Genomic DNA, 130,000 nt, shown 5'->3' with positions numbered 1-130,000 from the left:
CTTCGAGAAATTGTTTTTTTGACTATTCATTTTATTTAGAAAATGCAACATTGAATATATAAAATTTATAAATATGAATACTGAAATATGATTATTGGCACTTTTGCAATGGTCGTCATTAGTTCATGGGAGATAACTGTGTTTGGTCAATGTCAAATTTCTTTCTAACTCCTCGAAAAACTTTAAAATGACGACTTTTCGAGGGTGCTGTTAATCACAGTTAAATTTACTTTATGATATGAAGTAATTACTAGATGACCAGAAAGTGGGTGCTCATTTTACGTTAAATTCATATAGGAAAGCGATCCCCCACTTGTTGAAAAAGTAATTTCCTCATACCATAAAAACTACTTATCTGCCCTAAATTTAAATGTGATATTCGTTTTCCGCACCACCAAAAACCTTTAAAAATCGTCATCTGAAGGTTTTTTAAGGAGTTGGAAAGAAACGACATTGACCCTCTGTTTTACTAAGCGATTCCTTCAAATTTTCATACAACAATTTGGAACGCTAAATGCAGAGTTATTTTATTTTATTAAAAAAACACAACTTGTTTATGTAGAGAAATTTGAGCAAAAAACACTGGTTTAGATAGACACAGAATAGTTACTTCCTTTGGGACACACACGTACATATAGATATTCTAGCCTTAAGAAGAGATGTACGCTTTTATCCTGCATGGCAACTATGTCCCACTATGAGACAGAGTAACTCTAACCACTTCTAAAGTGAGTACCAAATTATTGTTGTTCTGTGCTATGATGTTGCTTTATTCTTTACGCTTGTCAATTCGTAATAAATGTGTATTTATGTACTTGTGAACTATTTGCGTTTATTAAGTATTTATGTTTGTTAAGTAGTTTTAGTTTCAGTGAATGAATCAACTATGAGACCCCTAATACTTATAACATTGGTGATTCCGACTCACAAATTAGAACACATGTAAGAGTAATTTCCATATTTTAATTAATAATATAGGGAAAACGTGTAAATTTAAAATTGGTCCCTTCCTTTAAAAATATGCTTGACACGAATTCCATAGTCTAAGTAATTAGAAATAATGGTAAAATTTTAGTAGAAATTTATAAAAATATTTTTTCGTAGATATAAATTAATAAAAATAAATAAAAACTTGTCACTTTTTTTTTGACAGATTTATTTTTAGAAATGTATTAGTTATCATTTACTAGATGTAGGCAAAAATGTCTATTAAAAAAATAGGGGGACATAGTTTTGAAAGCTGGTTTATCATAATTTTTTTGTAAGTTTCCGACTACTCTTTGATTGTACTTGAAAAATTAAAGACTAAAGTTAATTCCCAAAAGGAAAATAATACTTGCACACGTGAAAAAAAAATGTTATAATGAAAAATGTTTTCACAGCTGACAATTTCAGCTAAATTTTGAAGTTAAATAAACTCATTGTAAAAATCCTTTGAAAGATAAATATTAGTTTTCTGTGTCTATTTCAAAGATAATTAGTAAAGCTCCAAGATGCTAAATTAAATATTAAAAAAAAAACACCTTGTTTGTACAAAAAAAATAGCTTTATTAGCCCTCAAAAACGAGAATCATGAATCACAACAAACAGAAGTTTTATAAACATGTATTGTACGGAAGTCAAAATGTCAGACAGTGGGAAAACTGTCTGAAAATGACGTCAGGTAGTTTAAAGTAGGTAGGGACTGGTGGTTTTCTTTTTGTCCCAGCCGTGCATCCATACATTCCTATCGTTAACGCTTGTATCATGTTTACCATTTTTTAATTTAATTATTTTTCTATATTCCTGCTTTTAAATTTAAACAAGGCCAATAGCCATTAGCCGCATGGCCTTGTGTAATGAATGAATGCGTGAATGTAGGATTGACATGAAATTCTTAAAGATAAACTAAAATGATCGAAAAATGGGCTGAAATGACTTAAATAAATAAAAAGTAAATGACTTAGAATGACTTTAATGAACTTAAGGATGAATTGAATGACCTTAAGAATGACTTGAATGGCTTTGAGACTGACTGGTTGTAAAGTAGGTGATCATTTTACATTAAATTAATACAGAAAAGTGATTCCCTACTTTATATCACAATAAGTGCAGCATGTAGTAAGAACAGATACTACACTTTGATCTTGGCCGAATGGCCAAGAAAAGGGTATTTATTTGCTCCCCCACTGAGAAAATTAGGCACAAGGCCGATTTATAATGTGAGGAGGGAAAATGGAGACCAACTCCCCGGGGAGTAGGGGAGCTGGATAGTGACAATTGGTATGAAGGGTTGCCCCTACATTGACCAAGGTCTTATATGTGGGGTTTCCCCCCACATATGGTCTTTGCTTGCAGTATCTACCAGAAAAGATACTACACTTTTAGATATTAAATTTTTTATTCACAGGAAAAAAATAAATACAATTTGTAAAATGAACAAAAATCTTAGGCACAAGGCCAACTCAAAAAGAAGGGGGGGGAATGGTGAGGTTGGTTGATCCATCTCGTCTCTGTTGTAAATTTTAAATGATTTTTCTCTCGGTCAGCATTTTTTATCATGGTTACCACTTTAAATTTGTATTTATGTGTGTGTGGTGGGAGGGGGGTCCTACTTAGGCCCAATTTTAAAACATTTTTTATTTATATCAAAAAATACAAAAAAGATAACAATATTAATAAAATTTCATTTGTGTCGAGGGACTTGGGGAAAAAAAAAAAACTCGGTTAATAAGGCCCTCCCAACCCTATCTGAAATGCTAGCCCACCCGTTTCACTCTGGTTTGTAAAGGAACCAGGATTTTGCGAGCAGCCTCTAAATGGAGGGGAGAGGAGTTGTGTCCTAAATAGGGGAGAAAAGAAAAAATTGGCGGTGAAGGCAGGGAGGGGGTGTTAGTGTTTTATTTGATTTCCTCCAAGCTGGGTTGAATTTCGAGAGGAAGGTGGGGGGCAAAAGAAAAAAAAAATTGTGGTTTTGGGAGGTTGGGGGTCTTGGAGACTTTCTAATAAGGGAAACAAGATTTATTCAGCTGGCCGAGAGGCTGAAGGAAGTAGAATTGAAAAGGGGCAGGGGTCCGACAGAAACCCTAGAACCGAGCGCTCCACACCTAGGCAGGGAACACATATTCAAATTTGGCCCTTCTCCGTACACACAGACTTGCTAACTGTATCCATCTTCTTTCAAAAGCCACACGATGTAGCCTTCTTCTGTCGCATCTGATCTTTACCCGTAGTTGGTGTTTAAAGAAAGCGATCAGATCCTGATCAGAAAAAGGCAGCACGCCCCTACCCTGACTTTCTCCTCTTCTTATGGGTTTCTGGGAGTTGCTCCCTCTATCGGGGAGCTTTCTAGGGGAGCAATTTGGTGCATCTGCCCGGCATCGTGGAGTGGTTTCACTGGCCACTGTCGCAGACTAAAGTGTAGTGGGGAGAAGGAAAAATAGGGGAAATGGGGGGGGGATCAGAAAGAAACAGCGGTTTGACCTCCCCTTGCAGAGATGTCGGGTTAGCAGCTCGAATCCCCCATGAGGGTGAGCGCAGGGCAGGAAGACACAGTGGGTGCTAGCGGGTCAGAGTGCTGCGTCGCAATTAAGAGAGAAAGGGGATAGACATCTCTGCCCAGAGAGGGGAGCAGAAACGAAACACATGCCCTACCCACGTCACCCTACCCACAAACAACCCCAAGGAAGCGAGAAAGTGAACCGAGTCTGCTCAATCCACTGGGAGAGTAGCGAAGGAAGACAAAGTTTTGGGCCTGGCAGGTCAGAGTGCTGCACAGGCAATTAAGAGAGAAGAGAATAGACCATTCCAACCTCAGAGGAGAGAAGGAAACGAAGTACCCAACAAACTAAAGCTAACCCGACCAGGTCGCGTCTACCAAAGAAAGTGTTATCAGTCCCGAAAACAACAAACTTCCAAAGAAGGGATCGGTTTCGGGTCCAGACTACCACACAATGACATCGGTCCTGGGGGAAGCAAAGAGGGTCCTGACTCTCCACAAAGGAGGTGGGTCCCACTAACAAAAGTTAGTGTGTCACGAAAGTGACAAAAGTGACACCTTGAACTTAACCCGGGGGGGGAGGGGATCAAGTGGCGGAGCCCTTTGAAAAAAATAAAAAATGGGGTAACTGGAAGAACAGATACTACACTTTGAGATATTAAATCCTTTATTCATGTTAAAAATACATTGAAAATCAACAATGACTTTTCAGGTTCTACACTTTGATCTTGGCCAAAAGGCCAAGAAAAGCTTAAAAAGCTAAGAACAGCATCTATTAACAACAGACCTTTGATCTTAACCAAAAAGGCCAAGCACAAAAGTGTAACGGACAGACTGACAGACCGACTGACAGACCGACAGACTGATGGAGTGATTTATAGAGTCGCTTGCACACGACTAAAAACAAACAATTATTTTTCAAGATTATATAAAAATTATGTTACGCCTAGAGTTCCACTTTTGAACTATTTGCGTTTATTAAGTGTTTATGTTTGTAAGTTTTTTTGTTTTTTTTTAAACAGGCATCACCACATTATCAAGCCCAAGAGGCCACTCGAGGACAAGGGTTAAAGAGTGTACAGTAGAAATTGGACAATATAGTAATCATTAGTAATGGAAATTCGGTAAATTTGTTAACTTATATGGAACGGCTCATCAAGAACTTGTTTACGTTAGACTTGAAGACAACCATATTGTAGTTAGCCGGAAAGCAGGAAAACTGAAGACAATTCCACAGGTGTGAAGTTCTAAGAAAGAAGCTTTGTTCATGGAATCTACGTTTAGGTTTAGGCACAGATAAAGAGTGGGGGAATTATTGATAGTGTTTTCAGCTAGACGAGTGTTTCTTGTGAAAGTTTGGCAAGGGGGGGACCATAGACTGAAGCTCAGTCGAACCCTTACCATGAAAATAACGATACATCAGAGACAAACTCGCAACATCTCTTCTGTGAGATAGAGGTTGCAGGGAAGAGAAAAGGACATCTCCTACGAGGCTACAAAGTCTATTTTGAACTCTATCAAAGCAGGACAAGTCCTTTCTAGCAGCTCCTGCCCAGAAGTGGCAACAGTATTCCATCCTTGGATGTACCTGGCTCATATATAGATAGATAATTGCATCAGCAGTCAGCAGTGAGATATCTACTGGATCGATAGAAGGATCCCACCATTTTTCCAGCGGCCTTGCCAACAGATTTGATGTACGTGTTCCATTTAAGATCAGGAGTAACGGTCAAGCCCAGAAGCTTGTCAAAACTTGAGGCTTCCTGAAGACGAGAGCCATTCATTTCAATTGATGAAGTTGATGAGGTAAAGAGAGAAGCTTGGTTTTAGATGCATTAAAAGTAACCAGCCACTAACTTTCCCCATTGTACCACGTGCTCAAGATCAGAAGAGAGAGAATTGGAGAGAACTTGGCCGTTTACTGTCTTAGATGTGCCACCATAAATGGTAGTGTCATCAGCATAAATGTCTGCAAATGATGTAAGGATGTGATTTCGAAGATCATTAATGTAGATCAGGAAAAGAGTTGTGCCCAGGATGGACCCCTAAGGAACTCCAGCATTAATACTGTGAGCTTCTGATTTTTGCCCCTCAACTACTACACTTATGCACCTATCAGAAAGAAATGATTTAATAATTGAGAAGACATTTCCAGCTATACCATAGCTAGAGACGGCATAATGAAGTTGACACACCGGTTCCCCTCAGATCACCAAAGTTAAGCAACTTCAAGTCTGGCTAGTACCAGATGGGTGACCTTTTGGGAATTCTATGCACTGTATGTGCTTTCCGCTTATCTCGGCATTGTTTCTAGTCGTCCTGAACCTCCGCTTGCCACTGGTATTCAACAATATTGACTTAGGAGATGTGTGGTTGGAGATTGTGCAACGCTTGCCACAAAAATTTCACACGTAACCACCCTTACAGTAGGTATCCATAGTCTGTCAAGACTGAAGGAGGCCTATGTTACAAACATAGTTTTTATAGTTTCAGTGATTCAATCAAAATACTTACATTTACAATATCGTGTCAGCTGATATTTGGGTTTGACGATAAATGCCCTTAGAAAGTAACTTCTGATTAGTTATAAGAAAAGAAGGGGTGAAGCCACGTTAATTGCAAATGAATTGTTATAATTTTGACTACATTTTTTTGCAACTTTTTTATTGAAGGCAACTTCGAGAAATGGTAAGGAAAAATTATATAGATAGTGCGCGAGCCTTTTCTAGTCTCACACAAAAACACGCGTTCACATTTCAAGCTATATTACTTGTCATATACATACGCACACACAAACATACGTGCACACGTCCACACACGTACATATATTCGCATTCGCGTACATACACTCACATTCCCGTGTATATACACACACGCTAACGTACACACATGTACTCACACACGTGCACATGTACGCACACAAGGACGACGTCACTTCCCCTTTCAAAGGAAATCTACACATGCGCAAAAGACACACCGGAAACACCTATAAAAGGAAGAGACAAGCTGTTCCCAATCCTTTCTTTTCAGACCAGCCTCCTCACACCATTTGCTACTATGTGGGACAAAAAGCTATCAGACCGTACGTACACTTTATACGCTTCTCTCTCCATGGCCTGGATTGACTTTCTCATTCTCACTCTATCTACTACTTGTGCCAGAGAACACCACCACGTAACTGATGGCTAACATGGCGCACAGTTTAACTGATGTCAACCCTCTATCCTTTTCTTTGTCTACACGATGGACTGCCATTTCTCGTTTCATTACATTACTCACTTCTCTTCCCACATGCGAACAAACGACAGTGACCCGAACGTGAGATGAAAACACATTTCCTTTTTCCTTCTATACTACCAATCCCGCAACAAACGATGATTACACCCGTGCGGACATGAACACGCGTTATATCTAAAACATTCATTTTTCAACAGTAAATAAACGACACGTTTATCTCTTCCAGCAATCAAGTCTTTGTTTCCTTCATTCCATTCGTTTCATTATTTTTCTTTTGTAACGGGATTAGGATTTATATATCCTAGTCCTCTACAATAGCGTTCATCAAGTTTCGTCTGTGTTTGTTTACAATATCACGCCAGCTTGGCGGTGAATGGCTTGGAGAAGTCACTTCTGATTAATGTTAACCAGTTTTAAAATAGTCTGTTATTCTGAAAAAAAAAAGAAGCCAATTTCGTTTAGAAATGTGATGATAATCGCATAGGAAATGTAAGATTAATTAAATCCCATCCATACACAGTAGAAATCCCTAGATGTAAGAAAGCCTTCTACTCTAATGATTTCTTCTCCTGAACTGCTAGACTTTGGAACTCCTTCCCATGATTCTGCTTCCCCAACTGTACTAACATGCAGAAGTTCAAATGCAATGTGAACAGACATCTTGCTGCTCGTCTCCCTGCAACTTATGTCCCCGATAATAGCCACTTACATCAAAGTGGCACTGTGTCTTACTTGGGGTGAAAATGGAATAATAAAAAAAAATAATAAAAAACAAAACATTCAAGTAATTGTAAGAAAAATGATTTTTTCAACTACTTTGTTTAAGGTTTTATAAATTTGTCATGAAAACATTATCTTAATAACATCAATTATAGCTTTATTACAATCTGGTTCCTTTAATAGTTCAATTTAAATATAAAAAAAAGTCTAAGAAAAAAAAATAGAAAAACCTTTCGACAACGCCAGGTAGGTGAATGTTTGTATCTAGTTTTAGGTACTAAAAAATAAATGGTTCGTTTTTCTTTTCTTTTTCTTTTTTTATCTGAATTCTGCACTTATCGTCTTTATATTATTATGTAGATCTTCATTCTTTATTTCCTTTTAACATTTCACACCTCCCTCTCTTCACTTTGAATTTTGCAAAAACCTAACATGGAGAAATAAAAATGGTCGTAATCTCTAATTTGATTTATTTTGGTTTAGTTGCAAGCTAGTCGACATTATATATCTTATTTTATTATTTAATTTCTTCTTCAGGGATCTCTGATTATTATTTCGTTTTTTTTTTTGTTGTTGTTTTTTTTTGTTTTTTTTTTTGTTTTTTTTTCATTACAATTAATCAGAAGTAACTTTTCCAGAGCAGTTATCGTCAAGCCCAAATATTAGCTGCTTACATAATATAGTAAATAGTTAGCAATTAGCGTCGCAAATTCTTGTATGAAAATTTGAAGGAATCATTTAGTAAAATAGAGTTATCTCCCATGAACTAACGACGACACGGTTTTAAAAGCGACTGCAAAAAGACATAAGGAATGCAAACGTCGATGTCGGATACCCCGGCCAAAAAACCGCTAAAAAAAAAAAAAAAAAAAAAAAAAAAAAAAAAAAACGTCAGCGGCCACCAAACTTAAAAATCGAATCGGAAACTCGGAAACAAAATGAAACGAACTTTATTTTTATTATTACCAGAAAAGATATATTTCCCCTGTTATTCTTTTTTTTTTACTAAGAACGAATTAAATTATTAATTCTTTTTTTAATTTTTTTATTTCACTGAAAATGGAATAAATAAATAACAAAATTTAAAAAAAAAAAAAACAATTTCTTCTTGGTCAAATGACACGGTAAATAAGTAATAAACAAAAAATTTTTTCCAAACACAAAATATTTGAAAACCAAAACTGTTACATGGAAAACGGCTGTCCTCTTCCCATGTAAATAAGAAGAATATTAGATAAGTAAAAATGAGATTAGGATAAGCCTAGAATCGAAACCTGTGGGAAAAGTTAAGAAATGAAATGTTACAAATTATGTATATTGTTAATTCTTTTAGAAATCTGAATATTAAATATGTCAGTAAAAGAATGAACAATGCAAATTAAATTATATTGTTTAAAATATGTTAGATTAGAATTGAAGATTCTTTTGTTTGTCAAAAGTGTGTTGGACAAACATATGTTAAGCGACGTGAAATTAGTCACGTTTGAAAAACACACTTCTGACGTCATAGACAAAGGACATTTCTCTATATTATGGGTTCGGATGTTAGTCAGTCAGCAAAGGAGAAGTCAAGTCAGCAAGAGAGCCAGTTAATCCCTCGGAAGCGAAGAGAGAATATTTAGGCTATGCAGATCCAAATTTGAATTCCTGACGTCAATCGACCGGTCGATCAGATGAATAAAGAAATCATTATGTTTTGTAACTGTTGTCTTGTGTCACATCCTTCATCATGAACGAAAGGTAACGTGTTTATCATCAATTATCATGAACTTGTAACCCCTTCCAAGTTATGCGTCCTCACTCCTCCATCGCAAGTAATGTCTATAAATGCCTCCTCTGTGTGTTCATCATATCAGCCTCTCATCAATATGTGTTAAGAGCAATCCCCTGTCTGATAGAAATGCCATTATCATTCTGTGTTATAAGAACTGTATAAATGTCTTCCTCATCAGCATTATATATGTGTCCCAATATGAACTCCGCGGCATCTCCAATATGGAACCCGTTCTACACAACAAAACATTTATGGTATCAAAATGTATTAATATATAACTGTAAAAACATTTTAAAATCTGCGTAAGAAAATATAATTTTAATAAACCAATTTTGTATTAAAAGCAACATAGGATTTTTTTTATAAAGTAAAATTTTAATAATAAAAATAAAGTTCGTTTCATTTTCTTTTCCAGTTTCCGATTCGAATTTTAAGTTTGATGAGCACGGACGAATGTTTTTAGCAGTGATTTGGCCAGGGTATTCTGATATCGACGTTTACCCATAAGGGGAATGTTGAGTAAATCAGAAGAATTTCACCTATTGGAGTTCTTGTGGCGGGGACGAGAAACTGAATGAATATCCCCAATCATTGTCATTGGTTCATGAGAGATAATACAATCTTACTAAGTGATCCGTTCAAATTTTCACACAAAAAATTGGAACGCTAATTGACGAGCTACTTTTTATTTATTGATTTTTTTTTTTTTTTTTAATTTCGTTATTTATTTAAATTTTTTTTTTTTTTTTAGTTATAATAATAACTAGTGGGACCTGTGGAAATTCCACAGGGGATTCATTCATATGTAATATATTGATGTTGGCATTCTGTAGTTTTTTCAGTATAAATGTAGACGCTCTGATATTATTGCAGCTTTTTTTCATTAAAACTGAAAAGTATTTATCTAAGCTAGCACGAATGCCTACCAAAGGCTGGTCATAAAGTACGCTTAAATATAATATTTTAATTCTTGCAGATTTTGTATATATTATTATAGAGTTAATGTTCTATTGATTTTATGTTATAAAATTGCAATTTCAAAAATAAAATATATATATATATATATATATATATATATATATATATATATATATATCCATATGATTTGGGTGCATTAACTTGAATCGAAACCGAAATAAAAACTTATGAATATATATATATATATATATATATAACTTGAGTTCCTTCAGCTATAATCGAAACCGAAACCAAAACTTATGAAGAATTATTGGTAAAATTATTTATGACAAGAAATAAAAGAACATAACAATTAAACGATGTAAGCGTACCAACCAACACAAGAGAACACACACGCTATCGTATTAATATATAGATGACGTAACTTGTTGAAAGGCCGATAACTCTTGTCTTTATTATCTCCCTTTGTTTATAAATATCCTAGAATTTTTATGGTTGTGGTCAATAAAGATTTCTTCCCTCTATCGTTCACACATGTTGAAAGTTTTCCTCCCTCGAATTTCTACTTCCCCCCCCCCATCTCTTCCACTCACAATGCAACTCGCAACAGGGTATGTGCTCAGTAGAGATATTAGAAACCGCTGGCGCAGATGACGGAGATGAAACAAAATATGAAATTTGGGAAATTAAATTCTTAGACCATCTACGTATGTTCGCTCTAAAAGACACCATCTTAGGTGTAAATTGCGTTGGGGATGGAGACAATAATTTAGGGTTTTTTGTTTGTTGTTTTTTGGGTTTTTTTTCACTACAATTAATCAGAAGTGACTTTTCCATGGCATTCATCGCCAAGCCGAAATATGAGTTTACATAATATTGTACACAAGTTGTATTTTTTTTTAAATTCAATTTTCACCCCAAACAAGGCACAGTGGCACTTTGAAGTAGGGGGATACTATCCGGAACATAAGTTGCAGGGATATTATCAAGGGAGATGAGCAGCAAGATGTCTGTTCACATTACATTTGAACTTCTGCATGTCAGTACAGTTGGGAAAGCAGAATCCCAAAAGAGAGTTCCAAAGTCTAGCAGTTCTGGGGAAGAAACTATTGGAGTAGAAGGCTTTCTTACACCTAGGGTTCTCTACTATGAAGGGGTGGGATTAAGATGCTTGTTGAGTTTGTCGGGGGTATTCACGTTGAGGGAGTGCAAGTGCTTGTAGTTTGTCAGCATTCACCATTAAAATACTTATCGTAGCCTAGCCGTCGTCACGTCGAGACTACTCAAACAGAATAATGACGCGCATGTGCAACTGTAAAAAGATTACTTCAGTTACATGCACATCACCTTTCTACACACACACAGATTCGGTGGGTATATAAACTAAATTTGTCTTTATGCGAACGTCTTGGAAAGCATCTTACGTCATAAAGATGGTTTTTTTTCATCCAATCGGATTACAAAGAAAACAAAATTTAAAAAATGTTTTTTTCTTAATCTATAAAAAGGGCATTTTTGCGCCCAAACGAATCAGTCGACCCCCAAGCAGCATGCTGCAGACATTAATGTCGATCTTCATCCCCAGGATTTTTAACACGCGCATGCCCGATAATTAATTCTCCTTGTAGAGATGCACTTTTTACCCGAATGGATTTTTCCCCTTTTCTATCTTTTCACTAAAGTAAGCGACAGATTTTTATGTTGTTATTTCTTCTTAAAAAGAACTGGTTATTTCTAACCAAGAATTTCATTTTTCTACTTCGTTTCATTCTATTACCTCAGTGGCAGGAGGACTCAATTAAGAAGAAACTTTCTTATCTTCTCTTTATTTATTTACAATTTTTATAAAATAAATTTTGTATTAAATTTATCATCCGCCTCAGTCATCTTTGTTTGATTGTTCAACACTATTTTACACTTTATTTTTTTGAGTTTGCAGGACTAACACCGACACCCGTAGTCCTGCAACATACTTGTAGAACAGGTAGAGGGATGCAACATTTCATCAGTGGGACAGAGGCTGAAGCCAACATGAAAGTTCAGGACCTATTAGGTTTGCGACTCTCTTTCGAACCCTGTCCAGGAGTGAGAGACAAGTAGCAGATGCACCAGCCCAAATGTGACAACAGTACTCCATACATGGGCGAATTGTGGCCTTGTAGAGCTATAGGATACTTTCAGGCGTAAGTTGTTTTCTAGCACGGTAGAGAGAGCCCACATTCCCAGCAATAGCCTTGCCAATGCTTTCAATGTATCTATTCCAGTTCATGTTCCTTAAAAAAGTAAGATTGCAATTAATGAGAGAAATGAAAAAGCTTATGCCAAACTTGTACAGTTCATGGATGATAACAGCTTACCCCCTATAAGGAGAGAAACTGCTGATAATGGAAGGAAGGTCGTTGAAATATTATGTGCGCATTACGCAGGAAAAGGAAAGCTGGGGGTTATTTCTTTATATGTTCAATTAACATTTCTCAAAACGAAAGTTGATGAAAATGTCACGGACTATGACAAAAACCGTTTTAACAACTCTCGAGAATACTGGACAAAAAGTGGGCAACGCCTCACAAGAGAGATTCCTGGCGCGACAAACGAAGGAATAACAAGTAAATAAATACATTTGCATTTTAAAAATGGAAGATTATTACGTATGCAAGCCAATATCACCCACGAGCTTACTAGTCGATGCAAAGAAATTTAAAAACTTTGATTAAACATTCCAATCAGAAAACCACTATATGGAGTTAGCTGATGGAACAAAAACTAGCGGTATAGCACTAAAAAGAGGGGACGCCACAATACGCCTACTAGACATAAATGGAAACTGCATCATAGTTACACTAAAAATGGCGCTACTTACACCCTCCAACCCACAGGATATATTTTCTGTAAAAACTGCAACTAAAATCAGAGCAATGGTTATTTTTGAAGAAAATGAAAATGTACTCAAACATAAAAAGTGTACAAAATCTAAAATATATGTACACAAAAGACTATACCAGCTAATGACTGCAGAAGACGACTTTCTGAAGACAGCTGTCATCAATGTCACGATATTCACACATGGCATAAAATACACGGCCACTGTAACTATGATGATATAGCAAGACTGCCCGATGTAGTCAGTGGAATGAAACGAAAAAATAATGACACGAGCAACAAAAATTGTGACATCTGCCTTCAAAGAAATTTTTCTCAAAGTAGAAATAAACTAACAAACGGGTGAATACGATATGACATTTGGTCCACTCAGACCTAGCTGACCCCATAGACCTGGCAGATTTAAATGGAAACAGATACACTGTCTCACTCACCGATAATTTCTCTGGTGCAGTGTTCATATACTTCAAAATAAAAGCCACACTAGACTTACTGAAAAGAAAAAAAAAAAAAGAAAAATCATCCGAGATGTTTCTCTCTATAGCAAAAATACTAAGATTAGACAATGGTTTATAATTTAAGTCAAATGACTTCCAAAAATTACTGTCAAAACAATATGAAGACGTCAAGCCTTCTTTGCTCCCAATGCACTGGGGCTGGATCTATGGCTTGGTATTCTGTGCACCCCTAACCATTGTCCACACTTCATCTTCTGTTATTACTGGGTTGATTAACTTTACAAAATACGTCCTTGACGCCGGGATGTCCGTTGGATCGCTGGATTACCTGTACTTCAGAAATGTGTTCTGCGGCTATGGTGCACACAGTTTCTCTGGATTCTGTCATTCTATGGATTTCATTCAACCATCGCTCTGGTACCTGTGTAAGTTGGTCAGCTCAGTTATCATGAGACTTAACAAGCCCCACATAAATTTGCAGTGCATATTCCGAGGCCAACACTCAGAATATGGAGAGGTGATGTCTAATCAGCATAAAATCAACATTAGTAGAAGAATGCGAAGACGGAGACGAAGAGTGCATATAGGATGATCAGGTGAAAGGCATTTGCAAAACATCTTTTTAATTCAATATTTTTAACGAAAAATAATTAACGATGAAAATGAATCGGTTTATTTTAAATAACAGTTTTTAAAAAAAATGTCCAGAACAATGGTTTTTTTTTTTTTTTTGTTTCTTTAATTTCTTTCAAGAAAAAAAAATGTCCAGAACAATGGTTTTGTTTTTTTTTGATTTTTTAATTTCTTTAAAGAAAAAAAAAATGTTCAGAGCGAAAAAAATGTGAATTATTGCTTATGAAGAAGGTATTTTAAGTACTTCATTTTTTTTTTATATATATAAATGAGAGACTCAAATGTGAAGAGTTAAAGTTCAACTTGCAGCCAAGATATGAATCCAGGTAGGAAAGGTAAAAATCCATTTCTTCTCCTTTCTGGGGGAAATACTAAGGTTGGATTTGATTTATTGAATAGAGAAAATAGCCAAAATAATAGGCTATAAAAATCGATTAAATTTCAGATAATCATGGATCATATAATATAAACAAATAATTAATTTTCAAGGGAATGTCATTTTTTTTTTGATTTGAGAAAATTATATTCTTATATAGATTTTGTCTGTGAAAAGTTAAAATAATAAAAAACAAAAAAAACATGACTTTGGTGTCACCGGCTAGAATCGAAACCAAAACGTTTAGCTCTCTAGTAGTCTTTACTAGTATATGACCTAAGGACAGATATCAAAACTTTAAATAAAAATTAATGCTGTTTCGCGTATAAATGTATATTTGCACAAGTTGTCTTATGTCTACTGAATTCCACTTTTTCATTTTTTTTCTGGCATTTCAAGTAAAGCTCCACGCCATCTTCAAGTAGATATTCAGTAGCCATTAACAGTTTTTTTTTTGTTGTTTTTAATGGTACTTCTACAGTAGAAGACATTAAAAAATGAAAACATCAAAAAAAGTTTAAATTGTATGTATCTGTTATAGAATGAAGTTCTCCAAAGAAAAATTTCACTTAATTTCATCAGTTTTTTTTTTTGTTTTTACAGCAAAAAAAACAATTTATGATACCGAGCAAAAGGTTCGATTTTTAGGAAGAAAAGCTAATATTAAAGATGGGGAGGGAGTGTCGGTGCTTTAAATTGAGTTATCTCCCCGTGGTGTGTTCTAACAATCCAAACAAAAATTTATAAAATTCAAAAATGTCTACCTTCAACGTGCTGTCATAAAAATGTGTTTTTCTGATGTAAAAAAAAAATTAAAAAGAAAAAACTACTACTTGATCAAATTAAGTAAAATTTTTCTTCAGAGATTTTCAGTTCATAACGGATATGTACAATATAACCTTTTTTTTTTTTTTAAATATTTTCATTTTTTAATGTCTTGATTAAACTGTACAGTGCCTTTTTAACAAAAAAAAAAAAAAAAATGTTCATAAATTGAATTTCTGAAAATGTAAAAGTTCAGTTTTGTATTTTCAGTTTCTTTTCTTTGGAATTTTTGAGCGACAAAAAAAAAAAAAAAAAAAAAAAAAAAAAAAAGATCTTTTAAAAATTCATTTTTATGTTTCTGAATTGTTTTATGAGGATTGATAATTTTTTTTATTTGGACTACTGTTCTCATCTTGATTGTTCTAACACTCAAGATGAGAATAGAAGTTGGAATATTCCAAATGATGCAACCAAATTATTTTAATTAAAACAAAAAAATAATGAAAATAATAAAAACTACAGCCTTCGTTACACTAAGCATAACATTTTGATGAAAGACAATTTTCCAGTTTTTATACATTTTCTGGCATTAAAGTACATATCTCTGAGTTCACGGTTAAAATTCTTCAAAACTTCCCAGATAAAATTCTTTACTAAGTTATTTCACTTAAACATGTGTCTCGTAAACGGCTGATCCGCGTTTGCGAAAACGAGCCTGGTTCTTTGAAGATGAGCTGCAATGAGAAAATAGAAAGGCAAGTTTAAAAGCAGGAATTTTACAATTCAAAACAAGAAACCAAAAATAAAAAAAAGGAAGCATTACTTACGGTACTCAGTCCACTACCTTATTAATATCAAATTTCTTTCTGACCGACAGTATGGATGTAGGCAAGATCTTCTACTGACAATATCCTAACTGTAATATCTGAATTCTACTGCAAATATCGTAACTGTAATATCTGAACGTATATACCATACGCTGGAAACAGCAGGAGGAGCTAGAGCAATAGACCTAAAACCTTTGACAGGGTCTGGCAAGAAGATCTTCATGAAAATTAAATCATTTCATATTACTGGACAAATACTTAATATAATCAGATCCTTTTAGACAAGAAACCTCGATAGTCATACATCATAAGTGAAGCATGCATGGTCCTCCGTGAGTGCACAGTGAATGAGGCATAAAAAAAAAATAGTTCAGCATTCCCTCCACCCACATTTAGCCCCCAAAGTCCCCAGAGGACGTCAAATCCTGGTGGAAATGAACAAACGGTTCAGTTTTAGGTCTTACCATAAATTTGAGTTCTGCACCATGCAAAAAAAGAAATGACTAAGTCCATCATTTGACCCCCCCCCCCATTTAGCCCCAAAAGTCCCCAAGGCCTTAACATATTTAAATTTGAGTGCAGCACCATCCAAAACTGCTAAATAGACATACACAGACAATTTTGGGCAAATATGGTAAAATAGTCCCAGAAATGGATGTTTTTATTAGCCCTAAAAAAGCCTCTGGGGCAGGCACATCCAAGAGTTATCGACAAGTATAGACGAACAAAATTATATAGAAATCAGTTAGTTACAACTTTTCAGAAAGTTTTATAAAAATCCAAGGCATCAATTTTTTTTAATAAGCACAAGTGTCAATTTTAGCCATTTTAACCCGAAAGGCATCCCTAGAATGGGGGGGGAGTGTAACCGGAGTTTTCCCAAAAAATCCGTTCTGCTACTGTTTACTCATATCATGTTTAATGTTTGAGCAAAATTTTTTTTTTAATTCCAAGGCGTAGTTATGGAGGAAATGCGGACGAACAAACGGTGAAGGGTGAATTTACAGGTCCACCCTCCTTTTGTCAGGGGACCAAAAATATGATATAAATGTGAGTGTGCCACAGGGAATGATCCTTGGACCTTTATTATTCCTGATATTCATAAATGACCTCCCTGATCAAATTGTCTCGGAGACGAGTATACTATGCTCTATAATATACAGAAGGGGACAAGAAATGGCTGAAACCTTAGAGGAAAACCACCAGTCTGTAGTGGAATAGGGACATAAATGAATAACATTCAATGCGGCCAAAACTTCTTTCCTTTAAGAATTACAGAAACATCGACCATGCATTGACATGGTTAATGATATGCTACCTGAAAGTAATTCATTCAAACTCCTTAGTGGAACATTCACAGGTAACATCAATTGGAACAAATACATTGAAAACAATGTTAAGGTTGCTGTCAAAAAGGTGGGCTCTCTCTACCATGCTAGAAAATTTCTCACACCTGAGAGTATCCTATATCTCTACAAAGTCACAATTTGTCCATGCATGGAGTATTGTCGCCACATCTGGGCTAGTGCATCTACCAATGGTCTTTCACTCTTAGATAAGGTAAAAAAAAGTCTCTACCCCCTAACCCTAACCCTCGGATAGGGTCCAAAAAAGTCTCCACCCCCTGTACATGTTTTACAAGCATTTTAATGAAATATTCTCCAACAAGCTCAAAATACTTGTGAGTCTCCACATAGATAACCCCCCGACTAACCCAACAAGCAACAAAATTCAACCCCTACACCATACCAATCCTTAGACGCCAAATTTCTTCTCCTATAATAGTTTCTTCTCTCAAACTGCTAGACTTTGGAATTGCTTCTCGGTTTCCTGCTTCCCTAACTGTACTGACATGCAGACGTTAAAATTTAATGTGAACAGACAAATCGCAGTTCAACTCCCTAAATAGTGTCCCTGTAGATACAGTCCTAGATATTAACCCCTTATGTCCAAGTGGCACTGTGCCTTACTTGGAGTAATAGTACAAAAAATACATCCACTAACTAAAGCACTCATTAATTCTTTTTAATGTGACCATATCAACAAAGTCTCCTGTTCTGCATACATCTCCTTATACTGACCAAAGGAAGATTAAATCTGAATAGTATAGGGTGGTTTGTGCAGAACGGAAGACTTTACTGAGTTGGCTAAAATGAAAGAATGGATGAAAGTGCTTGAGTTGGATGTAGAGCAGTCGATGAAGCAAGGCAAGTTGGCAGGGGATGCCAAGGAATATACGAAAGGAAATAAGGATGGATTTGAGACAATGAAGGATATATAATGTCACGATATCGAGATATATCAATATGATATTAATAAATGAATAAATTTAATTGTTAAAATTCCAAGATGCGAAACAAGCTGTTAACCATGGCAACGACGTCGATATTGAGGAGAAAGACAATTAAAAAAAAGAAGAAAAGAAAAATGCTGATATATTTAAAATTCAGAAAAAAACATGTCCAGCGTTTCTTTCGGAAAAAGTTAACCGTTAAGAATTTGAAACGCTATTTTTAATTGCAGCGATAATCAGCCAATTGCTAAGATAAAATTATCTATCCATCTGATATCTATTTTATACAATACACAAGCCTATCAGTGTACCCAATGATACAGGGCTTAACAGAGTTGAGAGGGAAAAGATAACAAAGTATCAAGGACTTATGTATGATATGAAACGAAATTGGAAATTAAAAGACGTTTCAATTATACCAGTCATCATAGGAGCAACTGGGCTTATGAAAAAGAACTTTAAAAAGTACATAGCAAGCATACCCGGTGAACCAAGTGCAAGTGAAATACAAACGATTGCACTGAAAGGGACGGCTAGAATCTTGAAAAGATCTCTTGGTTGGACTCACTAAAATAGGGGTAAATGTCAGACGTCTGGTTGGATGTCCCATCCCCTAGAAGAAAAAGTTTAAGAAAAATGAAAAAAAAAGGGAAAATGTTTAAAATCGAAGGGCAGATAATTAACATCCCATTTAAATGCTTTTTTTTGATAGAGGAAGTCAATTAAATACGAACTGGCACGTAGCACCTTTGCAGTCTTCCATGCAATCTGAGTTAATTTATAAAAAAAGCTAATCTCAGAAGGGGCATGTCACAATAAAGACCAGGTCAGAAATAGATTAGTTTAAAAGTCAATTTCTAAAAGTTTTCCAACACATGCCAGCATGTAAAACAGACATTAAATTGAATTGATCGTCATAGATAAAAACTTACACATTAATGGACAGTTTTTTAATTTTTGTCATTAAATTTTCAGATAAACAAAATAGTTATAAAACTATAACTAGCAGGCCTCCCAGCATTACCCAGTCATAAAAAAAATGCTTAAATATTATTCAGACGACAATTAGAACAAATTTAAGCGTCCAATCTAATGGAAATAACTTCTATATTTTCAGAGAAGAGTTGTTTCCCCTGAACTGTAGAATGGTTTCTGGGATTCTCGTATGTAAACACAGGAACGAGAATACCATGAGAGCAGCATGAGAAGCGGGATAGTCTGTGATTGGGACAATGGAGGAACGAACATCGTTCTTCGTAGCAGAGATATTTCTAATGTTCCCATCAGAGTATATATTTTTATGTAATCGTTAAGTTAACATCAATAAACGTTAACTGTCTCTCCATTGATGTGATTTATTTGGCTTTTTTTACTGTTATGAAGGATGCCATTTACACACGTCATAACAAATATGATATTTTAGTTTATGCAAATTTTCTATTTATTATTGTAGAGGCAATTCTCTATCGATTGTTATATTGTACCCGATATATAGTCGGATTTCAAAAGTAAAACTGACTAATGTATAAATAAAATTTTAAAGAAATTATTCATTCTTTGGAGATCAATTGGGTCGGGTGGGGGGGCACTTTTAAGCAATTCATAATGTTACTAGCATGAATACCTGGTATTGCCAGGGTCGACAGGAAGTTCAGTTTAGACACACCTGCTATACTAAGGATATTGAGCAGTCTTTCATTATATGCTAACTCCATCGTTACCTCTACAACAATTTTAAAAATAAAAGAATGGATAAAAAACATGAAAATGTAATTGCCTAAAAAAAAGAAAAAAAAAAGTATGTGACAACCTCTCCATCAGATATTTCAGCAGAAAGGATACGAAGAGAAGAAACTATTCTCCAGATATTAAGCACTTTTTGATTACAGTTTAAGCGAATTTCTTTAATGGTAAAAAAAAAAAAAAAAAAAAAAATGGAAATGAAAGTTTGTTTTTTTGTTTTTGTTTTAAATAAAGAATCGTAATTGGATTTTTCCTTTCTTTTAAATAAAAATGTAACACTCTGATAAAAACATTGAAACAAGTGAATTGTTTTTAGTTTTAATATCCGCCAAAATTACAAAACACCCTTGTTTAAATGCAAAAAGAAAAAAAAAATCGATGTTAGTCCAAGTAAATTAAATTAAATATATTATCAATATAAATCAATTTTAAATAACACTCTTAAATAGAACACTTTAAAAAATTTCTCTCGCTATAAACAGTAACTAACATACAGCTATTTAGTAAAATCGATTTTCCTTAATGTAATATGCAAATGAAGTTACCTTTTAATTGTATATTTTTTGCAAGAATCATACTATATTATAGAAAAATGCGAGCATGAAAAGTAATATGGTTAAGCTTAAACATGGAAAAGTAAAGTACTAGTTATTAAAACTGGAAAAGAAAAGGACAAGATATTCTAGTAAAATAATATAATAAATTTATAACTTAAAATATTGCAGCATTAAGAATTGATTATATAATGTTATAAATTAAATTTTTTTAAAAATTCTTAATACTGCAATATTTTAAGTTATAAATTTATTATACTTTTTACTAGAATATCTTGTCCTTTTCTTTTCCATTTTGAATAACTGGTCCTTTACTTTTCCATGTTTAAGCTTAACCATATTACTTTTCATGCTCGCATTTTTCTATAATCCATGATTTTTCCAAGTTTCCAATAAATTCACTTTTTCTTTGTTTAATTTCAGTCTGATTTTTTGCCCCATAAGCACACATGTAATAACAATCTCGTCTGCTTTCAATAAAATACCCACAATTATCTCCCTTTCATGCTTTCATTTTGTCTTTTTCATGAGTTACTTCTCTTTTTTGCGAGAGTAGTCGCCGAAACGACGATGTTGCTATGGAAACCAGTCATAAAAAGCGTCGCTCACGGCCTTACATATTTTTACGATTTTGAACATCAGAAAATACATCATAATTTTTGTTTTACTGAACGAAAATTGAATTTTTTTTTTTCACAATATGGCTGAGAAGGTGATCTATAAACTGTAATAATTGTTTGAAATTTGACCGAAAAATGAGCGAGCGGTGAAGCTTTAAAGCAGTTCTAAATGACTAAAACTTCCACTTAATCATATAATTCAAACAGTACAGTGTTTGAATTATATAGAAATAAATGAAATAAAGCTTTTGTCTCATTTTATTTCTTTTACAAACAGACCGGAATATGAATTTATATATATATAGATTATACACCGAATTGGAAAGAATGAGCAGACTCATTCCTCAAGAAACCTATAATATAAAAGAAACATTGCCTGTATGTATGTATTCATATAAGCTTGAGCATAACAGAGAGAGGGGGTTGGAGAGAGGGAGGAGAAAACAGTGAAAGGGCGTAATAGAGAAAGATACAGAGACGGACAGAGAGATAGAAGTTTTAATATAAATATGTTACACTTTTTTCTCCTTGAGTAAAGCCGGCTGACCCTGCTAGTTAATATAGAAATAATCGTTGATTCTTACCTCCATAAATTCATGACAGTGTAAGCAAGCCGGCTGCTTCACGGATTTCTGAATGAGATCAACAGCTTCAGGGAAATCTTTGCAAGCTAAAATTCTGTCCTTGTTGAGAGAGATGAGCGTTATGGCTACCCGTTGCAGGATTTTGGACCCTTCATAAAAAACACAATCCCAAATTCGCAGAACAGTCTGAAATCAAAGAATATGTAAACTTTTACATCAAACAACACACAAACACACACACAAAATGGATTGTGATCGTCATCTTAGGTTACTTTCAAAATCCGATACCTAAAGTATTATAACAAAACTTGATTTAGGTTTCTTTTATTCTACTTACCTCAATCGGCATTACGTCGGCGTACATGCAAATAAACCATTTGGTTCCAATCAAGGCCCAGGGAACACCCAACGTGTGCAAGTGATTGTGAACTTCGGGTAACTTCCACCTAAGTAATTGGGAAAATGGAGGATTAATATGAAATCACAAGATTTGATTGGTTTTGGGTTTTACAGTCTGTCAACAATTGTTGCATAATTTTATGCTAAACCCGTATATGGTTTGACATTTCTGAATTTTTGAGATGAGGATTGGTTATTCATATCATTTGGATTCTTTGGACTACTCTTCTCATCTTGAGTGTGATTTTCACGTTTCGGTCAATGTAATTTTGATGTAAATAAAAGGTTCTGCTCAAAATTCAGTCCAAATTCTCAAGTTCGAGAGAAACATTTCTGAGTTTGACAAAATACACCTGAAGAAGGTCAGAAGTTACATCGGCCGAAACGTTGTGAAAATCACTCAAGATGCAAACAGTAGTCTGATGAATCCAAATAATAAGTATATACAGGGTGGTCAAAAAGTCAGGTAATTACACGTGTTACACAATCAGTGGTTAATCGCTTCCAGCGATTGATAGAGAGAAATGGACGACAATTAACAAAATAAACATATTTCATGTTTGTTTCGTTTTATATTTCAATGTATGGTACTTAAATATACGTGTATTGCTAATATCGTTTTTCTTTAAAATGTTACCTGACTTTTTGACCACCCTGTAGTTTATTGATTAATCTGGTTGAAGATGTATGTGTGAGTCAAGTTTCATCATGAAACTGACAAACATTGTGAGCATCGGGCAATAGCTGATGAGCTGCCAGAACCTATACTTTATGACGCGATTCCTTATGGAAGGCAACAGTCACAGAACTTGACCGGAGGATGTTGTCTTCTTCAAGAATTTACAACTAAACCAACATATGAACATATGTAGCCAATAATTCTTGCAGAAACATAGAAATTTATATCATAATACTGCTCTACTTGCTATTGAGCACTGGTTATAAGTATCAGAATTTCATTGGATTAACATATAGGAAATTACAGCAGTTTAGTGTTAACTTGTGTGTTGCGCATGGATTACATTTTTAGAGATGCAGTTGAATTTTATATATACATACATACATACACATTATATATTTTATTACATTTTCACCCCAAACAAGGTACAGTGCCACTTTAATGTAGAGGGCTACTATCGGGGACATAAGTTGCAGGGATTCTATGTAGGGAGTTAAGCAGTGAGATGTCCGTTCACATTACATTTGAACTTCTGCATGTCAGTACAGTTAGGAAAGCAGGAACCCGGAAGAGGGTTTCAAAGTCTAGCAGTTCTGGGGAAGAAGCTATTAGAGTAGAAGGCTTTCTTACATCTAGAGATCTCTACTGTGTAGGGGTGGGATTTTGCTGCTTGTCAGGTTTATCGGGGGTATTTACGTCAAAGGGGTACAAGGGCTTGTAGTTCGTCAGAGCATTCACTATTAAAATACTTGTAGAACAGGTAGAGAGATGCAAAAGGTTGAAACCTCGATGAGTTTAGTTTGGTGACGCTTTTGAAACTGGTAGCAGATGCACCAGCCCAAATGTGACAACAGTACTCTATACATGGGTGAATGGTGGCATTATAAAGATACAGGATACTTTCAGGTGTAAGTAACTTTCTAGCATGGTAGAGAGAGCCCACCTTTTCATCAGCCTTGGCAATGCTCTCAATGTATCTGTTCTAGCAAATACAAGATGCAAGATGGTTAGGTTAATTGCTGGAATGTATAATGAAAACTTACTTTACAATTTGTCCCAATAATTCTTGTTCTGCTTTCAGCGCTTTCATATTTTGATTATAAAAATCTGAAAAATTAAACAGATTCTCTTGAAAAAAAATATCAACTGAACCAATTTTCTTACATTTCATTCATATACAACAACGAGATGTAGTCTTTTCTCTCTCCACAAGGGGCTGACCCCTAAGAAAACCACCAGAAAAAAATCTTAAATAAAACAGTCTTCTTTGAAAAGGGTGTCTTACACTGACAATCTCAGAAAAAAAAAAAAGAAAAGATTTTTAAACATTTAAAATATTTCATAAAATTTGATTTTCTAATATTTTCAAAGAAATAATGTTTTCTATATGAAATAAAAAAATCTTTTTTTTTTCAGTCACAACTTAAATGCACTCTTTTTTGTCAATCCAATCATATTTTGTATAAATTAACTTCAGATTCTGTCATGAAAATCCAGCAGTCTGTTTTTTATCCATTCGATAAAATGTTCTAAATGTGCACTTTTACATAGCAAGTACATCTGAATACGACTTTCTATTGAGGAGACATTCACAAAAGTGCCCTTATAAATCATATAATGCCAATAAAACAAAGACTGTTTAATATAAATAACTGAAACTTGGTGGACAAGTCAGATGTAATAAACAGGATTGGATTGCAGAAGAAATTGTGAATTTTATTGACAATTTAGTTCTCGTCCAGAATTCACCCTATATTAAAAAACAAAAATGAAGAATCTGTATGATGTACTTATCCATGACAAAACGAAAATATCATATTCCAAAAGTCACATAAACTGATCAAGTAGTCTTAAAAATTCCTTCCCTTAAAAACAAAATAATTTTTAAGTGATTAATAGGAATTCATATACATTAATACATAAATCTAGCAAGTTTGAATTACGTTGAGTTATCTCCCTTTGTTATTTTAAGATGGTTTTCAAAATTACAAACAAGACAGTCATTCTTCAATTACTCGTATTTGTTTTTCTTATTTAAAAATAAAACAACTGTAAAGTGTTGAGCCATTATGTTGAACAAAGATGGCGGCAGTAAATCAAATTGGCGAAGAATCACTGCAGTCACGATCTCGAATAATTCTTTAGAATAAAGATGGCAGCATTAGATTGGCGAAGAATCAATGTAGTCCAGATCAGCAGTGGTTCAGTCGTTTCAAAATGGAGGTTGACAGTAAATGGACTTGAATCCAAAATTCAATATTTTTATAATGAGGTCGGAGGCTTCTCATTGGTTGATTGTCCTAATGCGTAGCTATAAATAAGATTGTCCAAATCATTGGGGTTATACCCTCATTAGTAGTCAAAAACATTTTAACAACAACTTGATCAATTTGTGATTTTTGTAAATATAATATTTTCGTTTTTCAGGTTACATACATCATAGATGTTTTTTTTTTTATTCTGGACAGCAACCAAATTTCATTGGTGACATAAGGTAGGGTTCAATCCAAAGTTTCAAAAATGGTACTTTATGCTACTTCAAACATTCAGCATTTCAAGATAAGAATCAAGAGTAAGTGGAGCAACCCAGAGAAAGAAGTGGTGCTGTTTCTTTCATCTCAGAGTATTCGACAACAAGGGTTGATCCATTTAGCTTTATTCTTCTTAGTAAAAGTAAAATTTGATTTCCTTACCTGGAAGGATTTCTGTTATTAAAACTTGCATTAACCAAAAGATTTGCTCTTCATTTTTTACAATTAAAAGGAGTAACCCCGTCACAAAGTTTAGACCCTGTAAAAGACAAAAGTTATAAACATATGAAGAAAATGTTGGGAGAAAATCCGGTAAAGATAAACGCAAAAAGATTAAGCAAAAAATCAAATACAATAGTTTGTCTTTGTAAAGAGCATGTGCAGAAACGATAATGTTTGTATGCCAACGTCTAAGTCGAGTCTACCTACGTCAAAAGTAATTTCGTCTCAGGGCTATAAAAAGCCGATACCAGTCATTCGAAGAGTAATCATGTAAAAAACATCAGAGTTACTTCCTTTACATAACATTTCGGGATAAGATCACAGTGTAGTATCTGTTCTTCAGATGCTGCATTTCAATTTCTTGTTCTCTGTCAATGGAGGAGAAATCCTTCACGACTGAGACAATTTTTATTTTTTTTTCCTTTTCTCCACGTTAAAAAACGACCCTGGTGTCTAACTCTGTCCCGTGGGGAGGCATTGTAAATAGGAACATTAAAAATCACAGCCTTTTTGGCTGTGATCAAAGTGCAGTATCTGTTCTGATGCTATACTTCACCTTTTCTGACCTCCATCAGTGGAGGAGAAATCCTTCTAGATTGAGGCAATTTTTATTTTTGTTCCTATCCAGAGTGTCCCTTTTTTGGGGAACTGGATTTTCTCTACAGTATAAAAAAAAAAAAAATCAATCTTGTGTCTAACTCTGCTCTTGTGGTGAGACAAGTGAATAAGAACAATAAATGATATAAACATTGGTCTTCGCGCCAAGATCATAATGTAGTATCTGTTCTGACGCTACACTTCAACTTTTCTGTCCTCGGTCAGTGGAAGAGAAATCCTTCATGACTGAGACAATTTTTTATTTTTGTTTCTATTCCAAGTGCCCCTTTTTGGGGAACTGGATTTTCTCCACATTAAGAACCGACCTTGTGTCTAACTCTACCCTCGTGGGGAGACAAGTAAATAGGAACAATAAATGATGTAATCACCATTTGACCCTCAAAGAATGGAGCTTCTTTTATTTTTCATTTTAATTATTTTTCCGGGGTTACATCAATTTATAAAATTGAAATTTGTCAAGTTTTAGCAAGACTTACAAACACAGACATTTTCTTTTGATAACCCTAACCAATAGCAAAAGTAACATTTCTAAGAAAACTTCTATTGCTTTATCCCTCCATCTTCCCCCAACATGAAAAGGTTGTGAAAATAACGCTCAGGATAAGAACAGTAGTCCAAATAGTCAAAATAATATGTATTACGAATTTTCATCAAAAAAATTTCAAAAATAAAATAATCCAAATGCATTCACCTGACAATATCCGACCTGAGGATTTTTCAAGGCATTACACTTCAGAATGTTGTAAAGTGACGTCTGGAGCATTTGACTATCGTCGGAATTTCTAAAATGGATGTTATCTGGGAATGTTCGATGGAGATCTAGTAAAAGAAAAATAAATTAGATTATTAAATTATATTACTGTGTTGCGTACAGTTAACATTACATCAGAAAAAGAAACACAAACGAAACATTGAAAGCACGTGAACATCACATTACTTAATTGCGTGATAAAATTAAATAATAGTGTTGGGACAATTAAACGAAATCAGGAATCGGAAAAAAATGCGTGATTTTGAATTCCCCCAAAAAAAAAAAAAAAAAAAAAAAAAAAAATTGTTCCTTTAAATTGTTTTGCGTTTGTTAACACATCATTCTCTATCACTGGTACTAAATGATAAATATTTATTGATTTCGAATTTTACCAGTGAAAGTAAAATCTATAGATGCCCCCACCTCCCTCCCAGCGAAAATATGTGCACATTACTGAAAATAGGAAGAAAATACTCTTAACTACATATCAAGAATAGTTTTTTTGTTTTTTTTTATGGAGGGTGGGGGAGTTCAACTGCTCCAATATTTTTATTTTTCTGAAGAAAGAGAAAAGTAAATCTAACTTCAAATCAAGTCTCATGACAGGATGATTTAATTTTTTTTCAGAAATATTCTGATTACAAATATTTGGATTTGAATCCAAATATTTTAGAGAAAAAGAAATAATTGGGACATTATTTGAAGTTACATTTACCTTTCTCGTTCTTTAGAGAAATAAAAATATTGTGGAAATTGAACTAAAAAAACCTTCTACACACACATACAAGGATATCTTTACAGTTGAAAAAATATATGCAAAAAATTTTTTAAAATACATGCAAAAATAAAAAACAACTCAATATTTAGCGGTGTTAAGAGAATCGGAATCAGTAATCAGATTGTAATCGGTACCCACTGACGTCCAACTACCTGTTCCAGTACCCACTGACGTCTGGCTATCCATTTCAGTTCCCCATTGAGGTTCAGCTACCGGTTCCAGTGCCCATTGACATTCAACTACCGGTTTTGAGTGATCGACGCTGTCTCACCCAAACTGATCCTGATTATACAATCTCCATTATCTACAATTTACCATTTTGATTCTCTGTAAATAAAACACAATATCCATCATCTTTAAATGAATGTCATTTTTCTTTGCTGTTGCCGTTATCTCTTTGCTTTCGTGTCGACCTTGTTAGTTGCACCTGCAGCACCACACACAAGCATATTTTTATGTTTACAAAAGTATACGCAAATATTACATGGGGTTCTATAGCTCAGTATGGAGATGTTTTACAAGAATCGGAATCAGTAATTGGATTGGAAACGGGAATTTTATCAGAATCAATAAAAATATTGGAATCGCCTAATTACTAATAAATAAAATAAAATAAAAAGATGTTTATACCTAATCGGATGGCTTCTTCTACAGCAGGGTCAAGGGATTTTGCAAGCAATTCTCGAAAAAGATTGGGAGACGTTTTCAATTTAGAATCTGCATTGGTCAGTGTCATCCATGCCTGAAGGGAAAAATATAAAGAAAATGTGTTTAAAAGAGAAAAATCAATTTTATTGGACAAAAAAATAGCAAAGTGCAACGAACCAAGTACATTTTCTGAAGTCCACGTGGCTCTTATTTTAACATGTTTCATGTGAAAGCGATTCTTTTTGTTTTAATCAATTTATTGATAAAAAAAAGAAAAGTGCAACAGGTCATGTAAAAAGACAAAAGATATTTCATCTATACACTGTGTGAATGTTTGTCTAAGGTGACTTTCAACCTAGATAACATATATACTGGATTGCCACAAATAACAGGAACGTGCTAGGGTGATGAAAAAGTTTCCAGCCACGGTTATGATCTTTGGTTTCAAGTAAAATAAATTTGCATTATTCGGATTATTTCAGCTACTATTCTTAGCATAAGTGTTATTTCAACAACGTTTCGGTTGATGTAATCTTTGACCTTCTTCAGGTATATCTTGTTAACCTCTGGAAAGAAAGAAATATGCTTGATCCCCTGTGTAGTATCTATGTTTACTGTTCTTATCTTGAGTGTTATTTTCACAACGTTTGGATGGAGGGGGAGGGGGGGGATAGAGAGATAACGAAATAAGTTTTCATGGAAATGCTGCATTTCTGCTATGGATTACATCGGGTATCCCTACTAGTCTATAATATAAGAAGCAAATGTCTGTATCATCCTTTGCAAAGAAGTTACAGGAAGCAGAAATGTCACAAATATTGGAGGCATCTGAATTTTCACAAAGAACTCCACCCATCCTTTCTCCTCCTTTTTTCTTCTTGAGACAAAATACAAACTAAATATAGCCATATTATAGATATTCACTCCTTAAAATTGTTCCAATAGTCATAATGATAGATTTAGTTTAGAAGTGGATCCTGCATATTTTTTAATATATTTTTTTTAAATTTGTAAAAAAAAAAAAGTATGGAGGATACTAATTTTTAAATATATAAATTAGAAACTAGCTGTACCCAACCACGCGTTGCTGTGGCTCAGTCTGTATTAGAAAAACTACAATAAAAAAAATCTACTGTAAATTTATTGAATAAATATATATTAATTTATCTCACGAAAAGTTGCATACTGTAATGTTTACATTTATTATTTTTTTTTGCAATTGTTTTAACAACAATAGTTTTTGTTTTTAACACATGCATGCAAACACACATGCATGGACTATAATAAGAATCATTAGCAACGCATGGGTTTTTTGTTTATGTTCACAATTCTTGTGGATATACAATACTTTGACACTTGTTAATGTTTATAGCAAATGGCCACACACACATACGACAGTAATGACGTAAGCATGAAACGAACTTGATGCAGTACGAAGTAATATGTCTATTAGTGACGCCATATTGTAATTTTAGTAACCATTTATTTATGAAACATAGAATTGGATTCCAGAATATGAGAATTATCAGAACTCAGCCAATCAGAATGGACAGAGTTTGGCACGGAAGCCGTTATTATTTATGAATTGAAACTGTGTAGATTATGTTAGGTCTATGTTTTTATTAGCCAGTTATGGGAGGTGAAAGCACAGAATCTGTGGAAAGTGTAGAATTTGTTCCAGTGACAACTGGGAGTATTGGTAGGACTAAATAATTAGAGAGAAAAATAGGAACTTCTTCTAAAGATTGTGTGATTGTGATGGCGTTGCATTTAAATATCATTGCTGAATGTGTATAAAATGGTGGACGAAAGCTACACGATATAATAACTATTAGTCTAGATGTATCGAATTTGTATGTGGTATATGTTGTTGAAAACCTACGATATTTTAGTCCAGAGGAGAATTTCTGCAGTCATTTTATTTTATAGGAGATTTTATTAAAAGAAAAAAAAAAAAAGTGTGCAAGATACTAATTTTTTAGTTGTTTTTGCTACTTACAAGTGCTCTGTATTCGGTTGGTATTCCTTTACGACAAAAACGTTTCACTGAAAAAAAAAAAAGATAGAAATAAAAGCAAAGTCATTATTAAAAAAAAACAAAAACAAAAAACATTCAATTGTATTCCAAAAAAAAAATAATTTAATTGGATCAGAATTATTTTCGATACTCATGCAGATATGATCCAGGCGTAATGCAGCGCTCACTTGGCTTTCCCCCGGAACATCATATCAACAGCCGAATTAAGCCGAGCATAGCTAATGAAAGCATAACAAGAAAAGAAAAACTTACCGTAATTAAGTCTTATTAACTATAAAGAAAATGTTATAACAAACAAATAGTAGTTCAACGAAAGGTTAATGTTTTTAAGAAATTCTTTTGGTACTGAAGCATACATTGATCCATACATTACTCTGTTCATTTGGCTTTCCCTCGAAACATGACGTCAACAGCTTCGGTTCTGCTGTTTGATGCAATATAAAGCTGAGCCAATTACAATGCCACACGGTCATTTTCAACTTGACGCACGTGCATACAATCAGAAGAGCAGACAATAATTTGGAAAGGTTTCTCATTGAACATGGAGTAATCCTGCCAGTCATTTTTTTTCACAACTGAGGAATTAGTAAAGCCGTTCTTAACATGGGGAGGTTGGGGGGGGTCTCTATTCCGCAAACTCTCCATGCTTTCGGAATAAACGCCTCCAACCTCCATATTAAGAATGGCTTTTGGAATAGGCACTCCCAATCTCCCCATGTTAAGAATGGCTTTACTAATTCCACAGTTGTGAAAGGTTGTTAAAAAAATAAAAAGAAAATACCCTGGTAAAACTTGTGGAGAACGCTTTGTTTTATGCTTGTTTTAAAAATTTCCCTGAATTTATTTCTCTGACAAAAAATAAGTGTTCCTTTGAACGTTTTCTTATAAAAAATAAATAAATAAAATCCTTGAAAGTTTGTTTTGTAAAAAAAAAAAAAAAAAAAAATCCTTAAAAACTTTTGTAGCGACTCACCACAAATATTAAAAGTGGTTGTACAAGGAAAATTTCAATTGTTGTCTACACCCATGCAATTTTCCCCAATCATAAAAACTAAAACTTGTCTTGTTTCGCCAACGTTGCTGAAAGCACAACACGTGACAAAGATGTTTTCTTTCATCCAATCGAATTACAAAGAAAGCATATTTCAAAAATATTTTTTCTGTCGTTGGAGCCGGTTTGAAACTTATAAAAATGAATACTTCGAGCCAAAACCAATCAGTTGAAGTCGAACCAGCATGCTGTAATCACCAACTGTCGGGTCCGACGTAAAACAACCAACATCGTTTCGTGCGTGTCACGCATCATGGAAGTGCCAGATCAGCAAGACTTAACATTTACCCTTCTTTCATTTTGCCTCAGTCAGAGAAAGATTTCTTTCTCCTGCTTTTCATTAAAGTTATAATATAGAGTCCTAGCAACCATAAAAAAAGTTACAAACATTTCTTTTTTTTGTTAAATAAAAGTCATATATTCAACTTTTAAAATCGTCTTCGCCTTAATGCTGTTTCTGACAACTTTTTTATTATTTTGTTAGAGATTGGGAAACATTTACCTATGCTCACATCACAACTGTGATACCAGGCATTGGTGAATGTCGACCAAGCCACCTACACTTTCATTGAACTACTATTTGCTTGTTATAACATTTCCTTTACAGTTAATAAAACTTAACAATTACGGTAGGTTTTTTTTCTTTTTTTGTTAGGCTTTCATCAGAAACGCTCGGCTTAACCGGCTGTTGACGTCATGTTCCGGGGGGTGGAAAGCCGTGCAAACGCCGAGTTACGTCTGGATATGGATCTAGATGAGTACCTTATTTTCATATAATTGTCATTTTTTCTTAACTTTCACAAAAACATTTTGGCTAAGATCAAAGTGTAGAATCTGTTCCCCACAACATTAATACCTTTACTTATACTCCTATTATAAATAGATATAAATTAATGTCACTACTTGAATTATATATTGACTTCTCGTAATTGTACTGTTTTATTAATTCAGTAATGGGAAGGGATAGTGTAATTCTATTATAATGAGACTATTCTCCCAGGCATTACCTTCTCTTTTTGGAGGAGTAGTGTAATACATGTTTGTTCATCATTATACAATCTTCCCAGGCATTATACGATTCTCACAGGCATTAACTCCCCTTTTCGGGGTAGTAGCATTCTCATCGGCAAGTTTTATTAATAGAGATAAAGTAGGTGAAAGAATTGTTAAAAGTTTACAATTTGCAAATCACAATTAACTTCCTGTTTATTGTAACAATTTCGGAAACATTTTCCAAGTTCATATTTTTGCCCATAAGATGATTGTTATCAGAAATTATATCAGGATCCAAGATGGCCGCACCCATAGGATTTTTTTTTCCATCACAAATGTAATATGGTGTGACATATGAGAAATATTAAACTCAGTCGATGGAAAAAGGAAATGACTGACCCATTCACTTCGTGGGATTGTTACAAGTTTAAAATAAAATAAACTGATAAAAATAGAACATATTAAGTGAGAAAATGAAAAGTTTAATATATATATATATATATATATATTACAATTTCACCCCAAACAAGGCACAGTACCACCTTGATGTAGAGGGCTACTATTGGGCACATAAGTTGCAAGGGTGCTGTGTAGAAGTGGAGCAGCAAGATGTATGTTCACATTACACTTGAACTTTTTATTTTTATTTTTTTTTTTTTTTACACAGTGATCACCACTTATCAAGGCCCGGAAGCCACTCAGGGATAAGGGTTATTGCAAGTACATTACGTTAGTGTGGAGATTTGATGAGGTGTTTACTTAAGGGGGCGGTTCATTAGGAATTTGTTAACGTTGGACTTGAAGACATCCAAGTTGTAGTCCGGTGGGAAGCAGGCAGACGGAACAGAGTTCCAGTCCACAGGCGTGCAGTTCTAAGAAAGAAGCTTTGTTCATGGAATCCGCGTTTTGATTTAGGCACAGATATAGAGTGGGGGAAATTTTTCACAGTGGATTCAGCTAGACGGGTGTTTTTTGTGAAAGATTGGCTAGGGGGGACCAGAGATTGGAGTTCAGATGAGCACCTACCATGGAAATAACGATAAAACAAGGATAGGCTCGCAACGTCTCTTCTGTGGGAGAGAGGTTGCAGGGTAGAGAAAAGGGCATCCCCCACTAAGCCACAAAGTCTATTTTGTACTCTGCCAAGGCAGGATAGGCTGTTTTTAGCAGCTCCTGCCCAGATATGGCAACAGTATTCCATCCTTCTGCATGTCAGAGTACAAAATAGGCTTTGTGGGTGATGCCCTTTTCTCTTCCTTGCAACCTTCCTCCCACAGGAGAGACGTTGTGAGCCTGTCTTTGTTTTATCGTTACTACCATGGCAGGTTGCTCGTCTGAGCTCCAATCTCTGGCCCCCCCCCCTCGCCAATCTTTCACAATAAACACCCGTCTAGCTGAAACCACTGTCAAAAATTTTCCCCACTCCTTATCTGTACCAAAATCAAAACGTAGATTCCATGAACAAAGCTTCTTTCTTAGAAGTGCACGCCTGTGGAACTCTGTTCCGGTTGCCTGTTTCCCACCTGACTACAATCTGGATATATTTAAGTCCAATATAAACAAATTCCTGATGAACCGCTCCCTTAAGTAAGACACTTTATCAAATCTCCAATACTAACGTACTGTACACGCAATAACCCTTATCCCCGAGTGGCTTCCAGGCCTTGATAGTTGGTGACTACCTTGTAAAAAAAAAAAAAAAAAATGTATACATAATTATCAGCTAACGATGAAGATATCATGATCATGTGGGGGGAAGCAGACAGGAAGTCATTCTTTGATAAGACAAGACTCATTTAACTCCCTTATTCCTCATCATGAATTGCTTGAAATCTTAGTCCTCAGAGCAAAATCAACTAACATGATCGTTTTCAAGTCCAACGTAAACAAGTTCTTCTCGAGTTGTCCTCATAAATAATCAATGTCTATGCAATTTCCACCATTACTGTTTATCATAATGTTTACTTGTTAACCCTTAACTCTAGACCTTGATAAGTGTTGAATCCCCTGAAAAAAAATTCTGAATCTTCAAAAACATTTTCTGAAGTGATGTCCATTGAAAAATTCTTTATAACATACAATATTCCCACAACCATTTTTCTGTGAATTACTCGAATGTTAGTTTAAAAGTATAAAAAGCCAAATTGTCTTCAAAAGCAGAGAACTAGCAAATCTTGCATACAAAGTTTGGTGGACATTACTTACTTTTTCTGTTATGCTTGACCTTCGTTGCGTTGCGCATTTCCAAATCCCACCTCTGTGATCTCCGTTTTAAGACTGGAGTATAATTGGTAATGAACTCATTGTACAGCGTTGGGTTGAAGTCGTCCTCCATTTCAAACCCATAATTATCGACATAGCTAAAATGAGAAGAAGAAACATGGTATTGGTCTGAATCAAATACATACAAATAATGACTGATTTAGCACTGCACTAGCAGGGAGATCCGATGTTGCCCAGGATTGAATGAGGATCAATGAATGTTTCACATGTCCAATACTTCTTTCAAATTGATTGATTTGCACCAGAAGGAATTTACATATGCTTACTCAAAGTGACTAGTTTACATTGCACTGTAGAGAATGTACTGTTGATTTTATAAAATTATTTTTATAAAATGGCATGAATTAAAGTTTAAAATGCAAAAGTCAAATATCATGGTTCAATTGTGCTCTAAACATTCATCCCGAACGCACCCCTGTCTTATTAAAGAACCTACTGTTGATTTGCCCAGATGTGGTAACAATACTCCATTTTAGGATGTACCTAGCTGTGATACAGATAGAGTATTGCATCAGCATTGAGATACTTACTGGAGCGAAAGAGTGACTCAACCATTTTGCCAGCAATCTTGGCAACAGATTTGACGTATGCGTTCCATTTCAGATCAGGAGTGAAGGTCAGTCCAAAAAGCTTGTCAAGACATGGAGCTTCCCCAAGACGATAGCCATTCATTTCAATTAGGACATGATGGGGGTCGAATCAGAGCGATTATGATGAAAGGGGAGAAGCTTAGTTTCCCATGTATTAAAATTAACCAGCCACCTTTTCCCCCATTGCACCATTTTCTCAAGATCAGAAGAGAGAGAGAATCAGAAAAATCTTAATCATTGCTAACCTTTGAAGTGGTGCCATAGATTGTGGTTTCATCTACATGTCTACCAATGATTCAAGAATGTGATTTGGTAAATTATTGACGAAGATCAGAAAGAGAGTTCGGCTCAGGATAAAACCTTGAGAGACGCCAGTATTAATACTATAAGTCTCTGATTTCTGCCCATCAACGACTACTCTTATGAGCCTATGAGAGAAAGGATTTTATAATTGAGAGGACATTTCCAGCTATTCAATAGCTGGTGATCTTGTGAAGTAGACCTTTATGCCATATTGTATCAAAAGCCTTTACTATGTCAAGAGCTATTGCTATAGAGACAAATCTCCATTGAGAAATTCACTAATCCTGTGTAATATAACAGTTAGTACATAAGCTGTAGATCTAGCAGAACTGAAACCATATTGCATGTCGCTGAGCAGGTAATTTTTTGCTGAGGTGGTTGACCACTTCTGTTTATCACAGATTCCAGCAACTTATGATGCACAGAAGACTGATTGATCTGTACTAAGAGGGAGATGACCGATCTGAGAAATTTTTAAACATGGTTCAGACTGATGAAGTTTTCCAGGGTGTTGGGAAGCATCTCTTCTTAAGGCAATGTTTAAACAGCTTTGTAAGTATGGGAGCTAGTTCCAGTTGAAGCTTTTTGAGCACTATGACTTGAATGCCGTCAGGTTCAGTTGCTTTACTGGAATCAAGGTTTTTGATAAGTTTGGCAACATTGTACACATATTTGCAGGATGCATAGTGCATTTTCAGTCAAAGGGGGAGGGGTAGGCGGCCTTGATTCGAAAAAAGCTTTGCTTTTTCAGATGCTGACGAAATTACCTTAGGTCCATTGACGGTGGTAGGGATAGAGGATACACTCCTGTTCAGGACTCCGAAACTAGTGAGAACCAAGCTTCTGCTCAACTACTTTAAACTTGACATATTTTAGCATATTTTATGACCAGGCAATGCTAGTGAATTAATAATACATTGTTTTTTTCTCACACCACTGTCATTGCCTGGTCATAAAATATGCTAAAATATGATATTTTAATTTATATAGATTTCGTATTAATTATTATAGAGCAAATTCTCTTGATTATTATATATATTGAACCAAAATGTAACTTTTGGAATCATTAGAAAAGAAGAAAAAAAAAAAAAGAAAATATATGACTCCAGATGTCAAATTGAGACGGTCGTTAATGTGTTAAATTAGTGTAGGGAGACAGACCGCTGGTTGCTTGGATAAACTTTGTCATTCTTATGTGATAATAATAATCTCAAACACTCTCACACCCAATGCTCTGATTTGCGTTATTTTTAGATAAGGTTGTTCGCACCTTTTCACAAAGGAATGCGGAAGTGTTGACGAGGAAATGAAAATTTGTTTTTTCCACTTTAACTCTTTCTCACGATTTTTTTTTTTTTTTTCTCTCCCTTCAGCTCTAACAGCAACTTTATGTAACTATTTATTCTAAACGTTATCAGTTATTTCACTCTTGAAGAGGTGTCGTGTCAGTCAGTCGACAGGTATCTCATGTTTGTTTGTTTTTTTGTTTTTAATCTTTTAGTCGAATTGTTTTTGTTTTTTTTTATTTACCTTTTTTGCCATGTAATATTGTGAATATTGTGTTATGATTCATTATGGCGCAACGTACTCTTTAAAACTTTAATTTCTATTATATATTAGGGTGACGAGAAAGTTCTTGTAGAATTTTTAATTTGGATTTCAAATAAGTTTTCGTTATATCTTTACTTTATATATTACTAGCGGGGTGGGGGAGGGGTGTACCTGACGTTGCCCGGGTGTTTGGAGGCGTGTGTGTGTGTGTTGGGGGGGGGGGTAGATGAAAACAACACTGTTTAAAAAAAAAAAAAACGTTGGCCGGGTGTTTGGAGGTGTAAAAGAAAAAAAAAAAGTTTTAGTAGAAAGATAGGCTTGAACCCCGAACCTTTGACGTGTAGGTGGAAAGGAAATGAAAAAAAAACCTTGCGACCTAACCATCTCGGCCACGGGAATAGATGAACTGATAAGTGTGTTAAGTTGAAGTTTATAAAGCGAAAGTAACAGGTGCGAGAACGTTAAGTCGCGTTATGTTTGACCTAGTTTTGTGCTGGAAGCCAGTTTCTGTTTTCCCTGCTACGCGGCGATCAAAAAATATCTCGAAAATAGCTTGTAAAAGTCAGGTAAATTAAAGATATCTACGACTCTGGTCGCAGCTATTATTATTTAGACAGCATATAAAAAGTTTTAAGGAGCGAGCCAACTGAGAATCACGGCCAAAAAAGCCTTTTGTAGACATACACAAAAAGCGAACACACATACATACATTTTCGCTTTTATATATATAGATTTAAAGAGCGTTTTTTGCCCTATCTAACTCTTTAAATTACAATTGTTTTTAAACAATTAGGTCTTTTCAGAACATTGAATACTAGATGGAAAAAAAAGCAAATTCGTACAATTTTCTTATTTCAATTCACGCTAGGATGAAAAGCTGCTGAAACAGTTTGAGATATCAACAAAGCTCAGGAACCACTACTGAACACACAGCATAATGATTGCTTAAGAAATTTTATGACGGTAATGAGAGTCTTTAAGATGATGAGCGCAGTGGTCAACCATTGGATGTTGACAACGATCAATTAAGAGATTAGTTGAAAGCAATCCATGCACAACTGTTTGAGAACTTTTTTTTTTTTATTTTTACATGGGGGGGGGGGTCACCACTTATCAAGGCCCGAAGGCCACTCAGGGATAAGGGTTATTGCATGTACAGTAATCAATGAGATAGTATTGTAGGAATCATTAGTATTAGGGGTTTTGATAGAGTGTCTTACTTAAGGGGGCGGTTTGTCAGGAGTTTGTTTATGTTGGACTTGAAGACGTCCAAGTTGTAGTCAGGTGGGAAGCAGGCAAGCGGCAGAGAGTTCCACTGGCGTGCAGTTCTAAGAAAGAAGCTTTGCTCATGGAATCTACATTTAGATTTAGGCGCAGATAAAGAGTGGGGAAAATTATTGACAGTAGTTTCAGCCAGACGGGTGTTTCTCGTGAAAGATTGGCGAGGGGGGACGAGGGATTGGAGCGCAGACGAGCACCTGCCATGGTAATAACGATAAAACAAAGACAGGCTCGCAACGTCTCTCCTGTGGGAGAGAGGTTGCAGGATAGAGAAAAGGGCATCACCCACTAAGCCACGAAGTCTATTTTGTACTCTGTCAAGGCAGGATAGGCTGTTTTTAGCAGCTCCTGCCCAGATGTGGCAGCAGTACTCCATCCTTGGGCGTACTTGGCTTTTATACAGATAGAGAATTGCATCAGTAGTGAGGTATCTTCTGGAGTGGTAGAAGGATCCCACCATTTTCCCAGTGTCCCTGGCAACAGATTTGATGTACGTGTTCCATTTCAGATCAGGAGTAAAGGTCAAACTTTCTTCTAAAATAGACGTAATGTATACAACAATTTATTTGAAAGATATTTGAAATACAGAAAACTTGATAAATGGGTGCCTCACGAATTGAACGACAATCAAAAGAAACGCCATTATGAAATGTCATCTCTTCTTTTACTCAACAAGAACGACCTGTCTCTTGACCGAGTTGTGACCTATTATAGAAAGTGGGTTCTTTACAACAACCAGCGACGCTCAGCTCAGTAGTTAGATGCTGACAAGCTCCCTAACACTTCCTGAAGCCAGGGTTGCACCAAAAAGAAGGTCATGATGATTGTTTCGTGGTCTGTGATCGGTCATCCATTACACTTTTTGAATGCAGAGGAAACCATTACGGCATTGAATAGCAAATTGATGATATATCAATGAATGGATGAAATGCATCAGAAACTTCGACAACAATACCCAGCATTAGTCAACAGAAAAGGTGCAAGTCTCCTCCATGACAATACCTGACTACACGCTATTAAATATTAAACCGATCCTACAGAAGCTGAACGAATTTGGCTATCAAACTGCCTCATTTGCCATACTCTCAAGACCTCTCACCTACTAACTACCACGTTTTCAAGCATCTCAACAACTTTTTTAATGAGAAATACTTCAAATATCTAAGCAAACCCACTCATGTGGCTGAAACTGACGGTCAGTATGCAAGTCTCCAAGATTTTTCTCACAACTTGTTCATCTTCCATTCTGTCCCCATTGAGATCTTCTGACCACTTGGCCGTCTCAGTTAAGATATAAACAAAATAATAGAGTATATAAATACTCTATGGCTGATTGGAATAGCTTCCGTACATTTATATCAGATCTACCTCCGTGTTCCATGCTTAAAAAGAATGTATCCTGATGAGATGGTTAATTGTAGGTAATTGACCGCTTCATACCCTCCAAAAAATTCCAGCAAAAACCTAACAGCCAGCAGTGGTTCTCTCCAGAATGCGCTGCTGGCATTGAACACAGAAATCACTATTCCATTGCTTCCAACGTAATAGATGTACTGAGATTGAAGCCGTTTTCAGGATTGCCAGCAACCACTGTAAAAGAATAAAGAACATGAGAGATATGTTCAGTTTGTCAAGACCAAAGTAGCTGAGCAGCAGCTTGGTTCCCACCAATTTTGGCAAATAACAAAAAGGATCCTGAATAGAAGTGTATGCTCTATCCCAACTATCATCGGAGGTAATCTTGTCAGCATCAGACAAAGTCTGACTCTTTGCCAAAAACTTTGCAGCTAATTCTACCCTAGACGATCAGGGCTGCCAACCCCCTATATTTTCTCCTGTGTGACATGCTATGTAAAGTACATATATTTGTGCGTTTACATGGCCTGACAACTCATCTTGTCGCGTATTCGCACCAGAGTATTGGGGCTAGAGTATATGTGTTCAATCGTTATCAAAATAATTTGGACGGAGATCAACAAGATCCTGAACAAAAGCGTGTGCTCTATCCCAACCATCATCAATAGACCCGAGGTAATCTCGTCAGCATTAGACAAAGCCAAACTCTTTGCCAAGAACTCCTGTATCAGAAAACACGCTATGTGATATATAAATATCTGTACGTGATGTTACCAAGCTAACCAAAAACCCCGATTCCACTAAAGCAACTGGCCCTGACAGCATAACTATTATAGTGCTCGAAAAGCTTCAACCAGAACTAGCTCCCATACTTACAAAGCTGTTTAAGTGTTATCTTAAGGAGAAATGCTTTGCAACACCCTGGTAAGTCTCATCAGTATGTCCTGTAAAAATCCAGGTGATCAATTTTCTCCCTTTCAATATGAAGCAATTAGTCTCCTGTGTGTCATGAGTTAGTTGCTAGAATCTGTGTTAAACAGAAATAGTCAACCACCTCAGCAAAAATAATCTCAGTGACTTGCAATATGGCTTCCGTTCTGCTAGATTTACAGCAGATGTGCTGACAGTTATATCTCATAGGATTAGAAAAGCTCTCGACAGAGGCTTCCTTTCTAGAACAATTGCCCTTGACATATCAAAAGCCTTTGATAGAGTATGACAAAGGTCTACTTCACAAGATCTCCAGCTATGGTATAGTTGGAAATGTCTTTTCAATTATTAAATCATTTCTCTCTTATAGTTTCATAAGAGTAGTGAGTGATGGGCAGAAATCAGAAGCTCTCAGTATTAATGCTGGAGTCCTTCAGGGGTCCATCTTGGGTCCAACTCTCGATCTACAGCAATGATGTCCCAAATCACATCCTAATATCATTTGTAGATATTTATGGCAACACTTCAAAGGCAGTAAGCGACAAAGTTTTCTGATTGTCTCTGCTTTGATCTTGATCACGTGATGCAATGGGGAAAGAGGTGGCTGGTTAATTTTAATGCATCTAAAACCAACCTTCTATTTTTCCATCATCAAGGCTCTGATCCCCGTCTGGTATCAATTGAAATAAATGGCTCTCATCTCAGGAAGGCTCCATACTTTGATAAGCTTCTAGGTCTGACCTTTACTCTGATCGGAGATGGAACACGTACATCAAATCCATTGCTAAGGCTGCTGGAAAAATCGTGGGATTATTCTACCACTCCAATAAATATCTTGCTGCTGATGCAATTCTCTACCTGTACAACAGCCAAGTACATCCAAGGATGGAGTGCTGTTGTCACATCTTGGCAGGAGCTGCTAGAAGCAGCTTATCCTACCTTGATAGAATTCAAAATAGACTTTGTGGCCTAGTGGGGGAGTCCCTTTTCTTTTCTCTGCAACCTCTTTCCCACAGAAGAGACGTTGCAAGCCTGTCTCTGCTTTATCGTTATTTTTATGGCAAGTGCTCATCTAAGCTCCAATCTATAGTCCTCCCTTGCCTTACTTTTATGAAAAATACTCGTTTAGCTGAAACCACAATCAATAATTTCCCCCACTCTTTATCTGTGCCTAAACATAAACGTAGATTCCATGAACAAAGCTTCTTTCTTAGAATTGCATGCCTGTGGAACATTTGTTTTCCTACTTCCCAACTGACTACAATGTAGTCATCTTCAAGTCCAATGTGAACAAGTTCTTGATGAGCTATCCCCTTAAGTAATCCAATTTATCAAATTCCCACTAACAATTACTACTACACTTTCTCATTGACTACCGTACACTCATTAACCCTTATCCTGGAGTGGCCTCCGGGCCTTGATAAGTGGTGACTTCTTTGCCAAAAAAAAAAAAAAAAAAAAAAAAAAAAAAAAAAAAAAAAAAAGAAAACGTGATATCAAAACTCCTACAGCGACTTCATTGCCACCAAAATGCAAGAGGTTTACATTACTGGCATAAATACACTTGTTTTGTGTTCGTAAAAGTTTCTTGATTCTGATGGTGTTTATTTCAATAAATAAATGTTTGAGCCGAGATGAATTTAAAAGTAAAAAACCGCAAGAACTTTCTTGTCGATCTGATATATATAGGAAATAAAAGATGAAAATTAAAAGCTAAATAAAACTTTATGTGTATTCATTTTTCTTCATAGTTGTTATTTCACTACATTTCGGCCAACTCATTTTCAGGCCTTCTTCATGTGATTAACCATGACCAGATAGGAATGCTGAGTCTTGTAACTGTATCCCCAGTAATCACTGCCTTCCATAGTTGTTCTCTCACCATATTTTGTCCAACTAATTTTCTGGCTTGCTTTACTTGGATTGAAACCGCTATCTTCAGACAATGCTCACCTGGAACCGTAGAGATGAGCCCATTGTGCAGCGGATAAAGGCATATTTCAAAAATATATATTTAACTTGGGTGCCATAGAGTAAAAACAAAAACGTTTAGCTCTCCACCGATATTCTTTGCCATCTGATTATCAAAACTTGACAAATTGATGCAGTTAAATGTATAAATATACATTTGCATATGCATAGAGCATTATGTTGAATTACGCCAGTCAAGTAACCATTTTTTCAATTTTGACCCCTTACCAGCTATTTTTCAAGTTAAAAACAAAATCGATTATTCCACAGATTCAAACACCTCATATATCAAATTTCAAGTCTGTAGACCAAAACTTGACAGAGTAGTTTGATAGAGACCATTCTGCAGACAGATAGAAATATAGATAGTGATTTACTCTAAATACAACTCCAAATGCTATGCAATTATTCACAATGTAGAAAATGTGCAGAGTTGCACGGCCAGACTCGCAAGATTGCCAGGAGTTGCACGGCCAGACTCGCAAGATTGCCAGGAGTTGCACGGCCAGACTCGCAAGATTGCCAGGAGTTGCACGGCCAGACTCGCAAGATTGCCAGGAGTTGCACGGCCAGACTCGCAAGATTGCCAGGAGTTGCACGGCCAGACTCGCAAGATTGCCAGGAGTTGCACGGCCAGACTCGCAAGATTGCCAGGAGTTGCACGGCCAGACTCGCAAGATTGCCAGGAGTCGTAGTCAGATTTTTAATCTCCATAGAAAGAACAGGCAATATAATAAATTGGAGATATTTTTAAATGCAAGGAGTCAGAGCTGGCCCTTATAACTCTGCCTCTTTAACCCTGATATGTACACACTAAGATAATATTTTAACCGAGATCTGGGCCCCAAAACACAAACTAATACAAATGGAAACTGTGTGCATTCCAGTGAGTATGTCATCGATACAGAAAATTCAATAGATGTGAAAAATCTGTTAAACTTTGATATTTAAAACGACTCGTCTTCGTTTTTTTTTTTTTTAAAGTATACAAAGTTTTCTAGTTTAAAAGTTTAATGTTGTACACAGATGTTAATGGCAGGTCAATAATATCGACAGCAATTTTTATTTTTATATCAATTTTTTTTCCATATTATTAGCATCAAGAAAGAGAAAGACAAAACCTGATTTCACAGCAAAATATATGTACGCAGCCATGACAAGAGCAATATTAGGGAACGTCAACATGAATTGGAATAAATACATTGAGGACATTGCAAAGGTTGCTGCAAATACAATGGCTCACTGTACAATAATAATAATAAAAAAAATCATACCAGAGAGTACCCTATATATCTTTACAAAGCCACAATTCAGCCATGCATGAAGTATTGTTGCTACATCTGGACAAGTACATCTGCCACTAGTCTTATCAATCTTAAACTGGGTTCCCCCCACCCACCCCCAAAAAAATTTCCAATCTAATAGGTCCCATACTATTGGCCAAGCTCCAAGCTCTGTCCCATCGTCACAACGTCGCATCCCTGTGCCCGTTTTACAAGTACTTTAATGGAACATGCTCTGATGAACTCATAGCACTTATGCCCCCCCCATCAAAGTACATACTCTTGACCAACCTGACAAGCAGCAAAATCCCACCCCTTCACTGTTGATGTCCCTAGATACCGGAAAGCCTTCTACTTTAATAGTTTCTTTCTTCAAGCTGCTGCTTTGGAATTCCTCCCTGTTTCCTACTTCCATGACTGTACTAACCTGCAGAAATTTAAATGTAATATTAACAAACATTTTGTTGCTCCGTACAGTATTGCTTTTTTTGACTACTTTTTTTTTTCCTCAAGAAAATGCAACTTCAAGGAATTGTAAGAAAAAGATGCGACTATTTAATGTTTCCATCCTTATTATTTTTTTTTTTTTAATAAAATATTTGGTTTGATAAAAACTACAATTCTTCTGCAATTATCATTATCTTTTCTTACAATTCCTTAAAGTTGCGTTTTCTTCATAAAAAAAAAAAAAAAAAAAGCAATTCCCCAAAGTTGCATTGGATTTAGCATCCCAGATTCTCATCTGAAAAAAGGAACAAAATGGAGTTATCTGCCTCAGACTAATGACGAATTGTATAAAAATGCAAATGGCTCTAATGGTTATACTATTTCTCCAATCGTTGGAATTTGCTTTCCCTTCAAAAATCTGGAAACGTCTGCAGATATTTTTTAATGTGTTAAAACGTCTGTAGATATTTTTTAATGTGTTAAAACGTCTGTAGATATTTTTTAATGTGTTAAAACGTCTGTAGATATTTTTTAATGTGTTAAAACGTCTGTAGATATTTTTTAATGTGTTAAAACGTCTGTAGATATTTTTTAATGTGTTAAAACGTCTGTAGATATTTTTTAATGCGTTAAAACGTCTGTAGATATTTTTTAATGTGTTAAAACGTCTGTAGATATTTTTTAATGTGTTAAAACGTCTGCAGATATTTTAAAATGTGTCATATGATTATTGCTTTAAAATATTTCAAAATAAGTTGGATAGTGATTGTTTTCGATGATAATTGTTTTAATATAAAATTGTGTTTGACTTATACTATGATTGAAAAGCGATTCCAATGAACCCTAAAAACAAATGTCTTTAATTGCTACCCTTTTTCTTTCTCCGTTTTGTTGGAATTTACTACTAAAGCAATTAAATTTTACAGAAACATAGGAATTCAAAATATTTTCCAACCAATCAAAATCATTTCAAACTCTAGTGATGTAGTCCAAAATATATTATAGTCTACATTGCACTGTAGAGAACCTATCGATTTTATAAAATCATTTTTAAAGTTTAAAACGCAAAAGTCAAGTATCATAGTTTAATCTATATCAAGTATATATCAAATTCTTAAATTTATTCTATCGTCATCCAAGATTGCTTCTACCTAAGCCCGGGACCATGCAACAGACACTTTGTTCTAAGGCTAAGGCTTGTTCTAAGGTGAAGGTAATGCTTTTAAAATAAGAGTTGGATTTGATTTCTTTAAATAAAAACACCTCAGTAGCAATCCTTGTAAACTGTTGATGCAAATAAATAAATAAATGAAATAATTTTTTTTTTAAATTTTATTTTGCCCAACATGTAAATCCCAATATGCGTCATTACTTCTGGAAACAGTTATGCTTAACTGTGGTTAAAGCTGTTAGAGACAGTGGTGGCGCGAATCACTTTAACCTGTGAAAGCAGCAGTTGGGAATTTTAATTACTTCCCTTGTGGGAATTAATGATTACTTTGGACGAGAGAAGATCTAATAATATGATGGGTGAATGCTGAATCAGAATTCCTTGCATATCAAATGAGACAGAGTTGAGTAAACCGGCATAGTTTTGAAACCCTGCACCCTGCATTATCTATATATATAAAAGCGAAAATCTATGTATGTTTATATGTGTGTTCGCTTTTTCTGTATGTCTACAAAAGACTTTTTTCAGAGAAGCGGTCGGTCGCTTCACAACTTTTTAAAACTTTAAATCACATATAAATCGTAATATCTCACAGTTAACAACGAAGCTCGCCTGTCTATTTAATTTGCTCGATTTCGGGAAGATAAATATTCAACATTTGTCACTCGCCGCATGTGGGTTAGTCTTTTTCCTATAACATCTTGGGAAAATAAAAATCCCGCAGTCAAAGTTGACCTCATTAACTCATTAAAACGGGCATCTGCCAAATCTAAGTAATTAAATAAATTCAAACGCGTTTCTGTTGGTATGTTGCGGTGGTGCAATGGTTAACGTGGCACGTTTTTTTTTTCACACTTTAATTTGCAATTTTGCCTCAAGGGTTTCGGTTCGATCCTCATACTTACCTACAAAAACATTTTTTTTTATTTTAACTCCCCCCCACCCGGAGTTTTGATTTACCCAAAACCACACACACCTTCAAACACCCGGGAAACGCTGGGTACCCCTCGCTAGTTTCCTCTACTGTAAAAAATGAGCTTCTATAGTCAGCTAGACTGAATATACCGAAACTTGAACTCTTGGTCATAAGAGAACTATATTGGTTTCACCAAATTAAGAGGGGTGATACTTGAATAATAATAATATGCAGAGAACTTTAGTAAAAGGCTAGAAGAAAGTGCCTCAGTTTAGAAGGATTTTTCCTTCACTAACCAAGGACAGTAGAGATTATATAAAATATTAAGCTATAATATAAATCTCACTCGTCTGTTTAAATGTACGTGTGTATGTCTCAGAAAAACCTTCAACAGAGGCAATGGATTTCCACTGATCAGTATCATTTTCAAGCTCGACCCTTCAAACAACAAATATCGAAAAATTGTTCAAAAACATTAATTCCTTCATCTTCAACTAGGCACTTTTCTATAGGGAGGGGTTGCTTTTTCTGCCAATATTCTCGAAAGTCATGGCCTCTTTTAGATTGTCTAGCCTTAATTTAAACATACGTCACTTCTGGTTTGGCGATGGGCACAACAGCTAACACATCACTTTTTTTTTTTTTCACTTTCTTTTCCTCCTTCACTAATCTTAACTACCACTTTTTTTGTTTTTGTTTAACCAACATCCTTACACACACCTCCACTTTCTTTTCTGCCTTCACGTCACAGGTTCGAGCCTGCTTGCCTACCTGCTACAACTTTTTTTTTTTTTTGATCAACACATACCTACAAACACCCGGGCAACGCCGGGCACCCAGGCTAGTTATATATATAAATAAACATATGTATATACAGTCTGTGTGTCTATCTAACTATCAAAGTATCTAATTATCTGTCTGCGTGTTTTGTTGCGAAAAATCATTCATTTAAATTATTATATCAATCAGTGAATTTATTTTGCCCTTAACTCATCAAAGAAATAGCAACTATCAATCCACCAAATGAAAATAAAATTCATTTGGGCATGATTATAAAATCTGAGAATTGTAAATTCAAAATGGCATAATAAAAGATAAAATCTAAAATAATTGCAAATTCTGTTCTAATTTTCGGATTTTGTAATCATGCCCATTTTTTCTTTTAGTGGATTGATAGTTGCTATTTCTTCTGATGAGTTAAGGGCAAAATAAATTCATAGATTGATATAATAATTAAATGAATGATTTTGTACTGTGAAATGGTCACTATCCAGAATTGTAAACGTCAATATAATTAAAGGAATAAATTGTAAAATGGTGAACGTAACGAAATTTGGAATATAGACATTTGTCATATATATATATATATATATATATATATATATATATAAGCAAATGACAAATGTCTATATTCCAAATTTCGTTACGTTCACCATTTTACATATATATATAATACACTATTTACTAAGCATTGTTGATATTGGAATTCAAAATATTCTGCTATGCATCGAGTTCTACAAAAATTGCTTTATCTTTTATGGACACCACACTCTCATATATACTAGCATTTTAGCACGGCGTTGCCCGGGTGTTTGGTGGTGTATGCTGAGCAAAAAAAAAAAAAAAGCGATCAATTTTTTTTTTAACTTTGACCCCTATTATGACCCCTTAAAATTTATTGTTTTGGGCTCAAATCAAGTTACTAAGTTAGATCCATGTCCAAGGAATCTATATCTAAAATTTCAAGTGTTTAGACTAAAAAAAAAAAAAAGTCATTTTGGGCTCATATCTGAGAAAGTGGCACTCGTCTGACAAGACGTTGCAATTATCATTATATATATGTGTGTGTGTGTGTGTGTGTGTGTGTGTGTGTGTGTGTGTGTGTGTGTGTTCGCTAGATGTGTGACCATTTCCTATTTTTAAAATTGTAAAACAAATAACCTAAGGGAGGGGAGAGCGAATTGGAAGGGAGATATTTATTTTGAAAAGGAAAAGAAAAAACAATTATTGTCAGTGGAAAAAAAAATGAGAACAAAACGATTTGTCCAAAACAATCTACAAACCAATAACGGTTGATTTTCACGTGAAATTAGAAAAACGTATTAGTAACAGGAATATTAAAAAAATATATAGACGCTAGAAAATTATCAAATTGATGGGATTGTAACGTACAAAAAAATAATATTGGTATTAATTAAAATAAATGGTCAGTCTCTTTAAGCAGACGATTTTTGGAAACTGGAAGTCCAAAAGAGGATTCATCGATAAGGCTAGCTGATCTGAGTTTTATATATATTTATACATACTGATTGATAATGTAATTACTTACAATTTTTTGCTTTTTTTAACTATGGCATTGTTTGTTCCAATCAAAGGGAAACAATTATATGATGAATACAAAATAACAGCTTTAAGTGGCGGCGATTTGAAAATAATTCTAATCCAGCAAAGTATATTCTGAAAGGAAAGATTTCATTTAATTTTAAGAACATGCTGCAACTATCCATAATAACTGGCAAACCAGAATCAAATATCAATTTTGTAAAAAGAAAATATGACCAAAACATAAAATAAACAAATAAAGAAACTGATTTTATTTTATGGCAGAAACTCAGTTTAGTTTTCTTCATAAAAATGACATTTGATACTTGAAACTGTGACCCTCTTCAATCTCTGGTCAAGTGACTCTCAAAACACTTTACTTCTCCAACATCTTTGCAGTTCTTTATTACATCTCTTGTTTTAGTTTATATTACGAGTGCATCAGCAATACGATATTCCTTCTTTACTTGACTATCAGATGCCATTTTATATGTATGAGATTATAATCTATTATATAAGTCTCAGTCGTCTGCGTGTTTGGTATCCATTAAAAACTTGTGTCATTTGCCTAAGAATGGCATGAACTAGGTACGTTAGAAAGAGCGATCTCTCTGACACAAAATATCAAAAAATAAAAAAATCGTCAATTATTTTATATAACCTAGCCTGGGTGCCCGGCGTTGCCTGGGTGTTTGGAGGTGTGTTGAACAAAAAAAAAAAAAGTGGTAGTAGGCAGGTAGGCTCGAACCCATGAATGTGGAGAGAGGTGTTAAAAAAATAGTAGTAGCGTGGGCAGCAAAGGTGAAGAGAGGTGTTAAAAAAAAAAAAAAGTAGTAGTAGGTAGGCAGGCTCGAACCCGTGCCTGAAGGCGGAAAAGAAAGTGAAAGAAAATCTGACGTCTTAGGCGATGTCTCCATGACCCAACTGGAAGTGAAAAGTGTTGAAATTAACCGGTCAATCCAATGGTGACGATGACTTGCTAAAATGTCGGCAAAAAAAAATCGACCCCTCCTTGTACAAAACGGCTGAGTCTAGGGTGAAAGAATTAACGTTTTTAGCCAATTTTTCAATATTTGTCGTCTGGGACGTCGAGCTTAAAAATGATCCGGATCTTATCTTGTCAGAATTAAAAGTTTTTGCAGGATATACAAACATACATACATACATACATACATACATTTAAACAGGCAGGTGAGATTTATATAATAGAGGTTTTGTTTGAATTGGGAGAGGTCAGGTAAAAAAACATAGTTACGATGCTGTTTGTTAATAGCACATGCATGAACGGTTCATTCATTGTTTTATTTAAAAAAAACTAAATTTGTAACGTCATAACATCGGTGATGTCTGGGTCTAATCTATGTTTTCGCTTATGAACTTAACTTTTGCAAGTTCATGTCCAGCATGCGGCATTTCTTTTTTTTTTTTTTTTTTTTTTTTTTTAAATATTTTCTCTCTCCTATCTTTTAAAATTATCAACTTTCTTACGCGGGCCCAGCATGTGGCATTTTTATTTTTATTAACACAATAAAATGGTGCCCAAGTCCCGTTTTTTTTTTTAATTGACATGATAAATAAAAAAATATCATATTTAACCGTATTTTACGGCTGGGCAACGCCGAGTGCCCCCTCCCCTGCTAGTAATGTAATAAATAGGACAACGGGCCAGATTCTTACATTTGGAAGAGTGGTCACATCAATGTAGCAGCAAAAATAGTGAAGTTTATTTAAAAATAAAATTCAGTTTTGTATTTTGTAAAGCAAGGGGAGATAAATCAATCTGTTATTTAATCGATAATGAATGATATATTGGCGAAATATGAAAACATGTTTTTAATTAAAATTACATTCAATAATTCATAATTTTTGATAAACATACTTATTTTGATACATAAGAGTTTTTACTTGGTGCTAATGCACTTACTGTCCGCGCTATTTTTTTAAAATCTTATTCCCAAGTTTAATTAAAGTTTTATTATATGTTTTTTTTTATTCAATTGTAAGGTTAAAGTACAGAATAGGTACAAAACACCCTCCCCTCCGCATGTTAAGAATGGCTTTTTAAATAATAACGTTATTATTTCAGCACGGATCAATAAGAGCATGAGCACGTTTTACTTAGTATGTGCCCCATACTGTACAATCGATTATATTTCTTTAGACCACATTAAGTTCATTACATCTTCCTTTTGCAAGCTGATAAGCTTGTCAGTAAGGGCCTTATTTGCTAAATTAAAAACTTGTTTTTTGTTGTATTTTATTTTCTTCTTCCTTTGAAGATTGTAACCTTGGGTATGAGGCAGCTAAACCAGTTGTCAACACTGCACTGCTTTTTATTGAAATCAACCGAGAGCTCTTTCTAGTATCCTTGCAATTGTCTGGATTTCTTTTGCACTTGGTTCACCAGGAATATTAGTTAGGTAGGACTTAAAGTTCTTCTTCATAAGCCCTGTGGCACCTATAATAACTGGTATGATTGATATCTCTCAGATTCCAGATTCTTTTCATATCATACATGAGACCTTGATATTTGGTCTGTTTTTCCCTTTCAGCTCTGTTCAGACTTCCATCATTAGGGACATCTCTGATTTAGTGCAGTAATGTCCGTTTACAGACCAAAGAAATAAAGAAAAAATGGCTACTGCTTCTAATTATATGATAACAATCTTGAAGATTTCTTGTCATCTCATATGCAAATGGGATGCATCTGGTTTGAATAAAAATCCTGTTTTTTAGAGACTGGTCTTTTGAGGTGTAAGCTTCGACAGCAGTGTGTCCGATTTCGGAGAAGAAACCTTCGACAGCAGCGTGTCCGATTTCGGAGAAGAAACCTTCGACAGCAGCGTGTCCGATTTCGGAGAAGAAACCTTCGACAGCAGCGTGTCCGATTTCGGAGAAGAAACCTTCGACAGCAGCGTGTCCGATTTGAAAGCTTTGATAGTAGTGAATCTGAGAATTCATATCGTACCTATATTGGCCACACAACTTATTCCAGACGTCTCATCTATCAGAAACCAGTACCATTCAATGCCACTTCATCTCACACAACAAACACCAAAGTCAACTTAAATTAGCAAAAGACTAACAGGTATTAAAATTATGTATAAAAATAACTGCAGACTTATAAAAACATTACAACCCAATATTAATAAAATAGCATTTACTACATGCACGAATATATTAAACGTATTTAATATTTGGAAAAAGAATATAAACCTCTTTCTAAAATGATGATCACATGGAACCACAATGGACAATCGATAAACTGAAAACAAAAAAATTGCTTGGTGCGTCAAGATAAACAGGAAAAAAAAAAAAATCAAAAGAGAAAACCGTCATATTTAATCAAACTCAGATCAGCTTGCTTGGGCGTTTAAACCGTCCATCCAGTTTGAAAAATTCTGTGCATGTGTAATTAGATGAAAAAAAAAAAAAAAAAAAAAGCCATGAAAGGTTTTGTTTTTGTAATCGATAATTTTTTTCACGTTTAAAATATGCAAATAATAACAAAACTAAATCCCTTTTGCTTTTTTTATCGACATTTTACAAATTTTATTCGTATTTTTAATTGCAAGTTGGAATCGTTATCAAACAGTTAAAAAAAAAAAAAAAAAGCCATGAAAGGTTTTGTTTTTGTAATCGACAATTTTTTCACGTTTAAAATATGCAAATAATAACAAAACTAAATCCCTTTTGCTTTTTTTTTTATCGACATTTTACAAATTTTATTCGTATTTTTAATTGCAAGTTGGAATTGTTATCAAACAGTTAAAAAAAAAAAAAAGCAAAGTTTATAACATCAGATAAAATTACTTCAGAGGATCAACTAAAGACTTCCTTTTAAAACTTGATTTTTAGATGGTATTTTACTTTTACCTAATCTTATATAAACTTTCATTGCAAGTTGGAATCGTTTTCAAACAATGTTTATTCAAAAAGAAACAATAATTCGAATCCAATCCAAGATTCTTCAGGAAATGCCATGAAAGTTTTTCGTACGATCCCTTGAATAAAAAAATAAACAAATTTTCTTTGATTTTCATAACAGTTTAAATCTTTTTAAATTCATTTTTTCATGCTACAATTTAAGACGCTAAAACAAATGCAAAACATTGCAAAACACAGCCGTTGACTTGTAATAAGTGCTTTCTTGGTTTACAAAGCCATTCGACGGAAGTGACGTCAGACAAATTTTAAGGTTCAGATAACCAACACTGTATATAATGTAGCTTTTTTTTTTTTTTTTAAAAAAAGCAAATATAAAAATAGAAGTTTTCGTAAATTTTTACTTGGTTTCCCCCCTTAACATTTTCTTTTAAAATGACACCCTCTCAAGGTTTTCAGGTATGCTGAAAACGACTATCGCATTTCAATTTTCTGCAAATAAGCAGTTTCCAGATAATAAACAATGTAATTCTTTGTTTAAAGTGGTGGCCATGGTTAGACTCACAAACGCACATATTTTGCCATAATTAACAGTCACTTTTCCATAGCTAGCCTTAACATATACCGACTCAACAGGTCACAGGTAGTCTAATATATATATATATATATATATATATATATAATGGAAACGCAGAAGACTTAAAAATTCAATGTTTACACACTATAGCATACGCTTTATAAAGACAAAAAAAAAAAAGACCAAATAACTTCATCTATTATTGTGGATATAATTTGAAAATCTGAATCCGACGCTGTATTTAAAACTAAAGCTGGCATTATCTTCCATCCATTTAGATTCTGATATGTTTTACATTGGTGAAAACTAGTGTAATTTAATCAAGGGAATTTACAATCACAAAAAAAGCCATCAAAGTAAACATTCTCAACGCCATATCTATATATCTAGAAAAGTGAGAATGTGTGTGTGAGTACACTTCTCAACCTATATTCTCACCAAATTTTTGATCTACAGACTTGAAGTTTGGTATATAGGGTATTCAGACATGTGAAAAACTTTAATTGGTTTTCATTCAGAAAAAAGGGTTGCTAAGGGATCAAAATTGAAAAATTGTTATGTGAAGGTCATTGGATTTTTATCTGTTTGTGAACGGTTTCACGAATACGTATGTGTGGATCGTTCGCGTGATAGATTCCTTATGTTAAGAATAGGTAGATCTGGAAACACTTTTAAAAATCACGTCAAGCTGGCCTAATGGTTATCCTACATGACTCACTGTAGTTATGTTTTGGTTTCAAATTCAGCTTGAATATTATTATTTTATTTATTTATTTTTTTTTTTTTTTTTACTTACAAGAAGTGAACTGCTTAGAAAAACATAATACTCGCACGCACATGTTTCAGTTTCTGCACGAATAAAAATATAATATTTATGCGTATTTTATGACCTCGCAATGCCGAGCAGCCTGCTAGTATTCATATACTTTGGAATATGATCATAGTTTTGACTTTAAATACCCCTTTTAATTAAACCTATACTTTCCAGCTGATTATGATATGATCATCTTCAAGTCCAATGTAAACAAGTTCTTGATGAGCCGTTCCTCTTAATAATCCAATTTACCAAAGCTGCACTACTGATGATTCCAATGATATTGTCCCATTGACTACTGTACATTCTTTAACTCTTATTCTCGAGTGGCCTCTGGGCCTCAATAAGTGGTGACTCCTATGTAAAAAAAATTACATAAGGATTAATTGAATCAACTCTCAGAATCCACTCAACAAATACAATAAAACTAAGAATGAGCTATTATGTCTCCCTTCTATTTAAAGCTGTTTATCAATGAAAAATGGAGACAATTTAGGCACTGGATAGTTTCCTGCTTTAAAATTAGTTGAAGCAAAACGTTATCTGGTTTCTTGATGGCTTTTTCAAATTTTTCATACCGATGCTTCTACTGTAATAAAACTGGTCTCAAAGTTTTATCATCAATTAATGGAGGACTTAAAAAAATTTCTGAAATTCATTTCATTATAGCGAGTAGAAAGTAGAAATGAGTTTATTTTTTCCAATCTCATAACTTTCGCTTCCCTTATTTTATTCTTTAGTCCTCACATTCCATAAGCGATGTTTCTGACAAAAGGGAAAGAATTGCTGTTTTCAGAGTCAGAATCTTAGCCATCTAACATTTATCGTTAACTAGTTTCTTTTTGTGTTTTTTTTTTTTATCTTGAAGTGGCATTTTTTAGCTCCTTACATTAAGTGGCTTCATGCCTTATCTGGAGCGATTTCCATTAAAACAAATTAAATAAAACAGATTACAGTTCTTTTTGTCTCCACATTTTAGATAGTTTTTCAGATTTTTCAAAATTTTTTTCAAACTGTTGGATATTTTGAAATACATTTCATTATCAAGTAGAATAGAGGACAGTTTTTTTTTGTTTTTTTTTTGTCTTTTTTAATATTTTCTTTTGTTACTAGGTTGTTAATAGACATCCGGAGCAAAGGTTGGGCAACCAAGAATCTTCGTTAAACGACATCATTCAGTCATCGAATGCCAGCCATCATATATCAGCTACAGACTTGAGACTAAACTATCACCAATTTATTTATCTACAAAATAAATAAATCTATTTATCTACAAAATAAATTGGTCATGAGTATCAATTTTCCCAGATTAGTAAACTATAAAGAGTTCTTGTCGCCTTAGTAATCAACAATTACAAATTGTTAAGATACCAGCGGTTGATTCAATCCTAAAACAGGAAGTTCTTGCATTTGATGATATTTACAAGAGGAGAAATTGTTTTTATAAACCGCCCCACGAGGGTAGGACGTGACACACATTTTCATGATCATGATCACCGTTTTCCGGTTTTCGTATTTACTAACAACAACATAATAATTAATTTATATATATATATATATATATATATATATATATATATATATATATATATATATATATATATATATATAAAGCTTTTTGTTTGTATGTGTGAGTTCATTCCCTTTTAAGTGAAAATACAGAATAGTTTAAAAGCTCCTCCTCCCCATGTTAAGAATGGCTTACTAAATAATGACATTATTATTTTAGCATGAGACTTCGAAACAATTATGCATTTTTTTTTTTTTTTTTTTTTTAATTTCACCAAAATATACTTTTTGTGTCTGGGGGTGTTCTTTTGTTCTTTGATAGGTTTTAGATCGGAATGGCTCTGATAAGTATCGAAAATCAATAACAAAAATAAAATCCAATTAGAAAAATAAACTGCCTAATCTTGATAATGATATACTTACACACATTATAGATGTGTGTGTGTGTGTGTGTGTGTGTGTGTTATAGGCCATGTCAGGTCAGGTCATATGCTACTGGTACCATGTAACCCAGTACTACCTGCCTCATGTTCGGGTTACCGGCGACTAAACTGGTACCCCCACCAGACTTGTTTGGTGAGGAGGGTGGCTAGTCTCCCTGAAGCATTAAAAACAAGATCTTCCGAAGGGCGAATGAACCCTTTTTCGGGGTCCAACGGCCAACTAGCACCGTGTGTGTTTGTGTGTGTGTTGGGGTGGAGAGGACTCCTGTAAGCCGTGGTGAAGGCAACCTTTCTAGGAGAAGCAAATCTGATTTAAAAAACCATAAAACGAGAGACCAGTACCCTCATTAAGCTGGTCTGCAATTTAAGCTGTTGCTGGCTATCTTTCTCTTGCTTGTTGCTGGATCTCAACATTTTGAACAGAGAGAGAGCTGTCGTACAAAGCTAAGAGTCTGTAACATCATCTTTGTATAGATACTCCCTCAGGCATTTGTCTATAAAAGTGGTCCTGTGGCGATGGAAAAGTTGTGATGCGTGGAAGCTGTAAATGCTGGAAGCATGTAATAATTGATCTAAACGACCGTCTTCAGTGTCATGCCTGCTTGAGCGTGTGAATTCACCGGTAGGACTAAAGAATAAAAAGTCATTTTTGGGTTCATGGACTTTAAGTGTCTGAGAGAGTGGCACTCGTCTGACAAAACGTTGCAATCATCATTATAGGCCTTAATTTAAAACTTACAATAATGAAATAGTTAACAAAGCCACTCTCCCCATATTAAGAATGGGTTTCTAATAATAACCTTATTATTTAAACACGGTCTTTAAACTATTACCATATATTTAAAGAAACTAGAATGAAAAGTAAAAAAATATCTCAGCTGATGAGATAATGTGTGCATATATCTATACATAAACGTGATCTTGTCTGTATGTAGAACTGTCTCAATCAAACTACTTTGTCAATTTTTGATCTACAGACTTGAAACAATATATACAGGATTCGAACCTGCAGAATAAATTTAATTTGGTTTGTAGGTGGTAAAAATAGCTGCTAATGGGTAAAAATTGAATAAATTCAAATTTGGCAGGCATAAGTCAACTTAACATATCTTCTATGCAGCACAAATTTATATTTATAGGATTAATTTCTTTAAGTTTTGATATGGATTTCCCTGAAAGGTTAGATAGTCATGTTTTTGTTTTCATTCTAGCTGATGGCACCCAACTTTTAAAATCACTACTATATATTGGGTACAATATAATAATCAATAGATAATTGGCTTTTTAATAAATATGAAATCTGCATAAATTCAAAAATTCTTTTTTTAAGTGTATTTTGCAATCGGGCAATACCGGGTTATACGGCACAGATCACCAAAGTTAAGCAACGTTGAGCCAAGTCAGTACCAGATAGTTGACCATTTGGGAAGGCTAGGTGCTATATGTACTGTGCCGAGTCGTAGAAGTTTCCAGGTTGGTATCCAGGGGTGCATTAATTTACTGGAAGAGATGCACCTCCAGTCTTCGTTAAGGCATGTATCTGGGAGAAGGAAACTGATGTAAAAACCTGTGGTTTACTGTATACTCTGTCCCATGGCAGTCATCTGCACCAACAAAGGTTAGCAGTAATACCAAGAAGTGTGGTTGGTTCTACACAAAAACTTCACCACTATAAACAGATCATCTGTGTGGATTTCCGAGAAACTTGGTTGTGGCGGAAGCTTACACATCAAAATCGACGGGAGACCATCATATATATATATATATATATATATATATACATACATACACACAATTTTGCTGCTTACACACCGTGCTATAGATTTTAAATAAGATTTTCAAATTAAATACAATTATAATATATTTAATTTATGAAACTTTTCCGTGAAAATACAGAAGAGTTTAAAAGCCCCTCCTTCCCATGTTAAGAATGGCTTACTAAATAATAACATTATTATTTCAGCACAGCTCAAGTACAAAAATAAAGTGTTCATGTCAAAAACGATAGGATCAAATAAGAACATTACAACATTGGATGTGATTTTGTATAAAAATAATGTAAGAGACGGGATTTTTTTTTTTTTTAAATAAGGCTAGAGTAAGTAGAAAAATGGAAAATTCCAGTAAAAAAAAAAAAAAAAAAAAAAAAAAAAATGAAAAAAGCTGGGGATGAGGTTTACATGCAAGGATATGACATTATGAAGATTAAGTTATTGAGGCTCAAGAAGTTTGTATCTTGGTGATATCATTTCAGAATGAGATGGTGTAGTGGGATTGCAAGAATTAGCAGCTGAGGGAGTAAGTTCAGGAAACCTCTGCCATTACTAACTAGCAGAGTGTTACCACTGTCGACCAATGGAAAACTATCAGACATATGCATGTAGTTTTTCTTTTTAACATTCTTATTCACGCATAATGTCACTTAGATGTGAAGAGTTACTATTTGGGCCATATCGACAAGGATTAATGTAGGAAATTGAGCAGCAAGATGCCTGTTCACATTACATTTAAATTTTTGCATGTTAGTACAGTCAAGGAAGCAGGAGACCTGGACAGAATTTACAAGATCTAGCAGTTCAAGGGGGGAAAAAAATATTAAAGGAATACTCTAGAGTGAAGGGGTGGGATTTTGCCGCTTGTCAGGTTAGGGTTATTTACACAGTGAAGCCACAAGTGCTACGAGTTTGTCAGAGCACATTCCATTAAAATATTTCTAAAACAGACACAGGGTGATGATGCATGTAAGTGAAACCTGGCCAGTAAGGGTTGAGGACATGCGTTGCATGGAGCGAAATGATATGTGATATGAATCATAAAGACAGTCTTAAATCTGATGACCTCAGAGAAAGATTAAATTTGAACAGTATATAAGGATATGTGTGCAACTCTTGCCACAAAAATTTCACGTGCGGGCACCCTTACAGCCGGTATCCATAGTTTGTCAAGACTGAAGAAAGCCAATGAGAAACAAGCACCTGTTTATTTGCTATTATAAACACAAAAAAAAATTTTTAAAAATAAAATGTTTTGTAGTACTATTACTAGTATTGGTCGTAGTAAACTATTTAGTTTTGTGAATGAATTCGCTTTATTTTCAATTATTTCATTGATGTGTTTTAACAATGAGAGATGAATGAATTGTTGTATTTTATCAATCAGTGTGAATTCCATCTACAAAACATTAACAATTCTTAATGGAAGGGGAAATACATGTAACAATATTTGACAACATCAATTATCTTTGTATTATGTTGATTAATCCGACGATTAGTCTCATCTTGGGTGTCATTAGCACAACGTTTCGGTTGCTGCAACCTGCGACCTTCTTCTGGTGTTGAGAAAATGCTTCTTTTCCTACTAAGGAAAAAGAGGGTTGGCTCTGCATAACAAGAAACAGATACATGCGTATTTTGTTTTTGGTTTTAAACAAAAAGTATGCATGGGTATCGATCCTCTGTTTCGTAAAACACTTTTTTTTTCACTAATATTAACAATTAGTATAGATATCCCGAAAAATTGAGCCATAGGAAAAACTTTAACAAATATCTAAGAGACCCCCCCCCCCGATGATTTAACCTTCTTTATGATCTACGGACCCACCCTTCAAACAAACGGTTCGAATTCTTGTAATGCAGAGCCTAACCCTCTTTTTCCTTAGTAGAAAAAGAAGCAAAGTCCCACCCCTTCACAGTAGAAATCTCAAAATGTAAGAAAGCCTTCTACTCTAATAGTTTCTTCCGCAGAACTGTTAGACTTTAGAATTTCCTTCTGGGTTCCTGCTTCCAACTGTACTGACATGCATAAGTTCAAGTGTAATTTAAACAAATATCTTGCTGCTCAACTCCCTAGTATCCCTGCAAGTTGTGTCCCTGATAGTAACCCCCTACATCAAAGTGGCACTGTGCCTTGTTTGGAGTGAGAATGAAAAAAAAAACAGTTTGAACCATCATCGTGACCTTATTACAGCGGATTCATTTTTGTCTATTACTGATTGCAATGCCTACTCATCGCCATCATATCGTATGAATCCGAAAAACCTATTGCTGGTATGGGTTTCTCCAATATTTTTCTAGTCAGAATTCTATCTAGAAAGACATCGGGCACTTCCCTTCTGGACCATGAGAAGGTTGCCAATATCCTAAGTGAAAGTGATTTCTGCAGAACAAACTGGATATGAACTTGGAACACCCAGATTGTCAATCCGTGTCATTAACCACTTTATCACCGTTACCTGCCCCATGACTAATAATACGCTACCTGAAAGCTTTTTATTCAAACTCTTCAGCTCAACATTCGCAGGCAACATGATTTGGAACAATACATTGAGGACATTGCTAACGATGCTCTGAAGAAAACTGGTCCTCTCTAGCATGCTACAAAATAACTGAAAACATCATATATCTCTACAAAGCCACAATTCACCCATGGAGTATTGTTGCCACATCTGGGATGGTGCATCTGACACTAGTCTCTTGCTCTTAGACAGAGTTTTAAAAGAAAAAACAATCTCCAACCTAATAGGTCCTGTACTAGCAACCAAACTCCAACCCCTGTCGCATTGCGGAAATGTTGCATCCCTGTGCTTGTTTTACAAGTATTTCAATGGAGTGTTGGGGAATTTAGGCAAAGAACACCGTTTTATATAGACACCGGGGAGTGATTTCCCTTAATATACAGACACGAGGAGAACAAGTTTGAGCATCAAGAAGGGAAGACACGTTAACACCCCGTAGGCATAATATCATGCCCACGGGAGAGAGGACAGAAATGTTTTGGCCTTGACAAGAAATGTAAGATTTTACCCGGGTGAGAACATTGTCCCACTATGAGACAAAGTAGGATTTTAACCACTTGTAAGTGAGAACCAAATTATTGTTCTTCTGTATTGTGGTGTTATATGACTTTCATGTTTGTCAATTTGTAATAAAATTTGTATTTATGTACTTGCGAACTATCTGCGTTTGTTAAGTATTCATGTTTGTTAGTATTTCTAGTTTCAGTGATTTAACCGACTATGAAACTCCTAACGTTTACAACAGGAGTATGATCTGACAAACTCACAACACTTGTATCCCCTCGACAAACCGGATAATCAACAAAATCCCCCCCCCCTATATTGTGGATGTATATAACGTGTGTATATGTATATATATATATATATATATATATATATATATATATATATGTGTTCATATCCAACTAGTCTATATAATACATGTGCGTATAAAACCAATGCTTGTGTCATCTAGTGGTTATAAATGTTCATTGTGGATGTGCGCGTTTACTAGTGATGGGACGATACCAATATTTTTCCTGATTCCGATACAATTACCGATTCTGATTCTTTATAAATTTAATATTTAACTAAATAGTTGTATTTTTTCTGATTACCGTAAAAACACACACACGTTAAATGTTTAGCTATTTATCTAAACGTACAAAAAAAATATACTTGTGGGGGAAGATCTATGGATTTTAGCTTCACTAATGGTTTAAAATCAATACATATTATTTTATCGTTATTACCAGCAATGGAAGATTTAGCTTTAAACAAAATCAAATAAAAAAAAGACAATAAAAAAAATCGTTTTGGCATCGGAAAATTGGAACAAGTTTTTCCAATTCCGATACCCTCAAATATTCCGATTTTTCTGATTCGATTTCGATTAATCGTCCCACCGCTAGTGTTTACACATATTCAAACAGATATGTTTGCGTAACATGGACAAAGTAACAGTCATTAATTCGGGACAGGTTCAACAAACATGACACATAAGCACAGAATGGCCGTTTGATAACGGACTACTAACCTTACGTTGTGGCTCCCTTCGTTTCTCGGACACTGCAAGAAAACATTTTGCTGAAAAGCAGTAACAACAGGACTTTTCTTTTGGTTTTCCTAATTTAATCTCATTCTCAACAGTTAGGTGTTTTTCTCAGGGATTTGCAACGCTTTCTTAGTTAACTCAGACAAATGCTTCCACGTCTGACAAAGTCAACCTGCTCTCGTCGACGATTCCAATCTCGGACTAATCAAATCATCGTATCTTTTACCAAAAGTCTACCTAAAGTTCATGTCACTTTAAAATGGTTTAAGAGTCGTCAGACTCTTAAACCATTTTAAAGTTTTAAAGGGTTTGTATTACTGTACACATAGATTCGAAAAAGTTGTCAAAAAACAAATATATAACAAATAAATGTTATCAAAGGCAAGATAAGTTACTTTTCTGCCAAACTGGATATATTTTTTGTGTTTTTATTCAATGTAACATATTTATTCAGCTCGAAAAACATACAGTGTTTACCGATGTATTCGAAAATTCAAGATGGCATCTCACACCCTCTTTAACACCGTAAGTTTAGGAAAAGCTGTTATAAATAAAAACTATACAAAATACTATTAAAAACCCGCCAAATATATGTCAACCTATGTCACGGTAACATATATTGAGCGAGTTTTTAACAGTATTTTATTCGGTTTTTTATTTATAACACCTTTTCCCAAACCTACCATGTTAAAGAAAGAATCAGACGCCATCTTGAATGTTCCAATCTATTTTAAATTATTGTTTATGTTCTACATTGCTTAATTTACTAAGCGTCTTGACATAAACAATTTTCTCTGTAAATATTTATTTTGCTAGGATAACATTCTATTTTTTACAAAGATTACAAAGATCATAAAAATCGTCAACTAGCAATCCCTTCGGCGTTGCCCTGCTATATCTAAAGCACTGTAGAGATCCAAAGATGCTGGAAAGCCTTCTACTCTAATAGTTTTTTCCTCAAACTGCTACGATTTGGAATTTCTTCCTTGTTGCCTACTTCCCTGACTGTACTGACATGCAGAAGTTCAAGTGAAATGTGAAAAGATATCCTACTGCTCAACTCTCTACATAGTCTCCATGCATAGCTGTGTATATGTGTGTGTGTGTGAGAGAGAGAGAGAGAGAGAGAGAGAGAGAGAGAGAGAGAGAGAGAGAGAGAGAGAGAAACGGCATTAACCCTATTCAGGTTTAATTGGCTTCCTCCAAAGGAGGAAGTTCTGTGGGAGTATGAAATTCACAAGCGGTCCTCAGACGCATGTATATCCTCGTTAGGGGAGACGACGACGTTAGGTTTTTGCAACTCTTTCAGGGAAGTGTCAACGTCCTTCTACATACAGCACCTGGAATTACCAAATTGGTCACCCATTTTAGTAATGACATGGCTCAACGTTGCTTAACTTCGGTGATCTGACGGGAACCAGTGTGTCAACATGATTATGCTGTATGCTGCAAATTTGGAACCAAATAGTAATCCCTTACATTCAAGTGGCACTGTGCCTTGCTTGGGAGTGAATTACAGTACAAGCAAAAAAAAAAAGAAAAGAAAAGAAAACTACAAGACTTATAGAAATGCATGGGACCTCTACAGCTGTTCACACTATGAATGGTTAGTTCAGCCTTTTTAATTTCCTTTAGAGATGTGCTAGATCGTTTATCCAGCAAGCTGGGCTACATATTTTCATGTTAGCAGAATCAATTATACTCTGGTTGTTTTTAAATATACCCAAGGTCCTGTGATAAATGTTTATTTAAAACTAAACTTCAATTCTAAATCTCCTTCCTACAATCTCTTTCCAATAGAAGAGTCATTGAGAGTCCGTCTCCACCCTACCGTTATTTTCATGACAAGTGCTCATCTGAGCATCGATTTTATATGCACGCGACTACCAAGGCTAGAGACCACACCACAACTCCATAAGAAACATCTATGGCATCTGATTCAACATGACCCTGACCATGTTATTGTAAAACCAACAAAAACTGTAATATCCATTCTCTTGGGGGTCATCAGAGTCCAAATAAGCCATATTCACTATTATCGGGGAGATCATTGACGAATATCAGGAATAATAGTGGTCCAAGGATCAACCTGAGAAACTCCTGCATTAATGTTATGCTGCTTGGATGAATGTCCATTAATGATAACCTGGATGGTCCTATTATCTAAGGATCTAATTATATTTAGTATTCATCCAGTTATACCATATGATTTGATTTTCATTAGCAGCCCTTCATGCTAGACTTGTCAAATGCCTTGGATATATCAAGGGCTACAGCCCTGGCTTCACCCACCTTATCCAATGCATGGTAAAATAGCACTTTTTTTTTTTTTTTTACATAGGCATCACCACATTATCAAGGCCAAGAGGCCACTCAAGGATAAGGGTTAAAGAGTGTACAGTAGAAATTGGACATTATAGTAATCATTAGTAATGAAAATTTGGTAAAGTTGATAACTTATATGGAACGGCTCATCAAGAACTTATTTACGTTAGACTTGAACACAACCATATTGTAGTCAGCCGGAAAGCAGGAAAACGAAAGACAATTCCACAGGCGTGCAGTTCTAAGAAAAAAGCTTTGTTCATGGAATCTACGTTTAGGTTTAGGCACAGATAAAGAGTGGGGGGAATTATTGATAGTGTTTACAGCTAGACGAGTGTTTCTTGTGAAAGTTTGGCGAGGGGGGACCATAGATTGAAGCTCATTCGAACACTTTCCATGAAAATAACGATACATCAGAGACAAACTCGCAACATCTCTTCTGTGAGATAAAGGTTGCAAGGAGGAGAAAAGGACATCTCCTACGAGGCTACGAAGTCTATTTTGAACTCTATCAAGGCAGGACAAGTCCTTTCTAGCAGCTGCTTGGATGAATGTCCATCAATGATAACCTGGATGGTCCTATTATCTAAGGATCTAATTATATTTAGTATTCATCCAGTTATACCATATGATTTGATTTTCATTAGCAGCCCTTCATGCTAGATTGTCAAATGCCTTGGATATATCAAGGGCTACAGCCCTGGCTTCACCCACCTTATCCAATGCATGGTAAAATAGCACTGAAACTAGATTAAGCAATTAGTCAGCTTTATTTTTCTTGTATTATATTGAACTCACGGCACAGTTAGAGAAAAGGGGTGTAAATAAAAAAAAAATAAAAATAAAAAAAAAGTGGGTGCAAGTGCACTTCTCGACGCAAGTATTTTGGCTTCTCATTCTTGGAAGACTTATACTAGCAGAAAGGGAAGACAATCCAAAATTAATGTATAATGTTCTAAACTGAATGTTATATTTTATTTGTGCGTTATAAAAAAAAAAAATTATTTGGAAATATCGAATGCTACATTTGTAAATTTTAAATATTTATTTTTATACGTTTTTAAAATGATGAATAATTTCAACTCAATTTAATAAATGTTTTTTAATTTAATGTTTTCTGTCGCGATATTTTGTTACTTTGCTTGTTTCGAATTACTATTAGTGTTACCAGATCAGATTGTCTGAAGATATTGGCTTCCTGAGACGAAATGCACCTAACATTTATGGTTTTTGTTTTTCTATTCCCTTTTGCAAAACTTAATCATGTTCTGCAAAACCAAAAACAACACACCTTTTCCTTCTTCCCATTTCTCCTATCTCCCCCACTTCCTGACTGGTTTCTTAACTTAAAAATGTACCAAACATTAATACTGTAACCCTTTTCACTCTCCCATTGCAAAACTCATTCATGTTCTGCAGGGCAGGGAACAAAAACGATAAAATCTACTATAAAACAACCAAATCAAACACTACAAACTAGCGATTGAAGATACAAAGAGAACGAAACCAAATTCAAATTACCAGAAAAGTTTTGTTAGAAAACAAGCATTTATTTCGGAGTATCTTTTCCGCTAGTATAACTCTTACGGCAATTTTGAATCTTAACTCATTTTTCTAAGGGAGGTAATTATTTTACTAAAGTAGTTGTAAAAAAAAAAAAACATTTTTTTCGTACAATTATTTTAATGTTTGGTTTAAAAAAATTTACAATATCATCGCATTTTACAATTTTTTTTTATTAATGTTATAAATAAACAGAATCAGGTTGAAACGCCAGTTCTCGTTGGATTACCACAGTTAAGCAACGTTGAATCTGGTCAGCAGCACTAAATGGGTGATCATTTGGAACTTTCAAGTGCTGTATGAGTTCTCCGCTTATCTCGGCATTGTTTCCAGTTATCCTAGACTTTTCCTTGCCACTGGACTCAAACAGTGCCGATTCAGGAGAGGTGTGGTTGGAGATTGCGCAACCCTTGCCTTACAATTACAGGCGCAGGTGCCTCTTTGTCTTTTGAGAATTAACAAAGGCATCTGGCATCGTCGCATCGAATGTTATAAAACTGTAACATCAAATAAAACCTCTTCATTTACTACCCTTATGGACATCCATACTTTCCTAATCTGTTTATTTAGTTCACGATCCACACTTTGTACCGGTTAGTTTTGGCTGTGTGAACCTTGACCTGCAAAATATACAAGTAATGATAATGAAATTGATTTAAGTTAAAAATTAATCCCTGACCTTGTTATAAAAAACGTTTAGAAGACTTAAGACTCCACTTTTTGCTTATATAACTCTTCCGAAAATGAAAACAGAAATACTTTGGACGAGTTAAAGTGCGTTTGCTTGTGCTGCTGCTTTTAAAAATAAATTTCGTTATTTGGGGTCTATAAAAATTTTTTTTTCAAGAAAAATCTTTATGATGTACGCACTGTAACCTCACGAAGGCGCCATATTCCAAAAATTACGTAAATCGATCAAGTAGTTTTTTGGGTTTTTTTTTAAGAAAATCAAATCAACTTTAATCGTATTAGCAGATGAAAAATTGCCGCCATCTTGTTTAATTCGAAACGGAAAATTACCTCCCTTTTGAATTTTCTCGTGTCTTACGATTGTTTTCATCAAATTCTGTGGGTTTTTTTAATTTTCTACCTTATCGATTTCCGTAATTTTGGGATATAATCATCATAATTCGAGGAATGCGTGGTTTTCATGTGGAATTTTACGATTGCAGAAATTTCGTCCCAATAGTGTAGAAGCGCAAATTTTATAAAAATTATGTAGATTAAGTCATGAAAATATAGCAATTAACCTACATAGAACGTTTGCCGTTCCCTCCTCAGCATAATCGAATCGATTGATTTGTGATTAATCGGATTTTCTTTTTTTCTTTTTTTTTTTTTTTTTTTTTTTTTGATATTCACAGTTCATGGTCGATTTTAAAACGACAGATATAGTACTTGACATTTATCTTTACTTAATATACATATCAAACGGGGGGGGGGTATAGGTACTTGTACAGTTTAGTAGTCAAGACATTAAACAAATAAAAATATCAAAAAAAAAAAAAAAGTTATATTGTACGTATCCGTTATGGAACAAAGTTCTCCGAAAAAAAATTTCACTTAATTTCATCAAGTAGTTTTTTTTTTTTTTTTTTTTTTTTTTTTTACAGCGAAAAAACAATTTGTTATGATACCGAGCAAAAGCTTCGATTTTTAGGAAGAAAAGCTAGTATTAAAGATGGGGATGGAGTATCGGCGCTTTACATGGAGTTATCTCCCCGTGGCGAGTTTTACAAATTTCATAATGGCTGACTTCAACGCACTTTCATAAAAATGTTTTTCCGCTGTAACTATACTCTATCAAATTAAAATGAAATTTCTTTTCAGAGATCTTCAGTCCAAAACGGATACGTACAATATAACCTTCTTTCAATATTTTCATTTTTGAATGTCTTGATTAAACTGCAATTACACAATAAGTTTTAACTTGAAAAATATTTTTATACGGTAAAACAGGTGAGTTCCGCTGCTTGTGTCATTTTCCATCTCAGATTGTGGCGTTTCGCTTTTTATATCAACTGGAATAAGACGGTATTTTATGTAATTCTTCAACTAATGGTTACTTGGGTTTGTATTACTGTACACACAGATTCGAAAAAGTTGTTAAAAAACAAATATATAACAAATAAATGTTATCAAAGGCAAGATAAGTTACTTTTCTGCCAAACTGGATATATTTTTTGTGTTTTTATTCAATGTAACATTTATTCAGCTCGAAAAACATACAGTGTTTACCGATGTATTCGAAAATTCAAGATGGCGTCTCACACCCTCTTCAACACCGTAAGTTTGGAAAAAGGCGTTATAAATAAAAAAACTATACAAAATACTATTAAAAACCCGCCGAATATATGTCAACCTATGTCACGGTAACATATATTGAGCGAGTTTTTAACAGTATTTTATCCGGTTTTTTATTTATAACATCTTTTCCCACACTTACGGTGTTAAAGAGTGAATAAGCCGCCATCTTGAATGTTCCAATACATCGGTAAACACTGTATGGTTTTCGAGCTGAATAAACATGTTACATTGAATAAAAACACGAAAAATATATCCAGTTTGGTAGAAAAGTAACTTATCTTGCCTTTGATAACATTTATTTGTTATATATTTGTTTTTTGACAACTTTTTCGAATCTATGTGTACAGTAATACAAATCCACCCCCGATTCCCCATTTAAGTATATGTAACAACGTGTTTTCTCACGTCGTAATTTAGTGATTTTTGCCGATTTTTAATAAAAATTCAAGTTTGCAACTTTCGAGATTTTGTGCTTGTTTCGAAGAAGACCCCAAATTGATTTTTTGGTACTTGTTACAGTTTAGTCAAAACATAAAAAAATGAAAATATCGAAAAAAGTTTAAATTATATGTATTCGTTATGGAACGAAGTTCTCTGAAAAAAAAAAAAAAAATTTTTCACTTAATTTCATCAAGTAGTTTTTTGTTGTTGTTGTTGTTTTTTTTTTTTTTTTCTTTACAACAGAAAAACACGTTTTTATGAGAGCGCGTTGAAGGCGGCCATCTTGGTTTTTAAAAAAATTGTTTGAATTTTAGAAATGCCAAAGGGAGATAACTCCAGTTAAAGCGCTGACACCCTTTCCCATCTTTAATACTAGCTTTTCTTCCTAAAAATCGAACATTTTGCTCGGTATCAGAACAAATTGTTTTTCCGTTGTAAAAAAAAACAAAAAAAACTACTTGATGAAATTAAGTGATTTTTTTTTTTCGGATAACTTCGTTCCATAACGGATATATACAATTTAAACTTTTTTTTTTTCGATATTTTCATTTTTTTATGCCTTGACTAAACTGTACAAGTACCGTCACATCAGTATTTTACACCGTCAAACCACAACTATTACGAATTATTAGTTTCAAAATAAAAAAAAAATGTAATTAATATAAAATATATATAATAAATATAAAATATATATAATAAATATAAAATATATATAATAAATATAAAATATATAATAAATATAAAATATATAATAAATATAAAATATATATAATAAATATAAAATATATATAATAAATATAAAATATATATAATAAATATAAAATATATATAATAAATATAAAATATATATAATAAATATAAAATATATAATAAATATAAAATATATAATAAATATAAAATATATAATAAATATAAAATATATAATAAATATAAAATATATATAATTAATATAAAATATATATAATTAATATAAAATATATATAATTAATATAAAATATATATAATTAATATAAAATATATATAATTAATATAAAATATATAATTAATATAAAATATATAATTAATATAAAATATATAATTAATATAAAATATATAAAATTAATATAAAATATATAAAATTAATATAGAATATATATAATTAATATAAAAAAAATATGAAAATTTGTTCCATTCCCATCTAATGGAAGAGTTGTGGAGACGGCATGAGAAAGGGTACGCATTTCCACGAATTATTAGAAGCATGAGATACTTTTGTCTTATGCTTTTAATAATTCGTGAAAATGTTGACAAAATAACACTTCGGTTAAGATATGGACAGGAAGTGGAACATAATAACGAGAAAATGGGCCATGGGCCATTGGGCCCCCTTCTTAAAAATCATAAAAAAATTTTCTGCTAATATGACACTTAGGTCTGCCATCGGAAAAGAACTTAGAAAATAACGCAGTTTTAGTGGGTGGGCACTCTCGCACAGGTCCGCCTAAAAATCCGATGACCCCCCCCCTCCAAGTACCAATTTTTAAATTTTGACCCTTTAGCAGCCCTTTTTTCCAGATGAGAACCGAAAAAAGTTTCCAGATGTCTGAATACCCTATATACCAAATTTCAAGTTTACAGATCACAAATTCGTTGGGTATATAGGTTGAGAAGTGTTCTCATACAGATACACACACGTTCTCACTTTTATAGATATATAGATTTTAAAATAAAACCACTTGATTAATTTATGTGATTTTGGGAATATGACATGTTTGTTCCGTGACGAGTACATACATCATAAATATTTGTTCCGTATTCTTGTTATTTTTTTTTTTTTTTAATTCGGTTGACTTCTGGACCTTTTCCTGACTTTCTCATGCGCCCCTATTTTGTCAAAGAATCAAATGTTATTCTCTCTATAATTAATGCACTTATGTTACCGTACTAGAAAACCATTCTTAACATGGGGAGGGGGATGGCGTTTTGTAATTATTCTGTACTTTCACATAATTTAATTAAAAAAAGATTTCCTAAAACTTTGATTTAATTGAAAATATTATGTTTAATATATAATATATATATATATATATATATATATATATATTATTGCACGGTAACATGCGTGTGCGTGCATCCATCTCCATCAGCATTAGGATCACGTGGCCTGTGTGTGTTTCTCGCTCATACTTAACTTTGAAAAGTGCACATTGAATTATCTATAATCGATCGGATATTTACTGAAATCAAGAATTAAATAAAACTAAACAGAATTTTTAAATTTCTATTTCAATAATGTAAACAGTTTTGGTACTTGTGCAGTTTACAGGCCGTGTATTTTTGTTTTTTTAGATAGTCTTTTCAACTTAAATTCAGTTTTTATAGTATCTTTTGTTTATCAAATTGTTGGAGGAAAGTACAGAAGAGTTATCAAAGCTCATCCCTCATGTTAAGAATAGATTTCTAAATAATAACCTTATTAATTCTGCACGGTCCGTATTCTGCATAAGTACCAGATTTTTAAACTGTTTTTCGCCATGACATTTTAGTTAGTTTTTTTGTTTTTTTTTATCAATCCTTATTTTGGCTCGTGAAAGAGGGTGACATTAATCTTCTCATGTGTCTCTGTCGTATCAAAGAACCAAATGTTTATAATTATTAATTGACATTATTATTACTAACAGGAAAGACGGTAAATCAGAAGAACAGACGACTCATAGTCCGCACTAAACAGTGTCAGATAAAGCTATTCTGTATTTTTAAAGAAAAATAAAGAAATCGATAAATATTTCATAAAGTAATATTAAAAAAAAAAAAAAAGTCAAAACGGTACAACATTACTGCGGACTTAGAGTCGCCGATTCAACAAGATTATTATTATTACTAGTATATATATTAAGGAAACAAAAAAAGGCGAACAATTATGTCGCTAACGGGCTTCCTTACCTTTTTTGCATCGCTTTGTTGGTTAACTCCATATTTATTCCAAAGGGTTTTACTTCTAAGATTTATTATTATTATTATTATTAAAACTAATAATAGCTAGTAGTTAAGTAGTAGTTAATTAAAATAATACCACTTACTACAGCTACATGCTAACTTGATCATGTAATCATTATTATAACGCTTGGCTTTATCAATGGTTGTTGCATTTTTTAACAGGTGCGACCCGGACCTCACGAAAAAAAAAAGCGCAACTGATTTTAAGCGCGTAGACAGAAGAGACAGAGAGGGGGGGGGATAAAAAAAAACTAATAAAAAGGATGCAAAAATAAAATAAAAAATAAACAAATAATTGCCCAAACTGCTGTTCCTAATCCTATGAGAAAAAAAAAGGAAAGGAAATACGAAAGAAAAAGAAAGTGTGATGTAAGTATTGAAATAAATGAAGAGAAAAGAGAAAGGGAAGAGGAAAATAGTTTGACTTGTACTACTACTACAACTACTACTACTACGAAACTTATCTAGAAATAATAGTCAGTATTGGAGACAGTTCCTCTCATCCTGTGATGCTGTGGAAGAGGAAGATTAGGATGCTGCTACTGCTGCTGTTAAAGATGATGAGAACCCCTCCAGACTCCCCCCCTCTCTCTCTCTCCCCCCTGTCTCTCTCTTTCTCTTTCTCTTTCTCTCTCTCTCTCTCTCTCTCTCTCTCTCTCTCTCTCTCTCTATCAAACACACATACATACGTTTCCCTAATCGTTTGGATACGTTTGGAGCAGAACTAGTTGCTTCAAAAAAAAAAAAAAAAAAAAAAACTAACATTTGAAGGGAAGGGTAAAACGAAGAAAAAACAAAAACAAAAATGAATAAAAACAAAAAATAAAATGAAAAAAAGCAAAAAAATTGAATAAAAATAAAAAAATAAAAAATAAAAAAAATAAGCCAATAAAAGGGAAACGGAACCGAAGGAGGATGTTCTTAACTCAATCAATATCAATCAAGGAATCGAATATTATTCAATTCATTAATTGATTTAAGAACTTGCCCGCTAAGAAAAAAACACAGAACTCCTTTGAAAGAACACACTACAAAATAATTAAATATCTGACACAGGGGAAAAAAAAAAAAGACATTGGTGTTTTTTTTACTATGAGAAATCTTTCTAGACTGACAAATTTTAAATTTTAAAAATTTTTGCCCAAATTCATAGTGCCCCGTTTTAGAAAGCTGGACTTCCCTCACAATAAAAATCGACATTTTTTCAAACTTTGTCCTCGTGGGGAGCAAAGTAAATGGGGATATACAAAATAATGAGTATTATTGTGCAGGGAAAGAGGGAGCGGATACCGCACTATTTTATTGGGAGGGGGGAAGGGGAACTGATACCTAATTTTGTATTTGCTTTGGGGTAAACTAGTACCTCATTTTTTATTTGTTTTGGGAGGGAAGGAAGGAGGGACTAGTACCTCATTTTGTAGTTGTTTTCGTATGCGTAAACTTGTACCTCATTTTGCATTTGTTTGGGGAGGGGGGAAGGGGACTAGTATGGTGTTTTTCGAGAAAGATTGACGAGGGGAACCAACTGTGGAAGTAACGATAAAACAAAGACAAGCTTGCAAAGTCCCTTCTGTGGGAAAGAGGTTGCAGGGAAGAGAAAAGGGCATCCCCCACTAAGTTACGACGTCTATTCTGTACTCTGTCAAGGCAGGACAAGCTGCTTCTAACAGCTCCTGCCCAGATGTGGCAACTGTAGAGGACTAGGATATATAAATCCTAATCCCGTTACAAAAGAAAATAATGAAACGAATGGAATGAAGGAAACAAAAACTCAATTGATGGATAAGATAAACGTGTCGTTTATTTACTGTTGAAAGAATGAATGTTTTAGATATAACACGTGTTCATGTCCGCGCGGGTGTAACCATCATTTGTTGCGGGATTGGTGGTGTAGAAAGAAAAAGGAAATGTGTGTTCATCTCACGTTCAGGTCACTATCGTTTGTTCGCGCGTGGGAACAGAAGTGAGTAATGTAATGGAACGAGAAATGACAGTCCATCGTGTAGACAAAGAAAAGGATAGAGGGTTGCATCAGTTAAACTGTGCGCCATGTTAGCCGTCAGCTACGCGGTGGTGTTCTCTGGGACCAGTTGTATATATATAGAGAGAGAAAGAGTGTAAAGTTTACGTACGGTCTATTAGCTCTTTGTCCCACATAGTAGCAAGTGGCGTGAGGTACGTGGTCGGTCCGTAAACCGACCAGCTCGAAAGCTGGTCCTAAAAAAGGGTTGGAAACAGCTTGTCTCTTCCTTTTAAGGTGTTTCCGGTGTGTCTTTTGCGCATGTGTGGATTTCCTTTGAAAGGAGAAGTGACATCGTCCATGCGTGCATGTATGTGAGTACATGTATGTATGTTAGCGTGTGTGTATATACATGTGAATGTGAGTGTATGTACGCAAACGTGAATATATGTACGTGTGTGGACGTGGGTGCGTATGTTTGTGTGCGCGTATGTATATGACAAGTAATATAGCTTGAAATGTGAACGCGTGTTTTTGTGTGAGACTAGAAAAGACTCGCGTACAACAATACTCCATCCCTGGATGTACTTGGCTTTTATATAGATAGAGAATTGCATCAGCAGTGAGATATCTACTGAAGCAGTAGAAGGAATGTGCTCTGATGAACTCTTAGCACTGGTGCCCCCTTGATGTATTTGGGTTGGGAAGGAAGGAGGCGGGATTAGAACCTTATTTTTATTCGTTTTGAGAAAAGGTCGAACTGGTACCTTATTTTGTATTTGGTTTGGGAGGGAAACGAGGAAATAGTACCGTTTTTGTTTTTTGTTGGTGTGGGGGGGGAATGAGTATCTCATTTTGTAGTTTTGGGTGGGAGAAGGGAACTTGTACATTATTTTGCATTTGTTGTAAGAGGAGGAGAAGTAGCACCTTATTTTATTTTTTTGTTTTTTTTCAGGAAATATATATCATTTTATGCATTTTTTGGAGATCTAGAGAGGTGGTTACTGAAACTTTATTATTTTGTATTTTTTTCGTACAACATAATCATGTTCACACACTGATTCTTATTAGATCACAGAAGTTAAGCAACGTTGAACCTAGCCAAGTAGCTAATGGGTGACTATTTGCAAATACAAAGCACTGCATGTGAGAGGACAGTGAACTACACACAAAATAATTCATTCTTGAAGATGTATTTAAGATCCAACTTCCCAAGGCCACAAATATCGACTAAAATAAGACATAGAGTATAGTAAGCTGCTAAGTATTAGTAATAATAGTAACAAGTATAGTAGTAGCAATAATAATATTAACAGCAATACTAATAGTAACAAGTATAGTTGTAATCATAATATAAAATAGATTTATTCTGATAGGTACAATAATAGAAGTCCATGTCAGGTAGCAAAAAAAAGTTTCTCCATTCCTAGGACAGAAAAAGAAAAACTTAAATGAGCATAAGAACAAATACTAAACTTTATTCCTAAAAGCATGTGAACCATGATACTTGACTTTTGCATTTTAAATTCAAATTCAAGTCACAATATATAAAAATAGAAGTATAAATCAACAGTAAGTTCTCTACAGTGCAATGTAGGCTATATTGTATTGAGGACTGTCATTGCAGAAAAGTATGTGCAGCTTACTTGCAGTGCACTGCAATGGGTCCCTAACAGGCAATCAATAGATTTGATTGAAAAATGGACGATTTCACCAATTTCGATGACAATAAAAATATGGGAGTGTGAAACATTCGTTGATCAATATCGGGCAACGTCGGGTCTCCCTGCTAGTTATTATACTAAAATTGAGTTAATCGATATTTGTTTTCTTCAAAGATTTTTTCCTTACTTATTTTAATCATGAAAAAAATATGTTAGAATATTTCTTAGTTGAGAGATTGAGTGATATTTTTTTTCTTTTTGTTTTAGAAGTACGTTAATGGCATGTGCTCTGATGAACTCTTAGCACTGGTGCCCGCTTGATGTAGATGCACTCGAATAACCCAACGAGCAGCAAAATTCCACCCCTTCACTGTAGACGCCTTCTACTGTGAAAGTTTCCACACTTTGGAATTCTTCCCTTGGATCCTGTTTCCTCGATTGAACTAACAGCAGAAATTTGAATGTAAAATTAATAGACACCTTGTTCCTATTTACAATGCCTCCCTACGGGACAGAGTTAGACACCAGGGTCGTTTTTTAACGTGGAGAAAAAGAACAAAAATAAAAATTGTCTCAGTCGTGAAGGATTTCTCCTCCACTGACAGAGAACAAGAAATTGAAGTGCAGCATCTGAAGAACAGATGGTATTTATTTGCTCCCCCACCGAGCAAATTAGGCACAAGGCCGATTTTTAATGCGAGGAGTGAAGGGGAAATGGGGACCAGCTCCCCGGGGAGTAGGGGAGCTGGATAGTGACAATTGGTATGAAGGGTTGCCTCCACATTGACCAAGGTCTTATATGTGGGGTCGCCCCCACATATGGTCTTTGCTTGCAGTATCTGCCGGAACAGATGGTATTTATTTGCTCCCCCACCGAGCAAATTAGGCACAAGGCCAATTTTTAATGTGAGGAGTGAAGGGAGGGGGAAGGGAAAAAGGGGACCAGCTCCCGAGAGGTGGGAAATGGGAGCTGGTTAAAGGTCAGGCATGTGGGGTTGCCCCCACATCTGGTCTTTGCTAGTCATAGCTAGTCCTAGCTTGCAGTATCTGCCGGAACAGATGGTATTTATTTGCTCCCCCACTGAGCAAATTAGGCACAAGGCCGTTTTTAATGTGAGGTAAAAACCAGCTCCCCTAAAAGGGGTCACTCTGGTTACCAAAAATAATAATTGTCCCAGTATAGAGGGTTTCCCCTCCATTGACTGGTACAAATTATCTTAAGTGTAGTATCTGCCGGAACAGATGGTGTTTATTTGCTCCCCCACTGAGCAAATTAGGCACAAGGCCGTTTTTAATGTGAGGTAAAAACCAGCTCCCCTAAAAGTAGGCAAAAAGGGGGCACTCTGGTTACCAAAAATAATAATTGTCCCAGTATAGAGGGTTTCCCCTCCATTGACCGGTACAAATCATCCCACGTGCAGCACCTGCCGGAACAGATACTACACTTTGATCTCGGCCCGAAAGCCAAGTACGGTTCACATTGTTGCTCAACTCCCTACTTAGACTGTCTCTATAGAGATGGTACAGTTCGAAATTCCAAAAAGGTTGTTGTCTAGAGATAAAGGCACTTGGAGAATGTTCCAAAAGCTGTGCATATAATAACCATTATGAGAGTGATAGTCTCAAGCATGTAAATAATCTCAATGCCTCATCTCAAAAATGTCATCAAATCTCAATTCCTATTATTTGGATTCTTCGGACGACTGCTCTCATCTGGAGTGTTCTTTTCATAACATTTCGATCGATGTAACCGCCGACCTTCAAGTGTATCTTGTCAAACTCAAGAATCTTTCTGTCGACCTCAGGAATCTACACAAAATATCAAAAAGACCCTTTATTTAATCCTGGGGTTAGCATGCTCTTGTTCCTTCAGCAATAACTGGGTAAAAATACTAAATACAGGGCAGAACAATAAATTTGTCGACATAAATAAAACAACACTACAGCTTCATTTTAAAACTTTTATTGAAAAAATCAATTTGGTTAACTTGATTATGTAGTAGAGTTGACATCTATTCAATGTAGCCGCCTTCAACCTCAATCACTGTCTCGACACAGAACTGAGAGCCTACCTTTTCCACAAGCGCCAGTGGGAGCTCAACAAATACTCAACAGAAGGCGGTGATCAGGATGGTGTTGAGGTTGTGGAAGGTCATGTTGGTGATGTTCTCAACGTATGACCAAACAAAGTAGTCTAGTGGGTTCAAGTCGGGGGAGGATGGGGCCAATGAGAGAAGGTTACAAAGTCATAGTATTCCTTCTGAAGCCAAGCCTGAGTCTCTTTGGACTTGTGGGCCAGCGCAGAGTCCTGCTGCCACACTCAGGGTCTGCCAGCGGCCACTAGATTGCACCAAGGTCTCGTCACACTCTTCAGCATTTCCAGGTACACTTTGGTGATGACTTCAAGCCAACTTTGAAGATGTGAGGTGGCACTTGAAACCACACCAAAGACCATAACCATGGCTGGAAACTTCGTCAAGCTATGCCCTCAAGCGTTGAACCATCTGGATTTGCATTTTGAGAGTGCTGGCAATGGTCCTGTTGTTATAACTTGGATCGGTAGAAAGTTGTACAACAGCGCATCTCCGATCTCACTCGTTGAACATTGTGTCACTTTCAGACATGACAGAACGCTCTTATGGCTCTTGGGATTTGAATACAACTGGCCAACTAGTAGATGGTTTGCAACCCAAAAAAAAAACGGTTTTCATCAAACGGAAATGGAATCATGTCTTCTTTTTTAGGACGACAATTTTATTGTTCCACCCTGTAATTTGCAATTGTATTTTGAGGATTGAACCTTCAACCTCCAGAAGAGTGTAACTTTCACAACTGGATATACACAAAGTGCTTTATCCACTACGTCACTGGTCCTTGTGGAAATAATACGAATAATCAATTCTCATGTCAAAACTTGAGAAATGCAAAATCTCTCAACGACTGAAATCTTCTAAGACTCATCGTATTTATTGAATAATAAAAGAAAAAAGACAAGTCAAAACTCGCTCACAATTAAACTAAGTAATAAATGCATTTTGTTTTGCTAACAATACATTAGGTCAGGGGATGACAAACATATGGCCAGCAGGCTGTATGCCACCCTCAACAAATTTTTTCTATGCCCCCCCCCCTCTAAAAAAAAAATTAATGACTAATCCTTTGTTCAAATTTTACTAAGTATTTATTTATTTACAAGTCTATGAGGAGAAAGTTAGATACAGAGAAAATGCATCATCTTTGTAGGACACCCCCTCATTTCCCCCAATTCCAACCTGCTTTAACCCCACTTAAAACTCCACTCCCTCATAGAAATCTCTGAGAAGCCTTCAATAAGTTTCCAGTCTTTTTTTACAGGCATTTAAAATTGTCACAGACTCTTGAAACATTCATTATGTTATTGCTATACATATTATGAGATGACTGACCAATTTTCACGATTTTAGATTCAAATGAACAGCTACAGCAGGAATTGGAATACACCCTACTAAAGCTTGATTGTTACAGCTGGTGAATTTCAAAAATTAAATTTGGATGTGAGGACACATTACAAGAATGATATGCAATAAAATTCTGTTTTAAACTTGGAGAAAAAAAAATACCAAAGAAACGTATAGAATGCTTCAGACTGCTTTTGGACCAACTTGCATGAATTGAGCATCAGTTTTTGAGTGGCATAAGAGATTCAAGGAAGGCAGGGAGTCTGTGAGGGATGATGAGAGGTGCAGGAAGAGTAAGGAAGTCACAGCACCAGAGTTGATTGACCAAATAAAGAATTTCATGGATAAGAACTGTTGTGTGTCTATAGAGATAATAAGTGTACAGTTTGATGTCAGTGTGGGAACTGTACACACAATTATTTGCAAGGAACTGAAGTTTATTCCAATGATGTTCAGAGAAGGTCAGAAAGAAAGACGTTGTCATGACAACAATAAGATGGTGAAGCGGATCAATCAGATCCTACAGTTTTTGATGCTTGGTGACCTGCGATGAAAGCTGGATCTACTGTTATGATCCAGAGACCAAGAGACACCAGTTGAAACATGCTGTTTCTCCCAGACTCAAGAAGGCCAGACTGAGCACCCAGAAACTTATCATGATCCCTTTTTTATGATCTACATGCACTGGGTTCCCACTGGACACAGAGTCAATAAAGAATACTATGTTGAGATTTTAAGGGAGTTCAGGAAGAGATTTCCACCTGAAGAGGCCAGCACTTTTCAAATTGAATCGAGTTGATTGGCCAAATAAAGTCGTGTGTCACAGTTTAATGTCAGTGTGGGAACTGTATACACAATTATTTGTGAGGAACTGAAGATGCGGAAGATTTTCACAAAGTTTGTTGCAAGGATCCTCAAGAGCATCAAGACAGTTCCTCATCCTCCCCATAGTACAGGCCCTGCTCCCTGTGACTTTTGGTTATTTGCTAAGCACAGTAGTTAGAGGTATGAGACAATTGAGGAGATGAAAGAGGCTGTGATGAGGGTCATTGACATGCTCACGCAAGAGGACTTCCTTGGGCCTTGTTGGAATGCTACAACAACTGCATTGTAACCAGAAGAGATTACTTTGAAGGGGACTACAGTTTCATGTAGTAATTGTCTGTTCTTTTTGAGATGAGGTGTTTTCATTTATTGAGATTGTCGGACTGACTTCCTCCTTGGTTGTTATAGTCACAACGTTTCGGACGTTTTACCCTCCGGCCTTCATTAGTTGTTTTGTATCGAACTGGGAACCGTTTGTTAGAAGTCTCGAACCCAACCCTTTATTATTATTACGGGGGTACCGTGTTCGGACTCCAACTAGGCTCTGCTGATTCTCTGTCTTGAATGTTACTTTTCACTGCTTTCGTTCAGGATTGAACTGAGCACCTTTGGGTAACTGTAAACTTTGATACAACGGCCATATGTCACTAGGACAATTCTTAGTTGGTTTTGTTAATGTTGTTATATTGTTATTATTCAAGGTTTTCTCTCTCTATCAGAGGTGTCCAAATTGCATTCAGCTCTATGCTTGGTTTGCTCAGTAGGTTGTTATGTCCGAGCATGTGAGCTGTTTCTTTAAGTTTTCTCACTTTCCAGTGGGTCTCTCTGTTTATTATTTTTACTTCATCCCATAGGGGGCGATGGTCCCCCCTTTCCATCCAGACATGGTTGGCTATACCCGATTTTTCCGTCTCCCCTTTAGTTACCGCTTTTTGGTGTTCTTCCACCCTTACTTTGAGGGGCGGAATGTTTCACCCTTGTAACCCTTTCTGCAACTGCATGGGATGGAGTATATGCAGTTTTTGGTCATGTTCTCCTTCATGCGGGGCTTCACTCATACCAGGTGTCGTCTGAGTGTTGACTCGCTCTTGAATACCGTCCTGATGTTGTAGGTGGTACATATTCTCTGAATCTTTTCAGAGATGCCTCGTATGTATGGTAGGCAGACCATTGGTGGTTTTTGGGTTTCATTCTCCTCTCTTATACTATTAACACGTCTGGTGGATAGTATGCTATCGGGGTAGTTGTTACGACGGAGGGTATTATTCAACCTGACCATTTCTTGGTGATATGTAATGGTGTCGCTACTTATTGTCTCTGCTTGATGTTGTAAGCAGCGTGCGATTCCATGTTTGATACTGTATGGGTGATGGAAGTTAAAGTTAAGGTATTGCCCGGTGAAAGTAAGCTTGCGATATACGGATCTCTTAAACCCATGCTCTTTGCGTGATATGAATATATCAAGGAAGGCCAGTTGGTTATCTTTTTCTTTCTCCATTGTGAACTATATCGATGGTCTTATTGAGTTCACATGGTCTAGGAGAGCCTGGATGTCTTCCTGATGGGGCCAGAGTATGAAGGTGTCATCAACGTATCTTAGCCACATCGTTGGCTTTAAGGGAGCTGAACCTAAGGCCATGTCTTCGAAGTATTCCATGTATATGTTCGCCATCACTGGTGATAATGGCGAGCCCATAGCTAGCCCCTCCTCTTGTCGATATAGGTCAGTACCCATTCTGAAGTAAGTTGTTTCTATGCAGAATGTCAGCATTTCCATTAAGTTTGGCAATGGTACACATGTGCGCTCTTCTATGGAGAGGTCCGCAGCTAGTTTGTCTTGAATTACTACTAGTGCCTCACTAGTTGGGACTTTAGTGAACAGGCTAACCACATCTAGGCTTACCATTTGGTTTGTTCTGATGGGTGCTCCCTTGATCAGTTCCGTGAAGTGGGCAGAATTCTTTACATAGCTGGAGTCCGAACACGGTACCCCTGTAATAATAATAAAGGGTTGGGTTCGAGACTCCTAACAAACGGTTCCCCAGTTTGATACAAAGCACCTGATGAAGGCCGGAGAGCAAAACGGCCGAAACATTGTGACTATAACAACCAAGATGAGGACGTCAATCCGACAATCTCAATAAATATACAGTTTCATGTGTGTGCTATTAATAGAAGTGCCTATAGGAAAAAGTCTGGAAACTTATTGAAGACACCTCATATCTGATGTAAACACAGCCATGAAACTAAATGAGTTAGAAGTGGATAGATTAAGTTCAGGGAACTTCTGCCGCTTCAAACACAAGTAATTAATCTACTGTTGACGAAGTTGTTAGATATGAATTTGCACCAGTTGGAGGTACTTGTACAGTTTAATCAAGGCATTAAAAAACTGAAAATATCGAAAAAGGTTATATTGTACGTATCCGTTTTGGACTGAAGATCTCTGAAAAAAAATTCATTTGATCGAGTAGTTTTTTTTTTGTTGTTTTTTATTACAGCGGGAAAACACTTTTTTATGACAGCGCGTTGAAAGTAGACATCTTTGAATTTTTTAAACACGCCACAGGGAAATAACTCAATTTAAAGCGCCGACACTCCCTCCCCATCTTTAATACTAGCTTTTCTTCCTAAAAATCGGACCTTTTGCTCGGTATCATAACAAATTTTTTTTTCGCTGTAAAAAAGAAAAATATTCGATGAAATTAAGTGAAATGAAAGGAAGCACTGTACAAGTGCCCATTTGGATTATTCAGACTACTATCCTCATCTTGGTTGTTACTTTCGCAATGGTCCGACCCATGTGACCTCCGACCTTCTTTAGTTGCATCTTTTCGAACATGCGAACCTACACGTAATTTCAAAATGAAAACTTTATTTAATCCACAAAGTAGATTGTTTCCACTTATAAAAATGAACATGGCTGACATTTGTGGAAAGAGAGATGATATAAACCTCTGACCAGTGTGGCTTACCAACACATCTAGGAATGATAATTTGTCATTTCGTCCACCATGAATTTTATAGGTGGATAGATAGAGTCCACAATGGTCCGACCCATATTATATAATATTATTATGAAACAATTTGTAATGATTTAAGCAAAAAAAAACAAAAAAACCTGAGGTTGAAATAATAAAACATATTTAGCTCTACTAAAATATTGAGTACTTTTTTACCAAAATATACCTCCTAATATATATATATATATATACACTTGTGCCCGATATTATTCATACCCCTCGGATCTTTGAGATTTCTATAAGATTATTGCTCAAACCAGAAGGTAGACAATATTAAAGGGATTTCAAACAATAAATCAAGCATAAGCATTTAATTTAAACTCAACAAATAAATAAATTATGCAAGTTTGAAACATTATACAAAGAAAAACAATAATGGCACTAGTTCAAAATTATTCATACCTCTCTTACTAATAGTCAATAGCATGCCCTTTATTCTTAATAACTGCCTGTAACCGTTTTGGATATTTATCAACAAGGTTTTTACAAGCATCAACACTGATTTTTGACCATTCTTCAATGCAGTAGTTCTCCAAATCCCTCAAATTTCTAGGTTTCCGCTTTTTAACCTCAGTTTTCAATATGTGCCAGAGGTTTCCGATAGGGTTCAGGTCGGGACTCTGGCTAGGCCATTCCAAAACATTAATTTGATTATCCTCAAACCATTTCTTTACTATTTTGGCAGTATGTTTTGGATCATTATCCTGTTGAAGGACCCAGTTTGGTCCTAAATGGAGCTTCTCCGCATCCTGTCTAATGTTTTTCTGGAGTATCTCCAAATATTGCTCCTTCTTCATGGTTCCATCTATCTTGACCAAACTACCTGGACCACTAGCCGAAAAGGAGCCCCAAAACATTAGGCTACCACCACCATGTTTCACCGTGGGTATGGTGTTCTTTGGGTTGTAAGCTTCTCCTTTCTTCCTCCAAACGTAAGAAGCATCCATATGGCTAAACAATTCAATTTTTGTTTCGTCAGTCCACAAAATACTTGAGAAAACGGACTCTGGAGAATTCACATGGTTCCTAGTAAACTTTAGACGTGCTGCAAGGTGTTTTCCGGTGTGCAATGGAGTCCTTCTTGGTCTTCTTCCTTTCAGACCATTTTCATGCAGAGTCCTTTGCAATGTTTGCCTTGATATTTTTATGCCAGAAGACTCCAGATTTTCTAAAATGTCCTTAGTAGTGGTGGTTGGATTTGCATTAACACTTCTTACAATATTCCTGGTGGCTCTAGCAGACAGTTTCCTTTTCCTTCCTCTACCAATCAAGTTGTTTGTTGTGTGGTGACTCTGGAATTTTTTGATGATGCTCTGTACTGTTGCTGTATGGACCTCAAATTTCTTGGAAATTGACTTTTAACCTAAACCATCCTTATGTGAATTCGCAATTTTAGTCCTAAGATCATTACTAAGCTCTTTTTTTCTTCTTCCCCATTCTAATAATTTTTATTCTTTTATTGGTTTTCAGTTGATATCATTTTAATTTCTGAAAAATGCAAAAAACGAAATGAAATTAATCAAAGGTTGTATAAAAGCATTCAAAATAAGAATCAAACAGGAAACAAACAGTCAGAAACTCGATTAATACTGAAAAAATAAGGGGGTATGATTATTTTTGAACATTGCAGATTTTATAAATAGCTGTATATTTCTTTTATTACAAGTATCCCGAGATTTTAAAATGACTAAAATGATCAGAAGAGGTTTATTAAGAATATGTATCAATATGGACGTAAACAATAAATTCTAACAAAGTTACACCTAATAAACTCAATTTTCAAGGTGAGGTATGAATAATATCGGGCACAACTGTATATAAAAATAAAAATTTTGTTATTGAAAATTTATTCAAATTTTCCAAAAAACATGAACTTGTAAGGAAGGTATACAAAATTTTAATTGTCTGACAAGGAGTACAAATAAACAAGAAAAGCCTTATTCCATGGAGTTTCAAAGAATGCAACTCTTCTCATCAGAGGAAAGAAGTTTGCAAAATATACAATAAATGTTGCAGATTAATGCATTAAAGGAAACAAACAATATGTAATTAATCAAAGATAATATATACACACAGTAATATATATATATATATATATATATATATATATATATATATATATATATATATATATATATACTAATATACAGTAATATATAGTAATCATAATTAGTAATAAATCGTGATATTTACAACTAGAAATAAAATAGGTTTAAGGCTCCTAAAATTTGTGCTGGAACTGGCTGCAAGGACTCATGGCGCAGTGGTTAAAGTACTTTGTAAAATGGTATACTCCTGAAGGTTGAAGGTTCAATTCTCAGTGTGTGCGACCGAAAAATACAAAAATACAAATTACTTAAGACCTCTATCGAAATACAGCTGACTGACCGAGAAGTAAATAAAGGGTTCCGCCCAAATTCTCGAGTTGGACAAGGTACACCTGCAGAACCAAAACGTTGGGAAAATAACACTCAAAATGAGAGCAGTAGTCCGAAGAATCCAAATAATATGAATAACCAATCCTCATCTGAAAAAATTCAGAAACGTTATGAAGGAAAGGTGAATGACTTGGATTATTATTATTTTTAACAGATTAAAATGGGTTGGGTGGAGGTAAAAGAGGGGTGGGGGGAGAGAAAGAAAGATGGATAAAAAGAGAAAGATAGAGAGACGGATTAAGGGAGGTAGAAGGATGGAAGTTTTAATATAAAGATGTTACACCCACTTTTTAAACGCTTCTATTTTGTTTATGCAACGCCAGGTAACGCCGGGTTACCCTGCTAGCAAATAAAGAAAAGTTAAACAACAAAAAAAAAAAAAATGAGGAACGACAATAAGTGACCATTTTTTTTTTTTTTCTTTTTTTACTCTATTTCAACCCAAACAAGATATATTTCCACTTAGAACGTAAGGGGCTGTTATTTGGCATTGTGCCTAACTGGGGACTGTGGGGAGCTAAGCAGCGAGACGTTTGTTCATAGTACATTTAGATTTCTAAAGGTTGTTTCAGAACATTACAGTTAGTACAGTCAAAGTAGCAGGAAACAGAGAGGAGATTCTACAGTCAAGGGAAGAAATTTTTTCAGCATCTAGGGACCTTAACAGTAAAGAGGAGGAATTTTGCTGCTTGTTGGGTTAGTCAAGAGTATGTACATCGAGAAGGCATAAGTGCTATGAGTTCATCGGAGCACATTCCATTAAAATACTTATAAAACAGGCACAGGGATGTGACATTGTGGTGATGGGACAGGGGGAGGAGCTTGGCCGATAGTGCGGAACCTATTAGATTAGATACAAATTCCTGATGAACCGCCCCCTTAAATAGATACTTCATTAAATCTCCACACTAACGTACTGTACTTGCAATAACCCTTATCCCTGAGTGGCTTCATGGCCTTGAAAAGTGGTGACCACCGTGTAAAAAAAAAAAAAAAAAATTTGAAACTAAAATCAAAGTACAGTATCTGTCCTGCTATTGGATTTCAGCTACTCTCTCCTCGATCAGTGAAGGAGAACTCATTCTAGACTAAGGCAATTTAGATTTTTGTCCTAATCCAGATTGTCCAATTTTTTTTTTGGGGGGGGGGCTGGATATTCCCTACATTGGGTCTGACTCTGTTCTCGTTGGGAGGCGGGTAAATAAGGACAATATGCAAAACAGAATTGAAAGTAAATACAGTTCCGGGCAACGCCGGGTAGGCACAGCTAGTTATATATGCAGTAAAATGCTGCATTGTTTGTACTCCTGTTTTTTTTTTGTTTGTTTTTTTTTTGTGCATGTTAGTTTGTTTGTTGTACCTATTTACAATGCCTCCCCACGTGACAGAGTTAGACACCAGGGTCGTTTTTTAGCGTGGAGAAAAGGTACAAAAATAAAAAAAAAATTGTCTCAGTCGTGAAGGACTGATCCTCCACCGAAAGAGAACAAGAAATGGGAATGCAGCATCTGAAGAACAGATACTACACTTTGATCTTTATATTTATTTTATTTCGTCTAAAGAAAAAATTACAATTAAAAAAGAATTCCAATATAAAATTAAAAAATTTAAAAAAGTAAAATCTCCAAAAGACAAAACAAATTTAGGCACTTTGATCTTGGCCAAAAGGCCAAGCAATATTTCTTCATCTTCTAAACACCTGTGTCGTTCCTATTTTACCCACATATCCATTTCTACCTGCAACAGATTTTAGATTTTCATTTCCAAATTAGGTCATTTGATCCCCCCCCCCAAAATGACAATCACACCCTCACCTGAAAGCTGATGCTTCCACAAAAGATAAAGAAAGAATTGATTGCCTTTGATTGCCGCCAGTCGGTTGGTAATGGGGAGGGCAGTGTCAGGTTGATTAGTCATCGTTCTAAATAAAATCACTTGGAGAGCACATATCTCCACCAACACCTTTGTTCTTTTTCCTACACTGTCTATCGATTATTACATTTCTGAATTTTTTTGATGAGGATTGCTTATTCATATTATTTGGATTCTTTGGACTACGATTCTCATTTTGAGTATGAATTTCACAACGTTTCGGTCGATGTAACCTCCGACCTTCTTAGGTGTATCTTGTCGAATTTAGGAATGTTTCTGTCAAACTCGGGAATTTGGACAGAATTTCGAATGGAACCCTTTATTAACTTCACAGGGGTAGCTTGCTCTTGTTCCATCAGCCATGACTGAATAGAGATCCTGAGTAATTTGTATTTTTCAGTTGCCCACACTGAGAATTGAACCTTCAACCTTCAGGAGAATATCACTTTTACAATTGATTTTCGAAGTACTCTAATCACTGTGCCACGTGGTCCTGAAGAAAGTTAGAGGTTACACTATTTATCTATGACTAGCAGAGTTATGGGCCTGTAGTCGTCTAACTCTTCCCCTCCATGCCCGTCACCTTTCTTCAGCAATTAAAAACGTTACGTGAAAGGTGCGAAAATTTAATGAGGTCAAACATCCCGCACTTGACTTTGGCTGCGAGCCAGTTTTTTTTTGTTTTGTTTTCCGAAGATGTTGAACCAGCTCCCCATAAAAAGGGGGAGTGTTCAAATGAATAGCAATTGTCTGATATGAGGAGGTTTCCCCACATTGATCAAAAGCTAATTGCTTTCTGGACATCCTTGGCGAGAGAGCCATGGAACTGCCTTCGCTTTGATTAGTTTCACTTTATACTAAAAAGCCGAACAAACACGCGATGGAATCATGCAAATTTTATAAAAGTCGATCAAAATAAATCTACAAACAACGTCCCTTCGCAAATCGTAGATATAATAATCTAGGGAGCATATAAAAAGTTCTAATACATAGTAACCCCCCCCCAGAGAGAACCCCAGCAAAAAAGCCTTTGCTGGATCTACAAAGATGCGTATGCCAGTTTTGCCTTTTATATATGTATATATATATATATACTAGCTGGGGGTGTACCCGGCATTGCCCAGGTGTTGAGAGGTGCGTGTGCTTGGGCAGTAGGGAAGGGGTGTTAATCAAAACATAAGAATAAGCAAAGTAAATATTTTTGAATATTAAATAGTAAATTATCAAATATTTTATATAAAATAAATGTTAAAACTTTAAAAAATCGAAAAAAAAAAACGTAAGGCAAACGAACGATATTAAATGTAAAAATCAGAAAAACAAAAACAAAAAAAAAGAAAACGCAAATGTGATGGAAAAAACCCAGAAAAACGAACGTTAAAACTTCTTTAAAAAATCTGAAAAATAAAAACAAAAAAAAACATAGAACGTGAAAAATGGCTTAAATAACCCTGTTTCAATATTAAACCTTTAAAAATCGAAAAAAAAAACCCAAACATCTCACACCACGATTCGAAGCCACAACCTTTAGATAATGAGGGCACGCTCTAATGAACTGAGCTAAGACGACGTTGACAAAATTAGAAAGTTTTTTTTAATATTTAAACTAAATCATGTTCCAACGTCATTTGCGCATGCATAGAAGCGAACTTGTCATGAGAAGACGGTTTTTGATGACCCCTCCCTGTAGAAAACTGATGATTCTAGGGTGAAGGAATTAATGTTTTTGGCCAATTTTTCGATATTTGTCGGGCGAAGTATCGAGCTTTAAAATAATACCAATGTCGAAAGTTTTTGCGAGACATACAAACACAACTACAAACATACATACATACATAGATACATACGCACAATTTCGCTTTTATATATATAGACTAGCTGGGGGGGGGGGAGGCGGCGTTGCCCGTGTGGTAAAAGAAAAAAAAATATTTTGGTAGGAAGGTAGGATCGAACCTGGAACCTTAAGGCAAAGGTGGAAAAGAGTGTGAAAAATCCTGACATGTTACCACTCGGCCAGGACAGCAGAGTAACAAAAAAACGTTTTAATTTACCGATTAAAAACTTAAGTGACAGGTGCGTGAATTTAATGAGGTCAAAAATCATGCCATAAAGTGAATGAAACTCCGCACTTAACTTTTGCTGCGAGGCAGTTTTTTTTTGGTTTTGTTTCCCCAACTTTGGCTGCGAGGTAGTTTTTTTATTTTTTTTCCCCAAAGATTTGGGGGAGAGGGGAACCCGCTCCCCATAAAAAGGGAGTGTCCAAATGAATAGCAATTGTCTGATATAAAGAGTTTCCCTCGCATTGATCAAAACTCATTGCTTTCTGGATATTCCCAGCACGGAAGCTTGGAACAACACCTTCACTTCAGATTAGTTTCGTTTTTATATGAAAAAGCTGAACAAACACGAGAGGAGCTGAAATTTTGTAAAAGTCGATGTAAATAAATCTAGATGCAACGCTCGTTCACAACTCATAGATATTACAATCTAGACGGTAGATAAAAAGTTCTAAGACATAGAACCCCCCTCCTGGAGACTCCCCCCCTCCCCAAAGCCTTTCTTGGACATACATTTATATATAGAGATTATACAAAAGCTGAGTTAATCAACCTTGTTTCCATATGACTTTTTATATGCATATACAAATATATAAACATATATGTAATTAAAAGGCATTAAAAAATCTAATCCAACTGATCATTTTATGCAAATGAGATGCTGTTGATTGTAGTATAAAAGCCTGGCTTTTATAGAGATTCGTCGATTTAGGATTTGATGATGGAAGGAGTGAGTCTTGTTTTTTTGCAGTTAGAAGAAATTATACAGCAAAGTGGTGGGAACGTTTGTTTTTTTAATTTTTTTTATTTTGGACATCGAAGCCAGGAGGAACTTACAAGCTATTTCGGCAAAAATGGGTGATCAAATAAGGCGAAACAGCAACATCATCAGGCTATTTATTGGAAAAAGAGATATGGTTGCTTAACAAGCTGAAGCTAGCTGCGAAGTTTCAAAAGATTGAAGACTAGCAATGTTGATTCCTATGTATTTGGAAGATCAGTTAAGAGAATTGATTAAAAAGGCACTAGTGGGGGCGGTTACCGGGAGTAAGTGGTGGTTAGGTTTCAAAGCAAAGATCAGAAGCTTCTCCGTCAAGTATGCCCAGCGCCTCGCACTAGATAAGGCCAAGACAAAGAAGCAGCTAGAGCAGAAACTAGCCCAGGCTACGGGGGAGGGTGATAGGGTTAGTCAGGAACTAGCTAAGCAGGACCTTCTATGCGAGACTAGCGAGCGTTACGAAGGCCAAGTAGTTAGAGCTAGGCTTAGAAAGATAGGCAACAAAGCAGTCAATTCTGATGCAGACATGCGCCGTGAGGTTTCTAGGCATGGCTCGGACAAATATATTGCGAAAGTCAAACATCCGGATGGACGCACCCTGGAATCGACTCGGGAGATCTGCGAGGGGTTTCAAGAACATTTCGAGAAGCGTTTTATGCAGCAGCCCGATCTTCCGGTCCTTGAGTTTAGCGACTATTTGGCTGACTCTCCCCGCCTCGAGGCGGCTAGAGCGGCTGGTTGCGAGGGCCGGGTGACGGCGGGAGGTCTTTACTGCGCTGAAGCAGGTCAGCTGTGACAGATCGCCAGGACTTGATGGTCTGCCATACGAACTGTACTTGAGGCTGTCGCCCATGTTTCTGCCTCTTCTGACGGATATGTTCAACCATTGGTTTGCTCAGGGATCCATCCCAGGGCAGGTGACCAAGGGAGTGATCACATTGCTGAAGAAAGGTGACGGGCATGGAGGGGAAGAGTTAGACGACTACAGGCCCATAACTCTGCTAAACACAGAGTTGAAGATTTTGGCCAAGGTCCTGTCGAATCGGCTGCAGGTTGTTATCGACGAGTTGGTTGAACTGGAACAGAACTATGCTGTGGAGGGGAGATCGATTCAGAACAACTTGCACCTGATCCGCACGATCCTAGAGGGGGGAATAGATGACGACACGGAAGCCGCGCTGATCAACTTAGATCAGTCCAAAGCTTTCGATAGGGTCGACCATCGTTTCCTGGCATCTGTCTTAGAGGCCGCCGGTTTTAAACCGGACTTTTGCAAGTGGATCTCCATAATGTATCGATAGCCCATGGCTGTCGTGCAAGTCAACGGAAAGCGCTCGAAACCCTTTGTTATCTCTCAGTCGGTTCGTCAGGGTTGTCCGCTGTCGCCCCTGCTTTATGTCCTGGCTTTGGAGCCTCTTCTCCGCAAGCTGAGACATGGGGAGGCAAATTCGGCCCTACGCGGAATGGCTCTGCCTGGCGGCTCAGCTGCCAAGGTATCCGCGTTTGCCGATGATGTCACGATGTTTGTGTCAGGCTTCAGAGACATTGAGGTCGTGTCGGAGGCACTCACACAGTACGAAAGAATCACGGGGGCCAAGATAAACCGCAACAAGTCGGTAGGACTGCGGTTGGGCGCATGGAGTGGCAACGCAAACCTCCCTGCGCCCTTCAGCTGGACAGATGGCCCGGTCCGGATCCTCGGCGTGTGGTTCGGACCGGGTCTCCAGCTTGACAAGAATTGGTTGGAGGTACGGTCAAAGGTGGAGGCTGCAGTCAGTTCGTGGCTTCCTAGGAAACTTTCCTTAAAGGGTAGAGCTGAGGCGTGCGCCACTTACGTCTTTCCTCTCATCCTTTACCGACTGGCTGTACTTCCCCTGCCTGCACAACACCTAAAAGCTCTTCTCGACTCTTGTCCTCGCTCCTTTGGGACAGAGGAAGACACTGGGTGAGCAGACAGGTCTGTATTCAACATCCGTGTGAGGGAGGCTTGGGAATGCCGGACTTGAAGTGTCATCAAGATGCTGAGAGGCTGGCCTTCCTGAGCCACTATATGCAGGATGACCAACCGTGGCACCCCGTGGTTACTGCCGCCTTCCCCGACCTCGTTCTCGACCCTTTCATCGAGAGCCGTCGCAGGCCGCGGGGAGAATCTGCCTACATGAAAGAGTGCCGAGCCGCGCTAAAACGACTACCAAGGTCCAGTGACCTTGTGACTGCTACCCGTAGGGAACTCCACAGGGATCTAGTGAAGGGGGCCGCTGACGACCCGCTATGCGCACGTTTGGGGTGGCAGCAGAATGAGATCCGCTCTGCGTGGAGCTGGGCGCCAGGTTCGAGTCATCTGAACAATTTGGAGTTCTCTCTGACCTGGCGATTGGCCCGAAATGCACTTCCACTCAACAACATACAATGCAGTTCCGGGTTTTTGGAGTCGCCTGATTGCCCCCGTTGTGGGACAACGGCCGTAGAAACTACGGATCACGCTTTCTTCGATTGCCGCGAACTCCGCCAGTACTGGTCGTATGTCAGCGGAGTGACGGCTCGCATCGATCCTGAGCATCCTCGCCCAATTACTGTATCCAATGTTGTGGACAACGTGAGGCCGCCGTGGGACCGGGAAAGACAAATGGTCTACGTTACGATCCTGGCCGTGGCGAGAATGGTGATTTGGACGTCGCGTCTGCAAGGTTGCCGAGGGGTGTTGTCTTTTTCTGATCAAGATCTGATCGCTTTCTTTAAACACCAACTACGGGTGAAGATCAGATGTGATAGAAGAAGGCTGCATCGCGCGGCATTTGACAGAAGATGGATACATGTGGCAAGTCTGTGTGTACGAAGAGGAGCCAAATTTGAATATGTGTTCCCCGCTTAGGTGTGGAACGCGCAGTTCTGTAAAGTAAAATTAAACAAGTAGCCTCTCAGCTAGCTGAATGTGTGTTCCATCCCTCCCAGATTAGGAAGCCTCCAAGATCCCCATCCCCTCTTACCTGCAATTTTTGTTTTCACCCCTTTATCTAAATTTTACGCATCCTGGAGAAAAAGAAATACAAACTAACCTCCATCCCTTACCCACAAAAATTTTCTTTTCTCCATTCACCCCCATATAGAGGGCATCCCCACCTAGAGACTGACCCGCAGAAGCGAGGTTCCTTTTACAAACCTAGTGGAACGGGCAGTCTATCAACTAAACGGGGTTAGGAGGGCCCTACTAATCACCTTTTGTTTTTTCTTCCCCCGCCCTCGACAAAAATGAATTATTGTACCATTTTATTGTTATCTTTTTTGTTTTTACACGTCAATAAAAAATGTTTTAAAAATTGGGAGTTACTAGGACGTCCCCCAATATGAAAGGGTGAATGCGGTATTATGGTGAAAGAAGATACTAGCTGGGAGAAACTTTTGACTTTGTTTAGTTCTGGAGTGACAAGGATGACCAACGACCCCCAAAATCCCCCCTTTTGAGTTGGCCATGTGCCTAAGTTTTTTGTTCATCGTTGATTTTGACTGTATTTTTTAACATGAATAAAGGATTTAATATCTCAAAGTGTAGTATCTGTTCTTCAGATGCTGCACTTCCATTTCTTGTTCTCTTTCGGTGGAGGATAAATCCTTCACGACTGAGACAATTTTTATTTTTGTACCTTTTCTCCACGTTAAAAAACGACCCTGGTGTCTAACTCTGTCCCGTGGGGAGGCATAGTAAATAGGTACAATAAGCGCAAAAAATTTGCCTGGATCGGGGAATCAGCAGATGTTGATGCAACAGAAATAAGGCGTTTAGCAGGATTGGCTGAATATGTGGGGCACAACCTTGAGAAAACCATTAAGCTGGTAGTTGTGAGTGGTTTTCCTGATGATATGGAGTTGCAGCGAATGAGTGAGATTGAAACCATGGAGGTGGAGGAGATTTTGAGGCATTCCAGAGTGCTGGCGGCAAAACATCCTGTTGAACTGGGGACAGTTGTGGCCTCTATAGCAAACAATCCTAGCCGAGAAGAACAGTTGAGAGGGCAAAGGTGTAAATTTACCAGTAAATGTATCAGATGTCAAGAACGCCATCTGCTAAGAGACTGTAAAAAGCTGAGACCAGGCTTTATCTGTTTTCAGTGTGACCAGGTTGAACACAGTAGCAGGTAGTGTTCTGTGTTTCAGGGAAACAAGGAAAGGGGTGCTATTACCCCAGTAGTCACCCCTTTTATACTGTGACTAGTGGGGGTACCTGGCGTTGCTCGAGTGTGTTGTGGTGGTGCAATAAGTGTGGGAAATAAAGAAAAGGCCAGTGAGAGAAAGAAAAACAACGGAGTGGAGAGAGGTGTTAAAAAAAATGGTAGTAGGCTCAAACCCATAACGCGGAGGAGGAAAAGAGGTGAGGTTAATAAAAAAAAAGTGGTAGTAGGCAGCCAGGCTCGAACCTGTAACACTAAAGGAGGGAAAGAAAGTTGAAAAAACATAACGCATGTAGGGGGCTTGGTCGACATTCACCGATGCCTGGTATCAAAGTAGTGATTTGAATATAGGTAAATGTTTTCCAACCCCAAACTAAAATAACAGCATTAAGGCGAAGACGATTTTAAAAGTTCAATATATGACTTTTATTTAAGAATAGAAAGAAATAATGAATCATGTCATTTTGTTGACATATTTTTATATGCACATGTGTTGATTCAGCACGTGAGTCAAGAAGGTGATAAAGTTCGTAAGAATGTAAAAATGTTCAGGAAAGGAATATTTTGGCAATAAAGTTAATGTTCGTAACTTCTTGTATGGTCGCTAGGACTCTATGTATATATTTCTATTTAGTCTGATAGGTTTTGAATTAAATGCATAAAGATAAAAAATAGAGAAAGAGAAATCTTGCTCTGACTGAGGCAAAATGAAATAAGAAGGGTAAATGTTAATTCTTGCTGATTTGGTATTTCTATGTGGAAATTGAGATGCGTGACATGCGTGAAACGATGTTGGTTGTTTAACGTTGGACCCGAGGGAGTCACGAGAGTTGTTTATAGCATGCTGGTTCGACTTCGACTGATTGGTTTTGGCACGAAGTGCCCTTTTTATAGGTTTCGAACTGGCTCCAACGAAAGCTGTCAGAAAAGATGTTTTTGAAATTCGCTTTCTTCGTAATCCGATTGGATGAAAAAAAAAATCTTTGTCACATGAGGTGCTTTGGAATATGTCCACATGAAGAGGCAAAGTTTTAGTTTTGAGCATGGAAATTGTGTTGGTGTAGACAACATTCCTTGTACAACAACTTTTAATGTTTGTAGCAAGTCGCTACAGTATCCCTCTAATGTTGATAAGAAGGAATAAAATGTCACTGCGTAAGGTTGTCGAATCAGTGTGGACGTTCCATGTGTATGCCAGGTCTGGTGAAAATTGTAGTGCTGTATTGTTAGGCAAAGTAGCTGGCCATGTTTGAAAGGGTATAACTTGGTTGATAGCAGTTAAGAGAAAAGTGACGTTATCAACATGCTGAGGTTGCCGTGTGCGAATATGGTGCAATATCGGAAGAAGCTGCGTGTGTCATGAGGTACATTGGATGCTTGTATCGGAGAGAATACCGTTCAGTTGAGCGAAGTTAGAATGTCGTAGGTAATAATTCCTCGTCTTTCATTGGTTCAACTGCCATCTGTTAGAGATCGGTGGTATTGATGGCTTGAATTGCATCAAGTATGCAAGCGTGTGGTGTATCGGCATTGTGGAAGAAATGTGATGTACTTGAGTGTTGGTTACATGACCGCTAATCTGCAGGAGGCCCATGTGTGTTTTTAGCGCTAATAGATTGTCGTCGGCATTCGATTCATAGAAAAATCATAATTTTCGATTTTTGAGCGATTATTCATAAAAAATCGATGATTTTGAAAGAGCAGTGTTGTTATTTCTTAAGTAAGTCTGTGGATATGCAGGGTCGAGTTGCCGACGTTTTATTAGATGCTTGGAAAAGAAAAAAAACCAGTGATGTTCGTGTTTCTTTTCATTTTTCAAGTGTCTAGTCGATTCTTTTTATTTTTTTCTTGTGAAACACATAATGTGAAATTTTATGAAACGCGTGCAGAGTGTCTATTCAAAAAGACGAGATTTTCAACAATCAAATTAGAGCATAGTGTACTTTGATGACTTTGTGGCGTTTTTCATTTTTGTGTCGTGCAAGGGTTCTGATCCACCAATGTCATTCGGTCATGTCGAACAAGAGAAGAAGATATGATTTATGTGTGTGTTCGCTGTGTACAGAACGAGAAATAATTTTTATTTTTATTAAGCTGAAAAGAAGAAGTTGCGACATGCAAGGATATCAGGCAAAAAGTGTTCGAAACTTGTATAACTGTGTGATGGTCACAGGAATGCCGTTGTGAGTTAGAGTGGTAGTGTTGTGGCATTGGGATTGAGATTACAGCAGAATAAGGCGGGAAAGTTGATGTTTGGATGAGGAAACGAGATCCCTGAAGCTAGGAAGGGCCTGACCAAGAGAGAGCTTTTCTCAATATGCGGAAAGTTGGTTGGCCATTACTGCAGAGCTCGATAGTTGTGAACAGCATCCAACTTTATTAAGAGGCAGATTGGTACGGACCGATGGGAGGATGCAATTGACTAAGGAGTGCTGCTCATGATACAAGAAGTCATTGCAAAAATGAAGAACGTGAACCCAATGAAGGGAGAATGGCATGTAAACAGGAGCCATGAAGGGGTGATATGGAGCGACGTGAAGGGGTGATATGGAGCATTAGGGGTATTATTAGAAATAGTCGGTGCAACTGCTGAAGATGCTGCTTGGTTATGCAAAAAAAGACGATAGTGTCCATATCAATGTTGCGGAGCTCGATGCTATGATGAAGGGTATCAATCTGGCTTTAAAATGGAGGTTACAGGTGGTGGATGTTAAGACAGACTCGGCAGCAGTCGCATCATCGATTAGATTGGAGGTGTCTGGGGATAAGCAGATCAAGACAAAACGGGGCAGCAGAGATGAAGGTAACTGTTACCTTGGTTCCAACACAAAAGAATAAAGCCGATGGATTGACCAGAGTGAAGAAGCTGTGACTCCAGTGTACTGTATGGTAGAACAGCTAAATGACCTGCATAAGAAAATAAAAACAAACTTTATACTTAGCGAAAAAGGTGAATCCGCCCATCACGATGGAAGATGGCCGGGAGGGGGTGGATCAATGTAAGGAATGTCAATCCATTGATCCTGCACCAACTAAACATGAAAAAAGGGGATTATATAACAAGAAATTTAAGTTTAGAGAAGGCTGAACAATGTAAAAGTGTGAGAGATTGGCTCAAACTAGCGCAACTGAAGTTATAAGGGTGTATATGTATAACCATATATATATATGGTTTAAAACTTATTGGTATATGAAAATTTACTGAATTATACGAACTCAGTAAAACTCAGTATATTACAAACAAGTCTCTCTCTCTCTTTCTCTCTCTCTCTCTCTCTCTCTCTCTCTATATATATATATATATATATATACACACACACACGAGGGGCGTGCAATAAGTAATGCCCCTGACCCATTTCCAGTTGTCTGATCTAGCTGAAATTTTGCATGTGCAATGATTTATATCTCTACGGGTTATGTGGCAAATTACAGCTCTGAACTAATTGTGCTTTCTGTTTTTCAGGTGTTTGAACTGAGTCAGGTGTGAAATGGAGCCTGTTGAATGTCGAGCAGTGATCCGGTTTTTGTATTTGAAAGGACGCACACCACAGGAGACTTTTGATGACATGAACGAAACTTATGGTAATAATGCCCCATCGTATGACCTTGTAAAACGCTGGCATCGTGAATCCTAACATGGCCGGAAGTCTGTGGAAACAGCTCCCAGACATGGTCGCCCCCCCTTCTGCCATTGATGAGGCATCTGTCCGTCAAGTTGAGGCTGCCATTTTGGAAGATCGGCGTATTACTATTCGCCAAATAGCCCAAGATGTCAAGATTAGTATAGGGTCTGTGGAAACTATCATTCATGACCATTTGCATAGGCATAAGGTGTCTGCCAGATGGATTCCTAGGTTGCTCACACCATTCCAGAAGCGAGAACGCGTTGAGTGCTCGAGGATGAATTTGGAGATGTGCCAAGAAAATGATTCAAAGTTTTTCAAAAGACTGATTACAGAGGATGAACCCTGGGTCCATCACTATGATCCAGAGACCAAAGCCCATTCAATGCAGTGGAAGCACTTGGACTCACCACCTCCAAAGAAGGCAAGGGTGCAATCCTCCGCTGGCAAGGTCATGCTCACAGTCTTTTGGGACCAGGACGGAGTAGTGATGACAGATTTCCTGGCAAAGGGTACCACAATTACAGGAGCCTATTATGCTTCACTTTTGAGGAAATTAAGGGAAACTTTCAAAATCAAGAGGCAGGGCAAGATCAGCAAAGTTACCCTCCTCCTGCAGGACAACGCTCCGGTCCACAACTCACATATCGCCAGATCAGAAGCATGGGCGTGTGGTTATGAAATCCTTCCCCATCCTCCTTATTCTCCTGACCTTGCACCCTCTGACTTTCACCTCTTCCCAGCCATGAAGTTGTTTTTGAAAGGAAAGCATTTCCCAGATGATGTAGCCTTGATTTCTGACGTCATGTCATGGTTGGAGGACCAACCTGGGGTGTTCTACAAAAATGGTCTCCAGAGCTGCATCAAACGATGGGAGAAATGCATAACTCTGGGTGGTTCCTATGTAGAGAAAGACTAATAACTGTGCCAAGTTTCGTTGCTCTACTTCTATGGGAAGTGGGTCAGGGGCATTACTTATTGCACGCCCCTTGTATATATATATATATATATATATATATATATATATATATATATATAATTATGTTAAGTATCAGTTTGGTTTGAAAACATTTTTTAAATGTCGTGTCAAGCTAGTGTAATCAGCTTGACACGACATTTAAAAAATGTTTTCAAACCAAACTGATACTTAACATAAGGAAGCTGTCATATTTCATGATCGCGCATGTGCAGTCATGAAACAGTTGAAAACAGATAAAAATCTGGTGGCCTCCCACATACCAATTTTTCAATTTTGACCCCTTATATATATATATATATATATATATATATATATATATATATATATATATATATATGTATGTATGTGTGTGTGTGTGTGTGTGTATGTGTATGTGTGTTTTATACAATACTAGCAAACCACCCAGTGTTCCCCTGTCGTAAAATGAGCGTAAATATTATATTTTAATTAATGCAGAATTCTTATTTATTATAAACCAAAATACCGTAGCTATTAAACATAACGTTAAATTCTTAAAAAAAACTGAATAAAAAAAAAAACGAAAAGAAACTGAGACATGTGCATGCGATTATGTTTTTTCTAAACAGTTCACTTCTCATAAGTAAAATAAAAAATACTCGAACTAAAATCGAAACCCAAACCTTAAAACAATGAATCAAGTATTATTACGGTTACACCAACTTGATATGACTTTTTAAAAAGTGTTTTCAAACCAACTAATACTTAACATAAGGAAGCTGTCATATTTCACGACCGCGCATGAATGAATGGATGATGCTCAACAAACAGACAAAATCAGCAGTAGCAGTTGTCGTGCTTTATCATGCTTGGTTTAGCAAACACCCACATAAACTTAAATTTCTTTATATATACACATTAAACAATTCTCCAAAGAAACTACTTTAACCTATTAAAATTAGGCATGTTTATATGTTTATATATTTGTATGTACATATAAAAAGCTTTATTAAAATCTATATATCTATAAAAGTGGGAATGTGTGAGTGTGAGGACACTTCTCAACCTATATACTCAACATATTTTTGATCCAACAATTCTATGAAACCAATAGCACACGCATCAAGAACCCTACTACCTGTGGAAAGGAATTATTCCCAGATAGAGAAAAAATCCTTAAGCATCATTTTCGCGGTAAAAAGATTTCACAGATTTCTCCATGGACGACATTTCAAACTTCAAACGGACCACAAGCTGCTGATCTTTATCTTTGGCTTGAAGAAAGGGTTACCTACACATACAGTAAGCTGCAAAGACTTAATTACGGTTTTGATATGGAGTTCCTTCCGTCAAAGGTTAGGACGTGCAGACGGGCTATCCTGGTTAATACCCAGGAATGGTGAACCACTTGAAGACGTTGGTGATCGCATCACTATGATCAGAGAGAGATTATAGTTCGATCCTATGCAACACTGTGAAAGAACTTCCCTTTACTCTGAAGGATATAAGGAAAGAAGCCGAAAGCGAAGATTTTATGAGAGAAACCAAGGAAAAACTGCAGACTGATGAACAAGTAGTAGAGGTTTTCTCAATATGCCACCAGGTATTATTATATCGGGACAGAGTAGTTGGTCCAGCGATCCTCCAAAAGAAAATCACAAAAGATTTCCATACAAGACACATTGGCACCACCAGAATAAAACGTTTAATGCGTTCATATGGACAACGATATTGAAGAAAAGATGAAAACATGCAGAGGATGTTTTTTTTTTTTTTTTTTTTTTCTTTACAAATGTATCGCCACTTATCAAGGCCATGAGGCCACTCGAGGATAAGGGTTAAAGGGTTAAGGATAAGTGTACAGTAGAAATTGGACAATATAGTAATCGTTAGTAATGGAAATTCGGTAAATTTGTTAACTTATATGGAACAGTTCATCAAAAATTTGTTTATGTTGGACTTGAAGACAACCATATTGTAGTCAGCTGGAAAGCCGGAAAACGGAAGACAATTCCATAGGCGTGTAGTTCTAAGAAAGAAGCTTTGTTCGTGGAATCTACGTTTAGGTTTAGGCACAGATAAAGAGTGGGGGAAATTATTGATAGTGTTTTCAGCCAGACGAGTGTTTCTTGTAAAAGTTTGGCGAGGGGGACCATAGATTGCAGTTCAGTCGAACACTTTCCATGAAAATAACGATACACCAGAGACAAACTCGCAACATCTCTTTTATGAGAAAGGTTGCAGGGAAGAGAAAAGGACATCTCCTACGAGGCTACGCAGTCTATTTTGAACTCTATCAAGGCAGGATAAGTCCTTTCTAACAGCTCCTGCCCAGATGTGCATTAACAGCTAAAGTGCCACCAATTCAATTTAGCCTATGACTCAAATCGGACTACCCATGATCACAGATACACATGGACTATGCGGGACCACTTGATGGACAGTACTACCTCATAATAGTCGACAGCTTCTGTAAGTGGCCTGACGTCTTTAGGTGCAAAAGCCCAACTACTGACTTCGCTATAAAACTCTTTAGGAGTTATTTGCATGATTTGGAGTGGTCCAGATAACTAAACTCAGTTTACAAGTGAAGGCTTTAAACAGTTTATGGAGGACTTCCAAGTGGACCACATCACAACTTCGACTTACCACTCCAGGTCAAACGGATAGACCAAAAGATTTGTGGACACCTTGAAGAGGGCTTTGAAGAAGGCAAAGGGCACCCCGTCTGAAAAAGCGTTGCAACAATTTCTTCAGATGAACTGCATAATGCCTAATGAGGATACACCATCCCAGATGTCTCTGGCGGAAGTGATGTTCACGAGAAAAATATGGTCAGTCTTTGAAAAATTACTGCCAAAGCAGGTAAAACCCACAAAAGATAACTGTTCCCAAGAAGAATTACATGCCAGGAAAATAAAATATTTTTCCAAATGCACAAAGATAATAATACTTTCGAGGAGCAGGGAACAGTCAAGAATAAGATCAGCCATATAGTCTACATGGTGGAAGGACCACATTCCCCGCATAAGAAACACTTGAACCAGATATGCAAACACACTTCGAACGAGTTAAGTGAAACTCTTCCAGGAGACATGTAACCTACTGTATGATGCATTTGACCAGGAACCCCCTCTACTAGTACCGAAATACGTCATTCCAGCAGAAAAAGGAAACTGATGGACCCCTTGGAGGAAAACCTGAGAAATAAAAACTATATTTTGAGAAAGAAATCTTTGGAGAAGGGTGTTCTGGAGTAGTTAACACCCCTATATCCATGATAGTATGGATTCGTCTGGCACTATGTAAGCCAGACATTTCTACCATGAAGCTTGATTCTTGATATATATATATATATATATATATATATATATATATATATATATATATATATATATATATATATATATATATATATATATACACACACTAACAAAAGTACCCATCGTTGACTGGGTTCAAAAACAGCCTACAGAAAATGGACTCTGATTTATGAAAGTATGATAGGTTATGAAAAGGAAGGGTTGTAAATAGATAGCTTCGAATTTGGGGGTATCAAAACCAAAGCAAAATATGATGAAAGTAAAAATAAAAAAGATAAACCCCATAATTTATTATACCATACCTGTTCACACTGAAACACTTATCACAATATTCTGTGGATCTATATTAAAAAACCTTGTTAAACTTTGTGATATATTTCCATTCTATGGACGTCGGGTGCGAACGAACACCCCATAATTTTATTATACCATATTTCTTCAAACTGAAACAATTATCAAAGTATACTTACACAGATAGATATGAAAAGTCTTTATTAAAGTTTGTGCCTATTTCCATTCTATGGAGGCCAGGCACGAACGCAGACCCCACAATTTTATTATACCATCCCTATTTAAGTTAAAACATACTTATCAAAGTATTATTATGTACATCTATATCAAAAACACTTGTAAACGTTTTTTTTTCATTTCAAAATTTTTTATTTCCATACTTTGTGGACCAAGCGCAAACGCAGACCCCACAATTTTAACGAACCACCGTTCTGTCAGATCAAACATACCTGTGTCTCGATACATCTTCTATCATTATATGTAATCAGTTCTCTATAATAGTCAACCATATAGGAGCCTATTCGTGACCACACACACACACACACACACACACACACACACACACACACACAGACATTCAGTTTTATATTATAGATTTCAGAAGATAATTTGGGACATGGAAACCAACGCAATTTCGAGGAATTTCATTTTTATTAAAACTCTGAAAGTAATTAATCTTTAGATATGATTCTAATTTTAAGTAAGAAAGGTTTCGTGCAAAAAGTTATTTACCTATTTTTTAATTAAAAATTTTCATTTTTTATGAATATATTTATTTATAATAATTCTAATAAGAAATTTATAATATTTCTATTTAAGCGCCTTGCTACATGAGCAGAATTAAAAAAAAAGTCATTGTTTAGGGTTAAGTTTGGAAGGCATTGATGTAAGGGAGATAACTACGCTTGATTCGTAATATATATATATATATATATATATATATATATATATATATATATGTAGTACAAAAGTTTGCTGAAATTCAAAGACATTTTTTATAATTTTCGTTTATTGTATTTATTTGCTTCCCACCAAAGCAAATGTGACACAAGGCCGTTTTTAATGTGGGGTAACAACCAGCTCCCCTAAAAGTAGGCAAAAAGGGGGCACTCTGGTTACCAAAAATAATAATTGTCCCAGTGTAGAGGGTTTCCCCTCCATTGACTGGTACAAATTATCTTAAGTGCAGCATCTGCAGAACAGATACTACACTTTGAGGTATTTATTTGCTCCCCCACCGAGCAAATTAGGCACAAGGCCGATTTTTAAAGTGAGGAGTGAAGGGGAAATGGGGACTAACTCCTCGGGGAGTAGGGGAGCGGGATAGTGACAATTGGTATGAAGGGTTGCCCCTACATTGACCAAGGTCTTATATGTGGGGTTGCCCCACATATGGTCTTTGCTTGCAGTATCTGCCGGAACAGATGGTATTTATTTGCTCCCCCACCGAGCAAATAAGGCACAAGGCCGATTTTTAATGTGAGGAGTGAAGGGAGGGGGAAGAGGAAAAGGGGACCAGCTCCCGAGAGGTGGGAAATGGGAGCTGGTTAAAGGTCAGACATGTGGAGTTGCCCCCACATCTGGTCTTTGCTAGTCATAGCTTGCAGTATCTGCCGGAACAGATGGTATTTATTTGCTCCCCCACTGAGCAAATTAGGCACAAGGCCGATTTTTAATGTGAGGAGTGAAGGGGAAATGGGGACCAGCACCCCGGGGAGTAGGGGAGGTGGATAGTGACAATTGGTATGAAGGGTTGCCCCTACATTGACCAAGGTCTTATATGTGAGGTTGCCCACACATATGGTCCTTGCTTGCAGTATCTGCCGGAACAGATGGTATTTATTTGCTCCCCCACCGAGCAAATAAGGCACAAGGCCGATTTTTAATGAGTGAAGGGAGGGGGAAGGGAAAAAGGGGACCAGCTCCCGAGAGGTGGGAAATGGGAGCTGGTTAAAGGTCAGGCATGTGGGGTTGCCCCCACATCTGGTCTTTGCTAGTCATAGCTAGTCATAGCTTGCAGTATCTGCCGGAACAGATGGTGTTTATTTGCTCCCCCACTGAGCAAATTAGGCACAAGGCCGTTTTTAATGTGAGGTAAAAACCAGCTCCCCTAAAAGTAGGCAAAAAGGGGGCACTCTGGTTACCAAAAATAATAATTGTCCCAGTATAGAGGGTTTCCCCTCCATTGACTGGTACAAATTATCTTAAGTGCAGCATCTGCCGGAACAGATACTACACTTTCATCCCAGCCAGAAGACCAAGAACAACAGAAAAAAGGCAAGCCTCTTATTACACTGTTGATTTCCTCATTACAGTCGTTTCGATGATAGAAAATCCACGATGTAATAAACGAAAGTTATAAAAAATCGGAGTAATTGAATTGCAGCAAAATTTTGTACTATATATGCTCTGCTACTATAAAATAGATCCATTGAGCTTTATTCATATTTAACTGGTATTCGTTTTTTTTTTTTTCGTAACAGTTTCAACCCATTAAATGAAAACGATATACATTGAAATTAATAACGTTTCTAAAATAAACATTATATATATATATATATATATATATATATATTATTTACGGACTATCTATTATCCTCATCTTTATGGTTGTTTCACGACGTTTCGGCCAACAATAACTCTGGCATTCATCAGGTTCGTCACGATGCCCATGGCACGGTGGACAGAGACATTGAATCTCTACAGTTCCAGGTTGATAGCGGTTTCAGTCCTATCCAAAGACGGCCAGAAGATTAGTTGGCCAAAACCGTAGTGAGACAACAACAACTATAGGAGGCAGTAATTAATGAAGATACAGTTGAAGATTCAGCATTTCTATCCTGTCACGGTTAGCAACCTGACGAAGGCCATAGGAATAGTTGACGGAAACGACGTGAAACAACAACCATAAAGATGAGAAAAATAGTCCGCAAATAAATAAATAAAAATTAACAAATTACTTATCTAAAAAACAACAACAAAATAAATAAAACAAAAAAGAATTCCAATAATTATATATATATATATATATATATATATATATATACATTTAAATTTAAATTTATAACATTTAAATATAAAATATAAATGTTTAATTTCGACGTTATTTCACGTGGTTAATGGTAGCCGAATGGATACAGTCTTTTCTAATGAAGCTAGAGATGGCTTGTGTTGCCGGGTTCAGATCTATTGACTGGTGTTAATCGTAACACCCTGCACTGATGATTCCCGAAAGGATGAAACACTAGTGTCTGTAGGGATTTAATTATCATTATAGTAAATAAATATTTCAGCCCCTTTAAGAAACTCGTTTCTTATCGTTGAGCACTTTCAGTTGAATTAAGTCGGTCGATTTAGCTCTTTTGCATAGATCATCCTATAATGATTAAATCACACTGACTGATGCAAAAACATTTAAATATAAAATGTTTAAATTCAACGTTATTTCATGCGGTTAATGGTAGCCGAATGGATACGGTCTTTGCTAATCGAGCCAAAATGGCTTGTGTTGCCGGGTTCGAATCTATTGACTGGTATTAATCGTGACACTCTGCACTGAAGATTCCTGAAAGAATGAAACACTAGTGTCTGTAGGTATTTAATTATTATAGTAAATAATTATAATTATATATATATAATTATTTACTATATATATATATATATATATATATATATATATAAAGTAAGTTATAAAATATATATGGCAATTAAGCTACGCAGAATATTCTGTGTAGCTTAATTGCCATATATATTTTTTAACTTACTACCTAGTTCTACCTACATATTGAGCACTGTTGAAGTAAATACTTAAAGTTTACGCATACATTCATACTTGCATATATTAATTTATGTGATTAAATGAAGTAGTCATATATATATATATACACATGCTGAAACCAAAAGAAGAAAAAAGATTACGTCATATTTGTATTTTTTCGAATGTTACAATTGTTTCGACTTCAACTAGACAAGTTTAAACTTAAAAAAATTTTCGAGGTTGGCATCTCATCAGACTTATTGAAAGAAATACAAGGTTAATACTGAACATGTCTTATTATGTGTTATTAATGTTGTCAAGCAGTGCGACCCGGCTCATCATGTTTTGATAAATCTTCCTCCGATGTTTATGAAATTTTTTTTTTTTTTTTGGGGGGGGGGCACCTATTTTCGTATTTCTGTTTTAAATTACGGTGAAAATTGTTAAACTTGAAGTATTTGGAAACCGGACATGATTCTGAATTAATTAGATCTTTAGTTTATTAATTTGATCAATTTTTTTTGCGTTTTATTTGTTTCTCAACTTCAAGTGATTTTGTTTAATCTCTGTTCTAAACTCTCCAGAGGGGGGGGGGGAAGGTCTGTAACATTCGAAAAAAATACAAATATGATGTAATCTTTTTCCTTGTTGTTATGGTTTTTGCAAGTATATATGAATGCTCGATTACAGAAATGTTAATCATATTGCTTAATATTTGAGTCAATTTACATAGATTAAATTTTATTGATATATGTACATAGCCACTGGCTAATAGATTTTAATATATTAAACCTTTGGGAAAAATTTTCTAATATCTCTCTCTCTCTCTCTCTCTCTCTATATATATATATATATATATATATATATATATATATATATATATATATGTGTGTATATATATGGAGAGGAGTAGATAATGCCCTGTTGATGTGTTATCGGCAGCTCCAGTAACTCTTGCTCCTCCTTGTTTGTCCCTCATTTCTAATGAGTGATGTTTCTGACAAATGGCGAAGAAAAAGCTGCTTTCCAGTTCAGCAGTACTTCGTGAACAGTAGCCTGAGATGTCGGAAATTTTCTGTTTCTATGTCTATCCTTTTGGCCATGTCACTACTATATGTGCTGGAGATAAACGTTTTATCTAGGCTGACATTACCCGCCTGCTAGTCAGGGACCCAAACCTTGGATTAGCCACTAAGGAGGCTGTCCTATCAGCAGGTGTGCAAAGTACTGGGGCCACTGTATTGCCATTTGGTGAATGGATTTTGGACCATGGAGTAGTTTCTGGTGGGGGCTCTCGATGCCACCTCCCTGTGGGTAATTGTTACGGCTTTACCTTATCATATGCTACAAAAAAAAAAAAAAGAACAAAAAAAAAAAAAAAAATTTCCTGTTTTTTTCTCTATCACTTTCCTTTTCTATCCTGCTCTAGCCTAGTCTGTCGACCTGTTCCACAAATCCAAAAACCTTAACATGAAATATCTCCAGAAAAAATACACGAATAAACCTAGAATCCCATCCTCCAACGTAGACCCCTACTACCATGTCTCTTTCTCCAACATCAGGGGTCTACGTTCTAACCTTCCAGAGGTTGAAACCCAATTGCAGGAGACAAAACCGGACATATTATTCCTAAGTGAAACTGGCGTAGGGCCGACTACTTCCCTAGACGAATTCATAATTAAAGGATGCTCTAACTTCACATCTAAATCTGACCCCCAAGATCGCCATGAGCATGGAATATGTGTCTACATTAAAGATGGCTTTCCATGTGGTCGGGATATCTCCAGAGAAAACCCTTATTTACCTTATATATGCTTCCGGGTTGCACTTGCTTACACCACCCATGGCCTACTATATTAATACGGCCGTATATGTCACATTGAGAGGCAATTTTCTAAGAGGCCATAGAAACTAAGACAAAGGGAGGTAACTCAGAAATTGTTTTCTATTCAAACATTTCAGATGTTAATGCTTAGATAATTAAATAATTATTTCAGGTTTTACTATTTGAAATAATGCTTAAATGAATTCTACTTACATATTTTACTGTTATCCTGTCCAAAGTAAAATGTTTCCATTAATTAGATGTATTTTTCTATTTTATTTCTTTGCACAACAAAACAAATGTATAGTAGGCCACGCACCACCATATTCATATTTGCTCTCTCTCGACCCCACAACAGCAGAGTTACTGCCTTTAAGAGTATATCTGAGAATGTCCACACTTGTACCTCCTCGACGTAACTACCCCCGACAAACCCGACAAGCAACTAAGTTTCATCCTTTTACAGTAGAGATCCCTAGGTGGAAGAAAGCCTTTTACTCCAATAGTTTCTTCCCCAGAACTGCATGTCTTTAGAACTTCTTTCCGGGATTCTGCTTTCCCAACTGTACTGATATGCAGAAGTTCAAGTGTTATGTGAACAAACATCTTTCTACTGATCTCCCTTCATAATGACCCTGCTAATTAAGTCCCTGATAGTAGCCCCCTGCTTCAAAGTGGCACTGTGCCTTATTTGGGGTGAAAATTGAATTAAAAAAAAAAATGTGGAATGGCTGACCCACTCAAACAAGACAGATGATGAGGGGAGGTTCTGTTATGATTTCGCCATTACTTTTGACTTCATTCAGATTGTTCACGAACCCATCCGTGTGTCTGATACTACCGGTCAGTATGCAAGGCTTCTAGACCTTTTTCTCACAACTTCCTCTGAACTATGTTCATGCTCCATTCTATCTCCTCTGGGATCTTGCGATCACTTAGCTTAGTAGGGGATTACCTTATCTCTTCCCTGCAATCTCTCTCCCACAGAAGAGATGTTGCTAGCCTGTCTTTGTTTTATCGTTATTTCCATAGCAAATGCTCGCCTGAGCTCTAATCTTTCGTCCCCCCCTCGCCAATCTTTCACGAAAAATACTGGCCTAGCTGAAACCACTGCCAACAATTTTCCCCACTCTTTATCTGTGCCTAAATCAAAACATAGATTCCATGAACAAAGCTTCTTTCTTAGAAGTGCACGCCTGTGGAACGCTCTTCTGTTTGCCTGTTTCCCCACCTGATTACAACTTGGATGTCTTCAAGTCCAACATAAACAAATTCCTGATAAACCTCCCCCTTAAGTAAGGCACTTTATCAAATCTTCAATACTAATGATTACTACGATATTATCCCATTGATTACTGTACACGCAATAACCCTTATCCACGAGTTGCTTCCGGGTCTTGATAAGTGGTGACTACTATGTAAAAAAAATAAATAAAAATAATAATTAATGAATGACAATATATGACTATATTCCAAAGTTCATGATGTTGACCATCTTACACTTTATTCCTTTAATTCAGTTGACATTTACAATTCTTGACAGTATCTGTTTTATAGCACAAAATCAATCACGTAATTATTATATCAATCAGTGAATCTATTTTGTCCTTTACTCATCAGAAGAAATAGCAACAATTAATCCACCAAAATTAAATAAAATGCGTTTTGACATGATTAAAAAATCCGAAAATTGGAAGAGAAGCTGCAAATACCTTATAATTTGCTTACATTACGGCATTTTGAATTTTCACACACACACACACACACACACACACACACACACACACACACACACACACACACACACACACACACACACACACACACACATAATTTCATAGCTTCAGAAGATATTTTGTAACCTAGAAACCAGCGCAATTTCGATGAATTGTACTTTTTATCAAAAAAATTGTTTTTAACATTAAAAAAAGAAAAATATACAGCAAATGAATTGTAATTTTTATTAAAACTTTTTACTAGAAAAGATATTAAGATGCACTCTGGATAAAAATTGCACTAACGGAGAACAGAATAGACTAAGTACATCATTTGAATAGGTACTACGCTTTATTCTTCTCTAAAAAGTCATTTTCCGCAAAAAAAATAAACAAACAAAAAAACTAACAAAAATTATCATCATGATTACCTCCCTTACATCGTCATTTTCAGATCAAAGGGCGACAACTCATTATATTTACAAACTATTATTTGAGGTAAAATGGCTCGAAGAAAAACAATATCGCCTGAGAAATTGCCTTGTATTCGTCGATGTACCTGTAATATATGACTCCGCTATAATGCGTTCCAGACAGTCAAGTCACTGCTAAATAAACATTTACTTGAGTATTTATAAATAAGAAAATATTCTAAGACATAAAATGAAATATTACATTTTTGGTGCTAACTCCCAACTCTAGATGTATCAGAATTTTGTGGAATTTTTGACACCCCTAACACGAAACTTCGAATAAAATATTAAAAAAAAAAAAAACTCGTAATTTCTCTTTTAAAAGTGGGTTGTTTATTTTCTTTATGGATTATACTTCCAAAATAAACTATTAAAGTTGTAGGGTTTGTATTACTGTACACATAGATTCGAAAAAGTTGTCAAAAAACAAATATATAACAAATAAATATTATCAAAGGCAAGATAAGTTACTTTTCTACCAAACTGGATACATTTTTTTGTGTTTTTATTCAATGTAATATGTTTATTCAGCTCGAAGAATATGCAGTTTTTACCGATGTATTGGAAAATTCAAAATGGCGCCCGATACTCTCTTTAACATGGTAAGTTTGGGAAAAGGTGTTGTAAATAATAAACTAGACAAAATACTATTAAAAAAACACCGAATATATGTCAACTAATGTCACGGTAACATATATTTAGCGAATTTCTAACAGTATTTTGTCTAGTTTATTATTTATAACATCTTTTCCTGAACTTACCGTGTTAAAGAGAGCCTCGGGCGCCATTTTGGATTTTCCAATACATCGGTAAACACTGTATGCTTTTCGAGCTGAATAAGCATGTTACATTGAATAAAAACACGAAAAATATATCCAGTTAGGTAGAAAAGTAACTTATCTTGCCTTTGATAACATTTATTTGTTATATATTTGTTTTTTGACAACTTTTTCGAATCTATGTGTACAGTAATACAAACCCAAGTATAAAAAGTAATAGAAATATTTTTTTATTTAAAAAAAAAAGTTTTTTCTACGCAATGAAATCAATTGAATTTTACGAGTTAAATATTTTTCAATTTTTAAACTTAAAAAATCTATCAATTTTTTTCTATTGATTCAATTGTTACGATATTTTTAGGGCCAATGTGAAATTTTATAGTCTTTCCAATAAACCGAATATAATATTTTAGACAAACTTTTCTTTTTTAAATTCACGCCCCCCCCCATATTGAAATGTCTATGAAAAAGTAAATAATTAATTTACTCACCAAAGTTTTATATATCACAAATTGAAGATAAAAGATCGATAAATAATACATTCAAATTTAAAACAAAAAGAAAAGAATTGTTGTTTTTTTTTTAGAAATTTATCTGTAAAGTCCGAAGTTTAAAACTTTTTTTTTTTTTTTTTTTAAACCAAGTGCTTTTTTTTAAAAATGAAACCTTGGTCTTTGATCCTTTAATTGAAAACAAAAATTAGGGTTTGAATTGCATTTTTCGAGTAGTTATAAGCTTGGAAAGATAGGAGGTGGAATTATTCAATATTTTTTCACGCATTCGTAAGGTCAGTTTCTGACACACCTACCCCAACTCCACCGAAAAAAAAAAGATGAATAAAACAAAGAACAAAGACAAATCTGCATTATATAAATACCCGTGACTGAAAGGAAACATTATACACAAAAATCACGCAAATTGATGACGTAATTTAATTTTTGTATTTTTTGGATTCTTCAGTTAATTTTTTCTCGTCTTGGGTATCAGTTTCACGATGGTTCTTAGGACAACTACCAAGTCATGACTGACAGAGCGAGAGCATGTGTAGGGGAAAAGAAGTTTAAGTGAAATTAAATCTCTTTGCCCCAAACAAAATAATAATAATAAAAAAAAGGAATAAAACAAAATGACACCTCCTTCTCGTTTAAAATGCATCGCATTTATTTTTCAACAAAAACAACAAGATGAACAAGCAAAGGTCCGATCGGTGAAAGTTCTTGCGAAGTCATTATGATTAGAATGTTACATGAAAGTCCTTCGTGGAATTAATAAGGTTAAAAGGTAAAATTTTTATGTGAAAATAATGTCCTTATTTTAACGTTGGTGTTTTAACTGGTGAAGTTCGCCTTATTCAAAAGTCCAATAAGGGAAATAATTTGTGAGAAAAGTAATTCATTGTTATTTATTAGAAAATCTGCGGAATGGGTGCGTGGGTGCATAAGTGTGATTTTTGAGTGCTCGCGTGGTGTATGTAATTATGGTTTTGACTGCGTTTACAGCGACGATGTTATGAAAATGAGAGGCATGTTCTCGTGTGACGTCGAAGTGAGAAGAAGGGAAAAAGAAGGGAAGAAAGAATGTTTGATGCGTTTTTATACATTTTGGACCGGCCCCAAAACAAGATTGCTACTGCTGATATTTTGGTTTTTGGGAAAGCGTTAAAAAGACAATTTTCTAAATTTTCTCATTGGTCGCTTGTGTCACGTGATACTGTCGTCACCTACGTCCGCCAGAAATATGTTCATTTTACTTTTGTTGCTGTAAGAAACAGTGTGTGGGCGTATTTGAAATCATGCCATTGCTAGAAGAAATTATTTTTGTGCAAAATGTGCGGGGAAATTGAAATGAATAAACGTTCGTTTATTTGTGCACGAGTGTGTGTGTGTGCGTGTGTGTGCGTGTGTGTGCGTGTGTGCGTGTGTGTGCGTGTGTGTGTGTGTACGTGTGTGCGTGTGTGCGTGTGTGCGTGTGCGTGTGTGTGTGTGTGTGCGCGCGTGCGTGCGTGTGCGTATGTATGGATGTGTTTGCGTGCGCACGCGCGTGTGTATGTGTGTGTGTGCGTGCGTGTGTGTGTGTGCATGCGTGCGTGCGTGCGCGTGTGTGTGTGCGCGCGAGGGCGTGCGCGCGCGTGCGCGTGCGTGCGTGCGTGCGTGTGTGACTGCACACATGCTACCACGTTAAATTAAATCAAGAGATCTATACAAAATTCCGCCCAGATTCCCGATTTCGACAAAATCCTACTTGAAGAAAGTCTGAGGTTACAGCGAAAGAAATGTTCTGAACCCGACACTCAAGATCATAACAGTTGCCTAAAAGAATTAAAATAATAATCATCACTTAAAAAATTGCGTGAACATAGTTTAATTTTTATAAAGAAAAATATTTATATTAAAGGAAGACATTACTGTAAAAAAAAAAAAAAAAAAAAAAAAAAAATCCATGATATCGATTTAATTTAATTGGCGCTTCTGCACTATTGGGACGAGATTGTGTAGTCGATAAATGAAGTTTTCAGATAAAAAAAAATAATGGTTTCAACTGATTTTTTTTGTCAATTCTAATAAATTACGATGGTAGCTTCCAAATTATGCAACCGGATTTACCTGAATATTACTAAATATTAAAACAAACAAACAAACAAACTGTAATCGTGTTAACCGGTGAAAAATTTCCGCCATCTTGTTTAAATTGAAACAGGAAATTACCTCTCTTTTAAACTCTCTTATGTTTTACCATCGTTTTCTTCAAATTCTGTTTTATTTTCTTTAATAAATAATTTTCTACCTCATCGATTTTCGTAATTCTTGGATATAATCATCTTAAAAATACGAGGAATACGTAGATACTATTGTTTTCCTGTGAAATTCAGTTTTACGATTTCAGAAATCTCATCCCAATATTTGTAGAAGCAACATTTATTTTTATATTTATATAAAAAACTATTTTCAATAATAATTATTTCTGTCAATAAACATATTTCATATTTCTTTCATTTAACTGCTAGACTTGGAATTCCCTCCTTGCTTCTCTAATTAGACGGTACAGAAGTTTAAATATAATGTTAACAGATATTTCGCAACGCAACTTTTCACAAGCTCCTGTTAGACATGATGCCAAATAATAGACCTTTACGTTTAAATGATAACACTCCTTGTTATTGGTGAAAAAAATTATTAAAAATTATATATAAAAAAAGAATAAACGAAAACAAAAAACGAAAAAATAAAACAAAAAACGAAAAAATAAAACAAAAAACGAAAAAAAACGAAATCAAATTTGATATTAGAAAGGGGAATAACTTAAGCATCAACGGGGGATAACTCTTACAAATTGCTAAAAGAAAATAAAATATTTCAAAGGGAGATAATTCTACAAAATTATATAATATATGTGGAGGAACAAAAAAAAAAGACAATTTTTTATTTATCTCATTCGTTGGAATGGAACACATTTCTACAAACTTTAAACATTAATTGAATTACATTAAAACATATGAAGAAAGACTAATTCGTCTAAGGGACATAACTCTACTTTTACTTGGAGATTTTTGTTCATACGATAATTTGAGACGCTAATTGTAAAGGATAGGTAGGTACAAAATGAATAGCCGATGCTTAAAATGTATAAACATTTTGACCCCCCCCCCCACTTTACTTAAAAATACACCAAAATTCAGGAAATTAACCAATTTTAATAAGATTTTCGGTATTTATCAAATACTGATCACGGAATATAATGAACGAATTATTTTTATCTAAATCTTAATGGAAATGTTTTCTTTTGTTTAAACAAAAACACCTTTACTAAAGTTATTGTTTTCAGTAGAAAAAAAAATGCATGGATTTATTTTTGCTTTTTTATGAAAATAAAGCATCATAAATTGTAACAATAAAAAAGAAAAAAAATTTTTTTTTTCAGGAATATTACGGCAAAAGCCCTATTAATGAATTTGATATAACTCGAAGAAAGCTCAATTTCTCGAACTACCGATATTATCATTGAATTAGTATTTTAATATTTTCACACATATTTTCACACAAAAAAATTATACTTGCAAAAAATATTTCTTTTTTTTTTTTAGATTACATGTTTCGCGCGATTTTTATACGTAAAATTCTAATATTATCCTCGCTTGCATGAATGTGAAACTTTCAGCGTAAAATAATTTTTATATGATCCTGAAAAATATATATTTTTTAAAATTTAAAAACAGGAACACAGAAAAATAGTTTAATTAAAAAAGGGTAAAAATTATACAAACGTTCACGATAGGAATGTACGCATGTACGGTTGAGGAAACAAAAGAAAATCAGCGCTCCCTACCTTCCTCTAACGTCATTTTCAGGCAACTTTTATTTTCTGACATTTTAGGCTTCCATAGAATCCACACTTACAAGACTTTGTTTGTTCATGCTTAAATGCAGCTAAAGTTTTTCTACAAACAAAGTTTTTTTTTAAATTTAATTCAATATCTCAGGACTTTACTAATTATCTTAGAAATAGACCAAGAAAACTAATATTTATTTTTCAAATGATTTTTGCAATGAATTTATTTAACTTTTTGAATTTGTTAGCTTCCGAATGTTGTCGTGAAAACATGTTTCCATTATAATTTTTTTTTCACGTGTACAAATATTTATTTCCTTTTGCAAATAAACTTTAGGCTTTAATCTTTCAAATGCAATCAAAAGGTAGTCGGAAACGTACAAAAAATTATGATAAACTGGCTTTCAAAACTATGTCCCCCCCTATCTTGTTTCAGCCATTATTGCTCGTACCTAGTGAAGGAAACAAACATATTTTTCAACGACTTTATTCAATCTTAAAAAAAGTGAAAACAAGTAAAAAAAAATATAGACCTTGATTGTTTTTTTTTTTTTTTTCACATTTTTTTTAGTATTTACTCGAATGTTTGGTTTAAAAAAAAATTCATTACAAGTAATCTTGAAAGATGAGACTATTTTTTTGTTTCAAATAATCAGCGAAAATTGAGCTTTGCTAAACAAAGAAAACCAGAGGGTTCGAATCAAGGAAGGTACTTATTTTCAGAAACCTTTGAAAATCGTAGGTCAATTTAGCAAAACTCGATTTTCGCTAATTGTTTTCAAAAACAGTTTTCATTAATAATTAATTTTCTATCTTATCACTTTTCGTAATTTTTGGATATGTTCACTACTGCGACATGACAATTGGTTCTACTTAGAAGTCAATATTTCGATTTTTGATTTTCACTTTAATAACGAAGAAGTACCGAAATAAATTATAAAAATTCCTTGAAAGAAAAAAATAATAGTTTTCTGGAAATATTTAAAAGTAATAAAGATACTCAATTTAAAAAAAAAGCACCTACTTTTTTACGAGAAAGTTGCATAATTATAAAAATTATATTTTTTAGGTTATATTAAATGAAAGATGAAGAATGGAAGTTCTAGACAACTTTGTTATATCGTGTTAATTAGATTTTCTCGGTTCTGAGTCAAGTTTTTCAGCTGACCTCTACATCGTTTTTCCAATCCCGAGAGAGGACTGGTTTGATGTTTTATTGTGGATGAAATCATCTGTGTGATGAGAAAGAACGTGATCGAACGTGAGTGAAGATGTCTTCAGAGGAAAACCTGCAGCAGAAAAGATATGTTGCAGCGAAAATGCAGCCCACTTAAACAACACCGTAAAATGATTACATCGACTCTGCAATAGTCAATTGTTAATGTTGTTAGTCGTTTTCTGCAACAATGAAGCAGGCCGACCGACATTGCCCGGTTGTAAAAATGATATTTTGATTAATACAGATTTCATATTTATTATTATATTATACTAGCATGGGTGCCCATCGTTGCCCGGGTGTTTGGAGGTGTATGCTGAGCAAAAAAAACAAAAAAAACAAAAAAACAACAACAAAAAAACAGTCAATTTTTTAAAACTTTGACCCCTATTATGACCCCTTACTATTTATTGTTTTGGGCTCAAATCAAATTATTAAGTTAGATCCATGCCCAAGGAACCTATATCTAAAATTTCAAGTTTCAAAATTTCAATATCAAAACTGTCGGAGGAGTTTGGTAGAGTTCTCAAAGATCAAATCGTTGAACTTTGACCCCTCAACAGCCAATTTCTGGCCGAAAACCGATCACAAAGATTTTTCCAAATCTCAGTACCCTGTATATCATATTTCCAGTCTGTAGACTAAAAATTGACAGAGTTATTGCGTAGAGAAATGTACACACAGAGACAGAAGACACACACACTGACAGACACACAGACACCTTCACTTTTATAGATATATAGATTGAACCCAATATATAGTAATCATTTAAAAAGTGAAAAAAATGACTCATATGCAACCATCAAGAATCCAAACCAAAACATTTAGCTTACAATTTCGAGTACGACAAATAGATTCTTGTGTTCTACAAATGGATTCTTGTGTTCTACAAATATATTTTTGAGTTTGACAAACAGATTCTTTGTGTTCTACAAATGGATTTTTGAGTTCGACAAAAAAATTTTAGAGTTTGACAAATAGATTTTCGTGTTCGATAAATAGATACTTGAGTTTGACAATAAGACTTTTGAGTTTGACAACAAGATTTGTGAGTTTGACAAATAGATTCTTGAGTTCAGCAAAAGAATTCTTGTGTTCTAAAAATGGATTCTTGAGTTCGACAAATAGATTCTTGTGTTCTACAAATAGATTTTTGAGTTTGACAAATAGATTCTTGTGTTCTACAAATGGATTCTTGAGTTACAAAAATAGATTCCTGAGTTTGACAAATAGATTGTTGTGTTCTACAAATGGATTTCTGAGTTCGACAAATGGATTCTTGTGTTCTACAAATAGATTTCTGAGTTCGACAAATAGATTCTTGTGTTCTACAAATGGATTCTTGAGTTCAAAAATAGATTTCTGAGTTCTACAAATAGATTCTTGAGTTCTACAAATAGTTTTCTTAGTTCGACAAATAGATTCTTGTGTTCTACAAATAGTTTTCTGAGTTCGACAAATAGATTCTTGTGTTCTACAAATGGATTTTTATGTTCAAAAAATAGATTCCTGAGTTCGACAAATAGATTCGTGTGTTCTACAAATAGATTTCTGAGTTCGACAAATAGATTCTTGTGTTCTACAAATAGATTTCTGAGTTCGACAAATAGATTTTTGAGTTCGACAAATTAATTCTTGAGTTCGACAAATAGATTCTTGTGTTCTACAAATGGATTATTGAGTTCAAAAAATAGATTTCTGAGTTCGACGAATAGATTCTGTTGTTCTACAAATAGATTTCTGAGTTTGACAAATAAATTCTTGTGTTCTACAAATAGATTTCTGAGTTCGACAAATAGTTTCTTGTGTTCTACAAATAGTTTTCTGAGTTCGACAAATAGATTCTTGTGTTGTACAAGTAGATTTCTGAGTTCGACAAATAGATTCTTGTGTTCTACAAATGGATTCTTGAGTTCACAAAATAGATTCCTGTGTCCTACAAATAGATTCTGGAGTTCGACAAATAGTCGCTTGTGTTCTACAAATAGATTCTTGTGTTCTAAAAATGGATTCTTGAGTTCGACAAATAGATTTTTGAGTTCGACAAATAGATTCCTATGTTCTAAAAATAGATTCTTGAGTTCGACAAATAGATTTCTGAGTTCGACAAATGGATTCTTGTGTTCTACAAATAGATTTCTGAGTTCGACAAATAGATTCTTGTGTTCTACAAATGGATTATTGAGTTCAAAATATAGATTCCTGAGTTCGACAATTAGATTATTGTGTTCTACAAATAGATTTCTGAGTTCGACAAATAGATTCTTGTGTTCTACAAATAGATTTTTGAGTTCGAAAAATATATTTTTGTGTTCTACAAATGGATTCTTGAGTTCAAAAAATAGATTCCTGAGTTCGACAAATAGATTACTGTGTTCTACAAATAGATTTCTGAGTTCGGCAAATAGATTCTTGTGTTCGACAAATAGATTCTTGTGTTCTACAAATGGATTCTTGAGTTCACAAAATAGATTGCTGTGTTCTACAAATATATTCTGGAGTTCGACAAATAGTTGCTTGTGTTCTACAAATAGATTCTTGTGTTCTACAAATTGATTCTTAAGTTCGACAAATAGATTTTTGAGTTTGACAAATAAATTCCTATGGTCTAAAAATAGATTCTTGAGTTCGACAAATAGATTCTTGTGTTCGACAAGTAGATTCTTGTGTTCGACAAATAGATTCTTTAGTTCGACAAATAGATTCTTGTGTTCGACAAATAGATTCTTTAGTTCGACAAATAGATTCTTTAGTTTGGCAAATACATTCTTGAGTTCGACAAATAGATTCTTGAGTTCAACAAGATACACCTGATGAAGGTCGGATGTTACACCGGCTAAAACCTTGTGCGAATAACATTCAAGATCAATTCTCATCTTAATAATTCAGAAACATGTATATTTCTATTGACAAATACTGCAAATGCATGGAGTAACGCTGATTTAAACGGTCAATTTCTATGAGCATATCGGCATCTCTCTTAAGCAACAAGCTCAATAAAAAAATCATTATTTGTTGGAGGGAACGAGTAAAAATATTAACGTTTGACTTTTCCAGAGTCAATATAATCATTTTACGGTATTGTTTAAGTGGGCGGCACTTCCACTGCAGCATATCTTCTCTACTGTATGCCTTCCTTTCGAGACGCCTGTGCTGGTTTGGTCACGTTTTTTCTCATCATACAGATGGTTTCATCGACAAAGCCATCGAACCAGTCTCTCTTCAAGATTGAAAAAAAAAAACCCCCGAATGATACGGAGGTCAACTTTAAAACCAGTCTTAGAACAGTGAAGCATAATACGAAGCAGATCCTGGGCCCTTGCTTCTATGGTAAGTAGACTGCTGGAAGCGCGATTGACTAACACTGCTACCGTGGTAGATCATCATGCCTAGTCATCATTCGTTCAGGGTGCTGCAAGTTCTCTGGATGGAGCCGACCCAACCACTTCAGAGTGAATGCTTTTATTTTACATGGGGGTCACCATTTATCAAGGCCTGGAAGCTACTCGGGGATAAGGATTATTGCGTGTACAGTAATCAATGAGATAGTATTGCAGTAATCATTAGTATTGGAGATTTGATAAAGTGTCTTACTAAAGGGGGCGATTCATCAGGGATTTGTTTACGTTGGACTTGAAGACATCCAAGTTGTAGTCAGGTAGGAAACAGGCAAACGGAAGAGAGTTCCATAGGCGTGCACTTCTGAGAAAGAAGCTTTGTTCATGGAATCTACGTTTTGATTTAGTCGCAGACAAAGAGTGGGGAAAATTATTGACAGTGGTTTCATCTAGACGGGTGTTTATCGTGAAAGATTGGTGAGGGGGGACCAGAAATTGGAGCTCAGACAAGCACTTACCATGCTGAAGCAAGTACAATCAAGTACTGCCAGAATTTATTTGGTTTGGTTTCATGTTAGTCACAAATACATCATTATAGACGGCTCAACGCACCAACTGACACACAAATTGTAAGATTTTGTTTTTATTATATTTACTGGCTTACACAATCATCAGTGTAGGATGACAATTCCTGCTGGTCGGGAGATTCAAACCCAAACACAAAGTTATCCTTGACTCGATTTGATAAATTTTTATCCTCGGGCCCCAAAACAATTGCCACGAGAATGAAGGCAATGAAAAACTAATAAACGCTCAATTCGGGTGCAGACATTAGACAATCTAGAGTGTTCAAGCAACGGAAGTCGTGAACGCTGCATATATATATATATATAATGAGAAAGATAGAGAATAAGAGAAAGAGAGAGAGAGAGAGAGAGAGAGAGAGAGAGAAAGGGAGAGGGAAAGATATAAATTAGGTCGACAAGAAAGTTCTCGCTATTTTTAACTTTTAAGTTCAGACGAACATATCTCGGCTCAAACAAACATTTATTGATCGAAATAAGCACACCCAGAATCAACAGTTTTGTGAACACACAACAAGTGTATTTATGTTAATAACGTAAAAGTCTTGTGTTCTGGTGACGATGAAGTCGGTGAAGGATACTTGATGTTGATTAAATTTTTGAAGCATTTCTCACACAGAAAGTTGTCAAGACGCTTGAAAAGTGGTAGTCGGTAGGTGAGAGGTCTGGAGAGTTTTGTAGCCCAAGTCCTTCAACATCTGCAGGGTCGCTTTAGCAATGTGCAGTCAGGCATTGTCATGGAGGAGAATTGGGTCTTATCTGTTGACTAATACTGGTTGTTGTTATCAAATTTCTGATGCATTTCATCCATTTATTGACAGTAGTTTTCCGTCGTAATGGTTTCGCCTGCATTAAAAAAAATATAATGGACGAGATCCGTCGCAGACCACCAATCAGATCTTCTTTTGGTGCAACTCTGACTTCGGGAGGTGTCGTGGAGCTTTGTCGGCGTATAAACATTGAGCTGAGTATTGCCGGTTGTCATAAAGAACCCACTTCTCATCGCAAGTCACAACTTGGTCGAGAAACGGTTGTTCTTGTTGCGTACAAGAAGAGGCGATGACACTTCATAACGGTGTTTATTAGTTATCGTTCAATTCATGAGGCACCTATTTATCAAGTTTTTTGTCTTTCCAATCTATCTCAAGTGATTGGAAATCGTCGTATACGTTACACCTGATTTGAACAGTTGTGCAGTGATTAGCTTCGACTAAGGCTCTTAATTATTTGTTAACATCTGATAACTGACCACTACGATCATCATTTTCAAAACTCTCGTTGCCGCCACAAAATTTCTTATACCACCATTATGCTGTGCGTTCAGTAGTGGTTTCTGGACCAAACGCATTGTTGATATCGGGAGCTGTTTCAGCAGCTTTTCAGCCTAGCTTGAATTGAAATAAAAAAGAATCGTATGAATTTGTTTTTTTCCATCTTGTATTTAACGTTCTGGAAAGATGACATACTTGTTTTAAAACGATTGTAATTTAAACGATTAGATAGAGCGAAAAACGCATTTTAAAATAATATATAAAGTAAAGGTATTTCAATGAAAACTTATTTGAAAATAGATCATTTGAAATCAAAATTAAATACACATGCAATAACTTTATTCTCAACATAACATTTCTGTATTTCTGTAAATGCAATCTTGTAATTATATTACCATACCATTTTAATTATTGTTGACCATTTAAGATCAGAACAGAAATCCTGTTCATGACAGTTTGGTGATCAACAAGACTATGAGAGGATTGGAAACGATCGCATGAAAATACACAATTTGATTATTTAGAAGAATGGGTGAACATATATTTGCTGATATTGAACTGGAAGATGACAATGTTGCAGTTAGCTGGGAAGCAGTTTTATGGTATTGTCTTCCACAGATGGTAAGTTCTCGGAAAGAAACTGTTATAATTCGATCTGAGAAATGAGGAATATTTTAGCATGTATTTTGCACAATTAAAAAAAATATAAAAGAATATAAAAGAAGCTTTATAGAAACAAACGTTGATTAGCTCAGATTTAGTATAATAATAGCATTCATAATACATTTCACAGTATAACCACGTTGACACACCCATTAGATTGCAAAAGTTAAGCAACACTAAGCCAAGTCAGTACTAAAATGGGTGACCTATTGTAATACCAAAACAAGGTGTTGTATGTGCTCTCCGCTTATCCCAACATTGTTTCCAGTCGACTCTGACTTTTAATTGCCACTAGAATACCCACTCAGGGGGAGGTGGGTTTGGTGATTGCGCAACCCTTACTTCACAATTACAGGTACATCCACCTTGGACGCTGTATATACAAGTTACAATTATTAAATAACGCTCCAACAGACAACCGCATGAAACTTACGATGGCAGAAGCAGGACCAGAAAATGTGTAAAGTTTGCTATTTATGCGGTTGCTAGGTGCATTCGAACCGACAAAGTTCACGTTTGTCCGATAAAAGTGCATTCCACTCCAGCGTCTCCAGAAGGATGTAAAAACCTTATATATATATATATATATATATATATATATATATATATATATATATATATATATATATATATATATATATATATATATATAGCCATGTTTACGTTTGACCATTATTGAACACTGATGAATAGTCGTTGGACATTAATGGAATAACGGATCCCTAATTGTATTCCATCAATATTTTTTTTTTGTTTCTGTTTTTCTGCTGTTTTTGTTTGACTGTAACGTTTTTTTTTTCCCAAACAAATTGATAAAATGGTGTCCATGCGTCGGCAACAATCCCATCCTGAAACACATGCGCGTACAATATACTAATACATTAAATGTCATCGTTTATTTGAGACCATTAAGGATTGACATTTAATGATAATAAAACGTGTTTACTTGATAACTGTGCATAATGTGCTATCCAATATTGTCTGCTACCGTATTTATTTTCAACTAGCAGGCAGCCCAGCGTTGCCCAGTCGTGCAATACGCTTAAACATGATATTTTAATTTATGCAGATAACGTATGTATTATTATAGAATCAATCCTCTATTGATTATTATATACTAGCAGGACCTGTTAACCGGCGTTGCCCGGTCGTGCAATACGCTTAAACATGATATTTTAATTTATGCAGATAACGTATGTATTATTATAGAATCAATCCTCTATTGATTATTATATACTAGCAGGACCTGTTAACCGGCGTTGCCCGGTCGTGCAATACGCTTAAACATGATATTTTAATTTATGCAGATAACGTATGTATTATTATATAATCAATCCTCTATTGTTTATTATATATGAAGAAGAATAATTCCCTCCATCCCCCGAAATAAATAATAATAATAATAATAATAATAATAATAATAATAATAATAATAATAATGTCATTCATCAAGTTCCGTCTGTGTTTATTTACAATATCACGTCAGCTGATATTTGGGCTTGACGATGAATGCCCTAGAAAAGTCAGTTCTGATTAATGTTTAGTTTTAAATCATGCAAACGAACAAATGATTTGCGGCGATTTTAAATTGTACATCTTCTTTTATTGTAAACTATCAGGGCTACTCGCCGTTGCTCGGGAATGTATTAATAATGAGAAATTTGAATTTAATTTTGAACATATTTGTTATCCTTAGGAGAGAGGCATTTTTAATGTCTATATATCATTTGCTATTTTGAGCAAAAGAATATTTTACCTACCCTATGACGGGTATTACACGTGTATGAAATAATTGTACCTTCCATAGGATAGGCAATTCACAGCATGTATATGAAATATTTTTACCTTCGCGAGGACGGGTAATGTACAACACATTTAAAATATGTTTACCTACCCTCGGACGGGTAATTTATATACATATATGAAACAATTTAACATACTCTCAACAGGTATTGTACAACATATATGAAATAATTTCTCTCCCCAACAAGGCTACCATGATTTTAAGAAAATTGAAATCATTTTTAGAAGATGGATCATTAGGATTAACTACATTGTCTTGGCTAATGATTTTTCAACCCTTGCTTCACCATAAATTTCAACATTACTGCGTTTTTTTCCTTCTCACTATCGTCACTATAATTGTAAGAAAAATTATATAATTTTTGGAAGGTGTCTGAGCAGGATCTTAAAATTGATGCGTAAATACTTTGACACAGTTAAGTGATTAGACAACCCTTGCCTCATTATCAAATTCCACATTATTGTGTTTCAGTCGAATTCTCTACCACTAAGTTATATCCCCAGATTATAATAAATCTGTTTAGTTTTTAAAGAAGAAATGATTTACTGAGATTTTATTATCTTACTTAGCCAGTCTAACGTAAAATATTCCCCCCTATAAAATTATTCTTTTTTTTTATCAATAAGAGATAAAAGTTATTTTTAACATTGGACTCTTTCAGTTTTCGGTACTTGTCGTATGAATTTCCGTACAAAACATATATAAGAACACTGCCAGACATATAAATTAGCTTTGCGTGAAATTTACAAAGGATAGGCTCAGCCGTTTCGGAATCTATGAGGAACCCTCGTCTCTCTCTCTCTCTCACAGACAGATACACAAAATGACTTTATATAATAGTAGAGACTTTCTTTTCCGTTTTTAACCTATGCCGTTTTATTTTCTAAAATATTATTTTTGTTTCCAAGCAATCCAATCTGAACAAAGTATTTTCTGGGAACACTTCTTGTCACCTCAACTCCAGGGAACACTACCGGTTGTTGTCAGTGAGCAGTCTCTGATAATGGCCTCTGTGAGAACTCCTAGTAAGGAGGCTTATTGCCATCCAAATTCCAGTGAAGACCAACGGTCGCTGTCAATGAGAAATCAATAGTAAACGGCTGTTGCAATAACGCAAATTTATCTGCAGAGGTTATCGAAACAGGTGGAGGGTGCTGGAGGTCTAGGGAGACTTGTTGTCACTTAGACACCAAAAAACATTAGTTTTCTGGGCAGAAAACCTAATAAAATGCAACAAATATAAGTTTAACATTTCTCTGAAAATAGTGTCGATTGTATTTTAAATATAGAACTGACCCAAATGAGATAAATTAATAAGTATTAATAAATAATAAGAAAGTAATATTGTGCTACATAGTTCAATACAAATAATAAAATCACATTGTAATCTAATCTTGAAACATATACGCATACAATATGCCAAATAATATCCTAATGCAATATCCAATGTTGCTTGTTACTGTATATATTTCCAATTTGTTTTCTGTTTTGAAACTATGCCGTTTTATTTTATGAAATATTATTTTGTTCCCAATCAAGAGAGAGTAACTATTGACGAACATGGAGTCATGGCCCTTTCTTCAAGAAGTCGATCATTTAAAAATAATTCTGATCTGAATAAAGTATTTTCGGAAAAGAATCGAATCGAATTTGATTTTGCTTTTCTTAATTATTGAGAGGAGGATTTATTACTTGTATTATTTAAATAAGCATGGTTGCTTGGTTTATTTTTTTTATATGAATCAAAGGGAGGAACGTACAGTTGTTATACGTGAGCAATCTCTGATGATGACCTCTGTAAAAAATCTGTGTAATAATGATAATAATAATAATATCATTAATAATAATAATATTGATAATATTAATATTAATGATATCATTATTATTAATAATAATACAATAATATTAATAATATCATAAATAATAATAATATAAATAATAATAATAATAATAATAATAAAAGTAATAATAATAATATCAATAATAAAAATAAATAAATAAATAAATAATAATATTATTAATATTATTAATATTAATAATAATATTAATATTATTATTAATGATAATATAATAATATTAATAATAGCATAAATAATAATATCAATAATAATAATAAAAGTAATAATAATATCAATAATTAAAATAAATAAATAATAATGATGATGATGATGATGATGATGGTAATAATAATGATGATGATGATGATGATGATGATGATGATGATGATGATGATGGTGCAAACTAGCAGAACCCGTGAAAATTCCACGGAATAAGAAATACATTGAATCAACAAATATATTTTGATAAACTTCCATTTTTCCAGATAGAAAAAAGAAAGTTTTTTTGAAAGAAATATTAATAATAACCAACAAATATGAGTTTATTTACATTTCTATAAAAAAATATTGTCCATTGTATTTTAAATATAAAACTGACCCAAATAAGATAAATTAATAAGTACTAATAAATACCCCAAAATACTATTGTGCTACATAGTTCAATAAAAATACTATTGTGCTACATAGTTCAATAAAAATACTATTGTGTTACATAGTTCAATAAAAATACTATTGTGCTACATAGTTCAATAAAAATACTATTGTGCTACATAGTTCAATAAAAATACTATTGTGCTACATAGTTCAATAAAAATACTATTGTGCTACATAGTTCAATAAAAATACTATTGTGCTACATAGTTCAATAAAAATACTATTGTGCTACATAGTTCAATAAAAATACTATTGTGCTACATAGTTCAATAAAAATAATAAAATCACATTGTAAGAAACAATCTTTAATTTACTCTTCAATCCAGCACATTTTGGCAGACAATGTTATTATTTTGCCATGTTTCTTTCGAACGTTCCCTTTTTTATGCAACATTTGGCTGATTTTATTTTCTTTGGTGAAGAACTGAAGCACGTCGAAATTACTATGAATTCCTTTCTCAGTTCATTACAACAACGATTATATATTATTATTATGATATTCGAAAACAAGGCTACATCAGAGGAAGGTCACTATCATATTCTTGGCTAGGCTTGCCGGATTGGTCTTTTTAAAGTCAAAGTTCATTAATTTGATCTTTTTTCTTTAAAAGCAGTTTGGCTTTCAAAAATTGCATTTTTCCCTTTTCAAAACGTAACGTACAGACAAACTAAGGAAGTAACAAGCAGAATATTATGTAGATGCAAATAATAATAAAAAAAATGATAGAACCAATCACATAAAAGCAAGGGTTGACAAGATAAAAGAAAACTGCAAATGCACACTCTGCAGACAAAGAAACGAAACAATAAACCGCATAATAAGCGAAAGCAGCAAACTAGTCCAAAAAGAATATAAGAATAAACACGATCAAATGGACAAGGCACTACACTGGTAATTATGCAGACAACTGAATCGTGAACACTCAGAAAAATGGTACTAACGCAAACCGGCAGCAATACTTGAAAATGAAAATCACAAAATCCTATGGGACATGGATGTACAAACGGATAAATTAATCCAAGCAAGAAGACCGGATGTTATGCTAGTTAACAAGAAGGAAAAGACCTGTCAGATTGTAGGTTTTGTTGTCCCAGCAGACCACAGAGTGAAGATCATGGAGACAGAGAAGCAAAGCAAATACACTGAAGACTAAAATACATTACATACAGACATACACTGGACATGCGAAAAATGCTACAGATACAAAACACAAAGGATTATCACATGCAATCATGAAACTAGAACTGTATATTTGTAAGTTAATCCCCTACCTCCTCCCAATTTCTTTTGTGTGTGTGTGATGATGATGACGCAGTATTGCTAGTCTCAGTCTTTTCGACAAATACTATAATGCCATGTGTTCTTCAGAATTGTCTGATCTATTCTCTGCTTCCTTTGTTTCAGTTCGTTCGACATGTTAGTCTACAGGTCTCTATCAATTCGCTGTTTTAATACCTCATTGTAATACAATTTTCTATTTCAACAACTTCTTTGCAAGGTTGTGGAAATCTCTTCCTACTCACTGTTTTCCTATCTACAGCCTTAGTTTATCAAGCCTAAAGTCAATAGACATTTCCTGTCTTTATAATAATCAGCTTTCGTTCTTGTTAGCTCCATGCATCAAATGGCTTAATGGCTTGTCTCAAGCGATTTCCATAAAAAAAGAGTAAAAATACTGGAAATCTGTGTTGTCACTTAAACTCCAGGGGACACCATAGGTTATCACAGTGAGTGATTGCTGGTGAAAACCCGAGTTAGATCTCTAAGTGAGTGAAGAAGAAGAAGAAGAAGAAAAAGAAGAAGAAGAAGAATTTGGAGAATACTGGGGAGACCTGTTGTCACACAGACTCCAGGGAATACCACAATCTTTGACGATGGCTTGTGTGAATGCTCTTAGTGAGTAAATACAAATAATAATAAATAACCAAAAATTTTGATGTGGAGTGTAGAGTGGAGGATGAACGTGTTGAACACACCCGGCAAGACATTATCGGCACCGTTGCCAAAATCAAGGATTCTTGAGAGATGTATATGTATGGAGGAGGAAGCGATGGTAAAAAAGGGAAATGGCAGACTGATAGAAAATCTGGCATATTTCCTGATTTTCTTTCCATCATTCGTATTCTGAAAACTTTCTTTGAGATTTGTAAAAAAAAAAAAAAATACTGCTGTCACATATGGGGAGGTGAAGCTCACCCTTCCTGCCCTAACAGAGTTTCTATCCTTTTCTCTCCCCTGCAACATCTCCACCATAGAACAAACATTGCGAGTCTTTCTATACTCCATCGTTATTATCACGAAAAATGCTCAACGTAGCTTCAGTCTATGGCCTCCTCATCTGAAATGAAAATGTAATGAAACTGCGGCACTAATCCTAAGGCGGGTCTAATCAGCTTCCTCCAAAGGAGGGAGTTCTATAGGAGTATAAAATTCACAAGCGGTTCCTAGTCGCATGTTAGGTTTTTGCAAGTCTTGCAAGGAGGTGGCATCATCGCCCTACATACAGCGCATGGTATTACCAAACTGGCCACCTAAATTATTCACCCATATGCTACTGACTAGGTTCGATGTTGCTTCACTTCAATGATCACGCGAAAACTGGTGTGTCAACGTGATTATGCTGTCTACAAAATATTCACAACAAACACTCGTCTACTTATAACCACTATCCACAATTGCCCCTACTCTCTATCTGTGCCTAAAACTAAACACAACTTTCATGAATAAAGTTTCTTTTTCTAGAACTGCCTGCATGTGGGATTCTTTACTGCAGGACTGCTTTCCAGCTGACTGCAACAATGGTTGTCTTTAAGTCCTTTCTAAACAAGTACTCGAAAAGCCGTTCTCTTTGATAATCAAATTCTTCCCAAGTTCAACCACTACCGATCATCGCGCTGTTGTCTTACTGACCAACTGATGCTCATTGATCTTTAATCTCGAGTGGCTTTCAGACCTTAATAAGTGGTGACTCTAATATATAAAAGAAGGACTCTTTATTGCTTTAGAAATGGCACAGGCCAGGATCAGAGTGTAGTATCTGTTCTGATGCTACACTCAAGTTAATTTGTCCTCAGTCAATGAAGGGAGAAATCTTTCTATACTAAGGCAATTTTATTTTTGCCTATTTCCAAAATGCCCCTTTTTGGAGATCTGGTTTCCCCCCCACATTAAACACGACCTTGTGCCATATTTTGTTTTTCGTGGGGAAGCAAATAAATGCCTACAAAATCGACTATGAAATCTAATGCTGATCTCTTCTGTCCTCATAGGCACTTTCTGACATTGTTGGCCTTTCTCTACTCTGTCGTTATTTCCATGAAAGATATTTGACTGAGCTCCAATCCCTAGTTCCTTCCTGTCAAAAAAAAAAATAAATAAATAAAAAATAACAGCAAGAACTCATTGTATTACCACAACTGAAAAGAATTTCCCTTTCTTCTGTCACATGTCCAGTGGCAGAGGAAATTTTCATGAACAGAGTTTCTTTCCATCTGTAGAGCATTATCACGTGACTGTTTCTCTGCTGAATACAACATAACCATCCAATGAAAACAAATATTTGACAATAGACTGTGTTCATAATTCAATTTAATTAGTTTTTTTCCTCTCCTATTTTGTACTATTAAGCAGACATTCCACTCGTTGCATTAGCACTTGTCCTCGAGTGACTTTTGCCCTTTATTAGCGGTGGCACATTAGTAAAAAAGGTGTAGATAAGAATT

General features: G+C 35.4%; 1 protein-coding gene and 1 pseudogene across 1 annotated transcript; both read right to left on the bottom strand.

Moving 5' to 3' along the window:
* Positions 1–2,024: 2,024 nt before the first annotated feature.
* Positions 2,025–2,151, bottom strand: LOC145292520 (U2 spliceosomal RNA; annotated as a pseudogene).
* A 13,214-nt stretch (positions 2,152–15,365) lies between these two features.
* LOC145291933 (growth hormone-regulated TBC protein 1-A-like) lies at positions 15,366–71,835 on the bottom strand. Its single transcript, XM_080137851.1, has 10 exons — positions 71,587–71,835; positions 34,774–34,928; positions 30,486–30,532; positions 28,469–28,580; positions 27,001–27,128; positions 25,632–25,728; positions 23,982–24,045; positions 22,198–22,306; positions 21,861–22,046; positions 15,366–15,973 (listed from the first exon to the last, which is right to left on the bottom strand). The coding sequence occupies exons 1-10, from the start codon at positions 71,616–71,618 to the stop codon at positions 15,893–15,895; spliced, it is 1,011 nt and encodes a 336-aa protein (XP_079993977.1). The 5' UTR covers positions 71,619–71,835; the 3' UTR covers positions 15,366–15,892.
* Positions 71,836–130,000: the final 58,165 nt, after the last annotated feature.

Source organism: Euprymna scolopes, chromosome 13 (genome assembly GCF_053919585.1).
Source record: "Euprymna scolopes isolate OS-2025 chromosome 13, ASM5391958v1, whole genome shotgun sequence".
Classification (NCBI taxonomy): Eukaryota; Metazoa; Mollusca; class Cephalopoda; order Sepiida; family Sepiolidae; genus Euprymna; species Euprymna scolopes.
This window is presented reverse-complemented; position numbering and strand designations above follow the sequence as displayed.

Excerpts from the sequence above, each read along its gene's own strand:
- LOC145291933 (XM_080137851.1), bottom strand. The coding sequence starts at position 71,618 with ATGGAGTTAACCAACAAAGCGATGCAAAAAAG. Across the intron at positions 27,129-28,468 it reads AGAAGAAGCCATCCGATTAG|ATCTCCATCGAACATTCCCA; the intron begins GTATAAACATCT and ends TTCTTTTACTAG. Across the intron at positions 22,047-22,197 it reads CCGACGTAATGCCGATTGAG|ACTGTTCTGCGAATTTGGGA; the intron begins GTAAGTAGAATA and ends CTTTGATTTCAG.